Below are 144,179 nucleotides of genomic sequence, written 5' to 3'. Positions count from 1 at the left end.
CGGTTCGTCGTCCTCATCCGGTGGAGGAAGCAGTAAAGGAATGGGGAAAGGTTCCGACAGTGGTAGTGGAAGCATCAAGCAGGAGGACAAAGAAAGCGCAATGAAAATCAAACAGCAACAGCAACAGGAGGGTCAGAAACCGACGATGGAAACGCAAGGCCCACCGCCACCGCCAACCTCCCAGTACTATTCACCGTCGCTGTATATGAGCGCCTCTCCGTTCGGGTTCGATCCAAACCATCAAATGTACCGACAGATGTTGGTTTCCACTGCGCCGTATAGTGCGCCACCCTATCACTTGCAAATACCGCGCTTCAATCACCCGCCCGAGGATCTGTCACGGAATCAGAGTACGAAAGCGCTTGATCTGCTGCAGCATCATGCCAGTCAGTACTACAACTCACACAAGATACACGAGCTTAGCGAGCGCGCAATGAAAAGCCCGACCAGCAACAGCGTTAAAGTAAGCGTATCAAGTCCCAATCTCTCGCAGCAACCCGGTTGCCAAAATCCTAATCTATGCATTCCTCCACCAAACAGTAGTAGCGCAGGATTGTCTTTACAGCAACAGCAGCAGCAGCAACAACAGTCAGTTGCTGCCGCTCAACAACAATCATCTAATTCTAGTGGTGGCGGTGGTGGCGGTGGTGGTGGTGGGAGTGGTGGTGGGCCGCCACCATTGCAGCAATCATCGCAACCTCCTTCGTCTGGGAATCATATGCAAGGTAACAAATTAATGCTATACTGAGATTAGTTTGCTCGTCTTTTTTATTATTTCGAGAGCACGGTACACCTTAAAAGCGACAGTCGACTCGTGCATACCATATACTGGCTAAGGATTGCATTTGGAAAAAAATGAAATAGATTGTTAAGCAAAGAGAATAAACTTAAGCAAACATAACTTATACCACCTTTATCAATACTTTCAATTACATTAAGTAAAACGTCGCGAACATAAAATCTGTTCAATGTTGGGGAGTGTGTTGGACTGTGCCCTCCTGTAGCAAGGATTTAGATCGTCCGGTTGCTTGCGTGGTGAAAATGTCAGTCCGTAGTGTAAGTCCTGTACAAGGCGAGCATGATGATATTTAGCAGCCTCTCTTTCGTTCCATCTGTTTTTACAAATAAGGCAGGCTTTCGGATTTCGCTGACGAATCGTTAGATCGAATGAATGCTATTTTATGGATAATTCTTGAAATCGGTACTGTTGAAATTGTACCTTAATTGCAAAACAAACTCTCGTTTGTTCGTTTAACTTCAAAGAATCATAAAACAGTTGTACCACAGTTGTAAAAAAACACCAAAATCTTCCATTCTCGTTACAGGGACAACAGTGAATAGCAATAGTGGGAGCAGTGGTAATGTAAATAGTGGTAACAGCGGTGCCAGTGGTGGTCCCGTTGGAGCAAATAATGGTAGTGCCAGCGGTAACGGCGGTAATCCTGGCGACGGTCAGGGTAAAGATCATACCGGCGGCAATAGCTCTGCCAGTTCCCAACAACAATCTTCCACCGGTGGCAGCAGTTCCAGCGGTGGAGGCAATGCTGGGGCTCGAAGTCCGCCCCCTCAACGCCATGTGCACACACACCATCACACCCATGTTGGACTTGGTTATCCAATGTTTCAAGCACCATATGGCGGTAAGCAAATTAAATGTTTACACACGGTTTATCAGGGTATTAAAGTGGATGATTTTCTCATTGTTTCAGCCGTACTAGCGACACCCCAGGCGGCGGCCGTCACTGTGCTCAGCCCATTCCAGACGGGACCGCCCACCAAGTGAAGCAAAACATCTCACCGTCCCGTCAGATAAATCATCTGGGATTGGTAGCAGCGCGTGTTCCTTTTGCAGATGGAGTTTTGTAAATATATATATGTATGTGAGTGTGTTTGTGCGTGCGTGCGTGTGTGTGATATACATATGACATACGATCAATCCGCTTTTTCTCAAATTACCGTATCCTGGATTGTTGCTACCAACGCTATTGAAACAGTGAACAAAGGAGCTAACAGGAGCAAGGTGACGAGACGTTCCGTTTCTAAGGAATAGACAAGACGAAAAACACATCAGTTCTCTTACGCGAACGAATTGTAGTAATTTGCAGCCGACCAGTTTCAGTTGAAGTAGAATATCTAATGTTGTAATTGCGACGTAGTAAAAAGCGTTCTTACGATCTATAGTTTACGTGGTGAGCAATTGTAGTACGTACTGCAAGAGCAGATTAAGATTGCTGCACTAACGGCAATATTGGCCACAGCTAACAAACCTATGATAATTATATGATTGCGTTGGGGAATGGCGCGTCGCGTGATATTTAAGGCACATTTATCATGCTTCAGTTTTTCAAACTCTTAGAATTTTATGTAGCGTTATTACGTACCCGACGTAGTAGGGTTGAGAAAAACCGTTGGCCACGTTCCAGTCCATTTCTGTTAGTTAATCGATCGATCAATAGATCGAAGTTGTTTAACCTTTTTTGGGACGATTGCATTGATAGCTTTCTTTTTTTACGTTCGATCAGTAATATTTGGTAAAACAATGAATGGAACTTTTTAATCAAGAGAAGAAAATATCGTTAAAAATCTAGCCTCTAATACTAAACTACTATTGGGAAAAGCAAAACCACTGCATCGCAAAAGATCAATGTTATTTATAGAAGAAGAAGAAGGAAAAAACACTGAACATTTAAATGGTTCACACCAATGCAAAATGTAAATATGCTCGAAATTCGACAACGGAGAGAGGATTGGTGATGTAGGATTGTCAAGTATTATTCACGAACGAAATTTGATTGAAAAGCATTACACGCTACGTTCGAGTTGATCGCGCACAACGCAACGCAGTGGTGTGTTAAGGTCTACTTACTACTTTATTGTTATCTTTTCTTTTAGATAAACAAAAAGAAAAACAACCCTCATTGACGAATGAATTTACATTTCAACTCAAAACAGTCAAACAATGCAAAATGGGCGGTAAATAAAGTAGTGTGCAGATGCGGACAAGAGCTGCTAGTATAACGCATTGTAGCGGAAACACAGAGATGCGCACGATCAAAGCACGGTACAGAAAATATGAGTTCATATGAGAGTCTTTTGATAGCTTTTGGACGGGTTTGACAGCGTTCATGGTGGAAGTGTCGTGTTGTTATATATTCATACATATATTTTTTTACAAACAAAATCGAAAAAGAAGGGCAAAGATAATTTTTTGACGATGTGGGTAGGAAATCCTGTCAGGTAGAAGAAATCGTTAAATGATCCATCATTTTACCCGGAAACATGATTGCCTGTTTAACGGAACGCGACGCAAACCACGTAGATACAGAAACACACACATACACACACATACACCTTACTTTCTTACAGGGGTTGCGTCGCGTATTCGTTAGAAACGCAAACGCAAGGCATATCGGTGGCCAATTTCTGTGCTTTCTGTTGTAAAATTATGTAGAAAATAATAAGGCGCTGAATATTTAGGAAGAAACGTTACGCTATCGCAAGAAGATGACAAACATTATTCATTAAAGCGTGCGCGGCACGGCGCAAGCATGTCGGAAGGGGCAAAGAGGAGTTGTAATTAACTAACTGTAGATCATTTGACAGTAGTAGTTCCATTGTGTGTGAATGTTAGCTTCGTTAAGTGATTGCAAGTGCAAAGAAAGATCGAAAAAACAGTGTTGTATATTCATGTGTAAAGCATGTAGGCATAAGTGATAACAATTTCCGAGTGACAAGGGCATATGTGTGTGTATAGGTGCGTAGTACATAAGATACATGTTGGATGATGAACGCGCGCGCAGCAAGGCGAAGAAATCACCAATGTTTTGCGGCGAACGCATTTCTTTGTCTCTCAAACCTGTAGATCTGTGCTGATCTATGAACAGCGCGATAAAAAACAGGTTCAGTCGTATGCATGAGTGTGTATTGGCATTGTGTAAGCCAAATTGAACTTAAAGTTTCATGCTTGACGCTTTCGTAAGAAGAAGAGAAAAGAACCAGAAAGTCAATCAAACATTTGTCGATGGGCGACAAATTGTATCACACTGTATGAAATATGCATAAGAATAAGTGTGGCAGAAAGTGTGGCTAACGCAAATGTATATTGTATGTAAATAGTAAACACAATTGCTACTCCGAACGGTGTTTTGCGCTACAGGACAATGATTTCAGCGGAGGGCATGCTGTGCTGGAAACATATTGCATTTTCACAGCATCACGGGGCGGGATGCTTGGTTTTAGCAGCTATGTTGCGCAGGCAGCGAGCATAATGTAGACAAGTTTTCCATAGTCTTCGTACGTTTCTCAACCATTTGTAGCAATACTATCGTTTATATCACTATTTCTTTTCGCTCTGTGATGGCAAAGGGGGACGACCTCCGAGATTCATTGTCGCCTCTGCATTATTACACATTCTTTCTAAACCTGTAAACGTTTAAGCAATGCCATTCTATACCGTAATACTGCTGTCTATTAATGCTTTTGATGTGTGTACGAAGAGAACGAACGTGAATTCTCAAACCCCAGGGGATTATATTGCAATTGCTCCAATGCGCTAAAGTGCAGACATTTAATTTTTTTTGTATAAATAACGCTAAAGAGGATGTTTTTGTTATATACAAATTTTGCTTCTCTTATAAGTGTGACAAACAGGGCAGACTAGTAGTACGAGTGTGTGGTTTGTGGTCTGCGTGTTTTGGGTGTTGTATGCGGTTAGTGTGTTGATGTAGAAAAACAGCAACAACAACGTATCTTCCCCATAAAAAAACACACATCTCATGTCAGAAAATCAGAAATAATGTAAATCCCCCCCCCCTCCCCCTCTCTTTGGCCACCACCATTCATCTTTGGGCATACGAAAAGCGGCGGCACATGTCTGTTCACTTCGGATGGAAAGCCAAATGTTATAATCTATTGACAAATGAAAAGTAATAAGGTTAAATTAAGAAAAGCAAAGCGATAAATATGGGTGGCAAAAAGGAGGAAAGTAAAAAAAACAACATTGGAAAAACATCCGATAGGTTTGTGTAAAACAACATCTAGTGTATGAACTGCAAAGATGAACGTATTACGTGCTTCTTAATCCCGTTAATTGTAAGTCCACAGAAATGCAGTAAGTTGAATGTGTATAAATAATACTAATGATTAACTAATAATAATAATAATAATAATATTAATAATAATTATTGTAACTGAACCTAGAAATAATGAGCTACTATTACTCAACAACACTGAATATTGCTTATAAATATTCGGTACAAGGAATAATGGAAAAGGACAAAACAAAAACAAACAAACAAACAAAATTTGCTAAATGTGAAAATTGCATCCGCACATACAAGAACATGGTATATATATATAGAAAATAATATGTATATCAGCATATATAAATATGAATATAGCTCCTATCAAAATCATACCTACATAATAATATATAGGAGGATACATTCCTTATATTGGAGTAAATAAAAAGTAAAACAGATCAATACTGAGAGTAAAAACCAGAACAGCAGCAGGCAGGTACACATGGGCAAAAAAAATCGAATAAAATCAAAACATTTAAAAATGAAACTGCAGTTTTACTTACTCGAGTGAATCGCTCGTTTTCGTTCTTGCGCCGATAGAATCGTAGAATTTGTACAGCTCCTGAACAAAATCCTCTCAATCGCGGCTATGAGGGGTTCGTCAAATTGGCAAAAGTCAATTTAGGTGTGTATGAGGTGTATATGAGTACTAGTGCTATAAACGTACGATATAGTCCTCGATTCGATGTTTGATGTAATCTGATTCCTTGTACTATAGAATAACTATAGAATGGCATCCCTTGTGCGTAACTCAGATTCCATGATGTTGTCGGTGCTGACTTGTGACTCGACTAGATAGATGATAGGTCCTAGACGTTCATCTATGTTCTGCAAGTTCAGGATCATGCCATGGCCATGACCGTTCATCATGCCAAGGCCCGGTCAACAGTAACTGTCCAGGATGGTCAGTCTCTAGTTGCAGTCTCGCATCCATGTAGACGAATCAATGTGCGATATATCTCACATTTCGTGTGGTCTGGAAGTAGTCTTTTGCATGATGGTGATGCCCGGATTTAGCTGCTGATGTCGTCCGAAGTAACGACCAAGATAGCAAAACTCATTTACCACCGCGATATTGTCGCCTTCAACTAATACTCCCCTTCCCAGATGGTCTGTGGCTCCGGCAAACAGGTACTTCGTCTTTTGATCGCATTGATTCTCAATCCAATTCTAGCTGCTTCATCTTTGAATCGGGTGTACACCTCACGCACTTTCGCCGTCGTAGATTGTAGTACCATCATAGTCCGTAATTTGTTAATTAGGCCGTTGGTGGGACTAAAATCAATTTACTCTTTGCCGCGTTTTTCTGCAATAGGATGTTGCACGTATCATGTAAGACCGTATATACTCCAGTCTATTGTGCATGTAACATAAATCAAGGTTTAAATTGAGTACTTTTATCGGGACATAAACTGTACACTTGAGCAATGATTAAATAAAAATAATAATGATACACATCACACCCTTTTTGACCAGTTCCGACATACGCCACTGAGGTTATCAAACAGATAATGGATAACGATTCGGTTATCCCAAATGCTTTCAGATCGATTTCGATATTATGGTTACATCGTACACGGCATGTTGTTTATGTGATGTGGTGAGTCATTGCTGCTGATGATGATTACAATCTTTTCGTTTTTAGGTGTTTTGGTGACAGCTGTAAAGTAGCGTCTTTGCAATTTCTTTTCTTGTGCAAATAGAGCATTGCCCGCGATTTAAAATCATCAAGTACTGTTGTTCTAAGGTGAACCATTTCACGAAGTTTGGATTTAATGGCATTGCAGTAGCCTCCTTCGTTGCCCTTTATGTTTATGTTTACCTTGCGCAAAGGATTTGTAATCCTGAAATTGTGTTGTACCCGTGAAGGATTATTCTTTTCAGCACGAACATTGCTTCGATCGTAGATTTTCTATAATGGATTTTCCGATTTTAGATAGATAAAACCGTTGGATTGGAATTTTGGAGCATGCCTACAAAAATGAACCATTTGATATCGTCATTCTCCTATTTTTTGAAAATGAATTCATTGAACGCATTGGTGATTCTTGCGATATATTACTTTACTCACTTATCCGGTGCTACAACCGCTTTGCAGTCTTGGCCTGCCTCAGGAGTGTCCGAAACCGCTCACGGTCTCGCGCCTTCGTCTACCAGTCCGTTATCCCGGCCTTAATGGCGGATGCCTCCACGCCATCTTGCCACCTCAATTTGGGCCTAGCACGCCTCTTCTGTCCTTGTGGACGGCCTAAAAAGAATTTACGGGCTGGGTCGTCCGTTTCCATGCGTACAAAATGACCAGCCCACCGGAGCCTGGCGAGCTTGATACTTCCGATATATAAAGTGCTAAATAAGTGATGCTAATTTCAACATCAGATTTCACTGTTCTGCATGCACTGGTAACGTTAGTAGATTAGTGAATTTTGCCTTCCGATGATGTTAGAGAGATTTGTAAATTTTGAGTTCATACGGTTGCCTCGGCACAATGGAAATTGACCTGCTGCATTTAAGAGGATGTCTCCAGTTTCCTTAACAGAAGTCGCCCTTTCGCCCCGTTGTACGATCGTACATCCGCAATTTAAAAGGTTTTTGAATCGTACTTACCATTTCAAACGTTGTGTTATTTTCTTCAACATAATTCGTCCATATTCTTCGACAGAGATTCTAGAATCTCATCCAGATTTCTCGGTTTAAGTGTAGCGATCCATTCAAGGAGTTGCGTCTTTACATTTAGAATGGTTTACGTGCTTGGATTGGCTATCCTTCACGATACATTCTCGTTAGCTTCAGAATGTTCAATTTTCGTTCTAGTTCTAGCTTTACACTGTTTAACTTACAACAACTGATTCTTTCCAGAATCAAGAAAGGAATGGATTATGTTATACAATGCAGTGTGAACTCTGATGTGCTATGATTATGGTTACTGTATCATATTACTCTACAAAATCTTGAAAACCTTCAATATGAAATATCCATGGAAACGGAGAAACTGATCATTCATACTACCTCATTATTAAAAAGAAAAGAAAACCATTACTATAACTATGGTTGTATGGCATGAGGAGAGTATGTTTGTTAGCTTATTACATTTTTTCACTATAATATAAATTTAAACCATTTTATCACGCGAAACTACAATTTTCAGACAACCTGGAAGTACTATGACACGTACTTACGGTTATATTAGTGGTGCTTGTGATGCTTGTGATGCTTGTGATAAATTGACGCCATTGTTGGAAACTGATCAACGCGCACTGGAAGGTGAGATGAGAATTTTGCTGCACATTGCCAAGGCGGCATCTGATTTAATTAGTTCTTTATTTCAAAATAATTAAAAAGAAACAAACATTCTCTCATGCAGTTCGCGGTACATCATAATTTACTTGATTAAAGTGTATACACTAATGGGGCTTCAATTGCCCACCCCACAAACGCATCTGTCTGACGTGCTGCACAACACACCAGGCACTTTGTGATTGTGGCCGTATAGGAAAAAAAGGTAAGAAAAGTCGAAGACGTAAAAGAGAGAAAGTAGATTATTTGGAGTCGGCAGACAGTCGGCAGAAATAGAAATGAATTTAAGCAAGCCGGGACCGTTTGCGACCACTATATACGTTCACACGATGGGATGATCCTCTCCTACGTACACACCACGGTGGCGTTGGCTTTGGATGAAGTTATGGTTCGCCGAATTTGGAATACAACCAACTCTGTTCGGTTTCCTTTACCCTCGCATCGAGAGTCCGCAACAATCCGTTGCTGTGAAAGAGATCCGGCGCCATGCTCAGTCGCACAAGCGTGCTCCTCCTTCGCATTCGGGAAATACATATGAGTGTAGTGTGTTGGGGGAGTGGGTGGGGGGTGGCTTTAATCCGATCATTTAGGTTTGACATGATCATTCAAATCGCACAAAACGGGCGACGACGACGGGGGTTGTTTTTTTTCGCTAAAAGAAGAAATTCATTCGCACTCTGCTCGCCAAAGGTAAAACGCAGTCGACGGTATGGCTCTGGCAGCACTGCACTAGCAATCGTTTAATCGCTTACGTTTGCTGGCCTGCTGCTGCTTAGTGTGCCATCACACACGTCCTTTTTCTTCCTACGTTCGCCTCTCTGCTCACTTCCGGCAAGTTCCTCTTTTTTTAAAGCGAAATTTTTCCTCTCGAATGCTCTCGGCAAAGAAGCTTTGCTATCCCTGTCCCGATTCAGTTGGCCGTCACTTCCCGGTTCGCGCTCGGTGTCGGTGTTACCGGCGCAGTTGCCGACGACACCGGCGGGCAGCTTACGGCAGCGTTGTTTGGAGTGACCGGAGCGACGACGCCACTGACAGCGCTGTTGGCGGCGGTGTTGTTGATGGCGCTATTGTTGCTGGTGGAGTTGTTCAGATCGGTCGGTTCGGTGCATTTCCACAGACCGTACGTTTTGCCGACGGTCGTTTGCCAAAGCCGGAGCGTGCCGTCCTCCGAGCCGCTAGCGTACAGTTCCCCGTCCGGACTGAAGCTGACCGAGTGCACCGGGCCAAAGTGGCCTTTGAACGATTCTGAACGAAATATGGAAAACAAACGCATTAATTGGAGGATGACATTAATCCCTTGGTGTTGCCACTACCATCCCCCGAATCACACCTCGTACCCACACTACTTACCGATCTCGTTGCCCGTAATGTAATCGTACTTGTACATCTTGAAGTCCTCTCCGCCGCACACAAAGATGTGCTTGTCCGGGTGCAGGCTGGCGGAGCTGACCCGCGTCGGTATGGTGATCTCCTTCAGCTGCGTCAGCGTTTCCATGTCGTAGAACGCGGTACAGTTGCCGTACGTCACCGTCAGGATGCTGCCGTCCTTGGACAGCTCGAGCCCGTTCGGGTGGGAGCTAAACTCGACCCGCGACACCTCCTGGCCCGTGCCGCGGTCCCACAGCCGCATCGACTTGTCGTCCGCGCAGCTGATGACGCACTTCTCGTTCCGGCAGAAGAGCGCCCGCTTGACCGCGCCGGCATGGCCAGCATACGATTCCAGCGCTTTGCCGTCCGAGTTGAGATCGAACACCCGTACCAGCTTCTCGTTGCTGCCCGTGACCAGGTACTGGCTGTCGTGGCTGAACGCCACCGTCTTGACGATGTGATTGTGCTGCAGGCTATGCACCTCCTCGCCCGTGACCGCGTTCCATATCTTGCCGGTAAAGTCGGCCGCACCGGAGGCGGCCAGCGTGGCCGATTCGTTCAGCGCCACGCCCCACACCGCACCCTTGTGGCCCTCGAACGTGCCGACCCAATCGCCCGTATCGCCCATTCGCAGCATCGGTTTGCCATCTAGCGGAGGGAGAAATATGTTTAAGAAAAAGAAGATGAAGAAGGAGAAGAAGAAAATGAATCTGGTAGAAATGGAACTTCCACCGACTGTACGAAGAAGGTCAGTATGACCGGAATTAAATTAATCAACCAGTTCATAGGATTTTGCTAGTCCTGCACAAAATTAGACATATCCTTTACTTTACGCAGGGCAGACGTTAACTACGTTAGCAAATAAAATATAGGGGAAAGCGGGGCAAAATGGACCACAAAATTGGACTTTAGGTTTTAGGTTAAGCTCTTGCATTTTTTGATAGAATTGTGTGATTAGAGATTTAAGTTTTTTTTATTTAAAAAAAATTAGAAAAATGTTAGTATATTTCAATAATTCACGTATGGTCAACGATTTTTCTTATGGATAGAGTACATATACAGCACAGTTTTATTTATGTAAAGCTAATATATTGTAGCGACCTTAGCTTACACCACAGCCTCATGATGTTGCTCCTGCCAAAACATTTAGGCCATTTTGCCCCAAGTGAAACATTTTACAAACTTTAATTCTAAAAACTTTACATTAAATTAAAATTTGTTACTTTTTTCACGTAAATCATACATAAATATCAAATAGCTGTATACTAATTATTTTTCTTCTCTAATAATATGTTCAATTCTTACGAAAGCTCATTTTCAAGACGGTGAAAATGACATAGTTTGGGGCAAACATTTTATTAGTTAATTTATTCCATTATTTTTAAATTTTAGATTATGAAACGTTCATGGTGGGCTTTAATCATGGAATTTGATATTTTCAATCATTATAAGTCATTAAAAACGTTTTAATTTACCAATAATGTAGGTGACCATTTAGCCCCAGGTTCCTCTACATGGAGATGGCACTAGATAAACAGGGTCACAAAAACCCGTGCTGGCAGTTATTGTTGTTCTATTATTTTCAAGGGCCAGAGAGTATTTCATCCTATCGTTGTTGTAATTTTACGTACGTTTAAGTTGAGCAGAATCTTTTGCAATAAACATTCACTGCACCCGGTACAAACCGGAACCGCGAACATACGGTGACATTGAATGTCCAAGTTTAGAAAGGGATCAGTATTCTACTACTACTACTACTACAAGTACCACTCGACCCGCACTTCCAGATTTGCGAACCTTCGTGAGATGGACGTGCAGCGAAAACAAAACAAAGAAAGAGATGGAACAGTGTGAGCAAGAGTGAAACCGCCGCCAGCAAAAGGAAGCACAGCAGGAAGGGCACGCGAAACTTGTTTCCAGCGCACAGACACAAACACACCGACAGCAAGCAGTCGGCGAGGGCTGCTACTAGTGATCGCGATAAAGGGTGGGATGGCGTGTACGCGGGCACACACTACTACCGCCGTCCACACAACGTCGCGCACGTTCTCATTGTCGCCTTGGTTACGCGGCGATCCGTGCTTGGATCGGTTATTGGTTGTTCCTACTTCCGCATCGTGTACCGCCGGCCAGTTGGGTTTGATTTATACACGACCGGCACGCACCGATCAGGGCCTTTCGTTGTTGTTCGGTTTCATGAAATCGACACAGTGGAGCTCCACACTACTGTGCAGAAAGAGGGAATATGCATGTGCGAGGCACTGGGACGAGCATCCCGGGCGTGAAACCTCGAGGGGCAGCATGCGAATCGATCCAGCCCTTAAGCCTGTACGCACCGTTTGCACAGGGGTGGGGAGGTGATTTAAAAAAAAAACATTGTTTTTATGACATCTGTCTCTTTCCTGTCCGCTGTGCGCTGTGGACGGTCATGTGGCACCTTGTCAACGCGGTGGGACGCGATTTTTTTTCATATTGCGGAAGGACCTTGGTGTCCCAATGACACAGTGAAATAAAGGTTGCCCGATGTGCACACACATTGCCGCTGAATGGTGCTAAGGTGGGCGACGGGGAAGCGGGTGAAGAAGGAGTAGCGTTGGAAGGGATCGGGAATTTTCACTTCGTTTGCATTTAATTACTGCAATATCTATATTGTTAACGTTTCGTGTGTTCAAAAAGGTAATTTGTTATTGGTCCGTAATTTTACACTCACTCTGATCGACCTTCACAAGCAGTTTAACCTTTAGCTTGCATGTTTTACGACCGCGCTTAAAATGAGAAAGTATTTTGGCTTAATTTCTTCTACCGATTTCGGGAGGGGGGGGAGGAGAGGGCCTTTTTTGCTTCAACTGTTAGGTGGCTTCGTTTTCCGGCAGCTTTTCTTACCTTTGCACGCCGAAATGAGAAAATATCCACACTCGGTCAGGCCACTAAAATCCAGATGCACGACAGGGCGCGTATGGCCGGAACAGGTCAGCGGAATTTGCTTCATGTTGGTCGTACAAAGAAAAGGGAAGGAAATCGGTGGTATATGCTACACTTTTCGCTACACGTACACCTTCTCCGAGCGAGGGGGAGGTTTGTCGGGCGGCACACACTACGATTCACGCAAACACGGTGCAGGGTACACAGTTAACGGAGGTAGCGGAAAGCGAGGCACCGAGCAGACAGATTTCTCCGCACGCACACGAAATGGCACAACACCACAAACACGTAAATATGGAAAGTGTCGATGGGTGGAGAGAATGAGAGGTGATCTAGGGTGTTTGCATTGGCTAGAAATTAAATTGCTAAATTTCGTGTACCTAAAACCACAAGAGAGGAAAAAATGTCTCTTGTTTTCACGAAACCTGTCCCTGTCAAACTGTCGACCATGTTCGGATCGTACACCGTCGGCAAGCTGTGGAGCGGTAGGCGAAATGTCAGCAGCGCGCATGTGCTGGTCTACTGCGGAAAGGCTTTATACCAGCAAAAGCAAACCAGTTCAATTGAAAGCCGTTACTACTGCTTGGAGCGCGAAAAAGGCCTTTTCCAACGTGTTGAATAATCCGTTGGAAATGGTGTGCATGCGATATTTTAATTGAAAAAAAAAAATGCAGCATAACTTCAATGTATTGCAAAATTTCTATTTGTTATAGATGTGATTTAAGTTGTCGCTGTAAATTTTAAATTATTCCGATTTAAACAATCTTAACAAGGCCGTCATAGTTATTTTCTTTTCCGACTCTTCCTGTGCTTGCTCCACCGAAGACAGAGATTCGATTTTGCTCTGTTCTAAAATTTGTGGAATGTATGCAAAGAATTGGTCCAACCGCATGTGAAGCGATTTGAGACGGGCGAGTGATGCTTTCAAGATGGTTTGATTCGACCGTTCCTGCTCTAGATCCATGATAACGTTTTCCTGCTTACATTTCAAACTACAAAAAAAAGAAGGTACGACACAAATTGGAAGCTAATGTATTGGACAGTGTTTGATATGATCGCATACCTTGCCGTGTCTAATGTACAGCCGCCACGAACGAAATGTTTTGTATTTTCGATTTCAGCATCGAGCTCTTTGTAGACTCGTTCGTCTTCGTAAATTTGTGTTTCTAGTTGCATTATTTTGTGTGTTTTCGAGTCCATTCTACAGTAAAGTACCACTGTATAGTTTTATTGTGGCTTAACGTTACAATTTTGCTTACTTACTCTTTAAGAATATTAGCTTCCCATATACAGAAGGACGTATGTTTCAATTGCTCAATTGTGTGATGCACTTTTTCTTGCTCTGTTTGCAATGTTTCCATGCTTGGTGTTATGGAATCGTATCGTGATGGCCAGCGTTTTGGGTCGATCTAAAAAAAAAGGGAATGAAATAGGCTACAATGAATGTGTTTCCGTTTTGCAAATGATATCGATACATACATCACCCATGCTGGCACTTGTAATCGCTGTACGTTCTTTCGTTAGGATAGATTTGTGATACTTCAATGATTTCATATTGTGCGCACGGTCCATGTTGAATCCTATGGTAGATTTCTGTAGCAAAACGAGTGTGTGAGGACGATTTGATTCATCATAATACACAGTTAATGGATCCTACCTTTAGCTCCTTATTTAAGGAAATCACTTTATCGATCACGGAACGTCCGATTAGTGTTGTTTTGCGTATAAGCACCATTTGTTCTTTGATTGCTTGTTTCAGGGCCGCCAATGATCGATCGTTGTAAAGGTTGTCCTTTATATGCACATAACAGATAAATGCTCATTTAAGGGGTAAAGAAACGCATTTTAACAATACAAATTCTAAGAGGCGAATGAGGCCAATTGGCTCAAAGTCTCTATAAAAATAAAGAAAAAAAAATTTTTACCTTGAACATAAAGTGCCCGATACGGCGATAATAGCTTTGAATGTTTCTAGCATTCCTTATCGATGCCTCACAACGACTCAATTGCAAAGCGGCCAATCTAGTTTTTACCTTCTCTTCCGTTGCTCTCGGATCGTGTGTATCGACCTGAATCCTGCAAGAAAATATTTTCATCTGAACGGTAATGAAAAACTGTTAGTAATTTAAATGTTTTTTTTTTTAATTTTAAAAAGCATTACCAATAAAGTGTGATAGCGTTCGCGCAATGAGTTCACCTTTAACATCAACATATCCAATGATTTGCGCTTGGCAATGTTCATTTCATCGAAATCTGAAATGATTTTCTGGAAAATAATGTAATTCATTTTCTCTCTCTCTCTCTCTCTCTCTCTCTCTCTCTCTCTCTCTATTTAGTAGCAAATGCGGTATTCGGTCGTACTTGCATATACTCGCTAGGAATTTCCAAGAACCAATCTTGCTGTATGACATTCCGAATGTTCGACTCATTGATGGCGAGCTTTCGTGTTAGTGTTTCGTTTAAGTTGAGCAAATCCTTTTCCACACTGGTGAAATGTTCAGCATGGCTTTCCTTTTCGGACAGCGTTTTGAGCCGAGCTAGCTCGAGGTTTCTTTCTATCAATCAAGAGCAGTGAATGCTTTAAGCGGTGAAGGGAAGGTGACTATTTCTATACTTACCACTCAAGCAGGTGTAATTATAATATTGCGAAAGCTTATCATTCGTAGTCCAATCCATTATCACAAAACCTAAGTATTATTGCAATCAAAAGACAATTTAAGACTATAATAATGAACAATATATACCGATTAGTTCGTTGAAAGTTCACTGGCAGTAAAACTCAATGGCTACTATAACATCGCGGTTGTGCTGTAGTGATGGTAATGGAATATAGATTGTTAACAGAATTTCTCTCTCTCTCTCTCTCTCTCTCTCTCTCTCTCTCTTTCTCTCCCCTTGTCTCTCTCGAACACCTTCTTGGACATGAGTCCGGCATCCTCATGACATGCCTCAGCCATCGCATTCTGCCCGCCTTCGCCACCCTGGTTTAATCTATAAATCGTGGTTCATCCTTCTCCTACACGCTCCATGCTCGAACACACCGCCAAAGATGGTCCAGAGGATGCGTCGCTCAAACACGCCCAGAGCGTTTGCATCCTTTGTTCGAATGGTCCAGGACTCGTGTCCATAGAGGACTACCTGGCGAATCAATAAATTTACCATCTCGAGATTGTCGTCGTCAACTAATACACTATAGTTCCTCCGGCTCCCACAGTTGCAATAGCAACTGGTACATTTCGACGGTAAGCCATATCAATCGGTCCAGGTCCATCACACCTTTTGAAGTACTACTACCTCGAAGGTGCGGGCCCAGACCTCATCGTACAGGATACGGGTACTCTCATCCGATGAGAGAGATCTGTAATTCTACGTTCCGAGCTTCCAATCTCGAGTCCTTTGTCCTAGCAGAAGTTTAAATCTATTGGGTTGGGGTTGGGGTAAATCGATACTGTTCTTCTATTAGTTAGTCCTGCACTGTTAGTCCTGCAGCGAGTAGTCAGCGCGGCCTTTCGGGAATGTTGGGTGCGTACGTGCAGGGTACTCACGCGCCCTCTCTGCGAGATGTTTTCTCTCGTCGGTTGATGGGCACGAGTGTCCTAGCGAGAGATTCGTCCCGATCCGCGATCTCGATTGTTACACGTTACACGATCGGGATGCGAGCGGCAGTCGGGATACAGCTAGCAACGAATGTGGTGTGGTGTCAGTAACAAGGCGGAAATAAATTAAGTTTATTTATTGTACCTTATCTAATTTACGTTGTGTCGTAACACTTATTCGGCCACATATCACACGGCAACGTAAAAGTGGCGACGAGAACAATTTACTTTAACGTGTGTTCAGTTTAACGTGTGCAAGTGTATCAAACATAGGACCACCGTGTCGCAAGCGTCGTAGGATGGAGCAAGCCGACGCAAACCAGATGGATATTTTTGCGGACGTTGACCCGCGCCGATTATCGCAAAATCGTGCCAGCGTACCAGGCGTGTCTATGCCAAATTTCGCGCATCGAGAAGGAGCATCAGCAGTACCGCCGATGATAATCCAGCCGCCATCGCAGCCTACGTCGACGCCATCGCAGCCTACGTCGACGCCATCGCTAATCAATGCGTCACCAGCCATCATTAGCAGTGCGGATAGTGCAACGATGCTGCAAATGATGAATTTGCTTCAACAGCAAATGGCACAACAGCAGCAGCTGCTTAATGATTTTCTTCACGCGCGCATGCCGAGCCAATGCGCCCCACCCACCACGTTGCAGCCTGAACAAATAATTGATACTCTGTCTCACCACATTTCAGAGTTTCAATACAACAAGGAGACTGGTATAACCTTCAAAAGCTGGTTTTCACGCTATCTCGACCTGTTCCAGAAGGACGCGGCAAGGATCGACGACGCAGCCAAAGTGCGATTGTTGCTGCGCAAACTGGGACCATCCGAGCACGATCGCTACTTAAGCTTCATCATGCCGAGCCGCCCGCCGGATTTTTCACTCGAGCAGACTGTGGAAAAACTTACATGCCTGTTCGACACCCAAGAATCGCTGCTGAGCAAGCGGTTCAAATGCTTGCAGATCATGAAGACGCGGACCGAGGATCATCTCAGCTATGCGTGTCGAATTAATAAGGCGTGTGTCGAGTTCGAGCTGAAGAAGTTGAACGAGGAAGAGTTCAAGTGTTTGCTGTACGTGTGCGGGTTGAAAGACGAGATCGACGCAGACATCAGGACGCGACTGCTAGCCCGCATTGAGGACAAGGCCTGCGTGACCTTGCAACAGCTTTCTTCAGAGTGCCATCGGTTAATCAACCTGAAAAAGGATAGCGCAATGATCGAGGCACCGGTACCAGAGCGTGTTCTAGCAGTAAACACAAAAATGCATCGCGCACCACGTCAGTTTCAACCCAAGCGCGACAATCCTACTACCCCGTGTTGGTCGTGCGGAGGGTTGCATTGGAGCCGCGATTGCCCGTACAAGCAACACCGATGCACAACTTGTTCCCGGACGGGCCACAAAGAAGGTTATTGCAACACCATAAGATCCCGTAAGCCCGGCAAACGCCCCTGGAAGCAGCGTAAAACACAATTAAGGATGGTGACAGTGAACGTCCAGAGTGTACAGCAACGGCGCAGATTCGTGTCGCTTACGATGAATGGTACACCGGTTCGTATGCAGTTGGACACGGCTTCCGACATTACTGTGATAGATCACACAACGTGGAAGCTCATTGGCAGTCCCCAGTTAGCAGCACCATCCGTAATCGCTAGAACCGCCTCAGGTGCTAACCTATCCTTGGAAGGAGAGTTTCCGTGCACTGTCGAAGTGAATGGACAGGCAAAGCAAACCGTGATTCGCGTCTCTAAATCGCGTTTGTTACTTTTAGGTGCTGATGTTATCGACGCGTTTGCTCTATGGTCGGTTCCGATGGACAGTTTTTGCTGCCACGTTACAGGTACGTCTACCACGCCGAAGCAATGGCAAGAACGGTTCCCAACAGTTATTCAAGGAATAGGCCTATGTAAAAAGGCAGGGGTTACCTTGACGCTGAAAGACAACTGCCGTCCAGTCTTTCGTCCAAAAAGACCCGTTGCATACGCTATGCAAGAGCCTGTAAATCTAGAGCTTGATAGGCTAGAAAAGTTGGGCATAATAACACCTGTAAAGTTTTCTGAATGGGCAGCACCGGTGGTAGTGGTTAAGAAGGCAAACGGGAAAATTCGGCTATGTGGCGATTATTCCACTGGGTTGAACGAAGCGCTAAGACCACATGATTACCCGTTACCACTCCCAGAGGACATATTTTCAAGGCTGTCCAACTGCACCATGTTCAGCAAAATCGACTTAACGGACGCCTTTCTCCAAGTCGAAATCGATCCTCAATACAGACCGCTACTTACCATAAATACGCATAGAGGCTTGTACCACTACAACCGCCTACCGCCCGGCATCAAAGTTGCTCCTGCTGCCTTCCAGCAACTTATGGATACAATGCTCGCAGGGCTTAAGGGTGTATCAGGATATCTTGACGATATCATCGTAGGAGGAAGTAGCGAACACGAGCATGACACAAATTTGGCAGAAGTATTACACAGGCTTCAACAATATGGATTTACGATACGAGCCGATAAATGTGCTTTTAAACAGCAGAAAATCACGTACCTTGGACACGTGATCGATAGCCACGGGTTACGACCAGATCCGTCAAAAATCGAGCTTATAAAGAAGCTCCCTGAACCGAAAGACATATCCGGTGTGAGATCATTTCTGGGAGCAATTAATTATTACGGGAAGTTCATCCCGAATATGAGGAAGCTGCGATATCCGTTAGACAATTTGCTTAAGGCAAATAATTCATTCTGCTGGACGCCAGAATGCAAAAAGTCGTTCGCAACGTTCAAGTCTCTCCTATCGTCCGACCTACTTCTAACGCACTATGATCCACGGCAGAAGATAATCGTTTCTGCAGACGCTTCGTCCATCGGCCTTGGCGCAACGATTAGCCACGTGTATCCTGGAGGTGCAATGCGCGTAATTCAACATGCTTCCCGCGCCCTCAGTGAAGCAGAGCGTCATTACAGCCAAATCGATCGCGAAGGCTTGGCTATCATCTTCGCTGTAAAAAAGTTTCATAAAATGATCTTCGGCAGGCGTTTTGTTCTTCAAACGGACCATCGACCTCTTCTTCATATTTTCGGCTCGAAGAAGGGTATCCCGACCGTCACCGCAAACCGTTTGCAGCGTTTCGCACTCACTCTTCTAGCGTATGATTTCAGCATAGAGTATGTACGCACCGATGACTTCGGAAACGCTGACTTGCTTTCGCGCCTGATCAACACACAAGCCAAACCTGAAGAAGACACCGTGATCGCATGCATAGAAATAGACATCAAAGCAATGGTGGTAAGTGCGCTTCATAACACTCCACTTCATTTTGCAGACCTTATCAGAGAAACACGGAAAGACCCCCTACTGCAAAAGCTCGTGCATTACATACGTGAAGGATGGCCCAGTAATGCAACCTACACAGGGGAATTGTCTCGTTTCTTCGCACGTAAGGATGCTTTATCAACCGTTGATGGTTGTATTTTGTTCGGGGAGAGGGTGGTGATTCCTCGAGTTTTACAACAGCAATGTCTGCAACAAATACACCACGGTCATCCTGGCATACAACGGATGAAAGCATTGGCCAGAAGCTACCTTTATTGGCCATCCTTGGACGCTGACATCACGGAATGGGTCAAAACATGTAACGCGTGCCAAGCAGTTGCACGATCACCTCCTCACTCAAGCCCCGTTCCTTGGCCAAAAGCTGCAGGTCCATGGCAGCGCATTCATGTGGACTATGCTGGTCCACTAGATGGAGATTTCTACCTCATCGTAGTAGATTCGTTCACGAAATGGCCTGAAGTATTTCGAACGAGCAGCACTACATCCGCAGCAACCATCGGCATCTTACGCGGAATATTCGCCCGGTTCGGTGTTCCAACCACTCTAGTATCTGATAACGGTACGCAGTTTACGAGCGAAGATTTTAAGTTTTTTTGCTTCCAGAACGGCATCGAGCACATAACGACGGCACCCTATCATCCGCAGTCTAACGGGCAGGCTGAAAGGTTCGTTGATACTTTCAAGCGGACCGTTAAGAAATATCAGCCGATGGGAGAACGATGCAAGAGGCGCTGGATGCATTCCTACTGTCCTACCGAAGTACTCCGAGCTCCGTGTTAGAAGGGCTAAAATCACCAGCGGAGATAATGTTTGGCAGACCAATGCGTACAACCTTAGACCTATTACGTCCACCACTCGCAGGAGGGTTAACAGACAGTCCAGTAGCAGCTAAACGCAGGGAATTTCGCCCGTCCGACCTGGTATATGTTAAGTGTTACTCTCGCAACGGTTGGAGTTGGACAGCTGGGACCATTGTTAGCCGCATTGGAAACGTAATGTACAACGTCAGTACAGGCGATAGAAAGACCATAAGAAGCCACGTGAACCAGCTGCGCGAGCGCCGTGAACGTCATCATCATCGTCATCGTGAATCATCGGAGTATGACGGTTTTCCGCTAGATATTCTTTTGGATTCCTACCACCTTACTCCGCAACCGACGACATCAACAGCCGAACCATCATCAGCATCGCTACAGCATACTACATCTACACACACGAGCGTATCGTCTGCATCACACCCACAAACGTCAGCAGTCATCGATCCGCGTACGGCCTCAAACGCGGAACCGCTGCATTCTACGAATTCCCCAATTCCGGTACAAGCTCCAACCCGAGAACCACGTCGCTCTTCTAGGCATAGAAGACCGCCCAGTAGGTTCGATCCGTACAGGCGTTTTTAAAAGAGGGGAGATGTTGGGTGCGTACGTGCAGGGTACTCACGCGCCCTCTCTGCGAGATGTTTTCTCTCGTCGGTTGATGGGCACGAGTGTCCTAGCGAGAGATTCGTCCCGATCCGCGATCCCGATTGTTACACGTTACACGATCGGGATGCGAGCGGCAGTCGGGATACAGCTAGCAACGAATGTGGTGTGGTGTCAGTAACAAGGCGGAAATAAATTAAGTTTATTTATTGTACCTTATCTAATTTACGTTGTGTCGTAACACTTATTCGGCCACATATCACACGGCAACGTAAAAGAGAAGATGCACACGCTGGATGGAAGCCGCCTCTTACATGGAGAACAGACGCTCCAAAGTAAAGTTAAGAAGAGCAATCATCTACCGCCCCTCTCAATTGAGCCATGTAACCCATCCGCCCAATGGGTTGGATTTACCCGTATACCACCGCTTGGATAATCGAGAGACATGTTACCATTCTGTGGGGACGTGTTGAGTAGGAGTAGGGGATGGAGAGCCTTTGTTAACCTTCTAGAGGTTTTGGATCCACCCCCGTATCAAGTATTACTACAACACTGCCAACAGAACTACAACAGAATGGAATGGAAAGTATAATAAAGATTCGTCGAACCTACATACATTATACATTTTTGGATTCAGAATTATGAATACACATAGAACGTTCTAATTTTTTGCAGCTAAAATTTATTTACTGTATGGTACATGCATTTTTTACGTGAAACTAAGACCGGCGGAGGTTAAGTTAGTTAGAAAACTCTCAGGATTAGATTTAGCTACAAACCAGGGCTAGTCTGTCAACTAATTTATTTGGGACTAGAGCAGCTGACGTAGCATGTTTTCGTATCTCAAAGCTCCAATATCTAGAACAGTTGGGTTGTACCGTGTACCGTGCCCGTGTGTAGTACTTACATATTGCTCTGAAACATGATCATTGCCCGAAGCGACTAGCTGTTTGCGAGCTGGACAATAATTTCAGAGTAGTGATGTAGCATATATACTATACAGAACTTATTATAATACAGACTATCAGCTATACACATTGTAACACACTTTGGAAAGCCAAACCACATCATTGTAACGCATTCATTATAGCACATTCAGTTAATCAGATCATACAATAGCAACACATCCGCAAGAATTTAGGCCACTCCATTCATACAAATAACAGTTGAGACACACTTATCAAAAACAACCACAGCATAAGCAGGAATAATTTATGGATTATAACCCAAAGCAGTAACAGGTTAGCCATTAAAACTAAAACATGAACTTGGTGACAAGAACCATCGTTCTTGTCAACAAAAGACAAACGTAACTATCTTAGTGAAAACAATAACTTTTCAACATATAACCCGGAACCAAATGTGCAATACCCTTAACTTCTTTTGAGTATAAATAAAATCAACTCCGATCATGGCAGGTCAGATTCGTTTGGACTGCGCATCCAACATCTATTGACTTCTCATTTAAAGAGTTGAGTTATGTTCCCCTACCCAAGGTAAGGTCTCTAAACTCAAACGTTTCCAGTAAGGGAAACCACCTAAAGGATTATATGATCGCCTGGACGATCAAAGTCCGTTTCAAAACAGTATCCACTTCAGTTCTGCCTATTTCGGCAAACGATGACCTTCCTTAACGATGTTTGAAGGCCACTCTGGCCAACGCGAGTTCAAAGTTACTACATGACGATTGCCCTAAAATCGAACATACTACCGTGATCTGGTAATGCGGAGTAGAATCGTGGTTCCTCTCAGACTCCAACTTCGGTTTGAAATTGAAAAAAATTGATCCAGGTTGTGTTGATCTCGTCTGGACGCGTGGACGATGAAATTTTTATATGAGCTCAAAGGCTTAATTCATGTGTCATCCAGTAATTTCGTATTGCTCGTTCAAAAATAATCGCGGCACCGTGGCATAAGGAAGCTGCTTAGGCGCTATTTGAAAGACCCCTATGGAACTTTGATTCTGTTTATCTACTGCAAAAGCCATATTCCAGCAAATAACTGCTTAAGCAAATTTAGCTATTTCGGTGGTGACCCGACGAAGTTCGATATGCATGGGATTATATAAATGAAGCTAGGAAGCTCTACAATAGAAATCGAACCATCGAAAATATAAAAGAAAACTTGCCAAATATCGATTCCTTATGAAAAAGATAAAGCGAGTAGTAGTAGTAGTAGAAGTAGTAAAAAAAGTAATAAAAGTGGTGGACTCACAAACATCATCCGATAAACTTTGGATGCTAATGGGAAGCATTCAGGGAAAGCCACCAAAAATGAATATAATTGCCAAAGTTAACGAAAAAGCAAAAGAGTGCTTAAAATAAACTTTAAAAGTAGTGATAGTAAATTAAGATATCCTTCTCTTAGGTCCGCTATTCCTCTAGAAGTGATTGTAATATATTAGTATTAATATCTATATTATATTATTTTTAATATATACGATCTAATCACAACTCTTCCTTTGGTGTCGATAAGATAAACTACAACATCCTAAAATTACTAAGTACAGAAAACACTCATCAATAACTAATGACATCAATAGAATGTACAAAACGGGTAGAGTAAAAAAAATTAAAACGATTAGAAATGGTTGCCATCAACAAACTAGGAAAAGACCCTACCAATGTGGCAAATTACAGACCGATTGCCTTATTTCCAACAATAACCATGGTCACAAATACAGCGATATTAGAAAACATACAGCACATAACTGAACTATATGAACTCTTACCTTATATATCCTTTGGCTTCTGGAAAAATCAGTCAACCACATCAGCCGTTGATTTTCTGTCAAATAACATAAAAAAGAACCGAAAAAAACACACTGCCGTCATTTTTATTGACATTAAAAATGCGTATAATAGTGTCGACGTAGAAATTCTAAATGAAAATACATAACAATACAAAAATGAAATATTAGAAGGTATTAGATGGATAAAGCATTCCTTGACCAACAAATGGGTTGAAATAGCTTCAGAAGACCAAACAATCAGTAGAAGACTATACAACGGTCTCCCGCAAGGTGATGTGTTATCTCCTTTATTGTTCAACCTATACACCAGTGACTGACATGCCATAAATGCATACAAAATTGAGTGAATGCAATATGCAGATTAATAAAAAGCGGAATTACCCTACCGGAACATAAAAACAAACTGCAACCTTAATCAATTATCAGAGAGCAGCACTCAAACTTAACATTTCTTCTTCTTTGGCTCAACAACCGATGCCGGTCAAGGCCAACCCACTTGTGGGGTTGGCTTTCAGTGACTTATTGATTTCCCCCCATAGCAGGATAGTCAGTCCTACGTATGGCGGCACGGTCTATTTGGGGCTTGAACCCATGATGGGCATGTTGTTAAGTCGTACGAGTTGACGACTGTACCATGAGACCGGCTAAACTTAACATTAACATAGAAAAAAAAAACAAAAGTAATTACATTCACCAAGATAATAGCTACATCAATATTATAATGAGCGAGGTTCCGATCAAGAGGGTTAAATCGCATTGTTTTCTGGGAATAGAGATAGATGACAAGTTGAAAATTCATTCGCACATAAAAAACCAAGTGATAAAATCTAAAAAGAAAATGAATTTCATCCAAATAGTCTGCAACAACAAGAACAACATAAACCCAGAAAAAAAACCATCCAACTTCACCGATCACTAGTAAGAGACAGTTTAGAGTACGGTATTTCTCTAAGCAAACATGCCAATAAAAACATCTCAAACTCTATGAACCCCATACTCCACCAAACCTTAAGAAAAGTCCGGCTGACTGTTCCAAAACCACAACCATCAACACTCTCGATGCAATTTCAGCAGAAATACCATTCCATATCAGAAGCACGCTACTAGTGGAAAAACAACTGGCAAAAGCAATAGCCCATTCCTTATTAAACCCCCAATCACTTAACATCCATAGAAACACACCCCTTCGAAAACTATCGGCCCAAGAAAAAGTCAATATCTATACCTCCATCCCAGTTATAGATAATAGTAAAATCAACTACAACATTAGTGTTTTAAGACAAAAAGCCTCGAGATCATCAGCAATCTGGAGTAAAAATATACACAGATGGAAGCAAGATAGAAGAGCCATCGACCCTGCCTTAGAAACCGCCAGTAAGGAAAATATAAAAAATGCACGTTATATACACATAGTCGTGCAGCATACTGCATACTACTTGCAGCACAACAAGAATTGTATATCGACGAAATAATCAGTTAAATCTTACACAATTGTGAAAGAACACAATTTCGTATACAATGGATTCCGTGCCATGTAGGCATCCTGAGGAAAGAAATAGCTGATACCCTAGCAAGAAATGGTACCACAACACAAACAATAGCTAACAAGCTAAGGATAGCGAATGCCATAACTAACTTCACAAATAAAGCCAGAACAGAAGCCAACGCTTGGTATTCTCAAATATGCCTCACTAAAAGTACAAAATTTGCAAGGTATCAGCAATTCATTCCAAAAACGATGTGGCACCATAGCACAAGATTATCCTCAAAAGAAATTAACACTCAATAGATTAATCGCTGGTCATGATTGTGGGTATTACTGGCTGCAGAAAATGAAGTTAGTCGATAATAGATCATGCAATAAATGCAATAAACCGGATACAGCATTACACAGAGTTTTCGATTGCCAAAAGTATGAAATAGAACGAATCAGACACGAAAACCTCAACGAGGAAAATTCATAAAGGCATGGAAAACAAGGAACATAAAAATCTTAAAAATAGTGACAAAATTCATCTATGATAACAAAATAACGTTCTAAAGCAACATGTTCAAATGTATGAACAAGAATTGCACATGCACCGACTCGTGGGTGCAGCTGGTGCACCAGGTCGAAGTTGGTATTATATACGATCCTTGGGTGCCATGAGTTCGGGTCTCGATCGCTTATGCTTTCTAATTCCTATCGTTGCACCAACTTACACATATCCGAGCCACTCTGGGTCACTAACGGATGGTTTTGACCGATCCGCATATTACTAATCCATGTTCAATTTTATCCTATTCAAGAAAATTAATGATTAAAATCCTACTTTGTATTTTTATCCCTAGCTGGCTTAAAATGTTGCATTCTAGGACATGAATGATCCTAGTAGATTCGATTAACAAAATTCCCATCACTAATGTGCCTGCACGTCGAATTGGAATTGAGCTCGCCACAGATGTTTCGCTACAGTATAATAATACCAAATTTTGTGTGTGCACAATTGGTCTGCATGGTAGTTTCGTGTAAGTTATCTATGTATTGTTTGTTTTTTTCTTGTGATATAGAATAATGAAATAGACCCAGCGTTGCAATTGAATTCGATGGCAGTCTGTTACGATTGCGCAATCTGAGTGAATGGAGTGGGTTTAATTGGCGTTGGTAGTGTTTGTGTTAAATAGTGTTAAAAAGTTTGACATAGATCGGAATGTGACTCGTGATCGTGTGAAAAGTAAGTAGCTGGGCATGTGTCACAATTAAGAAGGGTAACGTGCGTTCAATAATGTTCAGTACACCGAAATCATTCGCTTCCACGACACTCGAAGGTGGCACGGCGGAGTTATTTTCAATGTTTGTCTAAGGTCAATTGGGGCATATGTTGGTACGTGTTGGTATCATGTTTGTTCGTTGCGTTGGCACAATCTATATCTAGTATATCTCACGATGATCTTGTGTTATACATTAACCGCCTAACTGGGTTTGACTGTCTACGATCCTTACGACCCTTCGGTCTTACGACCGAAAGAGCCATGTTCGTAGAGTTTCACATGAAGAGCCAAAGTGTTTAACGAAGAGCAACAATGTGTAGGGGCGGTCCCGTGGTACAGTCGTTAACTCGAACGACTCAATAACACGCCCGTAATGGGTTCAAGCCGGAAATGGACCGTCCCCCCTGTAGTAAGGACTGACTTATCCGACTACGCGGTATTGAATAAAGTCTTGAAAGCCATTTCCGCGTAGGATGTTTACGCCAAATAGAACAATGAGTGAAAGTCTTATGAAATATATGAACTGTTAAGAGCCACCATCTCGATATCAAAGAACCGCACTTTGGCGAACAGTGTTCAAGAACGGATTTCGGCGAACGGAGTTCATGCTCTGGCCGTTTGCTTACCGTTCAGCTTTGTGTCTGACGCTCAGTGATTCTTTTGAGAAAGAATGAGACATGTCCGCGTAGGATGTTTACGCCAAATAGAACAATGTGTGAAAGTCTTATGAAATATATGAACTGTTAAGAGCCACCATCTCGATATCAAAGAACCGCACTTCGGCGAACGGAGTTCAAGAACGGATTTCGGCGAACGGAGTTCATGCTCTGGCCGTTTGCTTACCGTTCAGCTTTGTGTCTGACGCTCAGTGATTCTTTTGAGAAAGAATGAGGTAGGAAACAGAGAACGAGAACTACGCCAGTTCTCGCAATGGAGCAATAGAGTGATAACAGTTGCACCAAAAATTGTCGCTCTCATCGCTCTCTTGTCATGCGCTACGCCAGGTATGTCAAACTGGCGGCTCGCGGGCCGCATGCGGCCCTCGTCAATGCTGAATGCGGCCCGTGAGAATATTTTGAGAATTGCTAAAAGCACTGCAAACCAAAAATCTGTTATTACTATTTGTAGAAGTGTATACAATTTTCCAGAGAAGAACAATCATTTTGATGGTATATTTTCCGAATCTAACATGAATGTACCCATACCATCTCATAAACTTATTCTACACAATCGTACACAACAATCGAGATCCTTAACAAACATTGAATCGAATGCAATCTCAGTCGTATTATGTTTCGATTAAATTCTGAATATTAGCATAATTTTGTGCAGAATCGATTGCACATTTTATATGGAAAAACAGATTTGTGTCAACTGTCTAGAAACCAAATAGGAATGAAAATAACTTGATACACACACTTGGAAACTTCGCAACAACTAGTGATGGATTGTCAGAATTGCATCCACGGCTCTAAACCATTTTCGATCTTAGCTATAGTGACTCCGAATCCGGTCAAATCAAACCAACAGTTCCGTTCGGTGCCGTCCGAAGCCTAAAAAGCCGTTTAAAGCCATTCAGAACCGTTGGAGTCATCGGTTGTCGCACGGAGCGGCTAATCTGCAGTGAGAAACGGATCCAGTCCATACCTCAATTCGCGAATCATCTCTCTTCAAGTGTCAAAACAAGATTTGCCGATCTTTATGGGATCACACACCACGAATCTTCGCCAGATAAAATTTTCGTAATTTAACAAAATTATTCGTAAAATATGGGGTCTTGTAATAAGAAATGAATATACCACCATATACCCTTTGGAACTTGGATATTAGTGGAAAATAATGTTTAAACACGTTTTATTACAATTTTCCTCTTGATCTGTCAAAAAACTGCAGGCAAATATTTTTGTTATTCATCCAGCGGTGGATAGCTCGGATGGCTTGAAAAAGATTCGTAACAGGCTGGTAGACTTCCCCTACCTCAGTGAAAAAGTGTGGTTGAGCGATATTTTCTAACAAAACTGACGTGTTAGAACGCGACTAACGAGAAATGTCCTATTTGAATAATAAGGATAAAATCTTATATTTATATATTTTTATACATAATATAAAATATAAAAAATATATATATAAGGATATTTTTTTCTAATAAAAAAGTGTACAATGAAAAAAAAACATAGCCAATTTTGTAAATAAGAAACTATTCCAGATTTGAAGCGAGGAGAACAAAAAGTCAATTTGTTTAACTATAATGATATTAAACAGTATTTTATATAAATATTGAGGTATATTTTTATTCTCAACTTTGCGGCCCACGAATCTCTGAAAATCTGTACTTGCGGCCCTCTGATGAAATGAGTTTGACACAGCTGGAGTGTTGTACATTTTTATTATTATTTATTTTGTAATGTTTTAATATGTGTGAATAAAATAATAAGTGCAAAGAGCAGTTCATAACAAGACCCCTTTTAATCATTGCTAGAAATGCGGGTCTTACAGGGTTTCTGTATAGTAAATCTTTTATTTTAACTATTTTATTCATTCATTTTAATTAATTTAGTATCAGTACACCTTCATATAACAAAATCAGCAAATAGTCCGATTATGAATTATAATCAGCCATACCGGTGAACTCGTTCGCCGCAATTCATTCGCCGCTCAATTTAAAATGATCGTTTTGAACAGCAGCATTTTTGCGTTTATAATCTGGAATTAATCCTTCATTTTTATTGCTATATCACTAAAATGTTTGTTGTTGCAAAAGATACCAGATTGTTTTATTTCGTGTTGTGTGATTTTATCACACCAAACATATTATAAATGAATTAAATCCAAATTGTAATTGATGAGATGAGCAAGAATAGCAACTATTATTGAAGAATGACGATGGCTGCTACACCAATAATTAGGAGAAATAGTCTTAGATACAAATACACATAAATTAATTTAGCACATCGCTGCCCAAATAGCCAGAATTGCCTAAGCAGCTCATTTTAACACGCTATAGATCGCTGCTCTAATTAGCCTTTTGCAGTAGTAAAATAGCATCAAAGTTCCAGGTGGTTCTTTCCCAAGTAGCACAATCCTGTTAATAAACCGTTAAAAGTATGCCTAAAAGTATTACTTTTAGCTTTCCATACAGCAGTAATTCCAGGGCTTAAATTACTGCGTAACGTCATCTTTTCTTCGTCGATTTTCGTTCATTTTTTCGTTAAAATTCAAAATGGCGTCGGCATTTTTTAACGAAAATGATCAAATTTAACGAAACTACGAAAAGGATGGAATATATGCCTATCCTGCTCCATTACTTTATTGCCTGCTTCTCATACCCACAACCTCCTCGAGCTTCCTTTTTTGCCCTCGAACTGAATCGTTCGAGTATAAAGAATTCGTGGAAAATTTGGTACATTGCATGCATTGTTCTCACAGAATAAAACAATAAGTCAGAGGAGCAAGTTTTTTATTTTTCAATTGTATGAGGCTGAATATCACCGACAAACCGACGTGACACTTCGAACAAAATGAGCTTCAAAAGTTGTCTCCTTATTTCAAATGAAAATACGTTAAACACTAGCGCCATCTCTATAATGATTCGCTTACTACACTGACACAGAGAAGAAACTGCTAAACCCCCTTTTTGTTTTTCTTCGCAAATTCCAATGCGTATTGTTTTATGTACTTCTCACATCTTTTGCATTGATTTGGAAACTTATAAAATGATTTTCCTGGGTGTTTTGTCCAATAATTCTCACAAAATCTTGCCTCACACTTCCTTCGCCATTTGTATTTAGAAAAGTTGTTTACATCGAAGCAGCAGGGAACAGAGCTTACTTTGACAGAAGTGTTCGCCTCACTGGTAAATGACAGTACTTTCGTGTGGGACACTTTTGTAACGCCAGTGTCATGTCGGTTTGTCGGTGTGAATATCACAAGCACTGCGTATTTTGCAATTCTGCAGGTATTGTGCTTAAATTTGCTCTTGGTCAGCTGATAACCTAGTGTCCTGTGTAAGGTAATATTTAAAGTAAGACATATAATTTAGTTTTAAAGTAATTGTTCATTTTTCACTATTAAAGGATCATAACAATGGGATTTTCCATTGTGGAGACCTTAGGCCCTAAGGGATATGGAGAATTATGTCTTGTGCCTGATGGATGGGTGCAGGGAACTAGTAGTGGAAAATATTACTTGTTATGGCCCAATATTCCCGGAAAATTGGCATCCAAACTGGTGCGAAATGCTAACAGTGTTCCTGAAAGTGGATGGACAAGACAAGAATGCTGTGTAAAAAGATCAAACATTTCGTCTTACGAGACTGGGACGAAAATTTTAGCTGAAATGTCTGACGAATCATCAACCGATTATATGGAACAAGGCACAACACAGCATATAACAATTGGAAATTATGAGCAAATATTCGCACAGCGCGTTTTAGAAAACGATGCTATGGAAACTGTAAACTACGATCTCGACACATCTAATTTTCATGAGGAATACTTAAACGATCACCTAGAAAATGAAAATGTTCCTGAAGAAAATTCGAAATGTTCTCATTGTCCATGTTTCGAAGCATTAGTAAAGTTCCAGAAAGAAGCATATGAAGATCTTCAAAAAGGGCAACAAAAATTTTGAAAAAGATGAGCATAATAGAACGCCAAAATGAAATGCTGCTTAACACAACAGCCCAAGCTGTGGAAGTAAACGGAAGTAATATATTAGAATTTGAATTCAATCGTCTAACTAATAAGAAAGATCTAATGCAGTGCGATGAAAGATTAGGAGAAACAGATTATTTTCAACAGGTGTTGGATTGGCTGAAATCTAAAATCATAGATACGGATGCGGAAAATAGGATGCTGGAAGCCCTTGATTTAATTTTCGAAAAAACACTATTGGTAGAATGTAGTTGGACAGGTATAGGGAAAGGTTGCACTAAGTTTGAAATTAGACTGTTGAGAAATTTGATGAATTTGTTTCAGACTATTGGAAGCACTAAATTTCATAAGGTTAGCGAAAATATGCTATCAAAATTTTTTCAACGTAAATTGAAGCAAGCAAAACAACGATTGAATATTCAAGGAGTGCGTAAACCTACCAACCATAAGAGGCAGACTGAAAAAAATTAAAAAAAAAACCGTTAATATTGCTTGAATTCCCTCTATACTGCATACTGCGTCCATACTGATTAACGCAACATACTAAACAACTCTTACACTTAATCGAACTTATGTTTATTTCTGGCAGTGATTTTTCAAAGAACTTAAAGAATCAATTATGATATATTCAAAGAATGAGAGTTTTTGAAGTTAAGAAATGCTAAGAGAATGAATTAATGGAATAAAAACTGTTTCCGAAAGTGGATCTAAATTTACTGCAACAAGCTTGCATTTTATGTCACTCACACTCAACTGGATATCATTCAACGATAAATCATTTGAGAATCCCTTGTAAATATTTAAAACACTTGATGGAAATGGTGATCTGAAAAAATCGGACTTGTTGTTGAGCATTCTTCCGCATACTTGAATCGAATTTCCAACTTGTGCTGCATTTGAAAATTTTGCAATACAATTTTCTTTGGTTAAAAACCATGAGTTGCATTCATCGTTACGTAATATGTAATCTAGTAATTTTAAAACTATCTTTCCATTCTTCTGCACAAATATGCTTGGCTTAGACACTTTTTTCGAAGCAAACGAAGTTGGTATATGAAACTCCTCTAACTCTGATAACCTTTTGAAAACTTGTTGAATTTCATTGTAACCTGACCTCATTAAAGTTTTTAATATCTGAAGATGATTTTCAAACGGATATGTAGAAAAGGAATACAACGGACCAAACTTCAAAACCTCCTCGCATATATGTTGCAAATTGTGAATATTACTTGTTAAATATCTTTCCCCGTAAAGAGCTTCGAAATCGATTACAAATCTATTTAGCATTTCTCCTGCCATTTTCCAATTATTTATGTATGCTTTTGACGACATCAATGTAATTGCATAAAAAAACAGTTTGAAATGTTCGAAATACATTTCAGACATTCGATCTTTCAAAATTACAATGCTGGCGTAATTGAGGAAACTTCCATACTCCGTTGCTTTCCAAAAACGCGCCATATCAACTCCTCGAAATGACCTATGTATTTCTACTGGAAGTCGAATTTTGACTAGCAAAGAAGATATTTCTTCCGCAAGTTGGGCTGACCACTTGGTTTTCAATCCTAATTTTCCATCCCTCCATCCTAAAACAAAACGGCGCATCATACCATAATGTATTAAGTGAAGAATATCTGCTACTGGTATGCCTTTAACAATGTCAAATTTTTTCAAATCAATGAATGGTGACCTACATTTGTGATGGTTTCCATATTCTTCACCTCTAAAACCTTTATCAGTTCTTGGAGGGGCGTTAACTCCTTTATAAACCATGCACCTACCATCCTCATTAAATTCTGCTTCGCATGTGCATTTGAGACATCCATCGGCAGAATTAAAATTCGCTACACCTGAATTGTCGAAACGATAAAATTAGTAACTTAACAATTGAATAGTTTAAAATTATTTTGCTACACTACCTTTGATAAACGATCTAGCAGGAGTATCTGCTATGACGGCTCGCACTCGAATTGCTATTTTTGTCTGGTTAATAATTGTTCCTCCATCAATAAGGGTATTTAATTCTGACACTAATTGCTTCAGATATTTATCCAGATCATTTGGCTTTGATCTTCCGGCATAAATTGCTATAGTAAATGGCGATAGTTGAGGCATTTCATAAATATTTGCCAATATAGGCCAGAACTGCGTTGGACTGCTTTTACTTAGTGGTAGTCCATCTATAAAGATGTTCAGCGAAAGAGTGCTTGGCACCTTAACAAAACTGAAAGAGAAAACTGATGAATCATTGGAAAATGTTTTAACAATATGCATCTTACCGCAAATGCTTGGTGAGGCCCTCTTTAACACCGCGATACCAAAACAGACCATCTCCAATTTTTGATATTTCTGGTCCATTTCTATTTGTTTTCAGGAAAGTTCTAGCATCCTTTGGTAGACACATGTTCATTTTTTTCCTCAATATTTTTAACAGCATATTCATTGAATAATGGGTTTGTTTGGTGCTCAATGCCCAATATTTCAAACAATCACTCGTGTCCATTTTATCAAAATCAGGCTCATCCAACATTGCATCGTCATCAGAATGTTTATCCAATCCTGTTTCATCATCAGACATGCTTTCTACATCACTGAACATATCATCATTGTTATTCGAAGAAGTATTAGATTCTGAAATATTGCTGTCATGTTTACTTCCAGTACTTTCACAAATAGCGTCGGACACATTATCATATGTAAGGGTATTGTCGTAAACAGATCGATCAGCAACACGCACGGACACTTTATGAAATTTATCTGAAACAAAAATACTTGCATTAATGCCATAAACCTGTCACGAAAAAGAATCATCATTCATAATGCATCACAGTCCACCATTTTAAGAAATTCCATATTCGATACCTTCAGATGGTCTAGCTGTAGTTGTATGCAGTAGTTGATTGTATTGGTCACCATTAATGCGTCTTACTCGTTCTACCCGGTCGCGAGCTCTATACAACTGGCCACTTTTTTTTATACGTTTTGATAACATGTTTTGATAAACACAGATTTACAACAGAGGAAAAAAAAGATTCACAACACATGCATTAGAAAGAAATAACCAAGAGATTAAACAATTCTTGGTTTTCGGACTTAATGTTAAAGACGGCTTGTTCACTGAGAGTGTATTAACATGAAATGAAAAGACGCGCGAGTGTATTACGCATTATGACATGACACGCGATCGGAGAGTGCATTGCAGGGTTTCTAGTCGTGTTTTGCTCGATATCCTTTTTTATTCTTGTGATGATTTATTGCTTGCTCTCACTTTATTTTAAATTGTTTCCCCAATTAATTGAAATTATCGAACAATTTTTGAAACAAATGATGCAAATCATATTGGGAATGTTCAAAAATCTTGAAACGATTCCTAAACCAATTGAGAAACATACACAGGCACCATGGCAAAACTAAAATATTATTATTAAAAACCCTGTAACACGAGACGCGTTGAGCTTGACGAAACAACACATAACCTCAATAAGCATTTATCATGTACAGTATGATATCAACATACGCTTCACTCTACATAAACTATACGAGTATATGAGGTTAAACATCGTATTTAACCTTTTTTTAGCATAGCATCGCATGCGTTGAGTAAAATAGTTGTTTTATTACCAAAGAAAGTTGAAAATATGTCATAATCTGATTTATGTCATGGTGATTTTTATGATAATGTAGTTCACCACGAATCAAAGAAGAATAAACAACAGTAAAACAACTATACATTTATGATGAAAAATTGTATTAATATTTGTTTTTTTTTTATAATTGGATATATATTTGTTTTATTTAAACATTAATTAATTAAAACATTAATTGCATTTGTTGATTGCTGCCTGTATCGTTACAATACAGCAAGGAAAAAAATATGTGTAACGCTTCCAAACGTTACACTGTAACGCAAGCAAATGTCATATTCCCTTAAGAAACTCTATTTGATTTTTAACGGCCTTAAAATACTGTTAATAATCAAATAGAGTTTCTTAAGGCTACTTGGGTTATAAAGCGCCCAAGCAGCTTCCTTATGCTGTGTGGTTTTTTTTTTATTTTTTTGTGTTTTATTTTCAAGCAAGGCGTCATCGATGAAATAAACAACAGGAAATGTTTTGTTTGTATACATGTGTATATTTTTAAATCCTTAGCATTCATAAATTACACGAAATGTATCACAATTTACTGTAATTTACAATCACAATCACTTCCCTCAAAATCCCTTCTTCAAAGAACTAATCTAACTTGTGCAGCAGCAATGAGATGATTGACGGTGTCAGACTTTGACAATTTGACAAGAGCCAACTTGTACCGATGTTATGCATTAAAAAGCTATAAAGGTCCACCAAGTTCGGTACACTTTCTTAACAAACCTTCAAGTTCCATCATGAAACATACACATCAGGCTAAATAGCCGCAAGGTTCCAAAGAGTACCGAGTGCTTGTTAAAAAGTGCCATAGTTCCGCAAAGTACCGTCTATCTCTTAATCTGCCACAAAGTACGACATCGGCACGATTTTTTGTTAAACAGCCTAAAATCAGCTATAGAGTTCGAGTTGGTTATTTGGGTGTGCCCACAACATTCGGCCGCTTCCATCCAACCTGTACGATAAGTGATTTTTCTCCTTTGGGGTTTATTTCATCAACACCGGGACATCTATTCTGATTGAGAATCAGCCACAGCAAATCGTTCATTGTTCATAACTTCTAATGGTATCATTAAATTGTTTACAAATTTTATTTTAAGTTTTAATTAGCTAATCAAAGAATAAATTCAACACATGCCCTTCACCAATTGTATTTTCAGCGAAAACGGGAGATATAAGCGATAAACAACTCTTTTCTGAAAGGATCCCCGACTCAAAACATCGCGGATTTCATTACATACAAGCGGAAACGAACGTCCCTGAACAGAACAGATCATTATCTTTGAAACCGTTTACTTACTACTTAGTGTACTTAGTATAACAGAGTTTTGAAAATGAGTGGCAAGTGACGTGAAAATGAACTTAATTGCCTATGAGTGCCGCGGCGAATGGATCGCGACGAACTGTGGCTGAATATGGTGGCGCAACTGGAAAAGTGATTCCAAGTAGTACTAGCGATGTGGTTGGTAGCATCAAGGAAGAAGCATGAGCATGAATTGTAAGGCCGAAAATACACGGACCGGAATTTCGCGGCCGCAGAATTCCGCCTGCTGTCAAACCCATATACAAAGTGTCAACGGCAACTTTCCGGTCCGTGTATTTTCGGCCTAACATGGGGGGATGGAGTGAATCCTAATCTTCATTTCTATTTTTAGTTCTTTTTGAATGGGTTTATCCTTCACATGTATTCACTATCTCCGAAAATGGTATGTATTTCGTTGATGTTTTCGGGGATGATTTGTTAACTAATTACGCTAAAACGAAAACTAGCGTGGTCGGGAGCTTGGGATGGAACCTGAATTTTATATCGATCTCTCAACCCCACGCTGTAAACTTGCACAAAAGGCCTTTCGGCGCCGATGTATGCGGGCTCCGACAGCTGACGGGCAAGTGACAGATGGCGAGAAAAAAAAATAGCAAAACAAAATAGCAATCGAAAAAAAACATATGTACACACATACACTTACTCGAAAGAACACCCAAAACCCAACCCAAAAGTGCATTCCTGATTTCGGGCGTGAAAAGTGAAAGATAAACATGAATCTCATACGCATCCCGGTGGTATTAGTTTAGTAGAAAACTTAAGGAAGCTTAATTCAACATTCGTGTTAGCAATGGATACGCCATCCATGCAATGAAACGACGCGAATCCTTCTCCATACCATTAGTAATAGAAAACATCGGATAAGTTGCCTGAATGGTGGTGAGTTACGTTAATCCAGCGTCGCAATCGAAATCCCCCCCCCCCTCCGACTTTTTAAAGTTTGGCGTTAAGGGATGTAGAAGAAAGTTAATGGGCGTTTTCCCTACTCTTACCCTGCGTGTGATATGTAAGCACGCAGTATCGGATTATAAAGAGGGAGGAGATGGTGTTTGATGGCGTCAATGCAGCTGCAGCGAATGCGGTGGTGGGGTGTATGTTAAAATTATAACCACAGCTGTTGTTGCGCAAATGGTAGCTCGAAACTCGCCCCAATATTTCCTCCCCCTGTCTGCGCCCATAGCACGATGTAATGTGAAACATTTCGCATGGCAGTGTGGTTCACGTGTTTTTTACGTCGTTGTTGTTATTATTGTGTGAGAAGCTTGTCATGATTGTTGCGACACCGGTTCAGTGCGACCCGGACAGCTTTCCGATAACCTAGGACAACTTCTACGAGACGCCTATATTGTGTTGTTGACAACCTTGGCTTCCAGTGTCACTGTTCTAGGGGAGAATGGTGGTTTTTGTTTGTACTTGTTCCGAGGTAATAATTGAATTGGTAAATGTCTTGGCGTTGGGATATGATTTATGATTGGAAAATGACTCTCGTGTTGTGTGTGTTTAGCGTACTTCTCTACCAGCAACCACCGTACAGTGTCGTCGAAACGTGCTGCGATATAAACACGAATGATGCAATATTATTCAATTGAATCTCAACAATCTTCCATTTCCAGATAACATTACTTAGCCGGGCACCATGAATATGGGAATAAGCACTTCCTCCATGCGCCGGCGTGGCTGCCTCTACGGCATAGTGCTCGTGCTGATACCGTGCACGGTGCTGATCGTGGTGATCGGTACCGACTACACAACCGAACAGTCGATGTCGCAGCGCATGGCCGAGTTTCAAATGCGCATGCAGTATCTGGAGTCGATGTATCGCACCAAGCAGGAGGATGTGGCCATCCTGTCCCAGTACCTGCGGCTAGCTGCGCTGAACGGGGCCAACGGGGTTACCGGCGCTACTAGCTCGACCGATGGTGCGAACGTGTCGCTCGCCAACTTGGATCTGCTCGACGGCCTGAGCCCGGACTCGCGCTCCCTCATACGGAACGTCACGTCGACGACCCGGCTGGCGGAATCGTTGAAGCTTCCGACCGCTTTCCACTTCCTGCCGCACCTGCTGGACGATTCTGCCTCACTGCAGCCGAGCTACATCGAGAGCAAGAAACGGCAGGGCGTCTCGATCGTGATCGGAATTCCGACCGTCAAGCGCGACAAGCAATCGTACCTCGTCGAAACGATCGACAATCTCATCTCGAACATGGACGAGGAGGAACAGAACGACACGATGATCGTACTGTTCGTAGGCGAAACGGACCTGGACTACGTGCGGACGGTAGCGCAGGAGATACGGACGCGCTTTGCTAGCTACATCGATAGCGGCTTCATCGAGATTATTGCGCCGGCCGCGTCCTACTACCCGAACATGAACAATCTGCGGCAAACGTTGAATGACTCACAGGATCGAGTGCGGTGGCGCTCAAAACAGAATCTCGACTTTGCGTTCCTGATGGCGTACGCGCAACCGAAGGGTGCCTTCTATCTCCAGCTCGAGGACGATATACTCACGAAGAAGGGCTTTGTGACGATAATGAAAAACTTTGCACTGGAGAAAACAGCGAAAAAAGAACACAGCGAATGGTTCGTGCTTGACTTTTGTCAGCTAGGTTTCATAGGTAAAAAGGGGAAAGGGGGTTTACCCAATTTGGGTAGTGTGCATGCGGTGGGTTCGGACGTTTGAAACGCTTTCTTTGTTTGTTTTAGGAAAATTGTTCAAATCTGCCGATCTGCCTTGGTTAATAACATTCTTCCAAATGTTTTTCAACGATAAACCAGTCGACTGGCTGCTTTCCCATCTAATATACGTGAAGGTGTGCAGTGTGGATAAAGATGGCGTAAGTATCCACTATACCATGGCCGCATGGAACACACTGACCATATCGTTCTTGATGATTTACAGAAAAGCTGCAAGCAGGAAATGTCTAAACTGTGGATCCACTACAAACCCTCGCTGTTTCAGCACATCGGAACGCAATCGTCGCTCAGGGGCAAGGTGCAAAAGCTGAAAGACAAACAGTTCGGTAAGATACCGAACTTCCATCCGCATCGCAATCCACCGGCGGTCGTGCGGACCGGGATACAGCCGTACAAATCATACACGCTGCAGAAAGCGTACTTGGGCGAAAGTTTCTTCTGGGGACTAATGCCCCAACCAGGCGATCTGATCGAGTTCAAATTCAAGCAGCCAACTATTGTGCGGAGGTCAGTGAAGGATTTTAGAATTATGGAATAATTGTATGCCCATTGAATTGTTCTGCATAATCCACTAAGTTACCTTTGATTCTCTTTTTATATTACTTATGGCAAAATTTGACAAATTTCGCCTTGAGTCAACTAAATTTTAAATGGCAAACAAGAGTAACCGTAAAGCGAGCAGACCTGTGTGCCATAATTCTTTCGACATTAGAATCATAACAAATATGAAGTGAACGTAAACAATGTTTTCTTCTGTTTCTACATTTTCAGATTTCTCTTTCGAAGTGGTAACTTTGAGCAGCCTTCCGATCGGTTCTACAACACTACCGTAGAAGTGCTGCCTGCTAGCGGCAACACATCGCTCATCAGTGCTGCATTGCCATTCAACGTGACGAAGGATGGATTTCTTGTGGTTGGTAGTTTCAATAATATCGGCATAGCGGATGGTGTGATCGATTCCAAAATAGGTAAACTCAAAGAGCTACGGTTGCATGTGAACAGCGACAGCCAGAATTGGGTTATACTGAGAGAGGTATGTGGGGACAAAGAAGCCTGTTGAGCTCCAATAACGTACATGTGTCCTATTCTTTTTCAGATCTACTTGCAGAGTAACAGTGTTCGGTGACAGAAACACTACCGAATGTTGGATCCGTTCGGTGCGAGCGATATCAAACGGCGAGGCGCAAGAGCGCTGGTCGCTTCGGGCAAACAGCAGCAGCAGCAGCAGCAGCAACATATGGTTAAACAAAATAGCAGCACAATGCTACGACAGACACGCCGCCGCATGTTGCCATCGGTTAAACTTTCCAAACGAAACGATAAATGGGTGGAACATGCACCACCTGCAAAAGCAATTGGCGCTAAGATAGTGATCCAAACTGCGAACGCTAAGGCAATAGCATGAGAATTAATGGTTAAGCGCCTAAAGTACACGCCGCCCGGGTACGTCTGATGCAGCTAACTATGGCTTTGACCGTGCACCAGAAAGGCACTTTAGTTTCATGTACGGCGTTATGTTCCTCGGGCAATAGGTAAGCATGTACAGTGTTATATAGTTGGAAGGACGGTATGCAGCGTTAGAACGTCTAAAAAATGTGATCATCGAATATTGTGGTGTACTCAATGGAATCGCACAGCAAGATATGATATTGTGTAGTATTAGCTATTATGTCGTGTTATGTAGGAAAAGAATTGAACCGCAAAATCAATCCACACCCTCCCTTTCCCGCGCATTAAAATGTGGGGCTTAAGTTAGGCACATTTGTTTTGTATTGCTGTTGGTGTAACCGCCGGGTATATGTGGTTGAAGAAAAATTGTCTGTCTGTATGTTTGTGTGTATATGTACGTGTAACCAGTTTAGGGGGCAGTTCGGTGTATGTGGTAAAACTAAAACGCATTAGGTGTGTGTTTGTGTGTTTCAGTAACGGAATGATGATTGTTATGTATTATAAATATGTATAACAGTAACCCATATTTAGCTGCCAAACCGTTATCACTATGTTGAAGAAATATTTGTAACATAATTACTTGAAAGGTCCTCTGCTACATTTTTTACAAACACACAGACATTTTTTACGTTGAATCTCTTAATAGAATCTTATTATTATTATTTTTTAATTATACGTTTAATCTTTTTGCCTTTATCTCAAAATAGTAACTTCCATTCTTGATGCTCTGTTACACATAATGACATTCTAGCTCTGTTTTATTTATAATATTTTGCAACATCACGTTTAAAAAAAAAATAGAGTACGAGTGCCACCGCCTTGCAATGGAGTCTCCGAAAAAAAACTCCTGAAGATTTTACTCATTTTTAAGAGACGTGATTTGCCTCAAAAGCACGTTTTACCAACAATGTTATAATAATTATTTTAGAGAGCGCAGTTGTTTTAGTAGATTTGTATGTGTTTTTTAATTGTTTTCTATAATCATGTGTTACACACTACACAATTCCTTCCACGAAACAAGAACCTGTGAGGAGGAAGTTGTGCATTTTGTCTTCTCCTCTTGCATTACTTAATAACTATTTCCCCCTGTAATTAACTTTTGTGTTTTAAAATTAAATATCAGCATTAATGTCCCAATAGGAATGCTGTGAGCACGCTATAACGGGTCTAGTAAATTGCGCAAATTAGTAGCTTTACTGTTTGTTTTTAGCATTGTTTATAACACAAAAAACGTACGTGAGACTCGAGGGAGAGAGAACGAGAGACAAACGAGTGTTTTGTATCAATTGTATGTGTGCGTGTGTATGTGTGTGTGTGTTAGTGTATAGGGCGAAGAAAGATAATTTGTCTCATTCGATATTGATTAATCGTTTTGCTGCAATATCGATTGCCAATCATAGTTTCTTACTTACCATTCGTACCACGTTCAAGCATGCACAAATGTAAACCGATACGTTCTAAACGATAAGTCAAATGCCTTTATAAAAGAAACTTTGTAAAAAAACAACAACAAATCGCAACGACTTACGAGAAAATTGACTAAAAACAAACACACGTTTTATTAAGACTTAACGGAATCCCCAAAACAGGTGTTAAGCCTTTTACTCCGTGGGTGTTAGTGCGGCGGGATTGCAGAGGCAAGTTAGCTTTCTGTCTTCTCCGCTCCACCGACGGGGATTAGTATGGCTTTTGTAATCTTTTGTGCTGTGGTGTTGTAAAGAGCAAACATTGGTGTCCTTTATTCTTGATTTAGATTATTGGTAAATACTCGTCTAAAGGCTAAATGTGAACCTAAAACGTGACAGCACGTGTGAAGCAATAGTGCGTTGTGCTGGGGGGAGAAGGTGATACGAGAAGGGGTCGTGATTTAATCTGCACGTGCACTGCGTTCGTTCCTATTAATTCGTATTCGAGCATAGCGAAATCAATAAAAAGTATAATCAAAATAATGCTCCCATTGTTACCATCGATAGCGTGTGCCGTTAATGTGGAATGTAATCGTAAGCACGTTTTCTTGTCGCGGTTTATGCAAAATGCTAAGGACATTGCTCTAACTCGATCGTCTTGTTCAATGCTGGTTGTGGTGAATGTGGTCGTATGCGTGTTACTCCGTCGATTCGTTTGAGAGACATTGCGATACATAGTATCATATAGCTACCATACACAACGCTGAGACCAATAGGAGGAGCATTAAAATTTGCGTAATATAACAGTTCATCTGTGAAACAAATCATTCTGTTGTTTCTGATTTTCATTGAATCGCTCGTTTGGCTAAAAAAGCTCACCATCGGCACAAATATCATGATGCTTATGCTAATTCAGCAAAAGTAAAAGAAAAAACACAGATAAACAAAATGAAACACTACCTAGTATTTGTCATCACTACAGCAAATGCGGAAAAGTTGATCAATAATCGTTCGGAAGCGTGCCAGATGCAGATTTTAGGAGAAATCATTCCACGAATTAAAACAAAACCCAAGCTAATCATAGACATCAAGCAAACCAGCGTTAGAAATCAAAAGAAAACAAATAATAATGACGGAACCGTGTTAGCTAACCATGTTGAAGAGCCTATACATACATATTAAAGAGCAAACAATCCAGTAATGAGAAACTAAATTTATGACGGTAAACTTTAAAAACCAATGGTGCATGGTGTCAAATAAAAGAGCTTCGTTTGAATATACAAATTACGTGTTTGTGTTTGTCAATTTAGCTTTTATCCTTGCAGGTTGAATTTTTTTAACTATTACTGTTTAATTATAGAACTGTTATCATGTGATGAGACGAATGAAAAAGAACATAAATGCGGTGGTGCGCCGTTTATCATCCGGCTGTCCGTTTAACCGTGCTGTTGGGAAATGACAGTTCAATACAAAGGGGACATTGCGTTCTGAGGAGGATATTTGAAAAAAAAAAAACGATTATCAGAGCACATTGTGATAACAAAAAATGCTATGATTTATTGCAAAATTTTAAATATTTTTATTGAAAAAAATGAAGCTGATAAAAATTGGCTAATGTTTATCAAAATATAAGATAAATTAAAAAAAAGTTAAGTAATTTGCGATTTAATATATACTTTGACTCATTACCCGTATTACTTGAGTATAAGGTCGAGGTCGAGTCCCGATTAGCCCGGATAAACGGCGCTCCACTGTATATATATATCACCCACGCACATTTTCACAATCACAATCACACACACACACACATATTCTTGATAATTTGTCCATTTTTTATTGCCTTCCTTATTTAGTATATTTGTTCATATAGATAGATTGTATAGATTCTGGCTCAAGTCAGGGTACGGATATCAATAAATAACACAGTGTTAGGTTTCCTTTTCCCGTTTTGGACCTTCCACCTAGGTTTGCTGGATATTGTGGTCGGTAAAATCATATTTTCCAGGAAGTATATTCAATTTCTTTTTCCGGAGAAGTTTAGGCCAATTTAACCAATGGTACGCCGCTCCATTCGGCGCTAAACTTCAATTAACAGTTTGTGCTTGTATTTATTCCTGCACTGTCTTGTCTAGATGCTAGTAACAATGTTTACCTGGTATATAGGTTCCGCCCAATAACTTTGTCTTTAAAAAAAAACTTGTGTAAAATGAATGCTACAAGACATTTTGTAAAACTTTTTCTTTATTTGAAAGATCATGGAATGTGATTTCATCAATGTGGTTGCTTCGGCTAGCCATGCATTACCCAAAACGGTTGTTTTAATTTTAGAGAACATTTTGGAATATGTGTAGTCCCTTCTCGGCTTTGGAATGAAAGTGGATTTTAAAAGATTCGATTGTCTCTGGTTTTTTAGTATAACACTTATGATTGACGACTCTTGCGTAAATAATAGTCCAACATCGTTAAATTGCAGCTCGTTGGTGGCCAAAAACATCAGAATTTCTACTAATAACTCGAACCTAAAGACCTGTGCGCAAAAGATCGATTGTAACATGGGCTGTGATTGGCACTCATCTTCAATTGTGGCAAACAAAATATCGCATGTCATGGTTATATCTCACTCACAATTGAACGTAACCGTATTAGTGTCTTCAACTTCATACATAAATGGTTCGCTGATGCTGTTCGACCAAATTCAACATCAAAGAGACACTTGTAATGAATTGATCCATTCCATTCGATTCCATTCCACCATTCTTAAATTAGGTATGGGTTGTCAATGCTCTAAATACAACAATTTTGCTTGCTGATATTGCTACAGCACCTACCACAACTATATGGACAGTCGTTTTTCGCGATTTGCAGAAAATCCGTAAGAAATACTTACTTACTTACTTATCCGGCGCTACAACCGCTTTGCGGTCTTGGCCTGCCTCAGGAGTGTCCGAAACCGCTCACGGTCTCGCGCCTTCGTCTGCCAGTCCGTTATCCCGGCAATAATGGCGGACGGCTCCACGCCATCTTGCCACCTCAATTTGGGCCTACCACGCCTCCTCTATCCTTGTGGACGGCCTAAAAAGACTTTACGGGCTGGGTCGTCCGATTCCATGCGTACAACATGGCCAGCCCACCGGAGCCTGGCGAGCTTTATACGCTGTACGACAGTGAGGTCGCCGTACATCTCGTATAGCTCGTCATTATAGCGGCTCCTCCATTGTCCCTCCACACATACGGGGCCAATTATCCTTCTGAGCATCTTCCTCTCGAACGTGGCTAAGAGGGTTTCGTCAGATTTGGACAGTGTCCATGTCTCAGAGGCGTATGTGAGTACCGGAACTATATAGGTACTATATAGTCCCAGCTTCGTCCGTCGCGACAGGTTCTTTGAGGTGAACTGCTTTTTCAAGCTGTAGAATGACCGGTTGGCAGCCAGCATACTTGCGCGCAACTCAACTTCGATGCTGTTGTCGTTGCTGACCTTTGACCCAAGATAGGTGAATTGTGGGACGACTTCAAAAGTGCGTTCACCTATCTGCACGTCACGCCTACGTAGATTCTGATTATTTGTTGGTGGGCCCGCTGATGTTGCCACCATCAGTTTGGTCTTTGCCTCGTTTATCTGCAATCCGAGGCTCTCTGCCGCCTGCTCGATCCCTTGGTAGGCTTCTGCTTCATAGGAGAGCCGCAGACCAATGATGTCTATATCATCAGCGTATGCCAGGATCTGGGTTGACTTATAGAAGATGGCTCCCGTAGTCTCCACCCTCGAGTCGCGGATGGCCCTCTCTAGCGCCAAGTTGAATAGGAGACAGGCAAGCCCGTCCCCCTGGCGCAGACCTTTGGTGGTAGCAAAAGGTCCTGAGAGTTTCCTTCCACCCTCACCTGGCATGTGACGTTGGTCATAGTCATTCTAACTAGCCTTATCAGTTTGGCCGGGATTCCAAATGAGCTCATAGCGTCGTACAGTTTTACCCTGGCTATGCAATCGTATGCGGCTTTGAAGTCTATGAAGAGATGGTATGTGTCGTTTCTGTATTCAGCCATCTTCTCCAAGATCTGCCGCATGGTGAAGATCTGATCAGTGGTTGATTTTCCGTTTCGGAATCCTCTTTGATAGTTTCCGATTATCTATTCGACGTGCGGGACAAGACGATACTGAAGGATCAGGGAGAATATTTTATAGGCGGTATTCAACACCGTAATAGCCCTGTAGTTGTTGCAGTCCCACCTGTCTCCCTTCTTGTATATGGGGTAGATGATGCCGAGATTCCAATCACAAGGCATCGATTCGCTATCCCACACCTCAGTAACAATTTGATGAATCTCGTTTTCTAGTCGTGCACCTCCATTCTTGACCAGTTCAGCTGCAATTCCGTCGGTTCCGGGTGCCTTGTTATTTTTCAGCCGACGGATAGCCTTTTGTGTTTCTTCTATGCTAGGTGGCAGTAGCATGACACTATCTGCTAGTGACGCTTGTAGCTGTTCGTTTAACTGGTCGTTGAGTAATTCATCAAAGTACTGAGCCCACTGCAAAAGGACCTCTGGCTGGTTACTGACCAGATCTCCATCCTTGTTGCGACAGCAGGTTACGTTAGGTACAACATTGTTTCGGTGACCTGCTATCGCTTGGTAAAACTTTCGTGTCGGTCCGTACGCCTCTCTAGTTTGCTCGAGTTCCCGCATGTTTTGCTCCTCCAAAGCATGCTTCTTCGAGCGGTGAACTCGTTTCTCTTCGCGTCTGAGCCGTGAATATTCCTCTGCGCATGCCCGCGTTCTATGCCGTTGCTGCATTGCTCGGTATGCAGTATTCTTACGTTCGGTCACTTGTCTGCATTCATCGTCGAACCAGCCAGATTTGGTGTTGCCACGACGTAGTGAGAGTATATTTCTTGCACAGTTTATTATTTTTGTTTTTAGAGCGTTCCACCTCTCGCTCGTAGTTTCATATCTGTTTTCTGGTAGTAGAGACTCGTCTAAAGCGGCTTTGAATTCCTGTTGGACAGTAATGTCCCTTAGAGAGTCCGTGTTGAGCCGAGGCTGCGTGTTTTCTCCACCCCCATTGGCGCGGGGGCGGGCGATTCTACAACGTATCACTAAGCCAACCAAGTAGTGATCGGAATCGATATTGGCTCCTCGATATGTTCTGACATTTAACAGACTCGACTGTCGTCGGCGGCTTATTAACACGTGGTCGATCTGGTTGAAGGATTCGCAATCCGGGAGGGCCCACGTAATCTTGTGGATTTTCTTGCGCGCAAATTTGGTACTTCCAACAACTCCAACAACTTCCAATTTCCAACAACTTCCAACAAAAGATTGTTCGCTGCGGCGAACTGGACCAATCTACTACCATTATCGTTACTGTGATCATGCAAATCCGTAAGAAATAGAAAAAAAACAGTGAATGTATGAGTTGTGCAGAATACTATTTCACATCTTTGTATATATTTTTTTAAAGTTTAAAACGTTTTTACACGATTTTTTACGAAAAAAACAAATTTATGATCGTACCATAACTATAAAAATGCTTCGAAAAACAGGTTTTTTGTGCCAACAAACGCATTTAAAAATCGTTCAAAAATATAAATAATATATTCTAGACAGGTTTAACAGAAAAATAATTATTTTTTTTTGCATTTTGCCAAGCAATTTGGAGCCGCTCCAGAAAATACGTTATTTTTCCATGTTTTTTACCTTAACTGGACTGGAAAAGCTTTGTAATTGGTAGGTAAATATGTTGTGCAAGTATTTCAGTCGTTTTAGCATCAAAAAACGGTGAAAAAACAACTTAAATTTGAGATCCGGCACGACCATTCCCTAGATGAGCAAAAAAAGCTTCAGTCAGCCGCCGCCAGATGCGCTAGTGAAAATCGAAATTACGCTATGGAGTGCGATCAATGTAGCCCGGCCTTAATGATTGTTTTGAACATGCAAACCAAAGTATGTGCAAAGATTTTCAAAAAATATTTTGAAATTCCCATGAGAACCTTATCAATTTTGTGAACAACGGCTCAAAACTGATCCGTTCAAACAAAAGCGACCAAAAAACCTCAACAACGATTTTTTAGCAGAATCTAAATATTTGCTGCTATTACATACATAGTGAAGGAATGTAATTCTAGTCTGATATTTTTTTCCTTCCACCACCCACTTCACCATCGATGTTATCTTAGACCGCTACAAAGGCGCACGTAAATGTTTTGGAGGAAATGGAGACGAATACGATATTCAATTGCAATGGGCTAACCAATAATACTCTTTGCATATATTCTTACCGGCATTACAAATACTGTTCTAATACATGATAATACCACATTACCACCAATTCAGCCAGCCCTTATTTAGGCTGATTAACTACCTTACAAATTTACGACCAAACTTTACAAGCAGACGGCTACGGGCGCCTTTGTAGCAGTCTAAGAGAACATCGATGTTCCATTCGTGGCTTGAACCCATGATGGGTTGGTTGTTAAGTCGTGCGAGTTGTGGTAATCTAGGTGCAATAAATGGCTTAAACTTATTCACGAATGTTTATGAAAGTGTTTTATATCTGTTGTGTAGGCGCCAGGTTATTCAGGATCAGGTATGGGTCTGTAATAAGCAACAACAATGCTCCAGAAGCGATGTATCCAAATTAACATTTATTTTATATTTTTTTAATACTACAAACTGAAATTTATTTGCTAACAGAAAGTTGCAGGAAAAAATGTGAGCGGGTGAAGAAGAAGAAATCATTACTTTAACGATGACTGTTTCGGTTTTATTTGCCAGAGGATGAATCCTTGTACAACCATGGAGGCGCCTAGTACTTTGTAGCTATGTGCTATGCTGACAGAAAGGTTTTTTTGCTTGATCATCATAGCCACTTAATTTTTACATTCGCTTACGATACAAACGTACTGTACAACGATTTAAATGATATGATAAAACTTTGTACTGTCCTTACCTTTTGAAGATTTCTCATTCCTTTCAAAAACACGCTTTATTGTTTGAACAATTTAAAGGTAACAGAAAAAACGCATAGCTGATTTCGAAGACTTATTCAAAAATATCGTTTTATTAAACGTGACATGTAACACCATTGTTTTATCCTATAATATTATTTTTCTAGTAATAAAAAAACAACTTTCCACACACGATAGCAAGAAAGCATTTAAATAAAAAAAAATAGTGCTTCAATAACGAACGAATTGTAATGTGCAAAATATATAAACACGGGTATAATAATTAATAAAAAACAATAAAAATTAAACCAATTTTCAAATATTTAAACCCGAAATGTTAAGTTAAACGTATCAATTACATCGTATCAGTACAAGAATATCGTAACAAAATCTAAAGGATAACGTTACTGCCAAGAACCATGCAGACGCCGTTGCACACAGCTTTAACTTTGATGCAATCGTAATCACCAAACCACGGACGAAGCGTTCCCCTTTCCCCTGTTGCAACGAACTCGTTCTGCATCAAAAACCCCCAGCGATTCAGAAACATGAGATCAAATGACATCCCGCGTGATGCTGCAACGCTGCTGGCTGCTGCTGCTGGTGGTGGTTGTTGGTGTCGGTGTCGGTGTAAAGCTGCACGTGCTGTTGCTGCTGATGCGTCAAGTCTTCTGATACGCGACACGTAGAAACGCAACGCACTGACGGGCGGAGACGGTACTTTCCTGCCCGTCCACACTGTGGCATCGTGCGAGACGTGCTCTCCTCCCCCTCCTCCTCCTCGGTGGCAAGCCCGGTCTGGTGCCAGTGGCGTACGTACAGCAACACCATTAGGAGGAACCCGACTAACCGCAACATTTCCAAACGGTCCCGGTACGGTATCGTTGATGAGCTGCGATGCTCGTGATACATAGCCGCCGGATTATCACCTATCCCGGGTTGTGCAAAGGGAGAGAGATATAGAGAGAGCATGGAATGAAACATAGAGCAAAAAATCAGTGCAATGAAATTCGTTCTGACATGTGTTCTGCTTTATAGAAATGAAAAGAGCAAGGTTTGCTGCATTTTTTTAATGAAACATTACTATAGAAGAGTGATTAAAATTAGTTTCCTTTTTCAATCCCGAGATGGAGAATGGAAATGGACAGAGCAGGGAAAATAAACATAATCAAGACTGTATGACCATGATCAAATAAAAGGTTTAAAGTGAAGCATAAAACTGGGACAAGCAATGGTGTGCCTTGTTTCAGCCGAGCAGCCGAGGATAATTAAACATTAAATCAGCTGGCCACTCGCCCTCGCTGGCAGCAGCGCTATGTACATGAAATGTACCAAATGTTTACGCACATAATAATTGAGCAGCAAATAAAAAATGTTGCATAAGTAACCAACAAATAAACGAAAAAAAGTATAAATACACACAAACGTTCCTAAAGGTAAAAAGCGACTATACATAGCGTACATTGCGGAAGCGGAAATACCCTGGAAAGAGAGAACGCGGCCAATAGGGGGAAAAAGGGAGGGCTACAAAAAAAAAATAAACAAAAACAAACAAACAAAATGCTGAACAGAAGGAAAAAAAAACGGTGACGGAAATTAAAAATGGCCCGGTGTCAAAGTTTCAACGCCTGTGTGAAACAAACCACCGTCGTGTTGGATTGGAGAACACATTGGGTTGGATTGGGGGCTCGATGATGGCGCGAATTTTTATGACCACTATTCGTCCCGTCCCGCTTGAAGCGGAACCTTACCTTTGAATATATGTACAACCACGCTCGCTGGCTGCGAATTGCTGGGAACGCAGGTGTAATTTCCCGAGTGCTCCTTGCTGGCCTGACTTATCGTAAGCTCCGAGTAGTGGAAATCTGTCGAAAGCAGTTTGGGGCGAAAGAAAAAATGGATCGAAACGGGAAGGGAGGAAACAAAAAAAAACATTATAAGCATTGGTAACCAACATTCGATAAACAGACGGTGACGGTGGCAAGAAATGGCCGCACGTTTAGTGCCCCATTCGGCGATCAGAGAGTCACCGGGAACCAGAGTGATGTGTCATGCTTTTGCGGCAGCAAACTTTCATCTGCCCTGGATGCTGTGTGTTATTTAATTTTTGTTTGCAAAGAAATACACACCAACACACACACACACATACACACTTTGAAAGATAATAATAAAAATAATACTAGCTAATAACCAAGTGAAGTGAAATTGATTTTCGTTTCCTATTCCATTGAATTGAATTTGTGAGCGACAAGCTCGATGCCAGGACGCGTGCCGATGGGAATCCGTACAATTTACAATCTAGTCTACATTTTGTTTCGAAGATGGATGACAGAAGGGAGGGGGGGAGGCTGGGGGGGGGGAGGGGAAGCTACAGTTCTGAACGGAATCGCTAATTGAATTCGAACGAAAATGTAACGCTTGCTGACAAATCTCATGGCATGCTGGCGGGCACGTTACGACCCGCCAACGTGCTACAATTTGAAAGTTCAGCCAGTTGCTGCAAGCCGAAAACTTTAAGCTTGCAGTGCTTGGGTGATTGGAAATGTCTGTATGTATGTATTTGTGTGTGTGTGTGTGTGTGTGTTTGTGCTTTCGTGTTTAATGGCCCGAAAGTATCAAAGCATTTAAGTGGCATCGATTGTGCAAATAATTGTTTGCACTGCTTTGTGCATGGATGGAAATCAATTCCACGTTGGTTAGGGGAGGAGATAGTGACCGTTTTGAAGAAATATTTGTTTTGTGGCACACGCAATTCGTAGTGGCTGTCTAGACAGATTTGCCAGATAAATTGAAAGATCTGATTTAACTTGAACGGAACGCTGCTTTATGTAATATGCGTTGTCGTGAAATAATTACGATTTTAGAATGCATAATGGATTTACTAAAAACTTGTTGAGTGTTGAGAGAAAAAGAAGATCAGATTTTATTTTCGTACTGTTGTGAAACAATTATATACAAATATTCTAACAATTGACAGCATTGGTTGTTGATTTTAAGCTAAGTTTTTATACATAAGTGTTGACAAATGGACAGTGAGAATTGATACTACCAACTTGTCCTTAATGTAAAATTTACGCGTTTGTGACGTGTAGAAAATTATTTCATTAGTTCATTTCATTTCCTCAATAAGTATGATTAAGAGTTCTGCATGTCTTGTAAATTTGCCTAAATAGTTTCAACATCTGCAATCATTTCCAACGTATTGGACTGTCAAGGACGCTTATATGTTTGTCCATGAGATTGATCGCTTATTGTGGTCACTTCGAACATACAATAACCTTCGTCCTTAAAATCAATCCCATAAAAATGACATCCGTAGATAACTGGCTGCGTAGTACTGAATTTAGTCTCGAACGTAAATATAGGCCGGCATGTCCGCGTACGCCAAGGAGAAGAAAAAGAACAACTTTCACCCCAGTGCGTAAGCTGTTAGTAGCTCTCTTATTAAGCACTACGGCAAATTATTTGTTTGTTTTCCAAAGTTACGCGCACTGTTACTGAGTCGAAAATCATATTAGATTTTTCTGCTCTACAAAGGTGTCGATTATCTGATTCAAACGGAAAAGTGTCAAACAGAATTGCGGTAAAGAAACTGAAACGAAATCGGTATTATACACTTGTTAGATGCACATTGTGATGCAAATACAACATGTGACAGCTGTTGAAAAACATCTTGCAAGCAGTGAATAATGTATAGAAAATTCTAAAGCTGATTTATTATAGAGTTTTCCAAGTCACTTTCGAATGTGCACATGATTATTCACTGCCCTCGAGATGCTTTTCAACAGCCGTCACACATTCTATTGGCATCAGAATAAAGCTAAAGCTCTTAGATATGATTTTCAACACAACACAAATAACTGTTAAACTCAATCTAGCTTGAGACGTGATGAAAATCATGTAGAAGAACTGAAACATTATTGTGTTGCTCATACAACATTTGACAGCTGTTAAAAAAACATCTCGAAAGCAAAGAAAAGTAAAAACGACATTGGAAATTTACTCGGGAAACCCTGTACAACTACAGATACAGTCTTATCAATACAAAATGCATTTGAATTATATTTTATATTTTAAGCAGCTCTGCCAATAAAACACTATAATCTAAATTCTGTAGCTGCTCTTTAAAAAAAATGTTTTGAAATAAAAGTAAGTAATATCAGTTTTGCTTCCGTTTTTTTGCAAAGCAATAATTTGGTAAAATTCTTAAATTTATAAACAAATATTGTAAATCTTACAATTTTAATCTGCGTAACTTTCAGACGCAACCTCCATGTAATTTTGTATAAATCAATTGAATTCAATATAAAACCTTTTCGATTTTCTTCTACTATAAGTTTGAGCAGTATCGTGCGGTTTCGATAGATGGCGCGATTAGTTATGATAAAGCATGTATTAGCCTGACAATAAAAACGAATGGCTCGTTATAGCTCTTTTCAACACAACAAATCAATGTTAAAAAGATATATTACAACGATGTACGTATCTGCTTTTAACCATTACGAAGTGTTCGTACAATAAATCCGTAGCATTTCTTATAAAATATTGCACATTCATAAAGATGTAGTGATTTATTGAGCCCTTGCTGCACATTCGGTAGCCTTACGATGCTGGGAAACGGGCAGAACAAGCGCCTGATTTAGGGTATGTTGCTTATGGTACAATGGTACATGCTACTACATCTAAAAAGATCCTCTGACAGATAGGCTCGTTAATCTGTACAGCATCTACTGCACCGCATCGAGCATCATCATGTCGATTACCGGGGTATGCATGCTGGTTGACCAAAACCCTTCTAGCAGCAATCTGTGTCGTACAAAATTAATTAAAATAAATGCTTTATAATGATCTTTAGACCATTATTCATTATTATTATTATTATTAATGATCGAACTTGTTAGCGGATCTTTAGACGCCCCGTCAATTCTGAGTAAATTGAACTTTCAGGCCCCCAGTAGAATGTTAAGAACCAGGACATTATTTAACACAGAATTCAGATCGACTAATTTTGGATCTAACGATCCTTTATTAAAAATGATAAGTGCCTATAACTCGCTAGGAAACAATGTCGACTTGAACTCAAACTTAAACAATTTACGGACCTTTTTACATAGCTTAATATGACGCTTCCACAGTTTATGTTGTTTTTAATTTTTATTTGGTTGATTGACAGTTAAACTTGTTATGTTTTTTTATGCGTTTTTGTTAGCACTGTTCTTTAGCATTAACTATAGAAATAAGTATGTTATGTAAGCTTATGCCAGCTGGATAACTTTTGGAATAAATAATAATAATAATAATAATAATAATAATGATTGTAACATAATCAAAAAAAGCTCTACCATAACCGGTACTACCATTGCGACTTCCTGCTCCTATTGCTGCCAGTACAATTACCCCGAATTGTGCTTGTTGGCCGGAGGTAGCGACCACATTTCAGAACAGGGTTATCACGTATAATCTACATATTCATCTCCCCTACTCGCTGTGGTCACCGCCCGGACCCGGGCACTGCAAAACTGCAAACTAGTTCGAGGAACAAAGTTGAATGCAAATTTTGGACAAAAGGCCATCATTTATTATAAAATCTGCACAAGACACATTGCCAGCTCCTTCCAAATCCGATATCATCATCTGGCCATCTCTCGGGTCAAACCCTTAGCCCGCTTTGAGTGCAGTGGGGGGGGGGGGAGATAGGGGTTTCGCATACGGGCAGTGTGACTAGAATGGAAAAGGATTTTGTCCATGTGCATCTACTCGAGTGCTTCTTCATGGTTCATAAAGTCACTCTGTCGAGGTCTCTGAGCTGTTGGCCGGCACTCTCGCTGCTTCCCGTTCGCTGCGGTCGCATGCGGTGGGGTACACAAGTGGGCAAGCTTCAGCTTAGCCTCGTACACTTCCGGGGTTGGTGTCCGATAGTGCAACTGGCGTTCGTCACAAATACCATCACCAGCGGGACAAACCACCACCAACACACTCGACCACACTCGTGAGCGAACGCTGGCCATATTTCATCACAGGACGGCGACGGTCTGATTGTTTCTGGCGGTGGTATCCCAACTTCAAGCAGTGCTGGAGCCATCCGGCCATTGAAGAATGCGAAAAAAATGGTGCGGCAGGATGTTTGCTGGAACCACGAGCCACCATCATGCAAAGTCGATGGAAGAAAGAGCTCAATTTGGTGTTGTGCTGTAGGGTCAAAAATTCATTTTAATAAAAGTAAGGAGCCTTACCCCATGTGCACTACACTCTCAAACGTGCACGCACATACCCGGCGGAAGGACGTGAAGGAAACCCTTAAGTACGAGAGGCTGGCAAAGTGGAGTGGAATATAACCCATACACATGCAAAGATTCTGTTCCATATGCAACATGCTGGCCAAACCCGGAACGGAACAAACACGAAGAAAACCCATCGGCTTGCGATCGTAGCATGATATTTGAAATCGTGTCGAAGAGAAACCTCATCCCGAGCTGCACCGTCTCCTCTTGAGCGATATCGAGGCACCGAGGTTAGGAAGCGGCTTGCTCACGTCAGAAGCATGACCGAGCCAAAATCGAGCCAGAAGTGGCCCACAGTCGGTTGTTCGCCTATTTGGGGGCAATATTTATTTTGATACTTCAAACTTGTACACACATCGTCATGGCAAAGATAGGGGGTGATGTAGCAGTCGGGAAATTTGAATGATATAGAGATGTTTGAAGGGAGCAAGAAGTACGGTCTGGTACTTTCCGTCTGCGCGGTCGTCACCACGGTCAGTAAACAGACAATGGGTGCTACAGCGATGGTGTTAACAGCCACAATGCACAATGATTCATGATGTTTGCTCCACAAAAGAGGGGGAGAAATGGAAAGCTAACCCTCTTTCACCGTGGACGTGTTTAACATTTGTTCCGATGTCCGACCGTTGGTTTATGTTGCCACTTGGTAGAAATATTTCATTCATCGCTAAGGAGAAACAATAAACTCAGACTAGTGTTTGCTTCCTGTACTGTGCAAAGAACGTTTAACAATATTTATTTCATATTTGTTCTACTGGATGTTGTGTTTAGTTTTATCGTAGTCTAAAGTGGTTTAATATTTTAAAACATATTTAGTTTAGTAAACGAAGAAGCAAGCAACATCTCAGGTTTTGTTGTAACAAATTCATATACATATGCTTTATTTTAGCGTTTTAAATTATGTGTCTTTAGGCAAAAAAAAACACATCAAAAGTGAACAACGGGCTCAAGATGAAGCCCAGTTGAAGCACGATACCATCCTCAGCCACGCTTGATACAGGCCCTGCTAGGCCCTGTATATGTTATCCGACAGGACTGCTGTCGCCTTAGAGCTAGCTTCATTTTAAAATGTCAATATCGTTAGTATCTAATTTGGCTGAGTGCTAGCAGCACGTCCCGCACACAAACGGTGTGCCGTGACTAATGGATTGGAAATAAATGATGCATAACGCGTGGAAAGCTGAAGAAGCTTTACGGCGCGTACCGGGCGCCGAGCGTCGATTCCCGTCCATAAATCAATTACAACACCCGGTTCGCATGTGTGTGTGTGTGCACGCTGTATGTCTGAAGGTATACAATTGCATAATTCTGCTGTGCATAAACATTGAACAATTCAGGTAATCTATTGAAAGAGCTTGACTAATGTAATCATGCTCGGGTGCATTGTCGCCTCATTCGCATGTATGACTATGTATTTGCTGCACAAACCATTTTATGGCGTTGCATTCTACTAGTGTTCTGCTTGGTTAATTGATTGTAAGCTTACCAACAAGGGGCTGAAAAGTTGATTTATTAATGAGCGACGGTGTGGTATAATGTTTAAAGTAGATTATATCCCCACCCTGGATAATGATCTATGCGTAAAGTAATTATGTATTATGTTGCTGTGAAGGCAGTCCAGTTAAAATACATAAAAGCGATTATTTATAATTGTAATTTAGTCAGCATAATTAACTTCACAACCGTATGAATTGAATTTTAATTGTGTGCATGGTGAGTATTATTAATTTATATCAAGTCACCGTGAAACGCAGCAATTGATAATTGTTGGTTTATGTATTTTAGTGGCACAATATTACTCATTGAACAAATAGAGTTTCAATAGCGACACAGTAGTTTGTTATCGTTGGTGCTTAGTGCAACAGTGAAGAAATGCATTTACTACTATGTGTACCATATTTTTAATGCTAAAATGTTTAAAATGATTTGGTTGATGTTGGCCTTTATTGTTGTGAATGGCATGCTCTGGGTGACGTCTAGAGGTTATACACGTCGAGCAGAGCTAGACCTTCGACATCAAATGCGATGTACGTGCTATTGATGATCGTCTTATTAATGGTGGGAGTGCTATAGCTCTTCACCATTAAAGTTAAATAATTCAACTCCAATGATGTTAAAGGTCTACACATCATCTACTAGAAGAACCTGTAACGTGATTGTTTAAGATATGAGCGTAATTTTTTGCATAGCGTAATCCCGTGACGGACTCTCGGACTCTTGTTGCATTCGTTAACTCGTTAAATTAACTTCTATGGACTTAAACACATTCAAGTAGCCCGTTGTAGGTTTAAGCCGTTCCCCCCGTAGCATGGTCTGACTATCCGGATGCATGGTACTAAATAAGTTTCAAAAGCTTGTACAGGTCCGCACTGTGCTGTATATATATTGTCGTGATAGTAATACGATAAATCGTCTGGAAAACGATACACTTTATCATTGCTCATCAAAATTAAATTCAATAAATTTTCTGATTGCTGCATTCATCCGCAATGGTGATTTGTATTGTATAATTTCTATAATAGACTTCAGTAACGCACATAAGACATCTAGACGTTACAAAAGCCAAAAGGTTTTGCAATCAGAAATAGAATTGGAAGCGTGAGCCTTGGCATTGTGGAATCAAACTACACAATGTGTTTTACTATATTTATTTATAGATATAAAATAACGATATGCACAGATTCGGTAAGCTTTATTTAGGTTTTTTGATTATAGCGTAATAGGTTATTGGTCTGTGAATAGTAATCCTTTCCACACACACACACACATGTATGCTAATAAAACGGGATAGTGTTTCTAGCATCCAGCACACTACCGGGAATCAGTTTCCAGTGTGTCGACGAGTTGTTTGGCTTCCGGTTGACTTAATCGCCCGTGGTACAGGATAACGAAACAGGTCTCCAATACCTGTTGCCATGACCCGAGACAGGCTTGGCGCTGCTCAGCATATTATAATGCCATTATGTAGTGTTTATCCAATCATACTGCCTGGAAAGCTATTTCGATCAACATCATCGTCTCATCAACAGCTCGCGACGGGTTCCATCAAGAGCCGGTTGACGATGGCCACAAGAAATGGTCGGGAGCAGGGAAACCCCTAGAGACATAAAGAGCAGGGGAGGAGTGGGGGAAGGACGAATGGAGCTTGGATGAAAAACTCATCTCGATGGCAGCACACGACGGTACCACCACAGCAACATTACATTACCCAGCACACTCATACTTACCGGCTTCGGTGGAAACGTTGATGCCCCGGTCGAGGTCATAGTTGATCATGCGGTTGTTGTGGTACCAGAAAATGAATGCCGAGGCTTCCGTGCTTTGCACCACCCGGCATATCAATTTCAGCGTAGAATCAGGTGTCAGATACTTCACTTGTGGTCCAACTATTTCTGCCCGAGCCTCTGTAACGGAAAAGCGAAACAACAAGGAAGAAGATGAGTTGGTTGGAGATGGAGAATGGCTCAAGAAAACAGGTTCTAGTGAATGGAGCACAGCAGCATATCGGAAGCGCTTCGTTGGGTGCTTTTTTTGCACCCTTGTACGTGGAACTGAAGAGATGAAAGCTATAAATTACGAATTGGGAATAATAGCCCCAGGTGGTTGTGTTGTTCGTACACTTTTTTTTAATGTGACGCCCCATTGTGTTAAGGGAAAATTATGTCGGTTTTGTTTGAAATGCAAGGATTTACTTGGAAATGGTAATATTAGCGTGGTCGTATATACAATCCCTCACTCCATCGCCATCTGTAGGCAGGGGACAAGGATCAAAAGCCTCCCTTTTTATTAGGCAGTCGATGTACAGCGCGTTGATTCCTTTCTTTGTCAGGGTTTGTTTTTGAGCCTTCTCTACCGACCTCCCGACGTTTTGTTACAGAAATCTTAATTCACAATCTGCTGCTCCCGTTGTGTTCGGTGCATCATAATGGCACGCGACCTCTCCACCGCGAAAGCGACGCGTAACAAACAACCTTGGGGCTTTGATTATTTCAACCAGTCAACTCTCATTTTGAATGGCTTTTGCAAGCTTGTGAAAACGACAGCAGATTGTGTTGCCGGGTTCGCAAGTCACTCAAGTAGACGCAGTGTTGAGCACAGATAATGCCAGTGCGGCTCAACCGGAATGTCCTCGGCGGCGTCTACCTACACCATCTGGTACACCCGGAAGGCAGCATTAAATGGAGAGAGTAGCAGCAAACGGGGAGGAAAAAAACGGAATGTTATCAATAAACTGATTATGGGACATAAATCCTAATTTTTACTTCTCCGTTTTTCTCGTAGGATTTTCAATTTTTATAGCCATTGCCAGCACAAGGCAACGCTTTTTTGTCCCTTTTCGAAGCTCATCGGCAATCGGTTCGATCAGAATGGTGGGCTTTTGGAAGATTTTCTTCGCTTTCACCCGGCCAGATGCCCAGCGGGGTAATGTCGTACCGATATCGGGGTGTTAAAGGGACGGCAGGGCAAAGTGTAACATCAACGAATGGAAGAATAAGAGCAAAAAGCAATGGTTTGATTTTTGGAAACAAATAGTCCGCCATCATACTGAAGCTCGTTTGTTTTTTGCACACAACAAAAAATGTGTTTCAATAAAAAGAAATGTTCGAGCACGTCTGTCCAAACATTCGTTTGTGTAGGAGTTTTGGGATGGGTAGGTTATCAGCTGCAAGCTTTCAATCAAACGGTGTGAACGGAAAATTCGTTGTTTGAGATCTCTCTCAGGGGTTTGGTTCTTTTTTTTTGTTTCTAGTCTCATTTCCACAAGTACAATAGTGGATAGAAATTTGCTGTAAGGTTAGGTAAGGAAATTAAATAGAACATGATATAATTTAAAATGAGTGAAATCTGGGGATTAAAAATGATATTATACCACATAAAAGCTCAAGCTTTGCCAATGACGCTTACAGTATTTTCCCAAAAACGATCGTTTTCATTAGCAATATTATTCACAATAATCCCTTTATACCTTTGTTTTAATGGCATCTTAACCATCACCATCCAGCTCATCATATCAACGTGAACTGCATGTACGGTACGCGAGCGTGCGATGCATCATTATGCGATTATTTATGTTCACCGGCAAACCGACATATATGCACTCATCAGAAGCGCATCATCAACTCTGGAACTGGTGACTTAACTTTGACCACACATACACACACAAACACACACACACACACACACACACACACACACACACACACACACACACACACACACACACACAGAGAAGCCATTCGCACTTTCCATTCAGGCGCAGCTTCCCATTCAAGCACACAGCACAGCTTCAACAACAATGAGTGGCCCATTAACGTCATTGTGTCTCGGGAGCGATGGAATTGAAATGGCGCAAAAACTGAAAACAAAAAAGACCCTCCGCAGGAGTCACTTCACGGCACAAAAGACGAAAGGACAACACATGCGGGACAATGATAGGGACGATGCCACGGTGACGGTGTTGTGAACCGTGAGACGCAGCCATTTCCTATTATTTTCCTAACCACCCGCCTTTCTTTATGGTGCCGTCTTTTCTATTACGCTTTCCCGTGTTTTTTTTTCCACTACCGCCGCAAGCAGTTGGGGACTGTGTGTAGCATTGGCTCGGTTTGGATATCGTCACTAACGCTCTTATATTTTAGCGCAATTTTAGAGCCAGTAATCTGCACGTGCACGCTGCACGGTGCCACGTAAGCGAAAGCGAAACGAACGAACGAACTTGAAATTTTACAAAATTGCAGTACATAAATTTTAGGTGCATAGCGTCACCACACTAATGAAGAGATGTGAATTTTACAGGATTTGTTTTTTTTGTTAATTTTTCCGCAGAACGGTGTGGATGATAATAAGTCGTGTGCGGTGCTGTTTTTACTTCATTGCTTTACCGCCATGTGCAAATTTCCAGCAATAAATTGAATACTAAATTAGGTGGCACGCTAACCCGTTGTAATGTATGGGTCACACGTAGAAAAGGTTGGTAAATATGATTAGTCTAGTCTTACGCTATAAACTAATCATGCATTGCAAGTTTATTTACCGTAAGAAATCATAAAATAACCACACAGTCCCCCAAAATTAATCGGTTTGTCCGGTAGATGCAGGTGCTAAGTAGAGGCATTCGGGGCCAAATGGTCATGGTATGCACTTGCATTATTGGCTAACAAACACGTATTACACATGTTGTAATACTGACGCGTGTTAAATACGGAGATTCATTAACCTAACCTAACCTAATAACCTAACGTATCTTGAGGTATAAATGAAAAAAAAAATCAAATTAAAGCTTAGAATTCACTCTCAGAATCACCATCTTGGAAACAAACTTGCGATTTTATTTGCATCATAACTGCATTTTATTGCGGTAAATAACTGCAAAATTTTTCTATTTGGACAAAATGGTCCATCCAACCTCAGGGAACAATAGTAAATTCCTCTTGATAGAAGAATTAGTCTGAGGATTTCATGAAGCACTACTGCCGTAGTCGGTCTGGGCTTGCCAAATGCCATTAATGAACTATCAGGCGATAGCGGCTATCAAGGAGTTATTGGTGTACCCAAAACAGGATAGTAAATCCTGTGTATTAAATGGCCGGTCTGTTATGGAGTTGAAACCAGGCCATATATTTTAATTACCCGTTTAAAAATAGTACACGCATATACCATCTAAAAACCAAGAAGCATGTGTATGACGTGAACAATTAACACAATTTTAAAATGTCATGATACCAGCTGTTTGCCTGTCTTCATGTTAAATCAAGTCAACCTGCATTCAATCTGGTTCAATTGGCTGGGACGATTAGACGAATGAAGTTGCGATGCATTTTGCGTCCTTCTTTGGATGTCATGTTTTGATGTACGGACATTTTGACGTTATATCAATGACCATTTTTCTTCATGGAAATTAAGCATTCAGTTTTTTCACATTTGATTTAAGCTCAATTCTTATTTTAAAGTCTACAATAAGATTTATTCGTCACATCGTCAATATCAGCAATATTCAAAAATTTCTGCTTATTGGTTTATGCAATAAGATACACAGCAACATCTTTGCCATGGTAATATTGTTGTTCTATGTTGTTTTATTATTTTAGCTGTTTATTATTCAGTAGAGACCATTGCTTGCAATTCATATTAGCTGTTCATAAGCATACAACTTGCATCGTTAGAACGGACAAAAAGTAAATGCCAGTACGGTATGGTTGAGGGTGTAAGGTTATGCTCGCATTACTGTCCTACTATGTGCAACGTATTTCGGCAAATGAAACTCATGCATCGTTCGTAATAATGTCCAGCTTAATTGCAGTGGCATTTATCGTGCAATGGAATGTAAAAAAGAGAATGTCCCTTTTATTGGCGTTCATTGGAATTTTACGCTGCAATATGTTGATTCGATTTTCGAAAATTTCCTAGTGCATACAGCGCAACATAGCGCAACCGTATGTAAATTAGTATTCTAGGTTTTAATGTATTGTCCAAATTTTTCCGATTCAAAAATGATCTTGTTTGAATTTAATGTGTTTCGTAGAATAAAGAAGAAGATGAAAAGAACATTTATTTCAATTCCATGCCAGCCTTTCATACCTCTGTTTCTGTAGTATAATTGCAGCAAACCTGCCCAAACCTATAGTGAATGTGATTGACTTTTATAGGGAAGCATCGGACAACACACACAATCATCTGCCTGCTGGGACACGTCGGACGCGTTGAAGAAAAATGTTCACCAAGCCATCCAGCCAACAATTGGAAACATTCGCCTTGGGTGGAAAAGTTCAAGCACAGTTAATTAATTTTCCACTCTATCCCAACGCCACCCATGGCCGTTGTGTATGTGTGTTGTGTAACCCTGCAATACACTTACACCACAGAGAGAAAGTGGCAATAAATTGAGGGACTATTTTCTTCGCTCCAAAAGCAATCTGTATCAGCAAGGGAGGTGTGCCTAGGGTTGGGGACAGTCCTCAAATTGGCTCGAAATTGGCCAGAACGGCGGTGACCTTATGCAGTGGTAGTAGTAAAGGGTCATTTTGGAATTGAGGAGTGAGGCTAGATGGTGGAAAGTGAGTATTCATTCATTCACTTGACTACCGCAGGGAATTGATTGCATGTAGGCACTCGCTTTGCCTGGTCCCATATTATGTTTGGGGGTTTTGTTTTATTTTCATTTCACAGCTCACGAACAGTGCTGTGAGACTTTGCTGGACGGGTGAGGATGGGTGTGCTAATTGTTTTCGCCACACTGTTTGACCGGCTCTAAATTGCGTTTCCTATTCACCTTTGCCAGGGCGATGAAGAATGACGATGCTCTTTGTCGGGTGCTGAGTTTGTACATCTATACTCTCCCCAGGTTTCATTCGCTTGATCGTTGTAAAGCAAAAATTAATGAATGTGTTAAAAGCAAACAACAACAATAAAACGAAACGAATGAAAAACGGTCAGAGCTTTTCTAAAGCTTTATTTTTTGCCCGGTGAACGACATCCTATGTATCATCCACTATGGTAAAATCAGAATTTTTGTGGTTGTGACCCACTGGTACGGTGTTTGAACGTTACTCAAATATAGCAATGAATAATGAAAAAGAAAAAAAAGAAAACGATAAAACGCCAGCAAATCTGGTTATCATTAGTATAAGAATACAAAATTAAAGGTATAATTAAGTGCCTCAGCCGTTTCGTTTCGTCTTTGGCAGCAGGCAAATGAGCATGATGAGGATATTATGTTTTGTTGGACGCACCGTTCACCTTCTTCACCTTCCCTCCAAAAATGGTGTGGAAATTTATCGTTTATGAGATTTGTTCTACGAAAATGTACCTTCGTCATCATTGAGAAAAGTAAAAAAAAAAAACATTCTGAGCTGTGTAATGGAAATAGAAAAATATAATTTACTCAAACAGGGTGGCAAGGTTAGGACACTGCACGGTAGCAGTTGGAAATGGGTAAATAATGATAGTCAAAAACAGCTATGACGCAAAGCCATGATTCATTGCTGAGATTGTTCGTGGAGTGAGGTTGAATGTTCGCATACGGTGAACGGTGCGATGGAAAAGTGGACCACTGATAGGCTCAGAGCATAGCAGCTCCATATCGCAACGTTGTTTATGAAATGTCCTTCCTGTGCGTTTGAGGTTTTACAAGTAACGGATGCCAACGGGCAGTATTCTGGAGGGGTGAAGTTTCCCTTTTTTTCGGAATATCATTACAAACAAGGATTATTGTCGTAGCAATTGTTTGGTATTTGTGGCATTGGTTTCTTGAGAAGAAGGAAGAAACATACACTCACTTGGTTTTGGTTGGGTTTGGTTACAGTTGAGCAATGGTTTGGCAGGAATGGACAATTCGCCCGAAGGAGCGTAGTGAAGTTAAGCATGTTTCCCGAAAAATCTACTATATACCCGCAAAAAAATATGGTCGAAAAGCAGTGACAGCAAAACAACTTTCCGGGCAAAGAATGTCTCCATTTATCGTGCTAGACTCATTACCCTCGTGACCAACAGACCACAATTACTTTGTGGTTTTCTCAGTAAAAAGGGCTTAGGCATTCAAGTACCAATCTCGGCAAATGATAAAAGATGAAGTTGATAGTGTGTTTCAATTCATATAGAATGGTTGCTGTGCGTATAAATACATTCAAGACAAAAATATATAAAATAAGTATTTGTCCATAAATTTATAAAAGAGTAGTCAAATCGTTATGTTTAACTTCATTAAATTATTACTTAGCCTTTCTTCTTCTTTGGCACAACAATCGTTGTCGGTCAAGGCCTGCCTGTACCCACTAGTGAAGTGAGCTTGGCTTTCAGTGACTTAATGTTACCATAGCAGGATAGTCAGTCCTATGTATGGGGGCACGGTCTATTCGGGACTTGAACCCATGACAGGCATGTTTTTACGACGTACGAGTTGACGACTGTACCACCAGGCCGGCCCACTTAGCATTTGGGTAATTTTATTTCATATTGAATTACTCATACACGCAGGATTATTTGGTAGGCTTTCTATCTACCATACATAGTTTTTTACGCCAAATATAAGAAGACTCAGAAACAAAATTCTTCCTAGGACCTGGCTTAACATTAAACAGTATTTTTGTTTATTCCCTTTTACCCTTATTGTATTGTATTTGTTCTATGATTTCTTATCCTATCTTTATACATTAAGTTTATGATATGACTTGATAGAAAGTTGTACACGTGAGCTTATAGGAGGACAGAGAGCCTTGCTCTTTCCCATTCCAACGTTTCAATGTACTATCTACTACTATAGCTACTATAGCTACTATCTTTTAATACAATTGAATATTTTTTTGTTTATTCTACCATTTAACCATTTTTAACCATTCATCCCATCAATATGCCTAGCAAAGTCAATGAAGCTTTCATTTTGCTTTGCTACCGTTCAAACAGCCACACCACTTTATTGACCATCCGCTAATAGAATAAGGTCGGAGCTGGCCAAGTGGTTGGCGATTGGATGTGCAAACAATTTGCCATTTACGACAATTACGCCAGCCGTAGCATAATAACATCTTACCGCCGAGACGTAAAGTGGCGGTTTTGGCTTGCAGTTTTAAAAGCATTACTTCTGTGCCATTTCATCACCCATCTCCCGAGTGTCCGGCAGCATTCTGCTAGACAGTTCGACGAAGCATCATCAAGAGTACCCAGCACGAGGCCGTAACATCATCAACCACCACCACTTGCTTCGGCGCACTATGCATGAGGTGGAAAATCTCCGGTGTCCCTTTTTTCGGATTTCCGAGCTGGTAGCGACGGAACTTTTCAAATTACAATATTAAAGTTTGAACAGCACCGAAATGACATTTTCCGTCCCGTTGCGTCGTATCAGCCAGAGCTCGACCGAGATAGAGAGCTTTACTTTTTCACTTGCAGTCTTGGCCGCAAAGCCGCACGCACTCTAGCATTACGATGTAACCCTCCAAAGTGTCCTTTTTAGTAGCGGGAATTGGAGTGGATGATATTCTTAAGAGATTTGTTGTTGGCACTTGTTTTCGAGGATCGATTGTAGAACATGTAGAACTTTTCGGTGTGTTGTTGCTATTTTGCTGTTGTTGGGAATGTTGGTTTCTAAGTGTATTACGAGCTTTGCCATTTGTATGTTTGCAGTCGGCGCAAGTTTAGTTGTGTAAGATTGGATGAAAATTCCCCGAATACTTTAGAACAAAGAATGTCATTATGTATCGCTTGAAGGAATTTGTTCCCAGAATGTGGCAACTGATTGCAATAGGAGTCGTTAAACTAGACACGTTTTGTGGCTTACGGTATAAAACAACTCCTGGTTATTTTATGTGTTAGTTGATGTAAGCATAGCCCAACAGATTTATGTTATTCATATTAATGGTGTTGTGTAAAATCTTATATCAAAATAATACCAACCGGTGCCATTTTGCACAAACATGTGAACAGAATCATTTATGCATTTTTTTTAGCCCAAGTCTACAAACCTGTTAGGCTTTTAACACGCCAATTTGTCCGTAGCTAATGAAGAGCATAAATACATTGCTGTTGCCAATTTTGGTTAAACCCGTTTTGTGTTTCAGTGTTGGGTAAGAGCTTATTAGTTTCGAAAATTGTTTACTGGAACATGCAATCAAAAACCGAACCTAAATTCGGAGAATAACTTTATATTCAGAGTAGAGTTTGCAGGTTTTTAATATGAGGCTAATGATTTAGCTAATATGTGAATTCAAATTATTCTATTCAATGGAATCCATTCGAGTCAGTTATTGGAATCGAAGCTTAATTACAAACAGTTGAAAAATTGCTTCATGTAAAATTTACAGCAACTTTCAATCATCTGTTTGACTGATTTCACCAAAACGAGATGGCTGCTCATTTGCACCTACTAACGATCGGCGCAACAATGTAAAGTTTTTAAATTTGTCTTCAACTTCATCACATCACGCTAATGAATTGCTGAAAGTTACAGGACATAACATACCGTGCAGAGGCGGCAGCTGAAGGAGAACAGCACTGATATGGTGCCAGGGTATTGAAGATAATATAACTCTCGCACAATGAGCTTTCAATTTGAAAAATGAACAAGTGCGAAAACTTGAAGCTGTGAGTAAATTCATGCCACGTGATGACAGTTTTGGATCACTTTTACTCTGTTCGTACGGTACGCGCGCGCGCTTGGTTCATCACTCACTACCGCTGCGTCTACCACGCGCGTCTCGTGCACGGCAGAGCTGGTCGGGGTAGTTAAAATCGGGCTCGGTTCGTTATTTATTTTCTACTTTAAGGAAAGAAATTTTGCTCCATACTTTCCTGTGCGCTTGAGGACAAAAAAAGACCCACAAAAGGATAGCAAAACCTAAAGGAGCGGGAAAAACTTTGCTCGCACCCTCACAAAGTATGTGTGAGTGTTTTACTGTGTTGCCGGCAATGCAATGAGTTCCTTACAAAGAGGTGAAACTTTGCAAACTTGCCTCGTTCGCACAACAAATATGAAGTGCCATCAATCTAACCACCAACCACCTACACACCCACACACACACACACACGGACCTTGCTGGAGCGGCAGACACGAGTGGAGAAAATGTGTGCGCCCAAGTTAACGAAGAAGGAAACAAGGGAAGCGGTTAGCAAAAAAGGGATCCAAATAATCGCCTCCGGTAGTCCACCATCGCCACCACCCTTCGTGGCGTGGGGTGAGTTGGGTATGGGTTGCGTTTCGCTGAAGAAAGCTCTCAAAGTACTATTAATTTCGGCCTCTGCTGGTGCTCACGTTTAACGCAAGTAAGCGTAACTGCACAGCTAGCACCTACTAGCAGACATTCGCCTCGTAGAGCATTCAAATGTAGAGTGATCAAACCTTCTGCAGTTGCTGCTGTACGTTAGATGGAGCGAGCTTGTTGTAAAGAATATATATGTCTGGCAGGGTAAGCATCAAAACAAAGTCGAGCTACTATTTTTTGCCCCCTCTTCAAGCTATTATAAATGGACTTGAACTGGTAGCCGACACAGCCACACCAATGGCAGTCGTTTTCAATTTCACCGCGCAAGTGTTGCAAGTACTGCTGATCCCCATTTATTACCACGCAAAAAACCCAGCGCCCGGCCAAGACTTTGCCCTGGTCGGAGGTAATTACGAAGCTGCTTCACTGCTACGATGCCGCATGCACACTTCTTGTAAACTTTGCCCCACTTGCTGTGAATCTTATTAATTTTTTGTCAAGCAGGAAGCAGCAAAAATCTGTTTCCTGTCTACGATCAGCTTCGGTCTGTGTGTGTCTGTGTGTGTGTGCGTGAGAATATTGCGCTGAGAATTCCAGTGAATTGTCCTTTCCTGATCCCACCCCGGATCGTTACGATAATCTCACCGAAGCGTACTTGCTGGTCTGCCGAAAAACACACACACAACCAACCGGAGCTATACGGGGAAGCGATTACGAGATCGTGCGGACTTCCGATGGCGAAACGTGACCGGACTTGGCAAGCCCACCCAGGATGCCGCTTGCCGTGATTGCCCATTTCTGACTGTTGTTTGCTGGGGTCGTCCAATTTTTGGCGAACAAAAAAAGGAAAAAAGCAAGCCCCGTCTTAATGAGAAATGCAGACAGCATCAGCATCCGATGCAGCCACTTGCGTGTGGATTGCGTTTGAGGGTGAATGGCAAAAGTGGATTTCAGGGGGAAAGGATTTCCAATCGCGCACAATTGTCTTCCGATTGCGGGTATACAATCAGCTCTGCCCTTGCCAACCACCAGCTGCGGATGCGAAACAAGATTGCCCATGCCACCGCCGAGGTGTGTTGGGTAAAACGTTTGATCCTCGGCGTGGTTTAGCGTTCAGGGTGACGCGTTTATGACGCAACCGAACCGCACGGTATAATTTCATTTCTTGTCTGCTGTTTGCTTGCAGACATTTGTTTTTACCAGGCCGTGTCTTGAAAAAGCGATCCGAACAGCGCTTTCCACGACCAGGCAGGTAACACTCGCAAGTTCGTCACAGAGCGTTTATATAAGAAGTGAGCCGGAAGCTCCATCATTCACGGCAAAATCAACATCCGTGTGACAATTTCAGCTTCCGGTTGATGAAAATTAACTGCCACTGCTGCTACTGCTGCTGCGTACCACCACAGGGCTCGTCGTGTCCTCCGTGCGCCAGCGAAAGACGACTCAAACGCTGAATAATACATTTTTCAGCCGCTCGTCATCATTTCAAACGCAACCATTTAATTTCCTGCTGCACTGTACGAACGCCTTACACCGCCTGTACGGTACCCGTCCCGGGATCGAATGTGTGATAAATGGAGGGAAAATGTAAATACCAACAGCCTCCGGCCCCTGGCCAATTGATGGGCATGCTTCCCGGCAGGGAGTCTCCGACCATCGGAGTCGCAGTGACATTTTGTCACGATTTCCCACTTCCCGCAGCCGCGACTGCCAAACCGAATCCGGCTCATCGGTTCTTTATTTGATTCTCTCGCACTCGAGGGGTTTGTACAGTTCACTCGCAGAAGCAGTTCGAAAGGGCAGATAGACGGGGTAGGAGCAGCGCAGTTATGTAATTGAAATCAACAAGCTCCCAAACAACGGTGGCTCAGCGTTTGCCGTTTAACAAGGCCACAACCGTGCCCTCGTGGTTCGGCTCCTGACAGGCTTTTGCCCACTGTAAACGGCAAAAGGATAGCGGTGTGTGCGCCCAACCACACACAGGCGACAGGCGGAAGGATCAACACATTCCGCATGATGTTCGCATGATGTTGCGTGTCTTGGAGCGTACTTATTTTTGTGCTGGTTTTATTATTCTTCCTTTGCTTTTGCGTGTGCGTTAGCAGCAGGATTCTAAAAGTAGTAGCCAAGCGAAAGAAATCAAGATGACGAATCGTGCATTTTGGGCGGAGGGGACGGAGTGACAGAGGTCACCACAAATAAAATGAACATTTTCTTGGAACTGTGCGGTGTGGCAGCCGGCGGTGTGGAATTAGTGGTCGAGGACAGCATTCCGCAAATGGGCAACGATGATGGTCATCAGGTGAGGCGCGGCAAGGCTGGAAGGCTAAAGTTGAAGAAACAAGGGGGAGAAAGAGAGAAAAACCACCCTAACAAACAAACAAACAAATGTGTGGCTCAAGGTTTTTGTAGGGAAATGTTGCCGAACGGCTCTTTTGGGTTGGCTAAAAGAAAAGGACAATCACCAGCACGGGACAGATTTATCGAATTAATCCCCCACCAAGCACAGCGAACGTGCGGGGGTTGGGCGGGCTGTTGTGATGAATTAGACAACTTGCGGCATATTGGGCGCGCTGTGGTCGGGGAGCTTATTATTTGTCCGTCAGACGAAATCACCTCTTCCAGTGAGTGCTGTGCATGATATCTGGCAGGAGTGGATCGGAGTGGCAATTCTTTATTCTATCTACTCTCTTCCTACTCTTTCTAGTCAGTCGGCTAGCATTGAAGCAATGGGGCAGGCTAATAAATTATTTCTCTAAATCAAATGAATGAAATAATTGCAAGACACTTGATAGATATCAAACGCTGGTGGCATTGCGAAATGCGTTTTATCTTCCAGGACACTCATCGTTCACCGGTGTGCGTTAAAACGTGCGTACACAGTCTTGCGTAATTTAACACCGGAACCACTTTCAGGACCAACAGTGTGGGACCCGATTTTTCAAGCAGTTTGCTTCTGCCCGTGCCAACTCGCAAGCCAAAGCAAACTAACTACCCACCTCATCCCGGTGGGGATATTCCGATGTTTTTGCAAGGAATGGCAGAGGAAATATTTGAAATATTCGTACCTTAAGGGGTCGGATGACGACGCGGCGACTGCGCTTGCCGTGGCCTCAGGGGCTGTTTGCGTTTCACATGCGTAACTGGACCGGTGTGGCACAATAAAGAGCATATAAAATTGGCCATTACGGTATTACGTTACACACAGGAGAACAGGAAGAGATCGGGGGGTAGTATGGGAATGACTTCACCCACGTTAAGTGAGGCTGCAACGCAGTCCGCCTGATGATGATGGTGCGGAGTGAAGCAAAATAAAGCAGAGAATTAATGGAACCGCCTTTGCTCGGTAGGTAGATGCCATTTTCACCGAAAGGTGAGTTTACTTGCACACGTGCTCCTCTAGGAAAACGGAAGGTGAAAGGTATTTTAAGCATTATTTACTTTAAAAAAGTATGATCTCTCGTAGCTCGGATGCGTGGGTTGTGGTTGTTTTCAAAAGCCATACTTAAAATGAAACCATTTCGAACAGTCAGACAAATCAGTGGAGCGAGACGGTATTAATACAGCTTTTGCTGTTGTATTACACAGCTCTCATCATCGCCGCATAGTTTGGTATAATTAAATGCAGTGGGTTTTCCCTACCGATCCTGACTACAAACACACACACAATACTGTTGGGGGTCATTTCCGTCGCCAAGCCGGTATGGTAGTTTGCGAAAATGCCCACACTAGGGCACCACCTCCCACTCCATTCGGATGCCTTTTCACGCTGTAACACTCGGTCAAGCTGGCTCTGGCTAATTAGACGAAATGACACTATCGCAATAACGCAAAATGGTAGGCTATGGGTTCTATTTAATCGTCACCCAACGTTTGAAATCATTACGCAATGGGTTGTTTGTTTGCGGTGCACCGCACCAGTTGTCGAGGTTGTCGAGGGCCGGTTCGGTGGTGTGTGTGTGTGCGCCGCTTTTTGCCACCGTGCGATTACTACAACACCCAGCCGTCAACCATCTAATAGCTACTTACCGACCACTTTCAGCTGTAAAAATATTGACGTAGGTGGGTGTGTCGACACCTGACATTCGTACAAGCCGGCGTCACGATCCTGCACGAACTTTATCTGCAGCGTCCAGTCCTGTTAGAGTGTCCGGTTCGGGGACGGGCATACGCGGCAGCACAGCAACGAGACGCAATGGAGAGGGAAAAAACATCAAAACACATGTTAGTGATACGGGAGGCGTACACAGTGGGGGGAACACTTAAGCACAACACAAACCAAGGGCACTTTTATGGGTGACACTAAAGAAGGAAAAAATGAAGCATTTTTGTTCGGTACTCTACCAACCTACAGTAACCACTGGCCAAACGGCAAAGAAATAAACAGGAGCAAACTGGCCAGCAACATGCAACAGCTAACCTACAAGTAACGGCAAAACAATAAACAACACGGGCACAATTGGCAAACCTCTGAATTTTGCAGGTGGGTAGCACTAAATCTTTCATCGCTGCTGTACGTCGTCAAGCCAACGGTGAGTAGATGATAGTCCTTTCGCCGGATCCAAGACACCTACGGTCGCAGGCATGTCCGGAAGGATGGGAAGCACGCACACAAACAAGCATCGGACCGGAAAGGGCGCAGCGCAGAAGTAGAAAAGGAAGAGAAGAGAAGAAATCACATTTATTCACATTGCTATGCAAAAGGGACTTTTTTGTGGTTTTTGTGCTGTGTGCCTGCACGGGCTGCCTTCCGGGAAAATGATAAATGCGTGCCGCGCGTCGCTTTATTACTAAACGATGAACAAAGTTTTACAACGATTTCTTGTACGGTTGAGGTTTTCCACGCGGTTCGGGATGGAAATGGGGATCCCGTTCAAAATAGGTTTGAAAATAGGTGCGGTTTTGCTGAAACCAGCAATCGGTAAGCAATGGCTAACTTGTTTGGTGTGAATATCTAGTTTTTGTCCACAGCGTTACCTTCATGAGTTCGTAAAATATTAACTGAATTTTTGTAACAAACAAGTTGGTAAAGTTTCCAACAGCATTTTTCACTACAATGTTGTACGCGGAGTACAGCAACCAACTATTGCACAACGAGGACTTTTACCCGTACGGTTCCGCACGCAAAACGTTCGCGCAAAAACACAATACGCTAGAAATTTATTACGCACAGGAATGTTATGCACATGCACCGGGCTGCTCGCAGCGTGCGCACTGGGTGGCACGTGCAGCAAAAGGCAGTTTCTAGTTTGGTCGACACAATAGATCACCCACTACAATGATGAGAGACGGGCGATAGGGGCGATAAGCAACACCGGAAACCAGAAGGTTATGCATGAAGATGGCCCTTTTGGCGGTTGTTTTGTTCTGCGGAATAGTCGCCGCCACCGTGCCGTGAAAGGGCTGTTGAAGCTTTTTCATTTCGCTTGCAGTTTACCACGATCTGCTGTTGTTCACGGTAGGTGCCGGGTGAGTTGGCATCCTGCCGTGTGCTTTGCTGTGATACGGTCCCGTCCACAGCACGGTACAACGGTGCAGCGGATGCGAACAAATTGGGAAAAGTTTTGCAATTACACTCGCCGTACAAGTGAAGTGTTTGATGAATGCTCGAATACAGATTCCTGCCGCTTCCGGGAGTGGTTCTGGCAGAGTTGCGCACAAACCCGCAGCTTCCCCGCCTGATGTGTCACCGGTGCAAAGAGGAATCAAGAGTTCGTACTACATCTATCAATAGTGTCAGCACGGGGAGCTACATGACAGACATCATGATGATTTTGGAGCGTTTGGACAATTGGACGAATGACTTTGGGCCATTTTTTCCTCCCGGTTTCATGCTTGCTTGGGACGATTTGGTGAGGATTTGCTAAATTTCATTCAAATACTCGTAAATTGAACTTGTTGTTGTTGTTGTTGTTACGGAACTTTTATCACGATTGCATTGCGGGACCATTGTCTGTCAGTTTCGATATCCTGGCAGGATACTAGTATGCTGTACCGATGTTAACCGTGGTTTGGTCGAACCGTCGAGCTGCAAGCAAAACCGAAACGCTCACTTTCCTTGGTTTGCAAGGCAGAATTCAAACAGCACGAGTTGGGTTGCTGTTTGACAGTTTGGAAGTTTTATTTATTCATTCCATTCGTGCACGGATCACGGATCCGATTGCAGATGATCCGCCGTCCAAGAAGCTGGCTATCCCTTGCAACCGTTCATGGCACGGACATCGCAACGTTGCGTTGTATTATTCTGTTTGAGCGCTTTTGTACTGTTTTGCCAAAATGGAAACGTTTTGATCCAGACAGCATGGTAACGGTTACGAATGAAGTTATCCTCATCTGTGGTGCATACCGCCGATAAGCATCGGTGCATGAGCGGGGCAATTCGAAATTGTCTTTAGGGGGAAATTGCAAAACGTTAACGGATGCAACCTTGAAACGGTTTGTAGTGTGCTGTTCACAGTTGAGCTTTTTACATCGTTGATCACAACTACTGTTTCCTTTTGTTCTGTTGTTTGGTAAATCTGATCTAAAGCTACTTTGTACGACGCTTTAAAATATGTGACCGATTCGTTTATTTCTCAACCAATGAAGGGAGTTTAGTTTTTTCATCTAATTTATGCTCCTTATTCGTCTCTCACTTGCTCAGCGTTTACGGTAGCTGGACCGATGGAAAAAGCTTTGCACTGAAAATGCTACCTGAATAGTAGGTGCTATTAGCATAATAAATAGTACACCGTGTAAGAAACCATCAATCCAAAGAGGCCGGGATTTTCTTCTTGCAGCCGTTTATTTTACGGTCACCGGATAAACATTCTTTACCTGGTCACAGATTTTTGCCCACCGAGCGAACAGTGACGAGCATTTCTTCGCCAGAGCAAAATCTATGGCACTTTAAACATTCATGCCATCGTCTTCCTTTTACCTTCTCAATCAGTAGTTCGGCAAAGGTGGAAAGCGTTTGGCCATGGTGTGCCTTACGGCAGGGCAAGCGTAAATCCTGGTTTATTACACGGGAATAGAGCAGGCGGGAATTAGCATTCCGGTCACGAACTCATGCACGAGGTCCGCGTGTTCGCCATTTTATCAATCGGCTGTCCGGTTTTACTAAACTCCTACCGATCACATTTTCTGTAATGACCCATTTTCGATCATTTGATGGTTGTTTGAGACTCTAGCTAACAGCTACACTGGCTCACTTCAACGTTGTCTGGGACTAAGTTTGTGTGTGTGTGTGTGTGTTTTTTTAGCGTGGGGGATTGGAAAGTTGCTGTTTTTTTCTTACACGGCATAAAACACATCTTCGAATCGGCTTCAACATAACCTACATCTTCTTTCCGGAAATTTTTGTTCGGTTTAAGGTTGGCTGCCGTTTCGAGCTTACGCATTTTGGACTGTTGAACACGTTTTGTGAGATAAATTATTTGGAAGACTGCTTTAAGCGATCATCTAGTTCAAATATTATGCAATGTTTCTTTTTTCCTGCTCAACAAATAATAAATTAATTTTATAAATTCATGTTCATTAGATCATGTTTTGTTCGCTTTTGCTTCATCAAAAGTGGTACGGTTTCATAAAACATTGATACACATTGATGTATAATAGAGTGTACTGACAAAAATATCTTTTCTAGATTTGCAAGGTTTTGAAAGGTTTTGAAATGTGATGTCAGCTTGTCGATTTCAACCATTAAAGTGTTCTAATCAATTGAATGAGAAAAACTATCGCGTGTACATACACCACGATAATACAACAACATTTAATTAATAGTATCGTTTTTGTGGGTAAAATCGATTGCTACATGGCCAAAACAATCATCATTTCATAGAGTTGAAGGATACAATCGATTTTTTATTGCTTAATTTAATATCTCTTGCTTTATTTAAAATGCCGTGTATCATTTTTTCTTTTAAAATTGTACACTCCTCAACCGACATATAGATATTCATATTTGTATACAAGCTGAATTAAAAAAATCTGTATCATCGGCTTATGCAATACATTAACGACAAGTTATACAAGTTGCAGTTTTTCAAGTAATGGGATGTAAATGGAGCACAATTAGCTTCAACATCTGCCCGTTAGAAGGCATCTCATACGAAGCTTTTAATAATTCATTGAGGACCAATATTCTTCAGTACCAAACGATTACTTGATAATTTAAAATTTAATTAGCAAATTCATCGAAAATTCTTATTTAAACGATGTTAAAGCCTATATCTTCATGTTACTGACCCTCATAACTCATTTTATAAGTTTCTTAAGAAATCTTAGGCAATGTTTGTGAAATATTGCACTGACTACACGTCATATCTTTCAAATTTGTGTCAAAATCGGTGTAGGAGGTTTCGATATAGTCATTAATGTCTATTTTGTCCCCTATTTTTATATGCTTTATAGTATTGCTGAAAAAATACTTAACAGTTTTGACCCTAGGACGTGTTATACCACGTTATGTATATAGTTTTAAGTTATAGTAAATAAGTTACATATATAACTTATATAACTTATATTACTTATTATAAAAAGTGAACAGGAAATGTGTGATAAAGACAAGCCTAAACCGAATAAGGTTGTTGCGCCAAAGAAGAACAACATAGATGAAGAACATAGAAGAACAATTATAGATAATCGAATAAGTAAATAAATATTAATCACTATACAATTGAAAAAATCATACATGTTTATGAGATAATCTTAATTAATAATTTACAACATTTTGAAGTATAAAATATTTGGAAAGAGAAAGAAAATTTCAAAACATTCACCCTAAGTAAATTTTTTAAACACATTTAATTTAACAGGTAACATGTATTGCATAAAACTCCCACAATGGAGTTTTTTTTCTATTATTGACTCATTCATTCCAAACATTCAAATGTGAAATCGATACAAACGACGCTTAACACAACCTCAAAGTGCTTTTCAATACCATTTCTCTTCGAGTGTACGCCCACCAACAATCCTTGCCAGTGCCGGACACAACAACAACCTCGCACTGCAAACTCCGGAAATGGACCCATTTGTAACGTCAAAACCGAGCCATTCTACACCACAACCATTCGCTCTCTACCCCCTCGCTTCATCCGCACCACTTACCACACCCTCGCCGATGTGATGGATCCTGCAGGGGACGTGTGCCGTGCTGCCTATCTGCGACGTCACCAGCGTGTAGTTCTCGGTCCCGAACTGCATCGGCATTTTGTAGTACTTGAGCAGTTCCTCGCTGTCGCTGCCCTGCTCAAAGTAGTTCGATAGTCCGGGACCGGATTCACCACTTTCTCCGTCACCCTTGCCTGGTGTGTGGCTGCCGCCCCGGTGTCCATGGGTTTGTTGTTTGTCGAGCGCGTTCGTGTTGCTACCGGCTGTACTCTTGTCCGGCGTGTGGGGTGAGAGCAGGAAAAATGCTGTCCTAAGTATCATATCGCTGCGGTCGATCAATGACGCCATTCCTAGCGAGAAGTGTGAGAACAGGCAGAATTGTAAATAAAAAAAGCACATGACAGCAGTGTATAGAGATATATGTGTACTATAACTTTCGATCAACAAAAAATCTGGGCTGAATATGCGTAATGCGCTTCGACAACGAAGTTTGATTGAAATGTAATTTATAGCTAGGATTTCGTGTTGCTTTCGGCTTGTTAATTCATTATTAATGATGTTTATTAATGACACGTATTAATGATAGAAAATCATGTCCGCCATGGTGGCTTAACATGTACCTTAAGTATTATGTTACAAATTATAAATTAATTAGTAAAATGACGCCAAACATACAAAAAATATAAATAACGAATCTCAAACGTTCTCCAAAGTTCTAACACTGGTAATAAAATCAAAACGGACGAATCAATTATTAAATACGCAAGAAATTGCAGTAATGGGGTCGTTTGATCCATACTGTGTGTAACTGAATTGTAGCCTTAAAAATTGCCTGTGCCTTGAAGTTAATCTTTGTACGTTAAAATTAAGTTTCTCCAATATCTGGGGTGCATCTATTTTTCTGCAGAGCACGCCAGCAATGAAAAGTGGTTGAGCATTTATCCGCCTAATTTCAAGAGTTGCGAGGCCTAAAAGAGTGCAGCGTGAATAATAGAAAGGCAGTGAATGGTCTCTTTGGGGTGTGCTGAATAGTTGAGTCTACTATCTAGAATAACGCCTAGGTCGCGTGTCTCAGTTTTCCGTTGCAAAATTTGTCCATGAATTGTATAATTTCTTAAAATAAGAAGACGCGCACGATTGAAGGACACAACAAAACATGTTTCGACGCATACACATAGCTTGTTACGATCACACCACGAACTAAACGAATCTAAGGCAGTTTTCAAGTGGGCTGAATCTTTGTTAGAGGCATACAATTTGATATCATCCGCATACATTAATATTTTCACATCATGTAACACAAATGACACATCGTTGATGTAGAACAAAAACAGAAACGGCCCAAGGTTGGGACACACCGGACGTACTAGCGAATGAATTAGAAATTGTCTGTTGAAATTCATGTTTCGTAACGAAATGATCATGTTTCAATAATTATGATATTATGGTATATAGTTTATTTCTATCTTTCAAGTAATACCCATCAAAATTGGCAAGAGTTCAATGATCAGACGAGAGCAAAATAAAATAGAACCAAAACTCGAAGTAAGGTCTACCCAGGACATATTTGTTTGTTGCTGCAAAAATCGATTTTGTCAAATTGTCTATTGCTGCCAGAGAGCAGGCCAAATATTAATAATGTTGTGCCGGATTTTTTTCCATTCACTTAAAGTAAACGATGACAAAAATGCCGACAAGAGTTTACAATCAATCAAATATAAGCGTTTTAAGAACATCAATCTAAATCAAATGACATAAAGTTGTCTGATCTCAGATTATGAGAATTCGCTTTACATCCGCTGGCAAAGCACTTTGAAGCTTTCAATCAAAACGACGGAGAATTAAACAAAAAAAGAAGAAGAAATATTGATGTAATCGCCTTACTTTACGATCGAAGAAGACCTCCAAGGCTTCTGCGGTAGCATTATTACTTTTGTTCCTCAATATTCATTATACTACAAACCATTTTCACATGAGAAACGATCTGAGTAATGGGGGCAAATAATAACTTTGTGTGTGTGTGCTTTCTTTCTCTTGACATATTTCGTGACACTGACACACACACACAAGCCGTTAATTAGGCGTGACAAAATTGAACTATGCAGAGTGCGCAAATATAGCGCACCAACCGGGAACGCGTGCGAAGGTGCGAAAAATACCATTGCGTGGAACTAATTCATCTTGCGTTTTAGCACACCGTGACGTACGGATGGCATTGCGAGTCGCCAGCAAATTGGCTAGCATTATTAACTTTTGTGAGTGTGTTCCGTTTTTAAGAGGATGAAAAATCACCTCCCGCCAGGCGTGCGTAAATAAGACTTTCCAGTGAGTGCTTGCGTCGTCGTCGGCGTCGGGATTTGATGATCGTTAGAAAATGAATGTGTGGCACAAATGTAAACGAAAGGTGACGGCATTTTATGGTGCTTAGGATCGTACCGCAGCAGGAAGTGTGTGTATGTTTAGCGAGCGATGTAAAAGACTGGGAGACAAAGCCGGCAACCTGTCCTTAAACTGTACCAACCAACCTACCGTTACAGACCCTCGCACCGACGTCATCCGTGCAGCGAACGGCCGGTGAAATGTACAGTCTAGAATTTATTGCTTTACAGTCAATTAACTTCAAGCTGGCATTCCGTAGCTTGGCTCGGTGCGTTTAGTATGGCGCTGGGGCTAAGGCTATGGAATGGGTCCAGGAATGGACATATTTTCCGCCCTTATTATGGTTCGGGTAACGCCTTTCTTAAACAGCATGCATGATGCTTCTTGGCCACACATCGCAAATGGAATGCCCGGAAATGGGCTCCTTTTTCCTTTCTCTTACTCTCTCTCTCTCTCTCTCTCTCTCTCTCTCTCTTTTTTCGCTCTCTCTCTCACTCTCTCTCACTTGCTTTTGTTTGCGTGTCGCGTTCTGGACCATTCGGATGCTGAAGTCGAATGGGGAAAACAAATATAAATTGTTGTCGGATGTGGATCAGCGAGTGGTATGTGAGTTATTGTTTTGTGTGAGCGCACACTGTAGTGTGTAGTGATGCCGATTGTTGTGTGCACTATATGGAACATTGCTGCACGTTCGCGCTGTACCCGTCAGCATTGCTGTAGCAGCCGGGACAAGCAAGGAAAGCATCCTATAATCGTCTTCGTGACACCATTTTTCACATTTATCCCACATCGCTCGGTTTTGTCCGTGGGTGGTATCGCCGTCCGGGGAAGGGGGATGCCGATCTTTGCTGCACCGGTCCCAGTACTGGGGCGTTTAGTGCTGTGCGTCTTCGAGCTTGAGAAAGCTTATAATTTATTCCCTGCTCGAGCAGCAACATTTCATGCATAATATGTGTGCGCGTTTTGTATGCGGATGTGTGTAGCAATATCGCTGTACCCAGTGTAACGAGGGTGGCAAAATCAGCTTTTTACGAAGGAAGGAATTCAACCACACAACCACCGTAAGGGATACACGACGTTCCCCTAATAAATACGGCACAAGGCGGGGATTGGGAGCGGAAAGCGGTAGGTCCTGACAATGGGGTGGTAGCATCAGTTTGCTCCCACAAGGGCGGTAGAATAATTGTTAGCAAACCATTCCGATCGAATCGAGGCGATCCGCATACCAGCTGCACAGAAGCGAGAGAAATGAAGAAAAGTCAACGCACATCCTTTGCCCGAGACCGAGGAAGCGAAGGTTGCGAGCATACCGGAAAGAAGCCGAGTCTCTGTACAAACTGGTACGGACTGGTGACTGGCAGTCAGAAGACATCCTCCACAATCGGGATGATGTGCCGCAGGAAGGAGGGTGAGGACGTGATAGCAGCTGCCATGGCATGGTTGGCAAACTGATATGTGTGGCATGATCGGTTGAATGCAGAGTGCGTCCCAGAGGGTTGCCTGCTGCCAGCCCAGCCGAGCGGATGAATTGTTGATATTTGATAAACAAATCGCAAAAACCCTTCCGGGTGAATGTATAGCGATCAAAAATAAATTTAATCGATAGCATTATGCCGCTCACTCTAGCAGCCACCTGCTTGGGTAAATAGATCGAAATAGATTGGTCGACTCTATCAATTTCACTTTGTGGTGGCGCAAGCGGCAAGTGAGCAACTGGCAAGCTGGTGGCCCAGGGAGTTTGGCGCGTGGTGCAGGACATTGGGTATCGATAGCAGACCGGCAGCCATGTTTGCTAATGGTCTGCGTAATGGATGCAATAGGTTGCAATAGGTTATGTAAACTATTCCGTGTAATTGATTTCAACGACTTGTACCTTTCTTAGAGTTTACAGTCCAACGGCAGCCCCATAGCAAACAGACAGTCGTTTATGTTTTATCTCGCCAGCATCATCTGCATTATAGAATTTGATAGCATTCCGGCTGAATGTCATAATAATAATAATAGGGGATTCGTTGTATTCATGTGCAGGAAGGCATTAAGGTCTGCCATCGGTGGATTGTCTTGTAACGAGAGCTTTGTGCATAAAGGTTCATGCATACCGCAAAAGCACCGCAATGGAATATTTTATTGCTGTCATAGTTTTTTTTCCCGACTCTGTATCTGAATTCTTGTTTTTCTTCATTTCTTTTATGAATCGAGTTATTTAAACAATATAAAAGAGGAAATCCAGTAGTCCATTGCCCACAATGAACGATAAAGCCCCTAAGCCCTGCGGCGATCGTACAAATCAATAGCTGGTTTCAGTTCGGTGGACCTGACAGAGGGTTTTTTGTCGCTTATCGAATACAGGTATCTCTCAAATACCAGCCAGGTACTTTTCTAATCCCTCCAGCCACAATCCTGTCATTGACCGGTGCAAAATCGTCTCGTCCTTTAGTGAGGAGGAAAGGGTTCATTCGGTTGAGAGAGAGAGAGAGAGAGAAAAAAAACCAAAATCTCTTCACGAAATTGTACCCTAATAATGCCACAGCCCCCTTGGCGGCTTGGTGTATTGGTTTGGAAAGAGAACAGGTTTTTGTGCTGCTGTCGTTGGCAACGGCCACTGAACGGCCCGGCGGAATATATTCAATATTTACACCGGTTTATTCACATTCATTTGCAGTTCTGCCTTTGTACGATCGCGCGGATACTGCGCGAGATGTTTGAATATTTTATCCTTTATGTAATACCGCGAAACAACTGAAAGCTTAGCATAGAAGCGTCTCTTGTTTGTTTTGTGCGAAGCTTCCACACCTGCCAATGGCAAGGGGTGCTTGTTTTGATTTGATTTGAAAGCCAGTATTACGCGTTTGTGTGTTTGTGTGTGTTGCGATTGTTTGGTTTGAACGTCAATTAGATGTTTCTTTGATGCGAATTTTGGTGGTATTGGTGTTCTGGACGCTTCGCTTTATTTTCCCCCTCAAAGAATCTTTTAAAACTGGTTTTGTGTGAAAGATAGATATTAGCTAAATACAAAACAAAAATCAATATCTGTGCATCGAAAACATAGAATGCATATTTCTTTACATTTACTAAATCTTATTAAGTTCCTATGCAGAATTGTTTGTGATTAACAGGAACAGTTGCATAAGTTGCATAAATACAGCATGGTGTTCCGGATGGTATTTGGCAATTTACGCCTTTTCAGACCATTGAGCTCACATTAAAAGTAATAGTTGTTATACGAAAAAAACTAATCTAAGAAAGAAAAGTCTTTATGTGCAATACATAGAATTTAAATCTATTATTATAAGTTATGTTGTTAGTTATGGTTTCTTAAATAAGGTATGATAAGGGATTGTTGTGCGTATGTTTTGTAAAACTGATTTTATAACAGGAAAGGGCTTTTTTAGAACATTAGATTAGTTTTTTTTTTATAAAAGATTCTCCCAGATAGCACTCACAAAGCATGTCAATTATGATCACATATGTTGATCGTCTATTTTTCATAGCATTTCAACATTTTGCTCACACCAGCTCAATAGTACAAATACCGCCTGTAAACCAATTATCATTTGTAAATTGTTGACGTATAGCTTAGGCACATACCATACTTGTCAGCTAGCCTTTCATCTATTAACGTGTAAAGATATTTTGTAAAAACAATCGATTTACACAAATCGCCATACATTCTGGCATCTGGCATTTCCCATCACCAACCGCGCGGTGCTGGTGAATGTGAAATATCCATCAAACCTGAGCATTGCGAGTCGTGCAGCACATATTTTGGCAAATAGCTGAATTGTCTGCTTCAGGAATGCATGAAATTGGTTCTAGCCACACCCTGAAAGCGGCACCCTCTAGATAAACCGGTGAACCGTGAACGGTTGTAGCAGGGCGGCAGAATCCTTCGTCAATTTGGCATTCTATTTAAGCTCCCTACGTACCCAACTGAATGATTATTTATGAGGGATCGCTCTCAGGAGCAACCCCAGTAGATAAGCACACGCGCGTATAATGTAGCTAAAATTAAGCTTTTCTAAAATTCAGCAGACACTTCTAAAACGCCCTCGATCATATTTCGTTTCGTTGGAAAACTTAAACCGATGAGGGTTTCAAAGTAAGCACTTAAAACGGTTCCATTTCATTACGAACGGTTCCATGCGCCGATGGGGTCGTCTGTGTCCTACACTGTGCTTTGATTTTTCCTGTTTTTACTGCAAATCTGTTTCTTTTTTGTGCCCTCGCTACTCTTTCTACTCGCTGTCGTTTTACTGCATCATTAAGCTTTGGCAGTCAATCCCGCACGGCAGCAATTAAGTCCTATAGGCAGCCAGTAAATCACGATTGATGCGTTTTATTTTGCTTCACCATTTTTCCATGCCCAACAAAAACACGGAGCAGCACTCCCCACTGCAACACACGATGACACAGTTTTGCTAGTAGTGTTGGCTGCAGGGCGGGAGGGAGGCCGGAGTAGTAAAAATAGCAAACGGGCGAGGTACAGGACGGGGAGAATTTCAATATCCACCCATCGTTAAATGCAAATGTCCCTTCGATTCCATAAAAAAGGCTGGCCAAGAAAGATAAACTCACGCCGGTCACAGGGTCGCCTGGCGCATTTTCACTTGCTTTCTCTGGCCGGCTGAACGTTGGAGTTTCGATTTTGATGTCATTTTTTTGTTCAGCATCTTTTCAGCTGCAGTTAGTGTGTGTGTGTGTGACTGTGGAGTTTTTGTTTGACCTTTCGATTTTTGTCATGGTGGTTTTTCCGGGGGAGGATCGAAATTGACTATCAAGCTTCCACCAACCATAAACGGGGTGTAATAAAGTTTTCAGATCCGTACCGTTTGCTTTGTGCTGTACTGTCCCTGCCGATAGGAGTAATAAACTTTTGGTTGATTTTTACTCTCCCAAGAGAGGGCTGACGATTTGCAGTAGCTAAATATGTAATGCCAGTTACGAAATGTGTCCCCTCTACCCTATTATGCCTACGGACTGGTGCTTATGGCTCAATTAATCAAATCTAGCGTGCTTAATAAAGAGCAAGTTTTGATGTATGTACAAAACCTTATGTACGTGTACCTTGTACTTATGTAAAAGTTATTGTTCTTGTGCACAGGGATTGTTCTTGTACCTTTAAATTACAACTACGGCAAGAGGTAGCTCAGAACGGATGCGAAACGTTAATTAAATTGCTTTGCATTTAAATTGGAAATTTCCACCATTTGATTAACTGCTTCTATTGTGGCGATAGTCGCACTGCAAAAACACCGTTAGAACGTTAGCTTGCTTTCCAAGAACATTTCGAAGCATGCTGGAAGTGTTTAACTGATCGTTGAACATTATTCATGCAGCGACGACTGAAAATGTATTGAATATACGCGACAGGAATTTGCATTCGGAAGGAGTCCAAATCCTTCGGAATGTTTTCTAAATTCAAACTTACTGACAGAACTCATGTTGCTGTTATCCTTTTTAGTATACATTAGCACTTTGCTTTAATTAATATCAATTAAACTCTGCTTATCTCATACCATAAAGCATCAAAACATCATCAGTATGTATGATACATGCTTCGTATATCGTTTCCCTCATAGTACTTAAGGAACTTGCTTCGGCTCGATCTGTACAAACATGGTCTGGATTATTTCTAGCACATCCTGTCAACTTTCCCTCGACTAAATCCTCTCTTGCATCATCAAGCTCACAGACACACACACACACACACACACTCACAGACACACCTAGTCATGTACTCTAGTCATTTGTCATAGCAATAACCGAGTACTGGGCAGCGCATCACATCCGATATGTGTTTTGGGCAGAGAAAAGCACAACAGCATTAACTGTGCGATCTGTTCCTTCTCTTCACCGACCAGCCCAGCTAAACTGTTGGCCGTGAGATAAGGCACCGAGTCGGAGAAAACTATGAAACGCTCTTAGCATTTATGGAGCTCCATTCTCGGAAGCGTTCTCGGGGGTTCCGTTGCCGACATGGCGTCCTCTCGGCCAGCAACCTCGAAGGACTCGCAAAAGCCGAGCATTCAATGCTATTTATTGTGAACTGTGCGTGCTGAATGTAGACGGAGCCTCGCAGGGTGATAGTGGTGGGGGTTATCGGAGTTCTTGGGACCAAAATAAAATTCTCTCCCTCGATATTGTCCCAAAACCGGTTAGTGCTGGCTTGAGTCCGTACGGTGGGGGTGAAGGATTTGGCCATTCCGAACGATGTCTTCGGTATGTCCTGGGAAGCCTCTATTAGATGAAAATACATGGGCATCGGTGGCACCAGCAAAGCAAATACGAAGCAATCACTCGGTGGCGTCACTAAACACATAAAAGCGAGCGACAGACGACGAACCACTTCCCAATCCCTGCATCACTCTGCTAGTGGCTGTGGTAGCCGGCCGGCTGCGCTTACGCGGCCTATGATCCGGCTTGCGGAGAGTTATGCGTGTATTATTCATCTGAAAACTTCAACCATTTCGTGTTAATGTTTTCACAACATTCCTAAAACTCATGCGCCCCGCTTGATGGATTGCGTCTTGATAGGGTGATATTATGGTGAGCTTGTGTGAGTGCGTGTGTGTGAGTTGAAATGGGAATTTTATCACAGTAGATTAAAAATCACTACGGATGTGTTACTGGGCTCAGTTTCATTTGATGCAATGTGTGCTGGAACGGCAACTAGTGTGTCCATTTTATGCCATGATTTATTTTAGATATAGTAAGCATAAATGTTAAATATGCTCTACAAAACATACTGCTATACACACCGTGATGTGAAACGCTTTTAGCATCACGTATGACTAAAGCGCCCTTTTCTGTTTGTTTTTGTTACTGTGCAGCTTTTTTTTTTGTAATGTCTGTTGGATATAACAATAACCAACGGGCGAACGTTGGCGTGTATCTTTAGCGTGAAAAACACCAACGTTGTACAATATCCCTAGCTGATGGAACAATGGGGCGTTTTTGCTGACTCAGAGATGCGTAGGATTAGCTACCTGACCCTTTAAAGGAGAGATTTCACAATTGGGATAGATGGCACAGAAGAAAGTAAAAAAAAAAACAGCAAACTAGCGTCACATAATATTTGGTTGATGCTTCCAACCTTTTCTAACATATTTTATTTGAAAATTAATCAAATCGAAACCAATAAGGTCATCGTTGAGATGAGCAAACTTGACCTAAGGTGTTGCGGCCATTGCGATCGAACACATCATAGGACGTGGGTTTAAACCTTGTATCGACCCAGTTTTCCCAGTTTCCATGGTTACATCATCGAATAAGTCTGAAAATTTAAATAAAGATGGTCTTTCGATTTGTTTTTTGATAAGCTTTTAGGTGACCGAAGACAAATCTGGCTAAAATGCTGTAACTCGTAAAGAACACAGTTTAAAAGTTAGGTAACTTAGATATTGGGGAAACAATGTGAAATATACCTCACAATTTTCCCATTGTTCAATCAAAGTAAATCAGCTCAATGAAATGTTGTTTGTCACTGCCTATGATGTTTCGTATTTGAAACCGGCTCTCAATTAGGTAAAACAATCAGTCATGCGTATGCAGACCAATTTAGTTTGCACTTTTTACACGGAAATTACGAATCACATGCATATCGCGAGCATGGATTAGCTACATTTAATTAAATAAAGTAAGGCCTTTCAAAATCTGATTTATTGATTGAATTTTATACATTTTAAAGGCGAAAGTTACGCCTTGTTCCTCTCGTAGCTTCGGGAGTGTGGATTGCAAACACTACTAATGTAACTGGGTATTTTATTTAACATACTCCAATAAAACGTACATACCAAAAACAAAATTTGATGCGCATGATGTATAAGTAGTCGGAAAAGATAAAAGTATTATTTTTTATCTACTTTTGCACACGAAAAAGCTGCGATGCCGACATTTCAGCGGATGAATCGCGATCGCCTCCACTTTGATGAATACCGTACGACAAAGATATTATTCGATCAATTGATTTTCTATTCAAATCCGTTCGTAGTGTCACGTAGTAGTGCTACACCATCAGCTAAAGATAGCATTATTATAATTATTAATACACGATGTATTAGCTCGTTAGTATGTACTTGAAGGAGATGTCGCGTAAAAATTTATCCTTAAACTTGTGGTGTTACACGATACACGATATTCATCCTATCCAGTAGTAATACTGATAAGATTTGGTTACGGTAAAATGCAATACGTTGCATAACCAGATAATTATGCATAGTTTACTTGAGGAGTGTTTTTTGATCGGTATTTTTACTTATGAGAAGAATAATAAATAAAACCATTCAAATTCCACTTATCACGAACATGTTGTGCAATAAATTCAAAACGAATCTCTTTATAAAGTACACCACAGGTGAGCTGCAAACTACTTTATAAACTGAAAGAATTCAATATGAAATATAAAAATTAGCAACTATATGAGCTATACTACAAGAGTTATTATGTCCATAGCAGGGAAAACTACTGTCAGACAACAATAAATTCATTAGGAAAGACTTCTCGCAGAAGATTACAGTGGGTTGCATCGGTGCAAATAACAAATCAAGGTTTTTGTGTGATACATCGAAATAGTGCTATAAAATATCCCTCATACTGTTTGTAAATTACAAAAAAATGTTTTGTTTAAAATAAGTATTTTTAACCTTCGAGCAGGTTGAATCACTGTTTTCAGCACTGGAATTTATCTCAAGTGAGCATTCCACTGATGATCGTTTTCTCCGAACCGGGGCTAACAATGCTGATACTGAAACATATTTCCAACCAGCTAAATCTCAGCCGCATTCAATAAAACGCCCCCAATACCTCTGCATGCGAAACACACATAGCGTGAAGTACTTACCCGTATTAAGCTGAGGACAGCCCTGCAAAAAGTACAGCACAATAATCCACGTCCTAAACAGGCAATTCAAGTTGGTCGATATCCTCAATGGATAAACAGCGTTTATCATAATTTAGAATTTTTATGACGTGCGAGTACCGCCCAGCTGGGTGGGCAACGGAAAACAGCGGCGGTGTTGTGTGTGAGAAACGAAAGCTTGAAGCTTCGGTTCAGTTCGCTTTGTTGTTGCGCAACAAAACCCTTTTTTTGTTTCTTTACGTTAAGCCGGTCGGGCTCATCCCCGCACAAGAAGCCATAGGAGAAGTGTTTCTGTTATTTTGGCGTTGCTTTGTTTGTTGTTTTCGCTGCCTCTAAACTGTAGCTGTGCTTCTGGGCTTGACTACTCGCTCACCGGCGATGTGCAAATCCCAATCCTCATCAATTTGGCCGTTCTCATATCTGCATGACACTGGTTAGCTGGTGCGAAGAAATAAGAAGCTCGTGCATCTGTGCCCCGGCATCAATACCGCACGACGAAGCGTTTTTCGTTAATATCCTTGTAACGGCGGCAAGGACGTGTGAAGATTAAAAAACATGATTATGTGCTTTGGGATTTCTGTCCCCCTATGCTCTGGAAGTTGCCTGGTTGCGTAACGGAACCAGTCAGCACTGAAGACAGCGAGTGAAGAACAAACGAAGCTGTATGTTTTACCCGTTCTGTGCCTTCAGTACACTTTGCGCTTCACTTTCTGAGAAGAGTCGAGGAACGCAACAAAAAATAACACACTTTTTCAACTTCACACATTCAGAAACACACACACACACACAGGGAATCAACACACTACAACACTTTACCACTCGCATCCACTTCACTCGCACTGTAACATCCTTGGAGATTGACAATCACTGGCAATGTCTACACTGCCACTGTCAGCATTCCTCACGTTGGTCTCTGTGTGCGTGTGTATTATTAGTGGTGCTGGGCGTTGTATTATCATTTTAATTTCATATTTTTCGGCTCACTTTTTGTGCCATTTTGACGGCACCGTAGTGTGTATCCCTTTCACGGCACTACACAAACACTCGTTCGCTCAGCGACCACCACCACCACAACACTTGCACGGTGCCCGGTCCTCTGTGGGAAAAGATAAGAGGATTATTTTCGCCTTTTATTATACAATTGATACTTGTGTTTCTCCGTCCATAATCTACCGAGTTACAATCACTTTTCGCTTTTTGAGTTGAGCAATCCGCTTCATCCTGGCTGGAGCTGCTAAGACGCAGCCGTAATGCTAAGGGGTTTGGACTGGCAAAAAACACACACACTCGCACACACACATACAAACACCCATAGAAAACTTTCTTTTCTGGAGCACTGGTATGGGAAGAGAAGAAAGAAAGCAAAACAAGGGAAGGAAAAGGTGGTAGAAAGCACGTACTAGGATGAATCAGGGTTGGCTCTCGCCAACGTTCGGTAGCAAAGGATACGAAGGGACATTTTTGGAGTCGCTCATATAGAGGATCGTTCGTATCATTCCCTGCTTTTGGTGGCAGTGTTTTTGAGAGTGGCAAACGATCGATAGTGTGGGGCCAGCCGACCAGCAGGCAGCAAATTATTTCATTCCCCATTTGCAGCCGTTTGGGAAGGGGAAATTTGGCAAGCTTTCTGGCTTCTGGGAGCAAACAGCAGTAGACAACCAGCAGGATTAAATAACATGCAGACAAATTGGTATGGAGCGGACGCTGTTCAAATTCGTTACTCGGGTTTGACTTGAACATGGTGATAAAAACAACCAACGACGCCACTAACGGTGGATGCAGCATGTCACCTGTTTGCTTTGGCAGATCCTGTTAATGTGCCCGTGATGAGCTTAAAGTAAACTTATCTGTACGGTTGGATTCCTTAAAAAATAGAACTGAACTGATTTGTTGGTGAATAGGGCAGCTGGTAAAATTAATCTTGCTATTGTTTTATAAAAAGCTGAATCACAGAAATAAATTTGCCATTAATCACTTCTAATGGTTGATTATTTTATTTTTGTATTTATTCCTTTGGATAAAAGACAAAAGCTCCTTGTTGCCATACAAATGCTTAAGGGGAAAAAGATGTTTTTGTATTATACTTTTTGCATTTTTCAATCGCGTCTGGGTTCATTAGCTTCGTTCCCAGTCTCTGGTGGAAAGCTCCAATCAATGGAGAAGCGCGTGGAAAGTGCATCTATAAAAAGAGCTTCTGAGAAGAGCGCATTGGCACAGTAGGCAAAAAAAGGTGCTGAAAATAACTGAAGCACGAACACAACCCCGCCATCCAGCTGGAAGGTTTGGGGAGACAAGTAAAGAGTTGGAGGGGGGAGCGAAAGGAAGGTATGCGACATTGTATTTGATGGAAATTGAAAGATGTGTTTTGCATCGTGCCGATGACCGTTTAAATGTGCAGTCCTTCCTAGAACTGCGTATTTTGCATTCGGTGAAATGGTGACCAAAATGTAAGGAAATGTTACCCTTTTTTAAGAACTTTTTACTGACAATCGTGCTCCCGTACCAGCAAATATGCTGACAAAGTATCGTAAGAAAGAATGTTAAAGGAGTGTCATACTCGGCAAAAATCGCTTTAATTCCATAGCATACGGTTGCAACGAATCGTGTGCGTCAGCCTTTGACCTGACTTTCACTCTAACATTGTATTGCATAGTTGGAACACACGCTCTAGCATGAACAGAGCACATAGCTAACAGGTAAAAAAATGCGTTGTTTTATTCATAGCCTTTGTTTATCGTTGTCCGGAATACAAGCGATAAAAGGAAATGGGGGGGAATATGTTAGAATATTGGGTATGTACTTTTTATACATTTTATGATATGCTGGCACATTTTGGTGCATAATGACAAAAGTTTAATCAAACACGTTTCGTAAATGCACATTTCTTCCTAGAAACGTTGATGATCAATTGATATTTTCTATGAAAATACAGTGGAGCCTGCAGAAGACGTGTGATGGAATTGATTTTCCATTTTGTGTTTGCAAATTGTACAACATACAAGGCAAGCACAAGGTTTTTGCGGGACACCACTTACGCAGAGCATCGTTGGGTAGGCATGCTGGTACATCGAAGCAATAAAATCACCCAGCCGTATCGTTTTCCCCTTAGCAGTTTTCCACTTTCATGCTCATCAAAACTAGTGAAGGTTGCAAAACCGCCCTCAGGAGTGTAATTTACGTTGATGTAGCTTTCAGCAATCGGGCTACAGACGAATCATTCTGTAGTAATTACGACCGTTCTTGGCTCTTGAAAATTACAAATCTGTGCATTTTATCTACAGTGAGCTCAAGAAGTATTTGTTTAGCTGTATTTTGGACCCAAAATGGTGAATTAAATGCATTTCATTCATTTGAAGAAAAAAATATATCAGGTAAAGTCAATCATTTTCATTTTAAATTCAATTTAAGTCGAAACGTTCCAAAGGGATTTTAAGAGAAATAACTAAATAATTTTCCATTTAAAAGGTTGTTTTGATGCTTTGTATTTTGATTTTTATTTAAAATCTATATTTAAAATTTAATCGCTTAAATTTATGAAATCTGGAATGACCTCTTTTCCTACTTTATTTTGGAAGATTTGTCAATTTTTGGTGTTTGGTCTTATACACGAAAAGCTTTTCCGATGCAACAACGACTTTTTATAACCACATTCTTTCTCTCCTGCAAAACTCACTAGCATTCTTAACTGCTCCTGGTTCTTGGGGTTTACTTGATTGTACAAACAATTATCTTTTGATTCAATTTACTGATTGAGCTATTGAATTGAGGATATCATAGTCATGAAATCGACCGATGACCATTTCCATTGATTATGCAGGTGTATGATAAGTTTTCTCGGTCGGCAACGAGCGCAATTCAAATAGTAAAAGTAGAAATTTACGAACAAATTACTAACTGTCTGATTACTAACGAAGTTATCCCTTGTTAGCGGGGAGAATGCTGTTATTTTTATCTATTATCTCTTAACTACTATCTACTATTTTTTTTACCAAATAACGTATAGATTGACCGACAGTCTAACTTAATCGTTTATCGAAATGGTCTCATGGCTGAAGCGCTCGCAATTTCCCTTTTAGTGTAAAATATATTGATTCAATGTTTAAACATGAATGTAAAATATTTGAAAAATTAGGACTGTATTTAGTACCATATATAGTAACACGATAAATGTTGAACATTTTAATTTTTTTCAATGGGGCTTTTACGATATCAGCCAGCTGTTTTGAAAGGAGTTTGGCAATGGGCGATTGGAATCATGCGATTGAACACTTCATACAAAATCATGCACAAAACTAGCCTCAGAATTTGAGCCTAGATTATTTCAGCCTGTAAAATATGTAAACAAACGCCGATTCGTCGCAAGCTCATCAGGTTAGCTCATGCAGGATAACAATTTTTTGGATTATTATTTTTAAGTTATAACTTATTTCAAACAGAAAAAAAGAAAAGAAAACTATTTTAAAATGCATCTTTGTTTGTACACAATTGGTGAAATCTAATATGGCGGACCGTATCTTTTACATGGATACAACCCAGAAGATGAATACTGTTCCACTGACAGTTCGTTGGCTGAACAGAAAAAAGCGCCTGAATGATAGTTTTCAGTAAAAGCGAGCAAACAGCTTTTCACATAATTTTGTTATACACTTGTTATGAGATTTTTTTCTACATCACTCATAGTCATTCTGTTACTAAACGTTTTTGAAAAAATATTAGCAGTAGAACATATAGCATCAAAAAATAGCATAAACCTTTTAATCCGGTTCACTATTCCGTTTGCTGTCTTATTCATGATAAACCGTAAGATTATTAACTTGTGTTTATCCAACTAAAGCCAGTACGAATAAACAGCGTTCAGTTATTGAATGCAGACTCTAATTGGAATCTTTTACTTCAATCGGAATGTACAAGAAGCTTATCGTTCTTCGATTAAGCATTGTGCATCAACAATCTATGAATCCTACGCTTATGATTTTAGGAAGAACCTTTTTGACGACGATTCCTGCATGCATTTTTTATAAGAAAGCTAATAAATGCTCTACTTTAGTTTGTTAAACATCCAAGCATTTTCACGATGTAGCTTGCTATCCATATTCATTTTTACATTTCAAGATTTCAAACCACTTCAATTCATTATCGAAATGCTACGTGCGATGCAATCAGCTGCTCATCAATAATATCGTTACAGTAGATGGGTTTGAAAGGACACTCACACCAACAGTATTCCCGGATTGCTTCATAGCAGACAAACGACGTTGCTAATCTACTGCATGCATGAACGAATTTTATCCCCTTCTCTTCTCCTCACTGATGGTCGATCCGAACCCCAAGTGGAACATCCGCCCAATGCGAATGGTTGGGATTTGTTTTGTAATAAAAGTGCCAGGATGTATTATAAAAGACATCAACCAGCTCGCGGAACAATCGGCCACTATAATAACCTTACGAAATAGAGAGAACAAAAAAAAAACAACAACGACGATCCGAAGAATCGGTTGGAAACGAAACGGGAAAAGTAACTTAACTATCAATAAATCATCCATTGTGTTGTTGTGCCCGACTGCCCGACTGTGGAAAGCGGATATCCGAAGGCTAGTAAATTTTCGCCGGATTTCCCCCCTGAATGGACGTGCATCGACCGGTGATGCGTAAAGTTTCGGGGCGTCGAGCGTGCTTGTTTTTAGAAGACCGCGCTACTTTGTTAAGTAATCTCTGCCACGGTTTTACTCCGGAACGGTCGTTTCTTTTCCTGTGTCGCACCAACCTCGAGGGAGTTTCCCTAAAGGATTCCGATCAGTTTGGACTTCGTGTATCGGGTGTACCACCATTCTAGCACTGGGTTCACATTTAGCTGACCTTTCTAATTTTGATTAACCATTTCTGGCTGTTGTACAACCAACCACCAAACTTGTGATCCTCAGTGGCTCGGAATGCGCTTGCTAGCTTGATTAGCCCGGAACAATCAAGCGTGCGGCGATATCTGTTACCACCGACCGTAGCGGTATCGATAACAGCAGGACCGGTACTCGCACGTGTTGTAAAACACGCGGAAATAGCGCTCATCCCGAAACGAGCATCAAGAATATAGTACATCGTGTGCTGTGATTTCGGCTAATGAAGCTAACTTTTACCACCGCACTGCCAACGTTCTGATCCAACGCAAAAGCCACGTACCGGAAGCGAACCGTTAACGAACCACCGAAAATCAATACCGGTGGTATGACGTTAAAGTGCCGGAAGGGATAAAGATTCAGGTACTAACACTAGTGTGGTCGTTTGTTAGCTTCGGTTGTGCTTGTGCGTAAAAGTTAGAATAACTATAATTATATGCTAACGACTTTTCCTCTGCTGTCCAGGAGAAAGCTGGCACTGTGTCGTGTAGGAGCACAGGATCAAACAGTGCCGGAAGCTTTTATTTCCATTTGCATGCCGTTGCCCAAAGGCATCCCTATGATTCCATCAGACATTGGTTAAAGCACATTACGTTTCGCGTGTGCGTTCCGCTGCTTCACCAATGCACCTCGCGGCAAAATCAACATTCAGCGACGCCTATACTATTTGCTCATTTTGATGTGTGATATGCGTCATGCTTCATGCTGCGTTATGCACGGTAGGTTACTACATTTCCCTCCTATGATGGATGTCACGCGTCCCCAGCAGGACTCTTTCGGGTGTCGAGCAGGCTGATGAGTAGAGACCCGCATTTACATCCACAACCAACCAACACACGATACGTGATATTTAATGATCGACTGTTATAGTGTTCATTAATGTTTGCGCTATCAGTGCGTTCTGCCCCGTACTGCGGTTGCTTCCCTAACGCTCCCAAGAAAGGGCACAACTAATGCGGACAATAATGCGTGCCAGCATCATCATCCCATCCTAGCTCACACTGCAGAGATGAGGACGTTGCAGATAGGGGCCGCGAATGACACGGTAACACGTGTTCGGGAAGAAAAGGCGACGTGGGACGCATGCACGTAAATTCCATTACATTGATATTCGACGGAGGGAGGAGGAAGTGGTACGAGTGGCCCTCGACTCGAATGCTCGTTCCCAACCCCCTTCGTGGGTAAGCGGAGAGTTGTGCTCCAAACGGTGCAAGACAACTGGCGTCCAATAAAATTAACCATTTAATTTGTTCGCCCGCATACTGTCCGGATGTGTGTGTGTGTGTGTGGATTTGTGGGTGTATTTATACTTCCTGTATGTTCCAATGTCCTTTCCTGCTCCTGGTGGTCATGGTGGTTGGGAGTGTTTCGTTGGCGAAGTTAGAACTAGTAAATTGGTGCCAGTGACACAATTCTATTAGGACAAATTTAATTTACACACACGCATTCAGCGATTCTAGTTTGCGGGATAGTAGAACTAACCCTTGCACGGAATTGTGGTGACAGTGCAGATAATTTTTTTACTTTCTCTTATCAAAGCATGACAATAAAGCAAAATCCAATGCTTTATGAATATGTTGAACAATCATCAATGTATAAAAGCAGAATAAAAATGTAACAGTATTATTTAAAATTTTCATTTATGAATTAAATCTAACTATTACAATTACTATACACCTACTCGGGAAACAGTATCAGTATGTGAAAGCTTCTTAAAATTTAAATAGCGAATAACATCCGCACTCAAGGGTTGCTTCCAACTCCGGCGGCCCAGTTGGTCGCAGTTTCTTCCTACACGACACGTTTCCTCGCCGGATTTGCAATTGCATTACGAACGCTTTGCGTGTGCGGAAAAGCGAAACCATGTCGTTGGGTTTTTTTTCTGTTCGCTCCCTTTTAGCCGCTTCGGCTGTCTACCATTGGTTAATGTCTGATGGGAAGCTTTCTAAAAGATAAGCAGGCTTATCGCCAAGTCGGATGAGTGGTAACACGATGGAGGCAATGCTGAAGTTGAAACGATTTCGGTGAAAGTTGAGGAGATTGTTAGCCGTAGATAATTGGTGTACCAGCTTTTTTCATCGCCTGCGTTGAGCTGTTTATAAAAATGTCTGCTCATCGTGTATTAAAGTGGATTAAAAAAGGCAAAAGCATTTTTAATGCGATGATAATATGTTTCATGTTATTTAAAAAAATCACAGTAATTAGTACACAATGGTTGCGCACGCATTAACAGAAGTACAGCCACGTTTTACACCATCGGTGTATGTTTCCCCTATCCCGTAGCTCAAAGCCCACAGCTGTGCTTAAGCACTTTGTTGCAAAATAATGTTTGAACTGCACGAACAGTATCACACCCGTCCATTTACATCGCCGAACAGTGGGGTTTCTTTTGCCGGGGCAATCAAGTCGGCAACAAGTACGACTTATTAAATTTTCATCTCCATCTGCCTGGCTCAAAGGTACCAGCCACAGTGCCAGCCTCAGTCGCTAATCATCAAACACGGCTTGGTCGAGCCGCCCCAGGCGCTCCAGAGTGCCGCAAGTGGATGGGTCAACTCGTAAAAGTTAACGAGGGATTGGATCATTTGTTTAAGCACAACCCCACGGGCACGGCAGGCAAGTCACGTGCCAGGTGGTGCAAATGATCATGAATTCGAACGATCCTCTTTAGGAAGGTGCTTTGTAGCTCGTAGCGATAAATCCTTCCCTAACATACAACGTACCTCCGTTGCACTTCATCCCTTCTTCGCGGCAGCGTTTGCTTCAGGAGCATTTGAGATTGCGGGAAAGATAGTCGGGAAAGAAAATCGATAGTATGATTAGAGAAACTTAAACAATGTATGGGAGAAAGTTTTATCCGATCGTCGTTTTGCACATTATCTTGTGCGAGCTAAGCTGTATGCTCGAGTAAGCCAATCATGCCGAAACTCGCCACTCCCAGCTCGTGGGCTGACCTGAATAATTTTTAATGAGTCTGCAGATTTATAATTGATCGTCCATCATATGGGGTAGAGTGCTGTGAAACTGTTGCGTTACTTTTTGTCTGGGGGAAAACAATACCATTAGAACAATTTTATCCCCTTTCACTCTCTTTATACATCATCGTACTTTTTTTGCACTGCTGCAAAGATTGTGCTTTCCCGATGTGTTTCCCCTGCTGGGTTGTAGAGGATGCGCTGTAGGTTCAACAATGTTCGTTGCGAAAAAGTTTTCTTATAAATTTTGGTAACGACCTCTGGGAACACTAGCAAAAGTAGCAACTCACCGGCCCTATATCGGCACATATTAATAAATCGGGTTTCTGTGCGTCTGTGCGTAGATACACATATTTGTGCTCTGTGATAGGATCGTAGTAAATTGATTCCTTTTATTGGGTACCATCAAACAATTTGGAAAAATATGTAAGTGTCGTTTGTCTGTCTGTCACATGTTTTGTTTGTTTTGTAGTTTGTTTTCATAATGTTTGTAGCAAAATAAATTTACTATAGTTTGAAATATATGAAATGTTTAAACACAGCCACAAATTATACAAATTATAAGATGTTGGCATGATAATTATTGAAATTTAATGTAAGTATTCACATTTCGATAATTCAACGCTTTTCTAACGGTTTCCATGTGCTGGTACAGTAAATTACTTGTTATATTCGTACATTACGAGAGAAATGTGTATTATCATTCTTGTAAAAAAATCATAAGAGAATGAATTTATTTTGCTATTTTATCAAATCAAACCACAAACAAAAATTGTATAACTCGCAAAATAATATTTATTTTGAGAACTAGTACGAACATTCCATCGATGACCAAAAACTGTTTCCATCAGCGGTTGTCAGATGAGCTAGTGAAAATAAAAATTACTCCAGCGAGTACGGACAATGTGCTTCGGCCTTAACAGTAGTATTTCACGATATATGACATATATAATGTAACATCTAAAGTTCCGAAAAGTGCATCCAGTGCTGCAAAATGTCACTGTCAGTGTCATAAAAAAATCTGACTGAAACAAAGTCCATGTCAGCGTCACGTACTCAATTGTGATAATCAGAGGAGATGCTCAAACAGTTGGTGCGACCATCACACGCTTGGTGACATTTTTGTGACCAACTCTTGGTCAGTCACTTGGTCGCAACGTTTTCTTTCGCAACCCAACGGACGGCTTTGACCAATTCCAACGAACAAAATCAAAATACACTTCTGTTCTGACCAACATAGCAGACAGAACGTGGGCTTGCTGATTTAGTTGCATGGAACTGCTCGCAAGGGTATCATGATCATTTAAATCAACACCGCCAGAAAAAAATGAAACCGGAAAAACTACTTTCTTTTACCTAAAAATGATGAATTTGAAACATTCTTTAAGTTTTTTTCAAGCAATAAATGGGTTTAGAAGTCAAATTTTTGTCATTTTCTAATATAACAGTATCTACTTTAAAGCAAAAATATTTGTGACATTCAAAGCTAAAACAGCAAGAATTTTCATCCTAGTCTGAAAGCAGTCTGTGCACTGTTTGAACTCGGCATGTGGTTATTTTGTTGTTGGTAATGATTTAAATTTTTAATAAATTAATAAAAAAAACTAAAATGCTGGTCGTATCCATTTTTGTAGTTTTGACAATTTATTACATGATCACTAGTGTTACTTTACTTTACATTATTATCATAAGCGTTACTTCCCAATAAGGTAAAGCGGGGCAAAATGGACCTGTTAAGGATTTTGGTGTGTATCTTATTGGTGAAACCACGTTCCACTGTTATTGTGACATCAATCGATACTTCAACGTCTAATTCATGAAAAACAATCAAAAGATAACGCATTGACAACAAATATATATGTTTAAAATGAATTTTAAAAATCTACGTCAAACGTCGTGAAAATGTATTGTGTATGGTAAATGGTCTTGCTATGGGGCAAAATGGTCTTACACCAAATGTCAAAACATATCAAAACAAAGGGGCAAAATGGACCACAACATTTAACTTCAGGCTATGGTTTAAGCTCTTGCATCGCGGTATAATTGTGAGAGTAGAAATTTAAGTTTAGTATTGAAGTGTTTTGTTGAATAATTTAGTCAAATGCTAGAAAATTTCAATAATTCACGCGTTGTCAGTATTTTTTCTTGTCGATATAGTAAGCATCTTCTTGTTCTTTGGCTCAACAACCGGTGCCAGTCAAGGCCTGCCAACACACTTGTGGGGTTGGCTTTCAGTGACTTATTGATTTCCCCCCATAGCAGGATAGTCAGTCCTACGTATGGCGGCACGGTCTATTTGGGGCTTGAACCCATGACCGGCATGTTGTTAAGTCGTACGAGTTGACGACTGTACCATGAGACCGGCTTATAGTAAGTATACAGTACAGTTTTATGTAAAGCTAGTGTATTGTCGCGACCTTAGCTTATACCACAGCTTCATCATGTTGTTCCTTTCAAAATAAAAAGACCATTTTGCTCCAAGCTGGAACGACCACTTTGCCCCAAGTGAAACATTTTACAAACTTTAACATTAATTTTTTTTATATTTGATCAAAATAGTTACTTTTTTTCACGTGAATCATGTGCCTATGTACACATTCTTTTTTTGCTCTAATTATGTGCAAAATTTTTACGAAAGCTTATTTTCGAGATGGTGCAATTTACATCGCTTGTAGCAAATATTTTAATTGCTAAATTATTCACTTATTTTGAAACCTTAGGGTATGAAACATTCATGGTGGGCTTTAAACATTATATTGGATGTTTTTCAATCATTACAAGTCATCATAACCGTGTTAAATTGCCAATAATGCAGGTGACCATTTCGCTCCACTTAATCATTTTGACCCAGGTTCCCCAACAGGGTTTCGAATCATATACAGGTGACCCCGAGTTACGACCCCCTCGAGTTACGACGATTCGCAGATATGACGATTTTGATTTTGACAGTTAAAAGTTGTCATTGACAAGAAATTGATGTATTTTTTTTTTTAATTTCTGGGCTGATAACCGCTACACACACATTTTCAAAGATTCCACAACTACTCGATCTTGAATGTATGTAAAGTGTACGGTTTTTGAATTATAATTATTACATTATCGAACATTATTTTAAATAAAATACATGATATCATAGATTCCACCTCTTCAGCTTCGGTTATAAAGTTTATATTCACAGATATTCGACATACGATTTTTTCGACTTACGTCTTGCTTTGCGACATTTTTTCGGTCTCAAATACAGTCGTATCTCGGGGGACACCTGTAAGTCAATAGTTCAATCACTTAAGGGAATGTTGCAAATCAGTAGGAGAATGTTTCAAGTACACTGTGAAAATTTGCAATCATATAGGAGAGTGTTGCAACCGACAAGGGGAATTTTGCAAGCATACTGTGGAGCTGTCTTCAGACTGTAGGTGCCGCTGTAAACATCTCAGCACTTCATTTATTTTACTTATTTATTATGTACAATTATGACTCCACGCAGGATTTATTTAGTTTCTCATATGTACAAATAAATGCCACACAAAAACAACTCAAAATGATGCTTTTTAGAACACATCATCGGTGTCAATTCGTAGCTTTTTACACCGGCACCCACAGTCTGATGACAGCTCTACAGTATGCTTTAAGTGAGTGAACTATTCCCTGATATCATTCGAAACCCTGTAAGCTAAAACTTTTTTTTAGAAATATGTCACAACTGACCCATCTGTAGCAAAAATAAGCTCTATTTGAGCAACAAAACTCATCAAAAACTAGCAAAAAAAACAACAAAAATGAGACTGATGATTAATAACTAAATCAATCACTCAATCAACCGAAGGAACGAATCGCAACAAAAAGTGATTAGGAGAACCGCAAAGTTTGATAATAACTTCGCACAATGTTTTGTTTTATTCTCAATACCACAATCACACTTGTACTGAGCACCGAAAAAAGGGAATAAAGTTTCGAATGGCAGTATCAAACGAAATTATTGGCCTAATACACACATACACATGCAGCTCGCACACCTAATGAAGGTTGAATTTATTCCAAAACCGTGCCCTTTCCAGAAGGGAATAAACATTTCCTCAACAAATTGTGTTCCCAATTTTACAGCAACGCTTTGTATGGCACAAATAAAACGATAAAGAAAAGAAACAGCAACTGACATGCTGCGACTCAGCTTCTTGCAAACCTTGTTAGCAAAACTTTTATCCCTGCTTCAAACATTGTAACAAGTTACTCCGGCATAAAGAAAATCAGGATCCCGCTTTCCCGGGGCACAACTCCTTTGATTCCCCCATGGGGCCTTTTCTTCCTTGTAATGGCAATGTTCCCGCGGGCCCTACACTTTGCCGCTGAAGTGGTCGTAAATTTAACTCACTTACAAAAAAAGGAGAAAAGAAATCGAAGAGTAAAACTCCCACGATCAAAAGGATTGCGCCCCAGTAGTCGGTCGCAGACTAGACTGGGCCAAGAGTTGGAGAGCAATTGTGGGAAGAATAAATTATGATCGGTTTTTGCAAGGAATGCGTTGATCAATATCGCCCTTTTCCGTTCAATAATTACATCAGGAAGCGCGACTTCTTCCTGCCGCTGCGCGATTTCCATTTCGCGAGAATGCGACCCGGTGGATTGTGTGCGATGGACTGGCGTGGTTTGTGGGAGGAATTTTGAGCCGGCTCTAAATCTAGCACCCCGAAAACCATCACACAGCAAACAGACGCTCTGGACCGGAAAGGCGCAAATTTAATTTCCTCTAATCAAATGAAGATAGATATTCGTCCTAAAAATGTGCGGGGAAGATTTTCTCCAAAACCCAAACTCCCGCATTGCCGAGGGAGACTGGTGGTGGTGATGGTGGTGACGACAGTACCGGCGTCGGTACCGGCACCGGATACGTACCGTCGTCTCGTGCGGTAGCATAATTCCGGAGCAATATTTATTAACAATCAAGAAAATATTCACGCTCGCTCCCGCGCGGTACTTGAAAGCGGCGCGTCCATTAAGCAACCCAGCGAAACATCCATCATGCAATCGCACACCGAGGGCAGGACGCTTACGCTTAATGCTACTGCCGAAGGTATCGCACCAATGTGCAGAAGAATGTCGATATTAGGCGCCCGCGAATCTTCATCCAAATCTAGCCTCACCAGGCAAGCCCCAGTGTCTGCAGGAGAAGGTCCCGGTCCCGGTCGGAAGAGGAAGAGGAACGCCGCCGCTTCCGGTGGTAATGGTTCGTTACGGGTGACGCTGCTCCTCGAGCCGTCGCCCAAGTTTATTATGTATTCATAATGTAAATCAAGTAAAGGAGCACGAAAGCCTCCGGGGCAGCGAAGAAGCTTCACCATCCGGAGGCAGCATCGACCAACGGAAACAGAATAACTCAAAAGGATGATTATTGAATTTGCTGTTGCTCGCTTTGGTTGTCGCGAGGGTTTTTTTTATTTTGCTCGTTCGGTTTGCGTCTACCATTCACATCCATTGCATACGCGACGGGAAAGATAAACAAAGGCGAAAAGGAAACACAAGAAAAACCTTATGATAGGGGATTTATGAATGTGCAAGAACAAAAAAATGGATGAAAAGATTGACCTTTAAGCGGGTCAGTAACGAGCCATACAACGACAAGAAATGTCTTGAAGTGAATCTAGTTAGAAAAGTTACGTTCTCTGGCACTGGTCGGTCGGTCATTCGTATGGGACAGTGCCTTTAACTACCACTGCAATCACCCAGCAATGGTTCTAGACGATAACATTTGATTTCAGAACTTAAACCACCTCACGATGACTGCAGCACGCAACGAATCCATGGAAGCGTGAGGTGAAAAGCGACAAAACAAGTCTTGCTTCCTGTCACTTTGAATAAGTTAACTACTCAGTAACTACACTCTCCAGTCGTACCGTCTGGTGCAGAGGCGTCGAACATACAGCGAAAGTAACAAACCACTAAAACCACACCGTACACACATCCGCACACACGAGCGCACAAAACTCCAAACAATCTAGAAGCGCAACCAACAGACTAACGATCACTGACGTTTATCTAGGATCCAAGGATCGCCGGAAGTACGTCCTTCACTTTTATGTGTGCTTGCGTTTGTGTGTGTGTGTGTGTGTGTGTGTGTGTGTGTGTGTGTGTGTGTGTGTGTGTGTGTGTGTGTGTGTGTGTGTGTGTGTGTGTGTGTGTGTGTGTGTGTGTGTGTGTGTGTGTGTGTGTGTGTGTGTGTGTGTGTGTGTGTGTGTGTGTGTGTGTGTGTGTGTGTGTGTGTGTGTGTGTGTGTGTGTGTGTGTGTGTGTGTGTGTGTGTGTGTGTGTGTGTGTGTGTGTGTGTGTGTGTGTGTGTGTGTGTGGTGTGTGTGTGTGTGTGTGTGTGTGTGTGTGTGTGTGTGTGTGTGTGTGTGTGTGTGTGTGTGTGTGTGTGTGTGTGTGTGTGTGTGTGTGTGTGTGTGTGTGTGTGTGTGTGTGTGTGTGTGTGTGTGTGTGTGTGTGTGTGTGTGTGTGTGGTGTGTGTGTGTGTGTGTGTGTGTGTGTGTGTGTGTGTGTGTGTGTGTGTGTGTGTGTGTGTGTGTGTGTGTGTGTGTGTGTGTGGTGTGTGTGTGTGTGTGTGTGTGTGTGTGTGTGTGTGTGTGTGTGTGTGTGTGTGTGTGTGTGTGTGTGTGTGTGTGTGTGTGTGTGTGTGTGTGTGTGTGTGTGTGTGTGTGTGTGTGTGTGTGTGTGTGTGTGTGTGTGTGTGTGTGTGTGTGTGTGTGTGTGTGTGTGTGTGTGTGTGTGTGTGTGTGTGTGTGTGTGTGTGTGTGTGTGTGTGTGTGTGTGTGTGTGCTTGGTTGGTATGGTTTGGGTCAAACTGAGCGGTGCGGTTTGCTCCTACGCTGTCCATCAAATTGTCACCAAGGTCTGACCGCACCCACAACTACAGCGCCCAACAGCGCACTCTCACTCATGGCACAAGCGATGGCAAGCGTGAAATCCAATTTTCTCCAACTTTGTTCACACCGTACGAGTTTGACGAACTGTTGCAAACTTTCACCACTTCTTCACATTCCCGACACTCCGACTCACGCTTAGCACTCCTTTCGAAACGTTGGCTCATATTACTTCAGCATGAGCCCACGGAGCGCTCCCACTCCGCTGCCTGGGAATGGGCACGGCTTGAGTTGGCTAACTGGTCGGTGAATAGATCACTTCCTAAGCCGCTGGTCAACTTCTGCAGCATCTATTAAATTTCCACTTCAACACGCTTTGAGCCCTCCTTCACAAACAATCTTACACGCGCTCACACACACATATACAAACACATATACAAGTACACAGATCTGAGTGTTGCACACGTGAAGAAAAGACGCTTCATTACTCGCTGCTGGCCACTTTGCTGCCACATGCAGTGCCAAAAGCCCCAAAGAAAGCAAACCCACCAGCAGTACACGAGCCCGGCAACGGCCCCGCAGATGTACTTCTCGCGCGGACGAACGGGAACGGATGGCGATCATTTGAAACTCAAATTGGGTTGCTTTGGGTATGTATTATTCATTCATTTCCCGCTACTTTCCCGTTTCGGTCGGCTGTTGGTCCGAATTGGTTGCCCGCTACGGGGAGTGATGCTGAACCTTTACTCTTCACTGGTGGCCAATCGAGGCCAGGTTCAGTGGGGGAGGGTGAAGGTGTTTTTTTTTTGTTTGTCGGGTGCTCTTCATTATTTGTTACTTGAAACACAGAAATAAAACCATCGCATCTCGTCCGTGCTGGATTTTTCTCATGTTTTTGTGCACCTTGTTCGCTGTACGTATTACGCGACCCACACAGCGCGAGTTCTTCACTGCGGACTTTTGCTTCCGCAGCTGTGTCTTAGGGCAGCAAGCGGAACGAGGGATGCAACGAGCCACTGAAAGGGTAAAAGGACACCGGTGTTCAAGTTTTATAAGCTTCCTTTCCATAGGTTTCCCTAACCCGGGCACTGCACCATAGGTTCAGCACTTGCACGGTTTTGGTAAGTCACTTAGCTCTTTTATAGCGGTAACTTCATTTTCCTAACAACATTTCACACATTTATCATGCGGTAATGTGATGTTTTCGTTATTCAAATCGAGTTGCCGTCCTGTAGGATGGTCATCGTTTATTTGCACACATTGAAGAGGTTGAGAAAGATGTTGCTTTTTTTCGTTTGCTTTTAAATTTGACAAAAAAACACTTAGCTCACTACTTGCGACGTGCTAACAGAGCTACGAATACAGTAGCAGAACACAAACCACAACAATTACCCGAACGACTATCCGAACCGTGTGACGTGCGAAGTCTGGTACACAGGGAGATGATGCACGTTCCGCGCCCAAACCTTTGACCAACGTAGCCGTCGTACGACAACTGATCTCTGCTTGCCACCGTGAAGCTGGTGGAAGCTGCCCAAAATTCTCCGCGTTGCTGTGAACTCGCGAGCAGGACAGGAATATCATTCCCTCCCTATTGCGCATGTCCAGCTGTGCTCCCGAAAGGCTTCCAAAGCGTTTCGTTCGGCCTTGCGTCGGGCTTGCATTGAGGAACAGCCCTAACAACATCGCGAGCAGAACCTGTCGCATACGTCACGTTTGGAAAAATCACAACGGGAACGACCTTTCGGGGCGATAGAACCACGCGAGTAAACTCGTGTCGTGTTGTTCCCACCCGTTCCGGGTGCTCTTTCCCGTTCGGTGTCCTACCGGAGTCGATGCAAACGGTAGTTCTGTAGCCGCCAGGGTCGTATAATCAAAAGTCACCATCATCTGGGGAAATTGTGCAGCAATCACCGGAGTGCCGATGGGGAGGGTAGGGTACACTTTAACCTGCTCGTAAATAAACGGTCAAACGACCGCGACACGGCACGGCGCACGGGAAGATGATGGGACACTCTTGTAGATGATGAGCCACCAGAGGCGAGTGTGACCGAGGACGAAAGTGTGCTTCACGGGAGCAATAAGGAGTTCGCGCCTGCCCCCGATCGGCAGGTTAGGTACGAGTGAGCGGACGGGCTGCTGGTCTCGCGTTTTAATGAACGCAGACTCTCTTGAGAGTTCCGCAAAGGTTGGGTGTATAAGGAGGACCATGCGAGGCAATGGAAGGAAAAGTTGAGAGACTTGCACCTTTTGCGACGCGACGTCCGCTGAGGGATCGGCTTTTATGGGATTTCAGGGTCCGGGTACAACTGGGATGTACATTGTGCTTCAATTTAGTGGAAGCTGAAGTGGGAGCTAACCCGGAACCTGTCGAGTGTTGTACTATTTGTTAATGAAAGCTTATCACTACATTTAGTGTATATGTGTTCTAGTGGATCAAACACTGGGTGGGAATATAGAGCGAGTGAATAAAGCGGGCCGGTCTGGTGGTACAGTCGTCCGACTGGTACGACATAAAAACATGCCCGGCATGGATTCAAGTCCCGAATAGACCGTGCCCCCATACGTAGGACTGACTATCCTGCTATGGTAACAATAAGTTACTGAAAGCCAAGCTCACTTCACTAGTGGGTACAGGCAGGCCTTGACCGACAGCGGTTGTTGTGCCAAAGAAAAAGAAGAAGAAGAATAAAGCTCTTACTTATGCTGGTTAGTATTTACTTAGAGATCATTTTTTATGTCTTAACAACTTATTTGAAGAAAATACAATGAAATTAGTTAAACTTTAAACAAAGAACTGGGTTTATCCCATCAGACCAAGCAGAATTCTCTATGGAGCCGCATGGTTGCTCGTCTGCAATTCCAATGGAGGCGCATGGTGTTTTATTTTGTTGGTTCACAAAGCACTGGTAACACATGTAAGAATTTAACGAAATTCATTAGAAAAAAGTTGACACAAATAGATAAACGATTTGGCAGAGCTCAGAAATGAAAATTGTGTTACATTTTTGATGATAATGATTATGATTAGGGCTAAACCTACGTATCTCATTCTATAGTACTTTTCTGTCTAGCTTACTTAACCTGATGAATGAAGATTAACCTGCTAAGATTTACACTTTGGTATGTGTTAGTTCAATGTCACAGATCTCCTAAGCTTGATAGCAGAAAAAAAGGTTGGGAACTCGTTCGAAACAACATCAAAAGTAAACAACATATGTTATCCTACACGATGTTGCATGTAGTTTTGGTTGTTGAGGACACGTAGAAGCTTGAATTCTATACACATTCGAACAAAAAGAAGTGAAGTTGCCCAGGCAATGATGAATTTAACTTTTGCTCAACTATTCCGTATTGATATAGTCTGTTTCCTACGTTACCTGGTCATGTGTTTTAAGTACGGATGCTTCAAAAGACCTTACAAAGCTAGTGGGTGAAGGTGAACGGTATGTGAAGGTAACAAGATCCCAAATATCTCGTCAGAAATTTGGAGAATTCCACTCCGAGGACAAGAGTGTGCAGTTTGCTGCTTGTATAGGGTAACGGTGGAAATAGGCATCGTGATGTCATGATAGCGATCGAGGCGTACGATAAAGATTTTTTTTTTCTACGTCCTTTTGCATCCTTGCGGCACATCATTGCAACATTATGCGGACTGCTTCTTAATAGACCACGTGCGAAATTTGTCGTACCATTTCCGAAGCAAGTGGCTGGAGAGAGTTTGATAGTGCGATGGAAGTTGTGTTATTATCTACGATGAAAGCAAGTGAAGGATCACTCTCGGAAACGTTGATATAGAATCGGCCCAATCCTGATAGTTGAAATATTCTAGAGAAATCAAATATGAAAAACGGTGGATTTATGAGTTGCCTAAGGTGTTTTATTGTTTGCACGTCTGTAAACGGGAGTATAGCGATGTGAAATCATTTGTCGTTCTAATATACGTTTTACGTCTTGCATCATTCATCCTGCTATAATGGCCGAGTTGCATGGAAAACATATAAAGAAACGATAAAGAACTCCTCTTACGTTTCCAATCAATTTCTTCAATTTCTTCAGTAGTAGCCATGTATTACTACTAGATGTAACAAAGGAAAAGTAGAATTTGATGATAAGACATCAGGCAAAAAGCATTAAAAGAGAAATCAAGAAAAGAAATTATGATGAAGTGGAAACCAATTTTAATTTTCGATTTAACTCAAATAAATACAACGCACCCAAACCAGGTAGTTTCTCCCTGTATAATGCTACGCTTCTGTTACACATAAATAAGGTGACGTATTTTCAGATCTGTTTGACACAATGTCAGCGGCGGCAGCCTCAAGTGTTGTCCTTTTTTCTGTTACCAATAAGCCTACAAATCCCTCTGACGGCAGGTATTTTCCACAGAAGCGTTTCCAGCATTCCACAGCAGCGTGTTTGAATGGTTTTCCTTTTTAGTCGGCTTCAAACGCCTAACTAAGTAGAAAACGGTAGGCGTCGTCCCGGAAAATAACTTGTGACATAATCGAACAGCTTATTACGGCCACCAGGCAGGGGCACACTCCGACACCCATCCCATACACACATACACATCCTGACGCTGGATGAAAAACGCTTTGATTTGGCGTGCAAGCCTAGCCCAGGCAGTCAGGGAATGTGATTTGAGGTTAAGCCCTCGTGCACAATGAGAAACAAGAAAGGAGAATTTCATAACCACTCCAATATGCCACCAATGTGCAACATGAAGCGGTTGTTTGTGTATGTGTGAACGGCTGAGCAGGAACGCAAAAGCATATACCCCCGAAGCGTATCCGGGTGGCGCTGCGTCGTCGTGGCAGAAACGTAAGGGTGTTCTGAGTTTGTTCCTTTTTTCTCTCTTCAGGGTTTTCTCGATCGGTAGGCCTCAACAAAAGCCAACGTCACACGGTATTTGCCACAGAAACTCTCAAGGCATTCCGAACCAAAGTACGGACGTGTGCAGATAACCATGCACGTACTGGCACGGAACCGACACAGCCACACACGACCTGCTGAGGAGCTGGGCGAGCTGCTCGGAAATATTATTAACCACAAACAGTGCTAGCAAACTTTATTGTTATGGAGCGCCAAACTCCCGGCCCGGCGGGAAACTTTGCCACCAATACACGACCTGCAGTCAGCCAGTGGTATCTCTTTTCGTTGGCTCGGTATTCGTTATTGTCGCGAGCCAGAAGAGGTAAGAGTAGCGGCGTTGCCACAAGCGGGGTTTGAAGTAGCCGGAATTCCCGTAACATGCATTTCTCGTTTTTCTTGGCTACTTTCTGCCCCGAAATTCCCGACCCCACCTTCAAGGATCTCTTATTATTCACTCTTTCACTCTCTCTCTATCTCTCTCTCTCTCTCTCTCTGTTCCTCCCTCTTTCTCTCTAACGCATGGGAGGTGTGCAGAGATTTTTACCGAGCCCTCCCGAATGTTGTCATGATAATGAATTCTTTATAGCCATTCCTAACCGTCCCGTCTCCTACGAGCGGTCGTTCGGGGTAATGAAACCTTCGCGAAGAATGCGGAGGAATGTTTGGGAAGCGGTTGAAAGGCTAATTTATTTTATCTTCACTCATGATGGTAGTAAAATTTGGTTTATTCGGATTCTTAAAAAAATTGACAACCCTCAATCGATTGACAAGTTGTCACGCTGTTACGGGTTGATTTGGATGTATGCAACGGACGGGATGGAAAGATGTTAACGCTCGTTTTTATTCATCGCTAAAGCAATATCGTAAAGAGGGCGAAAGAATTGATTAGTGAGAGGATTCGTCGTAAATTATTTGAGTGGCTATTGTTATGAGCTTTCGATTGCTATTTGAGTTATAACAACAATGTAAATTATTATAACAAGGTGATAGCAAAGGAAAAAGGAAGAAAAAGGAAGGAAAATAATTGAGTTTTCAAAAGCAATGTAAAGTCTCAACTTGGTTTAGGTGAAGATGGCAAACTTAATATACAAATAATGCAAAGATACAATTTTAAAAATAACAATAACAGTGATAATAAAATTATCGTACAACAAAAATTATACTAAAAAATAAAATACCGATAATAACACATAACTATACACAAACAATCGGTACACCTCCTGAAAGAAAATTGTAAAGCCTTAATAGTTTGTGAAAATTGCAAAGCCTTAGTTTGTTTCTTAGGCCGCTGCCAGACACCGAATGTACCAACCAAAGTCTATATAATACAGAGGTCGATGAATAGCTCGATTTTGGTCGATCATTTTGAAAGCTTATTTTTGACAGTTAGATGAAAAAGCTGAAAAAAGAAAAAAACGATTCCAAACAACTAAACACTTTTCAGGGCTTATTGTGCATTTTGTTATCAAAACTTAGTGTAACTATACATTTCTTTTTCAAGAACGTGGCATGGAGTAGTTTTTTCAGTAATTCATCGCTTAAAAATGACCACAATCAGAAATCTGGCCTCTTAGCTTTAGCCCTCTTGAGCTGCACATGATATCGTCGTAATTTTGGGCACTGATCTTGTTGTAATTGATAATTTCAATATAATTCTATCTTTTCTTGATATTTGTCAATTTTTTTAAGTATAATATTACAAACAAACGATGTAAAAATGACCGAAAATGCTTTAAGACCACTGCATGCACAACAACTAAAACCTCTATGTATGCTACGATAAAACTATTGCAGCTTTTTCATCCAGCTACCAAAACTTTCCCACGCTTTTTGATCAAATGTTCCGGACGGCTCGACCTCTGTATTACACCTGTTCTCACTTTCCTCTGAATCGTTATCCGGTTGCTATGGATTGCAATCCATGAGAATGGATCGCAATCAACTACGTCTGAATCGTTTTCAGCTACGTTTGGATCGTTTGCAGCTATGTTTGGATCGCTCTCAGCTACCTTTGGATTTTGTGGTAGCTCGCGCAAATTTTGTTGCGGCGCAAAGTTTATTTAGTGACCCCTTGGCGTACTGCACGATTCACATCATAAAAGACAATATGAAAAGCGACAAATTCATATTGTTCTATGTTTGAACCCAATTGAGAACTTGTGTTGAAACCCCATTTTTAGGCAATGAATAACATTTGACAGATTTGTCGGCTTCTACGCATCAGAATAGATTCCCAACCAGACCGTCCCTCTATAGCAAAGAAGGAATATCCGACTAAATCTCGAAAGCCTAAACAGGACCGAAGGACCACGTAGGTTGTTACGCCAAAAAGAAGAAGATTGTGCAGGTTTATTTTGAAAACTTGATCAAATAATCAATAAAGTATGGATGTAGATTTTACAATTGAATGCATTAATTACACATTTGATTCTTTCCTTGGAATTCAAATGTGTCCCGCGGTCACTGAATAAACAGTTGCGCTGCAATGAAATTTGCGCGAGCTACCGCAAAATCCAAAGGTAGCTAAGAGCGATCCAAACGTAGCTGCAAACGATCCAAACGTGTCTGAAAACGATTCAGACGTAGTTGATTGCGATCCATTCTCATGGATTGCGATCCATAGCAACCGGATAACGATTCAGAGGAAAGTGAGAACAGGTGTATATAGACTTTGGTACCAACGTAGCGAAACATTTTGACAATTTAAAAGTAATGCTTATTATGATAAACAAAAACAACGGGGTTTTGTTTTCCTCAATTTTAAGTTTGATTTGTGTTAAATTGTTGGATTGTAGTGCTTAAGCAACAGAAATTTCGTTAGTATTTCGCTCGGTCAATTTCCCGACCTAATTTCTGAAATCAACGACCCAGTCAATTTCTCAGTTAATTTCTAATGTCTACAACATTTTACATTGATTGTCAGATGGTTTTCAACAGTTATCAAATGTTGTATTTGCATCACAATAATTTTTCAGTTCTTTCACATGATTTTCAACACGTCTCAAGCTGGATTGAGTTTGATGGTTCTTTGTGGTGAGTTGAAAATCATGTGCAAGAACTGAAATAATACTATGACACAAATACACCATTTGATAGCTTTTGAAAAACATCTAGGAGGTGGTGAATACAGACTTTTCCAAGTCACTTTCATATTTCATATTTTATTTTCTTCAATCTAATTTTTAATTTCTTCAGCATAATTTCCGACGAGTTTCAATCTTTATTCGTACACAAATGATGAAATCCAATATGGTGGAAGATAATTGTCATCACTCGTATGGTAAGTATTATTCCATTGACTGGCTGAAATTTCAGTTTTCTGGCTTAAATCATAGAATGGGACACTGTAGGACAATGCGGAAAAAGGCATAAACCAGATTTAAAGCACAATAATGTATCCAATGGCTCAAAAGTTTCAAACCACCTCAACAATTTGCCATCAACGGACCGACACCAATCGAATGCAAATTTATTCATCGTTAATGTCTCCATTACACCTTTCACTTTTCCTATCCGGCAGCTAAACTGTGTGCGAAGTTTCGAAACAAGTAAAGTAAACTGTTTCTATAGCTATACAAAAAACCCGTACACAAAATATAATTGAACTTCGTTACTTTTTGCATCCCATTACACGCCCATGCGAGTGGTCCGAATGCGCAGTGGCGTACCATCTATTTCCAGCATCAATTAGAAAATGCCTCCGGTGTAATGAGTTTTTCATGTTTCTTACTGTACCATTTTGCTCCCAGTGTACAAGGGCCGAAAATGTCGACGATCAATTTTGTGCTAAAGTCGGTGTGTGCGTGTGTGTCTAGCTGCGTTTCGTTTGGTTCCACCGGTTTTACTGTTTCATGTTTCGGTGTGGTATCTTTATCTGCTGCAACTGGCACTGGTCGGTAACAGTAACAGTACCACCAGTAGCAGCAGTCACTACCATGAACCAGACACACTTTAAGCTGGTGCCTGGGAGCTGTTTGGGGTTTTCGAAAGAATACTGCCAAGCTCGGTAAACGGTAAAGTTTGGCGGCCGCTGCAGTATCATCGTTCGTGCAACAGTATAGTATCATTAGATGTCTACGTTTTCATTTCATATTTCTACCGGCATGCACAGTGTTGGCAAAAGGCAAACCAAAATGTGGTACCGAAGCAATATTAATCTTCCCAAAGAAAACAGAAACGATGTCGCTGCTGAATGAAGATGCACATTGGTGATACTGGGCGGTATAATCATTTCAATTTGTTCTGCTTAATCCTATTCCGTTGATGTGTTGAAGATATCATTTATTATTGCTTAACGTAACGAGTAAAAAAACTGCTTCAGGATTGTAAAATGGCTTTAAAGGTTTTACACGTTTACGTACCGCATTGAAATGCTATTTTCGTTAAAAAAAAAAAACAAGGCAAAATAAATATATGTACTTACCTTCCTTGGCACATTCATCACACATTCGTTCCACAACATAACCACACAAAGTATCTGGGTTGCATCTTTAAGTAGCTAGATGTAAAGGTCTGTTGCAATGCATCCAATGGTAAGATGTATTCGTGATAACAGTTTTCTCACCCATTCTGCTGGTACGACATGGGTGGAAGAATTTTGCAAACACTCTTTCCTTGCGGTATTTACATCAAAGTTTTTTTTTATCACATTTTCTGACCTATCCAACAAGATGGTAAAGTTTACTACTAAAGACCGCTATAGTAGACACGTGCCAGTACCGACGTGAAATACGTGCACACACTCGCCAAGGCTTTTCTGTTAGTTCAGCAACTCGTTCATGTTTGTATTCAGGCACTTTTTTCTTCTTTCTTTCTTTTTAATGTCCAAATCGCGAACCAGATCGGCCAGATTGCTCCAACATGCTTACTACACTACCAACCATAACACAAATACACACCCAAACACACACACACACATGCACGCTTAGCGCACTCCGCTCAAAAGAAGCTTGTTTTTCTATCCTGTACTATCTTTTGTGCTCCGTTCTTCGGGATATTGATGACATAAATCTGGTAAAGTGGCTGGCATTTATTCAAATTTTTCGAATTGGAAAAGTTTCGAATTTCCTTCGCAAAGCGCAGCACCGCTTAAGGCTTCCCGCTCATAGTAGCTTCCGTACAGTATCAGTTCAGAAGGCTCGTATTTTTCGCTTTTTTTTCGCGGCCCACTTGCTTGCTTGCTGTTTGTACGGTCTTGCATATCAGCTCATGCCGTTGGCGACTTCATTTCGAGGAAATCGTGCGCCGCTTGCTAGGATGTTGCGGGAAGAAAAACGTCCACCGACATGGAACGGGCTGAAATGGGAAGGACTGGGAGCCGCGTATCGTGTCGTGCAGTCACTTTTTGCCGCACACCATGTGGAAACGGCCTGCTTTGTTTACAATGAAGTAGATTTTCCTGCTCGATGCACATGATGCAGCCCCGGATTGGTTTGGGGTGGGCACGGATGGAAAGAGAGCGCTGTGGTCATGGACATCGATACAGAACACTTTTCCGAAATAGTCACTTTGAAATAAATTACCAACCGACCGGGAGAGCTCGGTAAGTCGCCACGGCTCCCGTCTAGGCAGGCGAGCGCAAAGACGTAACTGGAAAGGGAAATCTTCCCAAACCGTCTGCCAACACGCGGCCAAGAGGGTGTATTGAGGCTATTGGGTGACATTGGCATCAAAAGCCACTTTTGGTACGGCGCCCGCCCAACAAGACCGGGAGCGTTATGTGACAATGTGGAATGCATAATTTTAAGGAATCGTTTTCCAGACCAATAGTGCTTCCGTTTTCCAGACTGCGACCAAAATACGACGGACGCATTGGATGGCCGGAGCGATTTGGGCGCTGTGAGGCATCGTTTTGAGTCCTAGTCAGTGTCTAGAGAGAAAGAGTGTGAGAGAGAGAGAGAGAAAGAGAAAGACAGAGAGAGAGAGAGAGAAAGAGCACGGAGAAATGATGAAGCTAAGACCGTTGATAGCTCTAGACAACTGGTCCACGTACGGTTTGCTAAGCGGGATTTAGACGAAAATCATATGGCAAAGTTGCTAAAGCAAACGACCGAGCCGGCAAGTACCGAACTGCACAGCACAGCACTTGCCCTAGAACGCCGTAAGGCAAAACAACGCCAACCAACAGTGTGGAGGGGGAGGTACGGTACTTGGAAGGACTCTTCAGCGCTCACAAGACTACGATGGACAGACAAACGGACGACAAAAATACTAACGCAAACAGTAGGATCAATGAACGGCTGACTGGGGATGATTCGAGCAAGGTTTATGAGGCTGCTGCCCTTTATTTCCGCTAGAAATCTTATCATCAATTGCGATCTAACTGTTCGGGCAAAATCCTGCATCAATAAAGCCAGAAGCTTATGTTACGGGCGAGAGGTTAGTTGCATAGTTGCATCGTGCTTCCATATTGAAGATTGCATTAGACAACATCCATGATTGTTGTTTGCAACGCAGGTATTGGCGTACAGTTATTTGAAAAGTACAACATATTACCAGCAAACGGACAAAAGAATGCTTCAAGTGGCTATTCATCGTTGCATTGCAAAGATTTCGATGAGCTTTTGTTTGCATATCGCACACAACTTGATCAATCGGGAATATATGGTATCATGGAATAATGGACGTTATTACTGGACGACTACTGTAAAACATTCAAATGCAATAAAGTCTGCCGAACTCAAGAACTAAACTATGACTCTAGCATAAAGTTGAGCCTGAATATAAATATGTTTGACTTCTATCTCTGCATTACATTAGATATTTAACGGAACTGTCCAATATTATAGGTCAATAGAGTAGATAATATAAAATAAGCAAAGTCAGATTTCAATAGTTAATCGCTTTTTAGTTGTATGCTTTTTAAATGAACGCTCAACAATTGGCTAACAGTTCAATTAAAAAGCATGCGATTGTATAGAAAACTCGATTTTTGAAACATGTACAGAAATCTCGCCTTTTTAGTTTAATTCAGAGATTGATTAGCATGGAAAACGTGCCAGCTAAAAAGCAAATATTTTATTATATGGAGTTTTTCACTTGACTGCTGAAATGGATAAGGTTTTCAGATTAGATTATTTCAACCTGAAATAAATAAAAAAAAGGCTAAGTATAGCCCAAATAAGAATGGGACAATAAAAGAGATGCTCGTGTTTGATAGAAGCTTCAACAATACACATGCTTAGCTAAGCATTTACAGTCTTTGCACTTAATTTTGGCTCTAAAGCATAAATTTTTGACAGGGTGCATCAATTTTTGACTCTAACGCACCTTTTTGTCTGTAAGTCATCAATGTTTGACTCTTTTAGAAATCATGACAATTTTACAAGGTATTTAAGCAGATTTTCAAGAATTGTTATTTTACATCACATAAACAATACAAAAACTATCTAAATTGAATGTTTTTTGCTTTTGATTACAGCTGAAAATACATGCCAATTTTTTCACTACATTAAAACTTCCAAAATTGGCAAAACAATTGTTTAATTTTAAATTCTATCAATAAAATTATTCATTACCTAACTTAATTTCAATAATATGAGACCACACTGTTTTATTAATTATGAAAAAAAATGTAAATAAAGCGATTGACTCACTTTAAAAACTTGATGCCTTAGAGACAAAAATTTATGCGCACTGTCAAAAATTGATGCTTACGAGGCAAAAATCGTGACACGCTGTCAAAAATTAGTGACTTTGAGACAGAAATAGGTGAGTTAGAGTCAAAATTTAGTAGCAACCACTGTATACTATAAGATGTAAAACATATTTTATAATCTCTGTTCTCACCAACTATATGTAGTTTCTCAACTTCTCTTTCATTAGTAAGTCTAACTATCATGGCATCAAGGGGCAATGATGAAGCGTGACTATGCGAGTTGCTATTCATAGGCTTTGTACTCCGTATCAGGCCATGAAATGAAATGAAATTAATTTGGCAGTTTGGCAAATACTATTTAAATATTTGATGCCATTCGATAGGTATCAAGGGATCGGATCGGATACCTTTTATTGATAGAACTGCACACTTAAGTTGATGAAATTTACGAAAGTTATGACGAACGGAAAGTTACTAAATAATGAATCAAATAAGCAGAATCCCAAACCGATAGTCTTGGTCGTGAGATTCAAACACGACAAAATGGAACTTTTTACTAAACTCAAAAGTTTTGCTTGATTCCTCTGCTTGAAGTATCACTACACTACATTAAGGTTCAAAATATGAAATGACTGATGTTTCCATGTCCGGTAATTGTGTTACGGCATTGAAAGTCTGAACGACAGCCATTATTTACGCTATACAACGTAACTACAATAGCACCAACTGTGGCAAAAGCATGCATAAAATGAGAAGATGTAATTGAGTTTTAATTTGTTTGTGAATTGCCGTAGTTTGTTATCAAATATTTTGATATGCAAGTGATTTCACATTACAATTTTTGTGCTCTTATCGATTCCTGTTAAACCATTTCATAGCAATGGAATTAAACAGTCGTAAAATAGTGTTTTACAAAACGTACTGAGAAGTCTCTAAGTGTTGGTGCTCGCTTTTTAATGTTTAATGAAATATTGATTATTATTGTTTCGTTTCAGACTCTTACTGGCAGGGCTCTTCCTAGGTGAAACGGAAGCATATCGACTTCAATGTACATTTGTTCCACGTGTATGTATTTTGGAGGACTGGAATCCTGTTGTTCAGGGATTCTTCGTGCTGAAGCGCATTCCATCAACAGTGCGTGTATTGAGAGTAGAAAACCTTCTCATCTCAACAGTTGAAGAAAATTTGATTGAACAAATTGTTCCCAGTTTGAAAGTTTTAGTAGTGGAAAAATCTTATGACGTACAGTCATTGCGTATTCCTAGCAGCTCCAGATTGGAAAGTGTCTTGATACATGCCTTGATAGTGTCTTGAAACACATTAATGAGCAAGATGTAGTTTGAGGAAAATGATGAACTGAAGGCATTGTTAATCGTGAATAGTCATTTGAGTGAGATTCCTTCCTCACTGAAGAACTTGACTAGCTTAAACATACTCACAATACGTGGATCTAACATTTCAGTTGTTGATTTGAGTTTGGTTAGTCGAATGAAAATGTTAACCGACTTGGTAATAGACGAAAGCAAAATAAGTTCCTTTGTACCTCATTCACAAGCAATTACCCAATCAGTCTTAAAACACATTAAGTTGAGACACAACTTGCTAAAATCTATGGATTTTGATCAGTTAAAGCCATTCGGAATGCTACAAAGATTTGATATAACACACAATTCGGTTAGCACATTTACTGGAAGTGTGTCCAACTCACTTCTGCAGATGTTAAATTTGGGAAACAATGATTTGGGTTATTTTTTCGTTTGTGGCTGGACAGAATTGAGTAATGTAAGTTATCTAGCAGTTCCAAACAATCAACTACAGCATATTCCTAACTGTCTTGCTACGTTTCCCAATATTATTAGCCTTGATTTCAGTTTCAATAGGATACGCAGTGTTGAAATGCACACTTTTGTTGGATTAAATAGGCTGCGCATGGTAAACTTAGAAGCCAATAGGATAATGTCCTTTGTGTTTGGTAATGATATAATTCTGCCTAATTTGGTACGTTTACGCTTGCGGAACACGTGTTTGTGTCAATTAAACGAAGCAAATGCAGTGCAGAAAATAATGCCGAATTTGAAAACAGATTTTACTACATTTGTACATGAGCAATGTGATGAATGCTAAACCCGTAATAATAGCTCAGACGAAAAGATAATTCGAGATAATCGTACGCAACGTTTCAAAAAAATACAAATTATCTTAGACTTTAATTACAAAATAATAAATGACTCTCATACTTGAGGCTGCTTGGGTAAATTTCTCTTGTTTTATGTTTCGTTTTTAAATCAAAATTTACGTTTCTGACACGAAATACGATCGACAACTACACTCTTTTGCAGATTAATTTTTAGAAACGTATTAAATACAAACATACTTCGTGTTGGTCGTTCCGATTTGAACCTAGTAGAAAAGATCCGTTCTTTTTGTTGGCCGTTCCGTTCCAATCCTTTATATAAAAGTTCCGTTCTGTTCCGTTTATTCCTTTCATCCCGTTCTTTCCGTTCATTCTGTTCCGTTCCGTTCTTTGCCGCTTCTATTTTGTTAGCAAGGTACTATCGTTCGTGTGTTCCGTTCTTTTAAAAACCGGTTTGGTCGGGCGGTTGCTTCTTGCATGAAAAATGATTATTCACTCTTTCTCGCACACAGTCTGTGTTGCCTGCGCTCTCACACATGCTCACAATGCGCATATCGTGTATACAAATCGCGGTAAACGAAACAAAAAATGGTGTAGCACTTAGTATAATGGTACAATTTGTAATATTTGTTATACTTTGTGTCATCAATTTAGCTTCTTTTAACTAGACGAATAGTTATTATAACAGTTAAGCCTCTCATATACGGGTTAGAAGAGATGTAATATGTAATGAAAGACGAAAAATAAAATGTATTTGGTTTTGATGCCATGCTATCCACCTGATTTTGCGATTCGGTATGATTCCAATATTTGACCATTCGAAGCATTCTGTTTCATTCGACAACCGTTAGAGTGCCGTGATCATGCGGTATATCTACGAGCAATGTGTGTGAAAAACGAATTATTTTAAATAATAAATGAAATTAAATTAATATTCAGTCTCGTAATACAATCGTCAACTTATACGACTCAATAACAGGACTCAGGACTGATTATTCTGTTATAAGTAATTAATAGCCAAGCCTATTAGTGCTACAGGACGGCTTGGTCCGATAATGGTTGATGCATCAAAAAAAATAATGTTAGATAATAAAAGCATGCTCGATAAAATTACAGCTGGTACAGGTTACTGGGCATAGCTTGAACCCATCTAGATTTGGTGCCAGATATGACTTCAGTTTGAAGCCGGATTTTCATATCCTGTAACAATATATACCATACCTCACCCCCCCCCCCCCCCCTTATCCCCTCGGATGATAGTTTCGCGTTTATGCTCTGGGTTGGTTCTTTTGCACCCCAGGTCCATATTCCGTTCCGTTCCTTTTTTAACAAAATTCCCAACATTAAAATACACCCCTCACAACACTAACATTTGTATTACGGGTATTGATAAAATGGTAGATGTTAACATGGCGTTGGCCATCTTTTCTTGCATGCGAAAACGTTCAATGTTCAATTATTTCTAGAAAGAACTTTTTACGTAATATTATTTTTTCTGAATTGCAATCTATAAATAAAAAAAAACTACATTTTGAGTAAATATTCTGCACCTCGAATAACGTACCACAAATCACATAATGTGAACGGTTGATTGAAACTATTGACAGCTTTGTGAATGTCTGTGCGATTAAATTTAATCAAGTCAAAGCAAATCATAAATTTGGACCTGTATGTTTGAGAAAGGTCTGGATGGTAGAGAGTACGACGGGCACTGTAAGAAACAACGTGTCTGCTTTGGGTTTTCCCAAAAAATGTAATAAAAAAACCACAACCAACTGGGTAATGGTATTGGAGATAAGAATATGTGTGAAGAGAATGATGAAAATAAGACAAAACAAGAAGATGACATTAATTATGCATAATGGATGACATCAATTAAGCACACATGTGACAATTAATAGAAAACAATCGAATCCGTTTAGACTTTAGCAGCCAAAACGGCAATCCAACAATCCATTTATTAAAACTTTCATGAAGAATGGAAACTTATCACTAAAAAAAATTAAAACCATTTCGTTGTATTTCACACAACCATTATTTATACCTCCCGGGAAATTTAAATAAACTGACTATGACGATGATGATGATTTTAGCAAAAATTTCCGAAATCGGTTAGTATCAATCGACATAAAACTGACATTTAAAAGTTCGTATCAGCATAAATAAACTGCAAGCTATAATTATGTGAATTATAAACAATTTATATAAAACCACTATTTTTATATGAATAGGAATAAAAAAGCATACTTCGTATATTTTTTCACTGATTTAAAATCGTCTAAAAACTAAAGTTTCTGCAGCATTGTTGGTTTTACTTTGCTTTTGATCAAACTAGCTGCCCTTGTATTGTCAATTTTTTATACAATGCACCGGATTTCGCGTGTACGTTCATAATAACATTGTAATGTGTGTGTATCGAAGTGTAGAGTTAGTAAGCAATTTGCTTCACCTAAAAAATGGATGATATTAAATACCCATCATGGGAAATTTTGGGATGCATGAATCGTTTGGTCAAGATTTTACCGAAGTTGTTTTTATATTTATTAACGGTTCTTGTGTAACTGGCATGTGCATTATTCAAACCCAACGGAGAGCAATGGGAAAGCATTGCGTTAAAATAGTGTCTTGTTCAAAGTACGGAAATGTGTGAAACTTTTCTGCTTTAATACATATTATTGACAAAAATTGTCACTGATTACTATTGTTCTAGAATTGTACTGGTGGGACTACTGTTGCATCAACTTCACGCATTTCGCTTACAGTGCAGGCTGTTTCCAGAGTTGTGCGCACTGGAGAATTGGAAGCCAAGCGAGGAGGGATATTTTGTATTGAATCACTTACCGAAATCACTACATATTCTGAAAATGAACAATCTTATTATGCCGTCCATAGATGGTACGTTTCTTTCCGAGGTCAGTCGCTCATTACGTGGCATTATAGTAGACAAGTCCAGTGCAGTTAAATCTTTGCTCGTATCGAAAAACTCTACGATTAAAATCATCAAAATCATAGAATCACAGCTTAGCAAGCTGCATTTTGAGCGAAACTATGCGCTACACCAGGTGCTAATCGCTAAATGTAACTTGAAAGAGATTCCAACTTCGGTGCATAATTTGATCAATTTGGAAAGCTTTACTATTGGTGAAGCTTTCATCATGACGGTTGATTTAAATTACTTTATTGGTTTGGCCTGCCTAAATACACTGCAGGGGGAGATGAACAGTGTGAATAGTGTAATTGGCTTTACGCCGCAGACTAACTCGACCGATTTAACAATACTTAAATTATGGCATAATCAATTAACAACATTCCAGTTTGATCTAGTGAAACCATTTCAAAAGCTACACACGCTAGATATTGCGCACAATTTGATTAGATCAGTGGTTGGAAATTTGACAAACCAATCGCTTCGGTACCTTGCAATTCAACATAATCTTGTATCCAAGCTAGACTTCTGTTCATGGAATGAAATAGCCAGCCTTGAATGGCTAGGTATTGGACATAATCGACTAAGGTATGTACCAAGCTGCCTTACAACATTTCCTAACGTAACACTACTCGATTTGAGCTTCAACTGGATCAACGATGTTCAGATGCATACGTTTGTTGGATTAAATAACCTAAAGGACCTTCATTTGGGTGGCAATAAGCTAACGTCCTTCGAGTTTGGTATAGATATAGTTTTGCCCAGTTTAGTTCGATTGCGCCTACAGAAAACGTGCTTGTGTCGTTTCAACGAATTGGAAGCAGTGCAGGAACGGATGCCGAAATTAAATATTCTTTTCATTGATTTCTATGGTGAAAATTGCAATGATTGTTAAATAAAGATAGATTTAAAGATAGAAATTCAAAATATATGTATTTGAATTCTCAGGGCGGTCCCGTGGAACAGTCGTCAACTCGAACGACTCAATTACATGCCCGTCATGGGTTCAAGCAGTAATTCGTAGCAAGGATTGATCATCCTGCTGTGTGGTAATGAATTAAGCCTCGAAAACCTGTATAGGCCGACATGTCGGTGTAAGACGTTGTGCCAAATATAAGAAGAAGAAGAAGAAGAAGAAGTATTTGATTTATAAAACAAGCACTCAATTGAACTACGATCATTCCCGTTCTAGCTTCTTTTTTTTATTTTAACCAGCACGGTACAAACTTTACATAACATAAAATCTTAACATTTACATTTTAAGATTTTACAGTTTTTTTTTAAAACTATTCTAACGCAGAGAGCCCTCTCTAAATTAAATTAAGTGCAGTTTTTGTATCGTCATGTAGACAAAAATAAAACATTCTCCGCATTTAGATTGGTTCGGCACTGCAGTTCCGCTGGTTTTGCATGTACGAAAATCCTTTTCCACTACAATAACTCACACCTGGACAAGTTTGGGAAGGCCTCAAAACTGCCGCAACTCGATACTGACTTCATGTAAATAAACTGAACATGCTATCCTCAGCACCGCCCCACTCGTACAATTGTCCAAAAAAGTGGAAATGCACGGAAGGAAGGTCAGGGAAAACAACTACAACAACGGCAACAACGGCAACAACACAGTACATTTACGCTTGGCAAGTTTTCCAGCTGCTCATCGGTTTTGATCGGCGTGGTACAAAGATTGTGTCGGCCAAAAACGCGTCCCGTACCAAGCCAAATGCGCTTCAAATTCGCTAGAGCTTTTCTGGTAAAAACATAACAGAAACTGATCATGTGCTACAATACAAAACAGAAAAAAGACGAAAGCTGAGAGGCGGATGCTTTCAGTTTGTTTAGCAAACACAAACCCACCGTCGTGGGGGTGCCGTACACCTCGCCGGCTTTCAAGCGTACCGCGCGAGGCTGGTTGAGCAATAAAATAAATTTATTTCGAATCGCTAGACGGCCGATGCAAATTTATGGTTCAATATGTTAATGGGTAACCGCAAAACCCGAAAGTGCTGCCGACCTACCGAACGATTTCGCTACTAGACAAGCAGCGTTGGCCCACGCCCAGTGCTGTATGGCTCGTAGCGGCTACGCTTAACAATTTCTCTGGCGCGGAATCTGTTACCCTGCTGTATTCCACCATCTCCAAACTGGCGTGGTCCACAAACGTTCCACTGTAGTTTAACTGGATTGAACGACGTGATTTGGGCCAGAGAGAAATAGGGCTACAGAGAAAGGGAGGAAATAAGCAAATTCGACCTCGTTCTGCTTCGACCGTGAATGCTAGGATAAATTTTGTCTTTAAATCAATGTGAACGGTTATCAAAGTGTGTTGTAGGGCCGTCCCAATTCGACGATTTCCAGAAGTGGTCATATGATAACGACATCCTAGGTGGACGATCGAAGAATCACTAAAGCGTATCCATTCATGGTAACTGATAAAACATAAAATTATAACCATAAATGAAACCCATTACCATTATCAAGCTATTAATAGGTTTAAATGATATTATTATGCTTGCCGCTCTAGTAATACAATCGTTAAGTTGTACGACCTATCAACATGCTCGTCATGGGTTCGAGCACTGTAAGGACCAAGAACTATCAACCCGATCATGTCACTGATAGCCAAGCCTATTTGATCGCTGAACAGACCTTAGTTAGGTTTATGCGCCAGATATAAAAAAGTTTTCTTTTTCTCCTCACTACTCGGCATAGCACTGTTGGTCTAGTTCAAGGGCACAAGATTCGACCCATTCAAGAGTTTCCAAGTCACTTCCGAATGTTCCAAGTTCATCATTACAGGGTTTTTCAACATCATGCATAACACTGACTGAGTTTTGTTATTTACCCTAAATGCATCTTTCAAATGAATTTTCAGAACAATCATACTATGAAAACGACAGGTTTACAGATAAATCTTTTTAAAGTATAGATAGTAACAACTTGAGTAGAAACTGTACAACCATTTCAATGAATAATTTCGACAAGAAAAAATAAATCCATTTACTAGATTCTTTAATACAGGTATTTCAAACTGGCTGCCCGCGTCGATTTTGGATGAGGCATGCTATATTTTGAGAAGGTTTGCTTAAAGCATTGCTAACGCAAAAAATCTATTTTTACAATTTTTCTGAGTGCATTACAAAGTTTACCAATTCACTTTGCGATGTGAGCTGCACAATTTATCCCAATTGAGACGTATTTTTATTCTGACGTGCTACTTCATTTGGCACGAAATGATTTTCTATTCCACCGCATTCATTTTCATCGCCTTATATGGAGTCTTTTCACAGGAAAAAAAATCATGAACATCATTTCAAAGGTAATTATTTAAGCTTACATGCACAAACAATTCTACAATTTTGCTAGCTGCCTTTCGTCAATTGTCCGTAATTTTTGCCATGGCGGTTTTAAAATGCACCTTTGATTTTTATGAATTCCTCCTCAGTTTTTACGACAAAATTATTGGAGTAGAACTTGGGCATCATGTTGGTCCAGAGTATGTCGATAGGACACAGTTGGGCGATAGCAATGAATTTCGGCGTCATGGGTTGCCGCTGCGAAGCCAGTGAACGTAATTTCTGTTTCCGGATTTTTGTAATGGTTCCAAGGTACTATGTACTCACTGTTTGGCTCGTAAAATCGTCCTCCTGGCTCGGTTATATAGCGAAGTTTCGCTCGATCGTCATTTTCAGCAGCATTTGAATGTACTTGTCACTCAGGTTCATCGGTCATTCCGAACTGGGTTTTCTTTCGAAGTTTTGATTGTTGTCTTATAGTGCCAAAATGTTGTAGATACCGAAACGGGTTTACGGGGTTTTCCAAGTCATTTTCGAATGTACACATTGCTATTCACCGTATCCAAAATGTTTTTCAACAGCTGTCAATTGGCTTATTTGTTTCAAAATGAAATTTCAGTTTCAACACGTCATTTTCAACACATAACAAATAACTGTCTAACTGCTGTAGATTATAAAAATTATTATGATGAAAATGAAATGTCAGATCGATGTGGAACAACATTTTGCATGTGGTGGATAACAATGTTTACATTCGAAACTGACTTGGAAAACCCTGTATACGGCGTTAACAAACTTCCACACGGAGTCCATTTTAGACACTACAGGGTGCCGTTATTTGCTCAAACACGCTTTTAAACGAAGTTAGCCATTACGACGATGTTTCGACTGATCGAGGTGTAAAATTTTGTCTGCTGATTTATCGGTTACTAACATTAAAATCCTTAATATTGAATTAATATTTCGTCAGTACGGAAGAAGATAAACTCATGCAACATCGACCATTGTTGTTGATTTTATTTTTATGCAAACGTTATGTATGACTTATTACTCACGAATATTTGCTTGCATGATTTTGACAGGCCGGGAGCAATACCGAGTCTATTCGTGCTTTAACATATTTTATCAGTTGCTGTTCTCTTCTTATTGTGCATTTCTTATTGAGCATTTCTTACAATAAGAACCCGTATTTTAGGAATTATTTTGTTATATAGAGATGATTGCATCCGACAAAGATTCGTGGCGTGTGTAAGCACCCGTAATAATCAATGCATTTCATGAAAATGATGTGTGTTCTTAAATATATGAGAATATGTTTTTTTCTACTATTTATAGTGTGACTGCCGCCATTCCGGCTTTGGTTATACCTATTAGGATATTAGGGCGAAGGTATGGAAAACCACATAATGTGTACTGTATGTTCGAGAAATCTACGACTTAGCTATCGGTAATGGGTCGTGTGTCTTGCATTGCGTGCGTGCGATTACATCTAAATTTTTTGAATCTGATGCAAGCATTTCCTAACTGACAGGCGCTACGTGTTGTCAAAATCCAAATATATTCTCAGAAATTGCAACGCATAACGCACGAGCAATTACCACTACCTTAATAACATGCCCTGAATGAGCTTGATTTTCGGATGGATGGAAAACATTATCGTAAAATTCGTGCAGAACATAATTTATTTTAAAGCGTAAATTGTCTTGCCGTTCACGCGAAGCTACGCAAATGGAGTTTAGACATTGGGTTAACAATTACGCGAGTTAACCATCCTATGTGCATGTGACACACCACTATATTCACGAATAGCTATAGCCAAGCACCATATTCATATAAGATAGGCCGTACACTCATACATACAAGGTAAGGTTAGGATTAGAGTTGGTAGGAATCAAACTATGAGGAATAAAGTCAGTTAGAATCTGGAACCCAAAGCGTTCGCATCATTTTTAATCCGAAAATACATTAACTCGCGTATTTAATTATTCTTGGTACATGTGACCACATTCAGTTTACTATCGCAACACAATCGAAGCTTACTACATGAAGCAGGTTATAAATTACATTGTTTTTTAATTCTTATTCTTATTTTATGTTACAAGAAGATCAATTACTCGGCGTGCACATTGCGAAAACGAGCAGAAAATAGCAATTTGTTTCATTGTCGGCCTTATCCGTAGGATGGAACTATTTTTCAATTTCAATCACAAAATCATTACAATCCTGCACAATTAGATTCCTGCACACTCACACACATACACGTACACCCACACAGTCTGTACGACAGTATTAAGAAAGCAGCATCGATGCCAACTAAGGATGAAACTATCTCTAGATCTTGATGATTTCGTTCGTTCTCTAGCCATTCTCTTCTTGGCTTGGTTGGCCCAGCCAAAGCTTCACCAAAGCCGTTTCGTCTCACACCTCTAGTCTGATTTCATTGTTGCAAATGCACTGACGGAACTGTCACAAACTGCGAAAGTGGTTCGGGGAAGAAAAAATACTAAACGACAAACCGATTTCCTTCGAATCGTTCGCGCTTTCTCAAACCTACTAAACTCAACTACCGGAAACGCTGATGGAGTTTGGTGGAAAATACCGCAAAAGCGAACTACTCGCTTCCTAGGCTATAAGAGAACGTAACGAAGGAAGCGCTGCCGCCTCATCTTTCCCAAAGCGCGAGCCGCGATGTTTTATTCAATGGCAGAGAAAGAGTTTGTCAACTCATTTATTCTCGAATCGGTTTTCGTTCCGGATGCGGCCGAACTTGGTGCGCTTCGATCGAGTTCGATTTATTCGCAATTTTGCCTGCATTCCACCATACTGTGGGAAAAGAATTGCGGGTGGGGTTTTGTTGTTTCGCTTATTGGCATCGACGTACGATTTTGTCACCCTTTTTTTCTACCGTTACATTCGATTTCAATTTCCCTAACGAGTATTTAATATCTCTAGGCTTCTATTTTCTGCTGCCTATGGAATTGACCCATTCAATGCCGCTTGCAGATTAGGGTGGTAAATAAATCAAATGATTTTAAAAATAAACTAGTCAAATCCATGTAAATGGGGGTTTTAACTCTGTCAAGTAAAAACAGTATCAACGATTCACCAAAATGCGTGGCAGTCATCGTAAACAAAGTGTGCACGGTTGGAAAACAACGTGGAAAAGTTAGCGGTTTCTAAAATTCACTGAAAGAACCAAAGTCCCAACAGACTCACCGTACAAAACCTAATCAGGGGAAGTTTCGTCAAAACCCACTCTCTGTTTACATGGTGAACCTGTGGAAGATTATTTATCTTGCTAGAAACCACATTTCCATTTGTTCGTTGCGTAGGTGTGAAGGTAATCCATCTCATCCAACAACGATCACTTTTCGAGCGTAACTTGCCAAGCGGTAACTTTTGATTTTAATTGCGTTGATATTCATTTTTAACATTCTTCCTCCTTTGCCGGTGCCACTCAGTGCCTTCGGCGGTACAGAATGTTGGCCCGAAAGCCCACCAATGCCGTATCATGTTGCGTTTTAAAGGCCTTTAATCCCCTCGAACGGTGCTCGGGGCCGCTTGTCAGCATCGTTCGTGAAACGGGAAACGGGCTGGACAGGACTTTAATGGGTTTCGATGGCTTTTCGCCGGCTTTTATCCGCTCGCGAAAACGCGATTGCGGAAAGCCGGGCGTTTGCTTTCACAAACCTCTCCCACCAATCCAGCCTTTGCATCGCACCTCATCGCCCCTTGCCGGCCGATGGATTATGAAAACCAGGTATTTGCCTCTTAATACAGCAATTGGCATTTTAATTAGGGTAAAGTAACCGGTTCCGTTGAATGTTTGCCATCGGATCGTTTGCTTCGGTAATGGTTTCCCGGCTTGCCTGGACGGGTTCCAACTGAAGCGATGGTTTTTTTTTCACTTACAGTAAATGCTGGACCTGCATTAAGCTTGTTTCCGTAGCCCTTTTTTATCAGGATCAATTAGTTTCAAAAATTCACTCGATCGTTCATAACGAAGCAAACGGAATTGCTCGACTGGTAAAATGAGCTTATGATACGTAGAATGAAGCGCATCCAAATATAACAGAACCGTTTGAACAGATATAGCTTTTTTGGAAATATTTTTTTCTAACGAAAGCAGTTTATCAGGAAAAATTCTTTTTTTTTTCGCAAACTAGCAACTTTATTTTAACACCAAATAGTTATACGTTCAATGTAAGCTTTAACATTTCTTCTTCTTCTTTTTTGACACAACAACCGCTGTCAGTCAAGTACCCACTAGTGAAGTGAGCTTGGCTTTCTGTGACTTATTGTTACCATAGCAGGATAGTAAGTCCTACGTATGGAAGCACGGTCCATTCGGGACTTGAACCCATGACGGGCATATTGTTAAGTCGTACGAGTTGATGTCCGTACCATCAAACCGACCCCAAGCTATAACATTTAGCTAAGGAAATGTAGTGTATCGAATATAGTCAAACTTAACATTCATTTCAAATGTTTAATAATTAAACGAAGTAATTTCGAATTCTTAATATAAGTATTAAGTTGAGTAAATCAATATAAAGTGTACAATCATAATAGACATAGAAGTATGTAGTATGTAATGTAGATATAAATATACCATTGTAAATAAAACAAACCGCACTATGAGTATTCGCTAACTCATCAATATTTTAATGGTTTTGATAGATGCTATGGCGGATAGAATCTATTCTCAAGCAGACGGTAGCAAGCACTGGCAAACCTGCTGTGTGCTCATAATGAGTGTACGAAGGCCATATAGTCCGGAACGAAGTTTCATATGTCGTTTCGCCAAAAAGAAAAAAGAATAAGAAGAAGAAGAAGAAGAAGAAAGAAAGAAAAGGAAGAATAAAAAGAAAAAGAAAAAGAAAAGGAAGAAGAAAAGGGAGAAGAAGAAGAAAAAAAGAAGACTGTAACTCGATCTTTAGTTCGTGTAAAAACAGTGTAATATAGAAAATATAGAGGAAAGCGGGGCAAAATGGACCTGTTAAGCTTTTTGGTCTGTATTTCATTGGTTAATTCACTTTACACTGTTATTTTGACATCAATCGATACTTCAACGTCTTATTCATGAAATCAATCATAAGATGACGCATTGACAACAAATATATATGTTTAAAATGAATTTTAAAAATCAACGTCAAACATCGTATTGTGAGGGGAAAATGTATTGTGTGGGGTAAAATGGTCTCGCTATGGGGCAAAATGGTCTTACACCAAATGTCAAATCACACCAAAATAAAGGGATAAAATGGACTACAACATTTTACTTCAGGCTTTGGTTTAAGCTCTTGCATCTCGGTAGAATTGTGAGAGTAGAAATTTAAGTTTAGTATTGAAGTGTTTTGTTGAATAGTTTTCTTAAAATGATTGAATACTTCAATAACTCACGAATTGTCAGTAATTTTTCTTGTCGATATAGTAATACATACAGCACAATTTTATGCATGTAAAGCTAGTATATTATAGCGACCTTAAGTTATACCACAGCCTCATCATGTTGCTCCGGTCAAAACATTTAGGCCATTTTGCCCCATGTGAAACTTTAACATTAATTTTTTTACATTTGATTAAAATAGTTACTTTTTCACGTAAATCATGGATACATATATTGTGCTTGAATAAACATTCTTTTTTTGCTCTAATTACAGGGTTTACCAGCATAATAAACAACTGTGTGTTAAGTGGTAGACTGAGGTGTCTATCCAAAACGACTATTGTTATAAACAAGTGGACAGTTGTTTATTATGCTGGTAAACCCTGTATATGTTAAACTCTTGCGAAAGCTTATTTTTGAGAGGCTGAAATTTACATCGTTTCTATGAAACATTTTATTTGTTAATTTATGTACTTATTTTGAAATCTTAGGTTATGAATCGTTCATGGTTGGCTTTTAACATTTTATTTGGGTAAAAGATAAAAGGTAAAAGTAAGTAAGTCAGCCTCAGCCCTCTACGTTACGCTAGCTTTACGCGTAACGCCAGTTTACCACAAACCCAAGCAGCATTTTTTTGAACGCCTGTTTTAACCGTCGTGTATGAGCAAATTGATTGATGTCTAATTGCCTGATTGATTGATTGTCTAATAATCGAAACCTAAAGAATATTCAGCAATCGTTCATAAGGTTTAGATTCATTGATTATTCATTAAAATAAAAAATAATATGACTATTACCTTACTATATTTGATATTCATTAATGTTATTTACTTTAAGAATTACTTTTAAAACAATTAAAATATTAAAATGCTTATACATTTATTAGCCCAATATTGATGTAAAAATGATATTGAAATTATAATCAATATGCAAATTTATTTTTTAATCTAATTCATCGCCCTTATAAAAGTGTCTTTAAAATAAATGTTATTATGATTTAAAATGGCCCGAAACGTAGATTTCTTCTTCTTCTTCTTCTTTGGCTCAACAACCGATGCCGGTCAAGGCCTACCAACCCACTTGTGGGGTTGGCTTTCAGTGACTTATTGATTTCCCCCCATAGCAGGATAGTCAGTCCTACGTATGGCGGCACGGTCTATTTGGGGCTTGAACCCATGACGGGCATGTTATTAAGTCGTACGATTTGACGACTGTACCATGAGACCGGCAACGTAGATTTCATAGATAATAAATATATTACATTAGCCGGTCTCATGGTACAGTCGTCAACTCGTACGACTTAACAACATGCCCGTCATGGGTTCAAGCCCCAAATAGACCGTGCCGCCATACGTAGGACTGACTATCCTGCTATGGGGGAAATCAATAAGTCACTGAAAGCCAACCCCACAAGTGTGTTGGCAGGCCTTGACCGGCATCGGTTGTTGAGCCAAAGAAGAAGAAGAAGAAATATATTACATATATTTAACTTAACTAAATATATTTTAAATATAATTTTACATTCTACTTTTTGGAAATATTACACCAATTTAAAGCTTCAAGAGTTTGTTAGAACTTGTTTTTGACTATTTTTCATACACCATGTATATTACTTGTGTTTGTAGCTTTGTAGCATATCTACTATACACAACTTATTATAATACACACTACCAGCTATAGACACATTGTAACACACTTTGGAAAGCCAAACCACACCATTGTAACACATTCATTATAACACACTCAGCAAATCAGATCATACCATAGCAACGCAACCAGAAGAATTCAGGCCATACCGTTCATATAAAAACAATTGTGACACACTTAACAGAACCAACCGAAACGTACAACATAAGCAAGAACAGTTTATACATTATAACCCAAAGCAGGAACAGTATATGCATTAAACCCAAAACAGGAACTTAGCTAACTAGGTAACTAGCTGAGTGAAAACAATAACTTTCCAACATAAAACCCGGAACCAAATGTGCGAAACCCTTAACTTCATTTGAGTATAAATAAAACCAATTCCAACCGTGGCAGGTCAGATTCGTTCGGACTGCCAAGATAGGACGTTACGCTTCCCAATACTTCGCCTTCCAACTTATTTCAAGAGTTTAGTTATGTCCCCCTACCCAAGGTAAGGCCTCTAAACTCCAACGTTTCCAGTAAGGGAAACCTCCTAAAGGTTTCTATGATCGCCTGGACGATCAAGTGTCGAAAAGTCCGCTCGAACGAAGTTCTAATCCACCTCGGCTCATGTCAGTAAAAACTGACCTACCGCGACGTTGATCGATGTACAGTATGTACCGCATCTACGCTCATCACATTACATGGCGACCGTAACTATCTTCCGAACTCATTACATGACATTATATTACATCTTGATATTGGTTAATCTTAAAACTTAAAACTTTTATGTTCATCGCAGTTTTAAATATTTTTTATTTAAATAATAAACTCTGGCCGGTCGCCTGGATGACAAAACTATAATAAAAATGTTGCTTGTAAATGTTTCAAGGCATACATGCCTTGTATCGATCCATCCTACATCCTTGTACGCTTCTCCTATGTATCGTAGAGGACTGAGCCTTACTTTTACCTTTATTTGATGTTTCTCAATTATTAGAAGTAATTATAAACGTGTTAATTTGTTAATAATACAGGTGACCTATTCTCCCCACCTAACCATTTCGCCCCAGATTCCCCTACTTTTATACTAGGAAATTCATCAATCATTATTCTGATGATCGTCCAGGGGATTTTGGAAATTCAAAAGAATTTTCCCTTACTGGAATCATGGGACCTAAGAGACATTAATTTGGGATGGAGGTACTCCCAGCTATTGAACTAAGAAACGTGCAACTTTGTTTTCTATATATTAACTAATCTGTGTTAATTTCACGAAAACCTTGGTTTATATTGTAGAATTATTTGTGTGTATTGGTTTTGTATGTACATCTTTTCGTGTGATGTGTATGTGTATGTGTATGTGTGATGCAATGTAATTATGCTATACCTATTTTTTATTTCATTCTATTGGTCTCTTCTAGGGGGTTCCATCTATTCTTCATCTTCTTCTTCTTCTTTTGTTTTGTGGAGCAGGATGTAGTCTTCTACGTTTTACAAAACCTATGCTTTATAAAACCATATTTAAAGACGCACCGTTCTTTAAAGGGTTTCGACTGCTCGATGCATATACCTCTTGTAATTATTTGTTGTTTTCGTTGTTGTATTTGGCATTTATGGTATATTCATGTTAATACGTCTGGATCTAATGCGTTTTTTTAGATGATGTCGTTATTTGAATTAATCAGCTACTTCCTTTTATTAATTAATTAGTTTTGTTTCTATCAGCAAATTCAGTTAAAATCGTGGGGGTAATTGAGTAATCTACTGATATATTATATATCTCTATATGATAGTAAGTTTCCGTTTCGTTTGAGTGTTACCTTATTGTTTTGACTCTCCTGCTTTTGATTTTTTGGATCGACCCTTGCGTTCTTTAGTTTTGGATGTCGTCTTCAACACACTATCGTCTTCTGTCTCTGTAGCTGTAGAAATGTCTATTGAACCCATACGGTTAGCTGTTTTCGCTTTGCTAGTGCTTAGTGTATGTGTTGCAATCGATTCGTACGTTCTTCATTCTTTGATGGTATTCTCATTTATTTTGTACGTGGCTTCTCTATTTGCAATCGATCTTGTGCAGAATATTTCTCTTCTCCAATTTGTACCATGTTAGCGTAAGAATATTGTCTATTTTTTTGCAAATTCGGTTATTTTCGTTGTTTTATATTGCAAGCATGTCATCGCAAAAAGCATGCCCAGTTGGCAATATTTGCATGTTCTTTGCTGTCGATTGTATTGGAAATGGGTTGTTTCTCCTTTGATGTTAATGAATGATTGTATCGGTTTGATGATAATCATGTTGATTTCTCTATTTCCATCTATTATCCCCGCAATGAGTGATGGAGCTCCCCATACACTATCTTTGAACAAAACGAATACTACCGTTCCTAATTATTGTCATCACGTGTTTTACAACATGTAAATTTGCTAGCTTAAATGCGTCTGTTGTGTCATTTTGTTTTATCGATACTACTGCTGTAGTTTCCGCGAATTGAATCTTCACTAAATCCCCTTTTAACAATTTCAGTTTTTCCATTACATATTCTATCACCAATTCCGGGCTTGGTTTTTGCGGTAGTTGATTAAAATCAACCTTGAAGGTATTCTTCGTTGTCACTATTTTGTTTCGTTTACACGTTAACCCTTCTTTTGAAAGACGTATTGTTCGTTTGACTTATCAATTTGAAGTAACGGATTTTTATGTATTCTTATGATTTGCCTTTCTATGTTTATTTTTTAATCCTTCGCGTTTCTAGAACGTTCCTAAACACACTTGCAATTTTGTATACATATGTATGTTGCATCTTGCAGTTTGCTCTATATTTGATCGTCTCACGCAGTACGGATCTACGCGGAGATGTTTTATTGCCCTACCCTTATCGATGAACTCAAAGAACGGGCCGTTCAAAAAATGCTTGTTTATTTAGGCCAATGATAATTATTTCATACGAAAAGTTACAGTTTGATTCTATCTCAACATTTGCTGCTTTTGTCAGTTATGCTTCAAACGGGTTTTTATTACTTTGCTGTTCTAGCCGGACGTGTCAATTTTTTTTATTTCATCTGTGAAATGGGATAGTTTTCATATTGTTCTATGAATATTTAATTTTATATAGCAGACGTACTACTACAACATGTTGTAACATGCAACATGCTTTGTGCCAGTTAGGAAAGGCATCCGAAACTATTGAAAGCAAGTAATACTTTTATATTTGAGTATACATTTCTATGAATTACGCTCAACAGAATACTACCAACTTAACACAAAACAAAAATATTTTATCCTGAATTCAATGTAACTGGAAAAATTTATCGCGAAAATAAATATATCCCTCAACTTTACGCTTCATTTTCTTCAAGGCAGTTTTCTTTCGAGTTGTCAGCATGAAAAGGTTCGAAAAATATTTGTGTTTTTAAAATTGTTGCTTTCATCACATGTTTTGCCAGCCGCCCTCCGAAAAAGGCACTTAATTTATGCTACTTTATGCCAGCACCAAATATCATCTCTCTTTATATACCTCTCTTTCTTTCTAGTTAAACATCCATCCAGCATATCCTGCCCACCCACATGGACACGCAAACTCGCACTCTTCTACGCTCATGTATTTAATATTTTAATTTGTTCAACTTACACGCGCTGAGGGTTCCTCAGTGCGTTTAGTCCTTCCTCGTCGTGCCTACCGCCGTTGCTGCTCTTTAGCTGCGGTCTGTTTCCATTACTTTAAACGACCGCCGCCCGCTTTTGCGACCTCCTTACACACCACGGCATGCATCCTTTCATTATCAATCTCGGCAACGCAGGATAAGACCCAGACAAAACCAAATCAGTTTTCCGGCCACCACACCAGAGCACCTCACCAGGAGGAAATTAACGATCACTCAAATGGTAACACGTGGAATAATTTTTGAATTCCACCCACCCACAGCTCCTCACGAGTACAGCACAACCTCCTTGATAAGCACAGAGTATGTGCATGTCGTGGGCACGTGCTCTTCCTGCGGAAGGATGCGCGAGAACAAGCCGTGTAGCGTAAAAAAAAAAGGATAAGAACCGAGGCTTCGCATCGCTCGCTGCGGAGGGTGCAAAGTGGGACGGAGAAAGCGCCGACCGTTACACTCTGGTTTTGAAATTGGTGGAATTTTAAAAAGCCATCCCACCTCAAAACAAAAAGTGCCCCCGATTCACGAACCGCAGCCCATGCCCCATTTTGCGCCACCGGGTCCACCACATTGGCACAACATGATGAGAGGAGTTTGTGTTGTTTGTGTGTATTGAAGCACGTACGCTGCATCACGAAACGTGTTCCACCACCGACGTACGGCTATGGTAACGAACGGGAAACTTTGTTGTTGATGTTATGGAAATCACGATGGCCGTGATGCGAAGTTGTAGAACGCAAATCCGCGTCACATGCGTTTTTGGAGAGAGGGGTTGAAGGAAGTTTCGCTAGGATGATAACACCAGCAGAGATCCGTCGAGCAGGGCGAGGATGCTCGAACTCCACACATCGGAAGCAGGAAAACGCACCGCCTGTAGGATGGAACAGATTTCCTCCCATTTTTCTTCACCATCCGGGTTTGATAGCTGGCTAGGCTACCCTTCAACTATGCCGTTACGGACACTTTACAGCGTTGGTACGGTGTTGTGAAACTTCCTGACGAGATTTTTGCACCCCCGACGTAACAAAATCACACATGGCGCAACGTCCGTCCGTACCAACCTACCAACCAACCAACCATCCATCCATCCTTTGGCAGCCGACCGTACTGCGGCTTACGCTTGGCCCGGTGTCTATTTGAGACGTTATCTGATAATGATACGACAAACAGAAACATGCATAGATAATCTCTATTTGTTATTCAAATCATAAACTGCTGCCCGCATTCTACGGGCATCTTAAGCACGAGCTGTCGACTGCGGATGGATGATGGTGGCCTACATCCTATTTCATCTCACACTGCGGTTAGTAATGGTTCGCGCAATCACTTATTTAATCATAACCTATTAACAAAAGAGAATTATTAAAAATAACATAGTGGTAGCGTACAAACATTCCTTGATTATTTAGACTGCTCTTGCATTGTAGATACATACCAAAATAGGATTTGTTAAGGTATTCTAGCATCCGAGGTCATTGAATCTGCTAACTACATTTAAGCATACGCATGCTTTATTGTGCCTGCAGCGGTTCCCTTTTTTGTACGTAACATAATTCAATTATCCTCACTAACCAGATTTAATTAGATTTCATAAATGGGTACACTGTCGTTAGTCGCGGCTAGGACAGCGACACTCCATTAAGAAATTGTATCCGCCAACCGTCCCCGGGCACTGCAGGCCGGGCTGCGTGATTTCGATTTCCAGCACATTGGCACGGCAAAAGTCGTTCACACGTGGTCTTCTCGGTGTTTTATTTTTTTGGTATGTTAGAGTGAAAATGTGGTGGGTGCGTTACAAAATCTCGTTTTGTAAACCCTTTTCCCAGCCCAACCGAATGCCCAATGCCCCGTACCACTGTCGGTGCAGTGATGTACCACGGAGCCACCAGATGGCAGTCGCTCGCCTTGTGGCCCCCGTCCCGTAGCAGAGGAGCTGCGAACATAAACATATATTTTTATCTAAGTAGCATTAAAAAGGAAATGTAACGACTGGCGCGTGTCTGAAGGGTTGTCTCTGCAGGCGAGCGTCTTGGTTGTGGCGAATATTTGAGAGTTTTAAATTTTAAATACGCATCTGCTAGCTTGGAAATCCGATTGGAATTATCGGTATCGGTGTTAACGATATTCTATCGACTCAATAAACATAACTTCTTTGCACGACCCGTGTACCACCTCGACGCTTATTCAATTTAACGCCCCCGCTACCGGATCAAACGGTACATTGATAATAATCTTTGCAGTTGGGGTCTGATCAAACATTACTTTGCATTTAAAGGTTAGTAAAAAACGACACGTTTAGATCTGGATTTTGTTTTAGCCTTCCATAATAATAGTGGCACTGGTAACCGCTGTCGTGTTTTTTGAGCGTAGGTTTTATTGACCTATTAATATAATTAACTCCTTCTAAAAACTATCTTATATCCAAAATTCTACAGGTTAATCAGAATCAATACAGACATTTGCTTTGATCATTTAATCATCAAATATATGTAGATACGTAGATTATTGAAATAGAATATCAAATATAAGAATATAATATAATTGAAATAGAATATAATATAAGAAGGCTTTTTCTCCCTTCCTCCTTAGCAGTCTAGAGTTGTTTTGGAAGTTAAGCAGTGTTCGAAAAAAGGTTTCATTTTAGAAATAGCTGTCCACGATGGTTCACAGACAGTTTTACCGTCTTTCATGAGTTGTTGTCTGGAAACTAAAACTTTTTCTCATTTTCACAGAAACAATAAATACGAAAAATGCATTTCTATGGCACTGCAACGCCCAGCAACGCAACGCTTGGTTTCATCTAGAATACATTCAATTTAATTAACATTTGAAAAAGCGCAGCCCCTGTTTCAGAAGCTCTAACCTTTGTCACCGTGGAAAACATCTTGGCCATTTCTTAAGCACACTCCAGTCGCTGCAAATAATTTAACACATCAACAATGGAGGAAAAAAAGAAAGGCACCACACAAGCGGGTGGGCAAAAGTTTAGGCAAGAAACCGCAAACGGAAGGAATTAATTTCACAGCAAAAGTAACGCTTCGGGGCAAATCAGGGCACCGGACCACAGTCACCAAGTTGTACTTGGTTTTAATTATTCTAAACCGTCATCAGGGTCGCCCGTTTCCGTCCAGTTGCTGCCTCTGCTGCACAATTCGTTACATTCTTCACCTTCCCTGCAGCATGATATTATTACGCTAGCGCTGTTTTCTTTTTCTCGTATAGCTTCTGTGTCGGTCTTTTCGCGGTTGAGGAAATAAACAATTTGCACAAGCGAATGCAAACGCAATATTAGCTTTTTTGCGTCAGCGTAGCTCCCGGGAGAAAACCTGCCCAGTGCTCACGTCTGCCCCCTCTGCGTCTAGACGCCAACAGCCCAAGTGCAATTTAGATTCACAAAACCGCAGAGCTACTTTGGGAGGTAAAAAAAGGTAAGGAAAGCATACCGCAGTGACTGATCTTGCCCAGTTTCTATGATTGCACCGCAAACCGTAAACAATGACAGATTTTTAATGTTGTTACCCAAATGACAATCCAGCCTACTCTCACTATGGCGAGCTCAATGACAGCTGCTTCAACCCATACTGAGAGGCTATCATCGTTTCCTCCTGCGTACTGAGCAAGCTTGTTTTTTCCCCTCGCTGAGGCGAGATGATTTTGTTTGTATGGTGAGCAAATCTATCGCCGATGATTGCTCTAATGAGATGATCAAGCAACAGCCGCTCACATGATGAAATCATGATGAGGTCGGATTTTGGAGTGAGTAAAAATATCTTCCCCACATCGAGCCGCCATTGTGTTGTGGTTTTAGGAGAACATTGGATCATCTACGAATTTTTTACATTTGTAAAACGTGCAATAATTGCTCGCGGTCTACATTTCTCAATTCTTTTGTTGAAAGAGCATATCAAATATCCCAAATCAGTTAAAATATAGTGAAATGTATCAGACACACGATGCTTTGAAGAAAACGTGAGGGCAAACATGGGAAGATGATGAACATCTTCCCGTACCAATAATTGATTCGCAGCCTATAGGTAAGTGTAAAATACCCAACAAAGTGCTGTTGTCAATATAAAAAAGTTTTAAAATTGCAGAGGATGATTCGTCTCCATCACAGGCATCAACAAAACATGAAGTAGCGTTTGACGATGAAGAAGATACCCAGTTGTGCGATGACCATTAACGTTGAAAATCAAGAGAAATATTACATGGATTGAAAATACCTAGAGATGACCCAAATAGCCAGCTCGTACTTTATAGCTGATTTAGGGCTGTTTAACGAAAAATCGTTCCGATGTCGTACTTTGTGGCTGATTAAGAGATAGACGGTACTTTGCGGAACTATGGAGCTTTTTAACAGGCACATGGTATTTTTTGGAACTTTGCGGCTGATTAGCACTATGTGTAGGGTTCATGGTGGAACTTGAAGGCTTGTTAAGAAAGTGTACCGAACTTGGTGGAACTTTATAGCTTTTTAATGCATGACATCGGTACGAGATGGCTCTTGTCAAAGTGTCAAAGACGGACGCCGGCATTAATCTCATTGCTGCTGCACAAGTTAGATTCGTTAATTGAAGAATGAATATTGAGTGAAGTGATTGTGAATTATCAGTAAATTGTGTAAAAGTTTGTGTAATTCATCAATACAAAAGATTTAAAAATATACATATGTGTTTAAACGAAAAAAATCTTGTTGTTTATTTCATCGATGACGCTTGCTTGAAAATAAACCACAAAGAAAAATAATCCCTGGCATCGTGGCATAAGGAAGCTGCTTAGGCGCTGTTTGAAAGACCCACATAGAACTTTGATACTGTTTATCTACTGCAAAAGGCGAATTAGAGCAGCGATCTTTAGCGTGCCAAAATGAGCTGCTTAAGCAATTCTGGCTATTTGGGGATACGCATCGAGTCGAATTTAAAACGGAAAATAATGGTCCACAAAAGCCATCTAATATTACATGAAAGGCCATGTTTTGGATATTTTTGATTGTTAGCAATGGCGGATTAAGACGAATGGAGGCCCTAAGCGGTCACACGAAAGTAGAGGCTTGATTGAAGCGTCTAGCAGGGGATTGTATTAAATGCCCTAACCAGAGAAGGATTGAGTAGCAATTTAACTTGTGAGCGGGTCATAGGTGCCTTTTTTGGGGCCCCTGGCCGACACAGATGTTCGACACTTAAACAACTGAATTCGATGGAACACATTAAAACTGAAGGAAATACACATCTAATCAATTACTTCAAAAATAGTATAATTGTATTGATTCGTAATATATTTTGTAGTTCTGACCTGCATGCACAATTCTAAAACATTCCTATGAATCACAGAAAGGCCTAAAACCTAAAGGCCTGCCTAATAAACTTGAAAAAAAAAAACACCCGGCAAAGAACCCTATAAAAGCTAAATAAAATCACGTGCTTTTTATGGTTTGTAGTGTAAATAGAGTGACAGAGCCGGCTGGCCACATGTACATAACATGTGCTGTTTTGCAGTGTTCTTACATCCTGCGTCATTTGCAAATTCATCCCTGCTTAGAGAGCGTACACTCCTTTTCCACTGCTAGTCACATTGGAATTGCTTCAGTCATTATTTGTACTTGGAGGATTTATACATTCTGTTTTCACAAATTTTCTCCAAATCCTTTTTCTTTGTCTAGCCTGGATCCTAAATCAGCAGCTACCATTAAAAAAGAATCAAATTTAGTTTCCGCAATTAACGAAAACAAAATTCATTACTTGCACTCTCCATCGTTTGCTCTTCACCATCCCTTGTTGTTTCTTGAACACCTAGAAATCATCAAAGGCAACACGATATCATCGTCAATATTTTCACTTGTACGTGGATCTATTTCTGCTTCAAGATTCGATGCGTCTACTGGTGCCCTTTAAACGTCCTAGATTTCGAAGCCTTCAATGGTTTACATGTTTAATAGAGCTGTTCTGACTTGATGTACTGCGGATCAAATCCAACCATGGCAGTACAACAAGTCAACAGATAAACTGAATAGAAAGGAAGAGTCAGAGTGTACTTAGGGATGTAACGGTAGAAAAAGCGAAAGAGGGGAATACCTTTTTTTCGCCATGACTACCATGACGATGATTGCACTGATTTTCCCCTTACTTTTTTCTCACAGCACGCTGCTCAAAGTGAGATCGCTTTCGTCTGAAAAGCGGAACGGAAAGCGACTTGCATCATATGTCAACTCGATTTTCCGTGCTGAAATTGTCATCCGGGTAATTAATGAGAATGGCAAATTTTCCAGAACTGCTCATTGTTTCATTGCATTAAATTCTTTCAAATCATGGTGGGGAAAATATAACCTTTAAAGTTGGTATTGTTTCAGCAGGCCAATCAATATCGCGGAAATAATGTTGGTCAACATTGTCTGGTAATGTTCTTTTACTGTACTTGGTTTAGATCAAAGGTCTCCAAATATTTCGCTAAGCATTGCTTCGCAAATAACGTTGTTGAGGGTAGGGTCATTTTGATGTTACCAAACATGGAAGATTAAATTTCTTTTGATTTTTTAATTTTTTTTTTGAAAAAAAAACGAACTGATTATGAAAAGTTTGAAAAACAAACTTTCTATTATTAAAACTTGGATTTTGTTGTTAAAAAGTGAAAATTGATGTTTTGATTAAAAAATATTCAAAACAATTCACTTTTTATTTGAATCTTTACAAATTCGTCTTGGGACCACAAACCGTAGTTTGAAGACTCCTGGTTTGGATATATTATTCCCTATGTAATCCCCAAGTGTACAATTTTTAGTGTAGTTGGCGGAATAGTTGAAGAAAAAGACGAAATTATGTGTGATTTCAATGATGCAATGATGGGCTTTTTGTGATGGAAAGAGTGATATGGCACACCTGCATACAGATAGATTCATTGAAAAAAAACGCTCGTAAGCTTCTGTCTTGCTTACTGGTGTCTGCAGGATATAAAGCTTTATTGATCTGGAATTTGCTATCACCATTCATCTTTCAATATGAATTTATATCTTGAATTCGATGCGATCAAACGGTGTGAATTTTCGTTGTGCTGTTCATGATGATGCAAATTTTAGGTTTCAATATATTTGGCCTCACTATATGTTTATTTATGAATATGTATTCACATTGGTCTTACTTTATTTGGCTTAGACAACTTAAATTGCATAATATTAATTCCACCCAACCTATACCCTATATTTATCGGTTTGCGCCATCAACAAAAATAAAAGTTAAAGGCTTACTTCGATTAATTGTATCAGATGTTACGTTACATTCAAAATGTTCAGACCATACACCAAATCCTCGTGCCATGGCAAGGAGCAGATCAATTGCTTCGGGCATTGTATTGCCTTGAAACAAATTTCGGGAATATTTCTTCCTCGATGATGCGTAGATATTTCTTTTTTTTAACTAAGAAGGCACATAAGATTCATGTTTTAACATTTTGCTACCAAATCGCTTTAGCTCACTTTGAAACGGTGTTCAAGCAGCACTCACGGCAGCGAGAACGATAACTAGCCATAGTGTTCAATTCTGTGTAATCAATTCTGTTGATCGGTTAGGCGCTATGCGGAAACCAAACCACGCAGCAATACTCCACGCACGATCGTATATAACATGTGCACAACAATTTCAGACATTCGCGGGTTTGTCTGATAACGAAATCTAATAATGTAATCATCTTACTTAACGTGTTGTCAATGTATACATTATTAAAATTCAACCAATTTGTTCAATTCAAATTGTTTATGATTAAATATCTAAGGCCAATGAAATATTTCTGGAAAGTTCAACATACTTATGGAGAACGAGGAAAACGGCTGGATATAATACGCTTCTGATTATGGTGATACAAGAACATTGCAAACGGCGCTGAGAATTCGATTATAAGAATCTTTTTGAATTTGATTGCTGTATGGCATAACTTTTCCGTTATATAAAATATAATATAATTTGATACTGTTTCATTTCAAAAATAAGGAATGTACCACAATAATGATAAAAAAAAGAAAAATTCACAAAAAACTGTTTGTGTTTAATAAAGCTCAAACTCAAACCGTTTCATAGTTTTTTAGGGGGGTCTCTTTCAACGTTACAGTTTGTGACGCTAGGGGAAAGGGGATCGAACATTTTCAATTTTGCGTTACGTTATTGATGGATGACGCCTTATTATTTTAAATAATTAATCTTAATTATTTTTTGACTGTTGAAAAACGATAGTCAAGAATGAAGTTAGAATTTTTTAATCATAAACAGAATTGAACTTTGGCTCATTCAATAGGTAAAACCAAAATGGCCCAAAACATCGTTATTTGTGAAGCAATGCTGCCCGCGAACTGAAAAGCTTGGAGACCATTGGCCTAAGGTGGATAATCTTATTTTCCACGAGTCTATCAATCAATCTATCAGACAATCTACCATTCATATTAATATACATGCATAATATTACATTATAATATTTTTATGAAGTAAATAAGAGGTGATATTAATGCCGACATCAAACTGATTTAAAACTCTAAAACACTTTGCATAGGCTGAGTTCAAAAATTCTATTCCAACTAGTCTACATCTACATCCCTAACCTAAGCTAGCCGCTGAATGGGTGCTAGCATCAATAATGTCTGAAATGTGAGCGCTGGTTGAAAGCAGCATTTTTTTTATTTGCACTTTGTATAATATACTAATGCTAAGTACTGCAGATGCTTTGTATAAAAATGATATATCTCTGTTGCACTCACAACATTCGTTCTCACAGTCTCACGTCCAATTTATTACCATACCATACACAATTTGAGAGAGCCTTGCAAATCAAAGACTGAACATTTGGTGCAGCGTGATGTGAATAAAGGGAATGAAAAATAATTGATTAAATGCTTGCCCCCTTTGCCACCAACGCGTAGCGTTTGTTTAGTGAAATTATTTTCACTCGCTTTTTTTGAAGATAGTGTGGAGAAGGTGCTGTGTGTTTCAACTGGGATACCGTTCTTTGAACGCTGGTACGAGTG

General features: G+C 40.7%; 7 protein-coding genes and 1 long non-coding RNA gene across 20 annotated transcripts in view; 3 read left to right on the top strand and 5 right to left on the bottom strand.

Annotated features, from left to right (window-relative positions):
* The window catches only part of LOC121594787 (mucin-19-like), a 17,554-nt gene extending 13,901 nt beyond the window's left edge, over positions 1-3,653 (top strand). For 4 of the 5 annotated variants that reach the window (XM_041918432.1, XM_041918434.1, XM_041918430.1 and 1 more), the window contains exons 13-15: positions 1-725; positions 1,326-1,640; positions 1,710-3,653. The exon at positions 1-725 is cut by the window's left edge and continues 210 nt beyond it. In XM_041918432.1, coding sequence (XP_041774366.1) covers positions 1-725; positions 1,326-1,640; positions 1,710-1,783 — 1,114 coding nt within the window. In that variant the 3' untranslated portion in view covers positions 1,784-3,653. Of the gene's footprint in view, positions 726-1,325; positions 1,641-1,709 lie in introns of those variants that run through there. The other variant, XM_041918435.1, reaches the window with a different exon arrangement.
* A 4,701-nt stretch (positions 3,654-8,354) lies between these two features.
* Positions 8,355-13,132, bottom strand: LOC121593462 (serine-threonine kinase receptor-associated protein). Its single transcript, XM_041915798.1, has 3 exons — positions 12,627-13,132; positions 9,726-10,391; positions 8,355-9,620 (listed from the first exon to the last, which is right to left on the bottom strand). Exons 1-3 carry the CDS (start codon positions 12,730-12,732, stop codon positions 9,286-9,288), a joined length of 1,107 nt encoding a protein of 368 aa, XP_041771732.1. The 5' UTR covers positions 12,733-13,132; the 3' UTR covers positions 8,355-9,285.
* A 213-nt stretch (positions 13,133-13,345) lies between these two features.
* Positions 13,346-15,468, bottom strand: LOC121592903. 4 transcript variants are annotated; one of them, XM_041914803.1, is made up of 9 exons: positions 15,284-15,468; positions 15,027-15,220; positions 14,827-14,931; positions 14,591-14,761; positions 14,323-14,457; positions 14,145-14,258; positions 13,929-14,074; positions 13,729-13,866; positions 13,346-13,657 (listed from the first exon to the last, which is right to left on the bottom strand). In XM_041914803.1, exons 1-9 carry the CDS (start codon positions 15,339-15,341, stop codon positions 13,411-13,413), a joined length of 1,308 nt encoding a protein of 435 aa, XP_041770737.1. In that variant the 5' UTR covers positions 15,342-15,468; the 3' UTR covers positions 13,346-13,410. The 4 variants fall into 4 exon arrangements, with proteins under 4 accessions (XP_041770737.1, XP_041770738.1, XP_041770740.1 ...); XM_041914804.1 differs by lacking the exon at positions 15,284-15,468 and having other exon boundaries at positions 14,827-14,918; positions 15,027-15,120; XM_041914806.1 differs by lacking the exons at positions 15,027-15,220; positions 15,284-15,468 and having other exon boundaries at positions 14,591-14,741; positions 14,863-14,931.
* A 1,092-nt stretch (positions 15,469-16,560) lies between these two features.
* LOC121592239 (uncharacterized protein K02A2.6-like) lies at positions 16,561-20,962 on the top strand. The gene is made up of 3 exons (XM_041913643.1): positions 16,561-19,275; positions 20,212-20,273; positions 20,779-20,962. The coding sequence occupies exons 1-3, from the start codon at positions 16,561-16,563 to the stop codon at positions 20,960-20,962; spliced, it is 2,961 nt and encodes a 986-aa protein (XP_041769577.1).
* A 9,501-nt stretch (positions 20,963-30,463) lies between these two features.
* Positions 30,464-34,385, bottom strand: LOC121594197. 2 transcript variants are annotated; one of them, XM_041917241.1, is made up of 5 exons: positions 34,047-34,385; positions 33,464-33,941; positions 33,104-33,408; positions 32,966-33,034; positions 30,470-30,781 (listed from the first exon to the last, which is right to left on the bottom strand). In XM_041917241.1, exons 1-5 carry the CDS (start codon positions 34,174-34,176, stop codon positions 30,714-30,716), a joined length of 1,050 nt encoding a protein of 349 aa, XP_041773175.1. In that variant the 5' UTR covers positions 34,177-34,385; the 3' UTR covers positions 30,470-30,713. The 2 variants fall into 2 exon arrangements, with proteins under 2 accessions (XP_041773174.1, XP_041773175.1); XM_041917240.1 differs by having other exon boundaries at positions 30,464-33,034.
* A 2,376-nt stretch (positions 34,386-36,761) lies between these two features.
* LOC121593213 (alpha-1,3-mannosyl-glycoprotein 4-beta-N-acetylglucosaminyltransferase A) lies at positions 36,762-43,032 on the top strand. Of its 2 annotated transcripts, none has more exons than XM_041915405.1 (6): positions 36,762-37,031; positions 37,766-38,770; positions 38,859-38,989; positions 39,055-39,356; positions 39,621-39,882; positions 39,946-43,032. In XM_041915405.1, the coding sequence occupies exons 2-6, from the start codon at positions 37,789-37,791 to the stop codon at positions 39,973-39,975; spliced, it is 1,707 nt and encodes a 568-aa protein (XP_041771339.1). In that variant the 5' UTR covers positions 36,762-37,031; positions 37,766-37,788; the 3' UTR covers positions 39,976-43,032. The 2 variants fall into 2 exon arrangements, with proteins under 2 accessions (XP_041771339.1, XP_041771340.1); XM_041915406.1 differs by lacking the exon at positions 36,762-37,031 and adding an exon at positions 37,052-37,575.
* Positions 43,033-48,954: 5,922 nt separating this feature from the next.
* On the bottom strand, positions 48,955-113,898 carry LOC121593494. 4 transcript variants are annotated; one of them, XM_041915864.1, is made up of 8 exons: positions 105,083-105,160; positions 87,936-89,049; positions 76,715-77,067; positions 72,090-72,191; positions 71,651-71,759; positions 58,157-58,333; positions 50,400-50,513; positions 48,955-49,577 (listed from the first exon to the last, which is right to left on the bottom strand). In XM_041915864.1, exons 2-8 carry the CDS (start codon positions 88,042-88,044, stop codon positions 49,189-49,191), a joined length of 1,353 nt encoding a protein of 450 aa, XP_041771798.1. In that variant the 5' UTR covers positions 88,045-89,049; positions 105,083-105,160; the 3' UTR covers positions 48,955-49,188. The 4 variants fall into 4 exon arrangements, with proteins under 4 accessions (XP_041771798.1, XP_041771799.1, XP_041771797.1 ...); XM_041915865.1 differs by having other exon boundaries at positions 105,053-105,159; XM_041915863.1 differs by having other exon boundaries at positions 105,065-105,159.
* A 26,537-nt stretch (positions 113,899-140,435) lies between these two features.
* On the bottom strand, positions 140,436-141,362 carry LOC121593568. Its single transcript, XR_006004801.1, has 2 exons — positions 141,250-141,362; positions 140,436-141,180 (listed from the first exon to the last, which is right to left on the bottom strand). It is a non-coding gene; the product is annotated as an uncharacterized LOC121593568 (long non-coding RNA).
* Between the last annotated feature and the right edge of the window lie 2,817 nt (positions 141,363-144,179).

Source organism: Anopheles merus, chromosome 2L, assembly GCF_017562075.2.
Source record: "Anopheles merus strain MAF chromosome 2L, AmerM5.1, whole genome shotgun sequence".
Taxonomy (NCBI): domain Eukaryota; kingdom Metazoa; phylum Arthropoda; class Insecta; order Diptera; family Culicidae; genus Anopheles; species Anopheles merus.
The sequence above is the reverse complement of the archived record's forward strand: the minus strand, read 5'-3'. Positions and strand labels throughout refer to the sequence as shown.

Coding starts and splice junctions, on each gene's coding strand:
- LOC121592903 (XM_041914803.1), bottom strand. CDS start 15,341: ATGGATTGGACTACGAATGATAAGCTTTCGCAATATTATAATTACACC. Junction 14,932..15,026: donor TTCCTAGCGAGTATATGCAA/GTACGACCGAAT, acceptor ATTATTTTCCAG/AAAATCATTTCAGATTTCGA. Junction 14,259..14,322: donor CCTTAAATAAGGAGCTAAAG/GTAGGATCCATT, acceptor GTTTTGCTACAG/AAATCTACCATAGGATTCAA.
- LOC121594197 (XM_041917240.1), bottom strand. CDS start 34,176: ATGTTATCAAAACGTATAAAAAAAAGTGGCCAGTTGTATAGAGCTCGC. Junction 33,409..33,463: donor GGCCTCACCAAGCATTTGCG/GTAAGATGCATA, acceptor TTTCTCTTTCAG/TTTTGTTAAGGTGCCAAGCA. Junction 33,035..33,103: donor TGCTAGATCGTTTATCAAAG/GTAGTGTAGCAA, acceptor TCGACAATTCAG/GTGTAGCGAATTTTAATTCT.
- LOC121593213 (XM_041915405.1), top strand. CDS start 37,789: ATGAATATGGGAATAAGCACTTCCTCCATGCGCCGGCGTGGCTGCCTC. Junction 38,990..39,054: donor GCAGTGTGGATAAAGATGGC/GTAAGTATCCAC, acceptor GATGATTTACAG/AAAAGCTGCAAGCAGGAAAT. Junction 39,883..39,945: donor ATTGGGTTATACTGAGAGAG/GTATGTGGGGAC, acceptor ATTCTTTTTCAG/ATCTACTTGCAGAGTAACAG.
- LOC121593494 (XM_041915864.1), bottom strand. CDS start 88,044: ATGATAAACGCTGTTTATCCATTGAGGATATCGACCAACTTGAATTGC. Junction 72,192..76,714: donor ATCACATCGGCGAGGGTGTG/GTAAGTGGTGCG, acceptor CTGCGACCGTAG/GTGTCTTGGATCCGGCGAAA. Junction 71,760..72,089: donor CCCACCTGCAAAATTCAGAG/GTTTGCCAATTG, acceptor ACACTCTAACAG/GACTGGACGCTGCAGATAAA.
- LOC121593462 (XM_041915798.1), bottom strand. CDS start 12,732: ATGAAGCAAATTCCGCTGACCTGTTCCGGCCATACGCGCCCTGTCGTG. Junction 10,392..12,626: donor TCTCATTTCGGCGTGCAAAG/GTAAGAAAAGCT, acceptor TCCCTCCGCTAG/ATGGCAAACCGATGCTGCGA. Junction 9,621..9,725: donor CATTACGGGCAACGAGATCG/GTAAGTAGTGTG, acceptor TATTTCGTTCAG/AATCGTTCAAAGGCCACTTT.
- LOC121592239 (XM_041913643.1), top strand. CDS start 16,561: ATGGAGCAAGCCGACGCAAACCAGATGGATATTTTTGCGGACGTTGAC. Junction 19,276..20,211: donor GCTTGGCTATCATCTTCGCT/GTAAAAAAGTTT, acceptor TTTTGCTTCCAG/AACGGCATCGAGCACATAAC. Junction 20,274..20,778: donor TCTAACGGGCAGGCTGAAAG/GTTCGTTGATAC, acceptor CGACATCAACAG/CCGAACCATCATCAGCATCG.